Source organism: Miniopterus natalensis, chromosome 3 (assembly GCF_054644295.1).
Source record: "Miniopterus natalensis isolate mMinNat1 chromosome 3, mMinNat1.hap1, whole genome shotgun sequence".
Taxonomy (NCBI): Eukaryota; Metazoa; Chordata; class Mammalia; order Chiroptera; family Miniopteridae; genus Miniopterus; species Miniopterus natalensis.
The window spans coordinates 93,210,142-93,353,387 of record NC_142083.1 but is presented as its reverse complement, the minus strand read 5'-3'; the positions used below and the strand labels follow the sequence as shown (position 1 = coordinate 93,353,387).

Below are 143,246 nucleotides of genomic sequence, written 5' to 3'. Positions count from 1 at the left end.
GCTCCCCGGGATTCTAGGCTGCCTGTCGGTGTACAGACTACTCCAGCCAGCTGAGCCGCACCAGCCAGAGCTGCCTAGGTTTTAATCTGCTGATTCAATTCCAGGCTTTCTGCCAGTGTCTCTGTCTCCTTTGCGGTTACATATGTATTTTTTAATCCTTATCTGAGGGTATTTTTTCCATTGCTTTTCAGAGAGTGGGGAGGGAGAGAGAGAGAGAGAGAAACATCAATGTGAGAGAGACACATTGATCGGTTGCCTCCTGCACGAGCCCCAGCCAGGGCCAGGGATCGAGCCTGCAACCGAGGCATGTGCCCTTGGCCGGAATCGAACCTGGGACCCTTCAATCCGCAGGCAGATGCTCTAGCCACTGGGAAAACCAGCTAGGACTCCTTTTGGGATATTTAGACAGACCAAGGGTTTCATCTGTTTTGTCTTCCTGTGGAAGCCTTTGGGACCTACTGTTCCAGCACTGGCTGCTGGCCTCACTGGGCCGAGCAGTCCTGGGAGTCCTGGAGGGGATCCCCTGGGCTTTTTTTGCTGGATCCTTCTGTCCAGTATCCTGTGTCTTCCTCTTTCCTGGTTTACTCCTTTGTTTGACTTCTGGAGAGAGGGGTCATGAGAGGTAAAGGTTTTGAGATCCCAAAGGTCTGAAAATGTCTTTGTTCTCTGTGTTGATGGTTTGGCTAGGTTGGAATTCTAGTGAGGAGCCATTTTTCTCTAGAATTTTAAAGGATGCGTACTTTGGTTGCAGGCTTGATCCCCAGCCCGGTGTCAGGTGCTTGAGGGAGGCAACCAATTGATGTGTCTCTTTCACATTGGTGTTTCTCTCTCTCTCTCTCTCTCTTTCTCTCTCCCCCTTCCACTTTCTCTGAAAAGCAATGGAAAAAATATCCTTGAGTGAGGATTAAAAATAAACAAAATTAAAAAAGAATCAACCAATGAATGCATAAATAAGTGGAACAGCAAATGGATGTTTCTCCCTTCCTCCCCTTCTCTCTCTCTAAAAATCAATCATTAAAAATTAAAAAATAAGTAAAGTGAGAGGCAAATACGGATTTATTTGAGATCAAAGAGTAGCTACTTGGGAAGCACTGATTCAGGCAGCAGTCTAAATAATGTCCTGATTTGGAGACAAGGGCAATGGGTATTTATGAGAAGGGGAAGGGTAATAATTACATCAATAGAAGGAAGGCATTTTTATTGGTGTAGATAATATAACTGATGTAAATTTTCTTTTTGTTACCAATTATTTTTTTTTTTAGAGAGAGAGGATGAGAGAGAGAGAAACATCAATCAGTTGCCTCCTGCATGCACCCTGACCAGGGATTGAACCTGCAGCCTGGGAATGTGCCCTGATCAGGAATTGAACCCGCCACTTTTTGGTTTATAGGATGACACTCCAACCAGTTGAGCCACACGGGCCAGGGCAAAAGTGATAATTCTAAATAATGTTTTTAATCTTCAGTCCAGTAGTCATAACAACTGCTTTCTTGTTATCTTTGCAATCAGTTTTTTGGGAGACAGTGTTGCTTAAGCCCAGTCCAAAGGTTACTTTTCCCTGTTTTATTTATTTAATTTTTTAAAAAGTATGTTTTTTTGTTTATTGATTTCAAAGAGAGGAAAGGAGAGGGAGAGAGATAGAAACATCAACGATAAGAGAGTCATTGATCAGCTGCCTCCTGCACGCCCCCTGCTGGGGATCGAGCCCGCAACCCAGGCATGTGCCCTGGTCGGGAATCAAACCTCGATCTCCTGGATCCTAGGTCGATGCTCAACTGCTGAGCCACGCCAGCTGGGCTGTTTTGCCCTGTTTTAACATTTCAGAGATGTGAGGTATAAGATATGCAAGGGAATTCATCGGGCATGGCAGCTCTGACTCCATCTTACAGTGACATTTATTATATTTTTGGCACTTTAATGTGGAAGTGCTTGCTTTCCTCCCAGAATGTTCCTTTTTTCCAACATTCCATTCTTTTTCTTTTTTTAAAAAAAGTTTAATTATTAGCATGAACTTTACCATTTCCTTTATGCTGTGTAATGTCAGTTTTATTTCATTTATTTATTCGTTCATTCATTCATTTTTGTAGGCTGGGAGGTAAATGAATAGAGCAGTGATTTCTATTCAGTCACCTCCCATGGCCTATGTTTCAATGTCCCAAAGTTTAATTAAAAGAACAGGGAAGTTGCCCTGAACTGAACTCAACACTTTGGAACTAACATTCCATTCTTGTTTGTTGTTGTTTTGTTTTTGTGTTTCGTTTTAAAGAATAATTTGATTTTTAGGGAGAGAGGAAGGGAGAAGAGAGAAACATCAATGTGAGAGCTTAACATCGATTGGCTGCCTCCTGTCCGCCCCCCGCTGGGAGTTGAGCCTGCAACCCAGGCATGTGCCCTGCCCAGGAACTGAACCGGTGCCCTCCTGGTGCACTGGATGATGCTCCATCCAACTGAGCCACACCAGCCAGCGCTAACATCCCATTTTTATTTCATGGGTACAAGACTTGTTCTCACAAGTTCTCCTCTCCTTGGGTTTTTGTTCCCTGGCCAGTTGTGTCCTGTCATTTGTTACACTTTCTTTGTGTCCTTTCAGAGGCTTTCCCAAGCTGGTACGCCTTGGTCATCTGCTCTGATTGAGAACATACCAGCCAGCCACCAGGGGCACCCAGCCTGGGGACACTCTTAGGTTGAGATCCCTGAGTTCTTTCTTCTGGGGTGGTCAAATCCCCAGAGAAGAGTCTTGTTCTGTTCAGAGGAAACAGTCCTGACTGGTGACATTAAAAATGTCAGGGAGCCCAGCTGGACGTGGCTCAGCAGTTGAGCATTGACCTAGGATCCAGGAGATCCCAGTTTGATTCCTGGTCAGGGCACATTCCCCAGGTGTGGGCTCGATCCCCAGTCTGGGGTGTGCAGGAGGCAGCCGATCAGTGACTCTCATCGTTGACGTTTCTTTCTCTCTCTCTCCCTATCCCTTGCTCCCTCTGAAATCAATAAAGATATGTTTTTTAAAAAAATGTCAGGGAGCATTAAAAATATATAAACTTCAGGCCCTGTCCGAGTAACTCAGTTGGTTAGAGCATTGTCCTGATATGCCACGGTTACAGGTTCAATCCCTGGTCAGGGCACATACAAGAGTCAACCAATGTGTAAATAAGTGGAGCAACAAATCAATGTTTCTCTCATTCATTCTTTCTTTCTCTGTTCCTCCCTCCCTCCCTTCTTCTCTCTCTAAAATCAACTGAATATATATGTGTGTGTGTGTGTGTGTGTGTGTATATGTATGTGTGTATATATATATATATATATATAAATTTCATATAATTGCCCCATTTTCTGCTTCTACCTACCTGTCTGGTTTACTTTCCAGGCACCTGGCAGGGCACACTCCAGGACCCAGCTGCCCTTTAATGAGGCTCCTGCTGTTGGTCCCTCACTTCTCAAGGTGCCAGGTGTTGCCAGGTCCTGAGCTCATGGAGGCTTTGCGGCCTTGTTTCCTTCCTTTCCCCACTGTGCACAGCTGCCCACATCTGCCCAGCACCTACTTGTCTGTCTCCCAAGTCAGCCTGCCCTTCCCCAGTCCACTCTGTCACACTGGGTTTAAGCCTCTTAAAAATCTCTGTACACCCTGGCTGGTGTGGCTCAGTGGTTAGAGCATTGGCCCGCACACCGGAGCTTTGAGGGTTCAATTCCCGGTTAAGGGCACGTACCTGGGTTGCAAGGTTCAACCCCTGGCCCCTGTTAGGGTGTGTGCGGGAGGCAACCAGTCAGTGTCTCTCTCTCACATCAATGTTTCTCTCTCTCTCCGTCCCTTTCACTCTCTAAAAATAAATGGAAAAAATATCCCCGGGTGAGGATTCCCTACCTTGAAGGAGAGGTGGGCTGGGATGCCTGCCTGCCTCCCCACCTCCAAGATACTACATCGTGTGAGCACCTGTCACACACAAGTGACCTTCCCAACTGTCCCGCTCCAGGCCCAGCATGGCTGAGCTGGCAGTGCCTGTGACCCTGCTTCTGCCCCTTGCTCTGCCTGGACTGCACGTACTCCTGCCTCTTGCCCTCAGGGAGGCAGCCTGGGTCCGAGCCCTTGGGCATGCTGCTGGGCCTTGGGCCATCTTGAGGACCAGGGCAGGTGGAGCTGACCCCTGCCGGGGGAATCTCCTTATCTCTTGGTCCTCACAGGCAGGCAGGCAGGTCTTACATCCAGGGCCTGTCATTTCTTGGTGCTTCTGACCTTGTGTCCTGCTGGTTTTGAGTGCCATGCTTTCCCTGCCCATGGTTGGGAGCCTTCGACCATCTTCTAATACCTGATGGAAGGCCAGTGGGCACTAGACTGGGCCCCGAACTATGACCTTGGCTGGGCTTTAATGTCTGGGTGCTGGGCCATGGGGGTGGCAGGGCTTTAACAGCTGGTTCCCCCCAGGTCCTTCCTCAGATCCCCGTGAAGAGTGGTGGTCCCCATGGGGCAGGGGTCCTCGGTGAGTGGCTGACTCTTCTCCTCGCCCCCACCCTGGGAGGCTCCTTTGGGACCTGTTGGCAGCCCCTACACCTCTGGATACCCAAATGGGGTGGGAGGGTGGGCAGGCAAGAGGGGCCAGGGCAGGGGCTGCAGGGTGGGAGGCCTGCTGGATCCATCCGTTCCCCTCCTACCAGGTGTGCACCTGGAAGGCCCCTTTATCAGCCGTGAGAAGCGGGGTGCACACCCTGAGGCCCACCTGCGCTCTTTTGAGGCCAACGCCTTCCACGATGTTTTGGCTACCTACGGGCCCCTGGACAACGTTCGCATTGTGACGCTGGCTCCTGAGCTGAGCCGTAGCCATGAAGTGATCCGGGCGCTGACGGCTCGTGGCATCTGTGTGTCCCTAGGTGAGGGGGGAGTGTCCCCACCTGAGGGGGCAGGCCCACCGGGGACTCCTGGGCTGGGTGTGGAATCTGAGCCCAGCTCCCTCTGCAGGGCACTCTGTGGCCGACCTGCAGGTGGCCGAGGAAGCCGTGCAGTGTGGAGCGGCCTTCATCACCCACCTCTTCAACGCCATGCTGCCTGTGAGTGCTGCCCCGGCTCCCGGGCGGGGGGCGGGCGGGCTCGGGGGCTCCTGCTGCGGCTCAGCTTTCTCCCTCCTGGCCCTGCCCAGTTCCACCACCGAGACCCAGGCATCGTGGGGCTCCTGACCAGTGACCGGCTGCCCCCAGGCCGCCACATCTACTATGGGATGATTTCCGATGGCATGCACACCAACCCCGCCGCCCTGCGCATTGCCCACCGGGCCCATCCCCAGGGTGAGCGGCTGGGCAAGGTGGGGGCAGGTAGGAGGACCAGGTGGGGCAGGTCCTAAAGCCCCTTCATCCCCAGGGCTGGTGTTGGTCACTGATGCTGTCCCTGCCCTGGGCTTGGGCAATGGCCGTCACACGCTGGGCCAGCAGGAAGTGGAGGTGGATGGGCTGACGGCCTGTGTGGCAGGTGAGTGAACCTTGTCCCCACTAGCTGCCCACATTAGAACCCCTCAGCCCCTCTGGTGGGATGCAAGAACCTAGGTGTCCCCTGCCAACCCACACCCCATCCACTGTGCCTGGTGGCCCCCGCCCTCCACCTCCCCAGAGCCTGCCCTCTCTGCTCTCAAGGCACCAAGACACTGAGCGGCAGCATAGCCCCGATGGACTTCTGCGTTCGGCATTTCCTACAGGCGACAGGTCAGTGAGGCTGGTGTGTGCACATGCAGAGGGTGGAGACTGCGCCTGAGAGAGGCTGGGCATCCCTTGTCTGTCATGTCTAGTGGGGTTCCTCAGAGAAGTGCACTAGTAATGTGGCCAAGGTCCCACCCGTAGGGAGGGGGGCAGAGGTGAGAGAGCAGGCAGATGGCTGGAACCCAGGGTGACAGACACCCAAGCTGTGGCACCCAAGAGAAGAGTCTTTGCCCCACATGAAGGCAGGGCCTTGGCCAGGGGCTGTGGGATCATAGGACTTGGCAGGTACAGAGCCGGGGTGAGATGAAGGCCAGAGTACCAGTCTAGGCTCTGGGGTCAGGCCATGTGCTCCAGGGGAGGTGGGCAGGGTTATCTGGCAGACGCTGTGTTTGGCCAGGCCACATGGGGTTCTTTGCAGCACCCAGGTAGGCTGCTGTGGGCTCTGGGTCACCAGGGTCCAAGGTGCTGTTTAGAGCAGCAAGGAGACAGGCTGGGAGGCAAGAGACAGCTGTGACCTGGTGTAGGGGATGATGCAGGAGATGGAATTGGGTTTGGTTATTTTACTTCTTGATGGGGGGCAGGGGCAGAGCACCAAGTCCCAAGAAGCCTCATGGATGCCCAGGGTACTGCTTTCTTGTGGGGTACTCTTCCTGGGACCCAGGAGGAGGAGGGTCCCTGCAGGGCAGGGCCGGGATGGGTGAGTGGCTGGGAAGGATGGGATTGAGGACCTTGTCAGCCTGCTGCAGAGTCCTGGGATGTATCCTGCCCCTGCTCCCCGCCCCATCCCTAGGACTTGCAGCTCCAGGGCCGGTGGGGGGGGGGGGAAGGATGGTCACCCAGCTGTGTCTCCTGAGCAGGCTGCAGTGTGGAGTCTGCCCTGGAGGCTGCGTCATTGCACCCTGCCCAGCTGCTGGGACTGGAGAAGCGAAAAGGAACCCTGGACTTTGGGGCTGATGCAGGTCAGGGTCCAATGTGGGGTGGCCCAGGCAGCCTGAAGATTCAGGAGTTCTTGGGAGGCCTGGGACAGGGACAGGGCGGGCAAAAGTGTGGAATCTTCCCTCGGTCCAGGCAGCCTTACCCAGTCACCAGCCTTGGTCTGGCCCCCATATCCCATCAGGCCAAGCTTTCTGGCATCTGAGACAAGGTCAGGCAAGGGGCTCGCTGGGACCTTTATCCCTTGTCTCCCTACTGCCGGGAGTCTTGGTTCCAGAGCCTCAGTCAGTCTATGCTGGGTCGGGGCATCCTACACAAGTTGTGTCCCAGGCCTTGGTTTCCCCACCAGCCTTGGACTGGGGGTAGGAGGGCAGCCCCACCCCTGCCTCCTTCTCACAGTCCACCTTTGACCCAGACTTCGTGATGCTCGACGACTCCCTCCATGTTCAGGCCACCTACATCTCAGGCGAGTTGGTGTGGCAGGCGGAGGAGGCCAGGCAGTGACCTAGGACCACAACTGGAAAGAACACCCAGTCTCAGCTGGACACTGTCAGTACTGGGCTATCGAGGAGCTGGTCTCCGGGGAGTGAGTGGGAGCCCTGCCCCAGGTGAATGGCCTTGGCCCTGGAGGCAGCTGGCTTGGATAAACTCTGTACCCCACAGGGACTTGCCTGGTCTCTGAGTTTTGCTTCAAAGTGGGCTTCTTGCTGTTTCCCCTGTCACCCTAATATCCCTCCAGGGGGTGGAGTGGTGGGGTTGTGGCTTAGGTTTGGGAGTGACTGGACTCTAGCTCAGCCCAGCCTTGAGAGGAGGCTTCGTGGGGTCCAGTGGAGGTGACAAAAGGACGCTTTTCTGTTAGAAGGATGTGTTTGAGGCCTGCAGGCCTGCAGGAGTTTGCCTGTTGTGGGAGTTGAGGGAAAGGGTACATCTTGGAATTCTGAACAGGAGGGCATTGATCTTAGAGACAAATTAAGAAATGGGTCTCAGGTGGGCACTGTAGAGGTTTGGGAGGCCAGGTGTACGTGTGCATCCTGTGTCTCTCTCTGCATCCGAGCTGTACAGGGCCTGGGCACATTACCCAGCACTTCTCTCTGACCTTCAGAGGAGTCACACTGGCCTCAGGACCCCAGGTTTCCTGGCTCTGATTGCAGGAGGCAGTGGTTGAAGGGACCCCTCAGCTGACCGTGGCCACCGCTCCCTGGCCTGCCTGACCGGACCAGCCCTCATCCCACCATCATTAGCCCTCAGGATCATCCAGGCTCTGATTCTTTTGGTATCTTTTCTGAACAACCCCATCTCCTGACCCAACTCCCAGGAGGGCGTGGTGAGCCATCCTGTATTTTGGTGTTTGCACAGCTATGGGTAACCCCCTGTCTGGTGGTGGTGGGCAGTTTGTGGTTATCAGTGTCCTGTGCCCTGTAACTGGACCCCACCTTCCAAGTCTCCTCAGCCCTGGCCAAGTTTCCTGGGAGAGGGCACATGAGTTCAGCTAATAGGTTAGAAGCTGAGCAGCAGTTGTCAGTGCTCTCCTGGTACTGGGCCTCCTCCTGGTGATCTGTGGGTGTTCACTTGCTCCGTTTGCCTGACAAAAATCCAAAGGGGTGTCCTGTTTCTCATCTAGGGCACTGGGTCCCAGAGCTGGTGCGTATCAGGGCCAGCTTTTGGCCTGGCCAACCCTGAGAGCCTTCCTTAGACCTGTCACCAAGGCCTCTCTGGGTGGAGACTCGTGGAGGGACTGGTTGAGATGGTGGCCAGCTAGGTGACACCAGAGATGACAGGAGCCAGCATTGGCTGGGAAGAAAGAGCACTTCAGGCAAAGGGAACTACCCTACAAAGGCCAGAGACACACAGTCTTAGTGTGTTGGAAGAATGGAACCAATGGCCGTTGGGGCTGGGGAGTGGCCAAGGGATGGGGGCCCAGAGCTGGGCCCTGCAGCTGCAGCAGTTCTGATTTTATTTGAAGGGTGGGGGCAGTGGCTGGAGCATTTTTTTTATTGTGGTTAAAATACATGTAACAATCACATTTAAGGGTACAGGCTGTTGGCATTAAGCATACTCACGTTGTGCAATTGCCGCCACCACCTCCGGAACACTTTCATTACCCCAGAGGGAAATTGCGCGCATTAAACTAACCCGATCCCCGCCCCCAGCCTGGCGCCCACCTGTCCACTCTGTTTCTGAGTCTGAGACTGCCACTTTAAGCGCACCTTTGAGTAGCTGTGGGGGTGGCAAGGAGACCCTCAGGGGCGGGCTGGCTGTCAGGTGGCAGTGGGGCCAGAAACAAGTGAAATGGGGGACAGGCTTGCCCTAGTTCGGGTGTGGACTGGGGCACAGGGGAGGTGATGCTAAGTGTGCGCCTGACTCACTGGTGAGTGGGGGTGACTCACTGAGATGGAGAGGCTGAGGTGGGAACCCTGGGGAGGTGACCCAGCTTCTTCTCGGCATCTCCCTGGCTTGTTTAATGTGAATGTATGTATGTCGAGGGCGCAGTGTTGATCAGAGCCTGGCGCAGGCTGCCCCCACATCTCCATACGCCCAGTTGGGAGGGAGGGCCACCTGACTGCCAGGTCTGGGAGCCCAGAAGCTTCCACTTGGCGCACATAGACTGGGCCAATCGCTCATGGGCCTCAGCGTTGGCGGGGTTCCTTCTGAAGCCCTGGGCTCTACATGAGGATGACAGGGACACTGGGAGAAGATGCACTCAGGGCAGGACGCTCATTGGCTGAGAGGCTGTGAGTGGTCCAGGCCAGAGAAGGCAGTTTGAGAGTGGGGCATCGACGGTATCAACCACTGGGAGAGTTTGACAGTGGCCGCTCCCCGGAATGGGCCAGGCCTGAGCAGCAGGGCTTTCACAGCGAATCTGGAGGTGGCTGTTAGGCATGAGCAGAGCAGGAAGGTAGCCAGAGCAGAGGGTCACCAGGGCAGAGAGCACCAGGTGCCTAGCAGTGGGCAAAACTATAAGGCCTTGCATGCCAGTCTCTTAAGCATTAAACCCCTATAGATGACATCTGAGGCCTCAGTTGGGTTTCAGTTCCAGCCCCAAAGAAGCAGCAAGGCCAGGCGGGGTAAGGCCATGGCTGACAACAGAACCAGCTGCGATGACTAGTTACCCTCTGCCCTGGCGCTGATCAATCAGTGGAGATCTCAACCTTGAGGAGACACATTTGGAAAACTGATGACTATTCTATTGAGATCCTTCCCTGAGACCTCCAGATAGAAGCCCCCAGGACTGAGGACCCAGTGCAGTTCTCTGCAGCATGCCCGAGCCTTTCCTCACCCCTTTCCCCAGGGGTGTTATCCTGGCCTCCCTCTTTCTCCTAAGCTCTGAGGGCCCTTCTTTTGCCTCTGTAACTTGTTTCCTGAGCCCATTTCTTCTAATGGCTCACTTCTACCTCTGAGACTTTCTAAATAAACTATCTTATAGTTTGCATCTTGACTGAATTCTTTCTTAGCCAAAACTCAAGGTTGCTGAATCCATGTCCAATCTGATTTGCCTGGTCTAACACCTGGTACCATTTTGCCACCAAAAATTCCAGTCCAGCCTGTTCCACTGTGCCCTGGGCTGGGAGCCCCTGGTGGAGCACCTGCTCTACAGGGACCCAAAGGTCCAAGATGGGATGCAACCTGCCCATACTCACCCTAGAAGGGGCTCCTTCTTGAGGGGCGGGCTCTGCAGAGCCAACCGGGATCCCCAAAGGGAGGCATGCACGTGGCAAAGCAGTAGGGGTGAGGTAATCCTCTGAACTAGCAAAAGGGTGGACCTGAAGCCAGGTGCCCAACAGGACCGAGTAAGGAGTGCTGTGGAGACCGAAGCCCAACACCCCGCGCAGCACCCTGTGGACCAGGCTTTACCCAAACCTGCCAGGCTCTGCCTCTGTGCACCTTCCTGCCCCACAACGCCCCCCACCCCCTATCGCCCCTGTGGACCTTCTTGTTTCCCTCCCCATCCCACCGCATCTCTGCAGACCCCCATTGTGCCCCTAAGAACTCCTGAGACCCCAAGCCACCTCCCCACTTCCTTGCCTGCCTCCCCTCCCATGAACAGTTGGGTGCTGTTCCATCCAATGAGATCCTGTAATTTTTCCCACATTTGTGTCTGGGTTTGTTTTATAAACTGACTTTTTTTTTTTTTTTTTTTTTTTTAAGTACATCTTTATTGATTTCAGAGAGAGGAAGGGAGGGGAAAAGAAAGAAACATCAATGATGAGAGGGTCATTGATCATCTGCCTCCTGCACACCCCTGACTGGGGATCAAGCCCGCAACCTGGGCGTGTGCCATGACTGGGAATCGAGCCTCGATCTCCCGGATCCTAGGTCGATGCTCAACCGCTGAGCCACGCTGGCCGGGCACTGACATTGCATTTTTGATAGAGCTCTGCCATTCACTATTTTTTCAGTTGAATGTGAAGTGAAGGGCTTCCCTGTTGGGGACACAGGAATCTGTCTTGCTATTTTAACAAGGTGCCCAGTGTTCCCTAAGATGGTTGTCCCCAAACTTAATAACCATCTCCTGCTATGGACAATTCCACTCCTCTCACCCCCACCTCAGCTGCTCTGGATTCCTGCCCCTCAGGAACCAAGAAATAATGTTTGTTGTTTTATGCCTGTACGTTTTGGGGTAACTCCATTACACAGTGCTAGATAACTAATACACTAGCTGTGTGAAGTCAGGCAAGTTCCGTTGCCACTGAGCCTCGTTTCCTCCCTTGTGTGGTGAGGTTATAGGAATGAGTGAGAAACATGTGAACTAGCACAGGCCAGGTGCGAGCACAGAGCCTGGTTGAGTACTCCACACACATGGGCCGTGGACATAAGGCAGCCTTTCAGCCCCCTCCCTGGGTGACCTCACAATGTCAGGCCAAGTCATTGCACTCTTGGCCCAAGGTCACCCTTGTGCCAGGCACAGAGGCTCTGGGCACAGAAGGGACAGAGAAAACTGGGGGCTGACCCTTCCATTCCTCCAGCCAGGGTGCCAGTGAACACCGCTGGGCCAGGTGAGCCCATATCCCTTCCTGTCCACTGTCCTGGGAAGGGCATCCAGAGCCACCGCACGGAGGGGGTACCGTGCCTCTCGCCAGGTCTGAGGAGCGGCCTGGCCTGGGCTTTGCACACTGGCCGCTATTGAGGGCCCATGAGAACTAAGAACTGTCCTACGTTCCTCTTTCGGCTGCCACGCCCTGCCCGCTCCTGCTACCTGCTCAGCTGCCCGCTTCAGGGCCACCACTTCCCCGTCCCTCCCCCTTTCCCTGAGGCTGGCTGAACCGAGGTTGGCTCCCCCTGCTGCTTCCCTGGGCTCTAGTGCTCAGCCTGGTCACTCTCCCCTCTCTGTACTCTGAGTTACTCAAGAACTACATGGCCGTGTTTTGGTGTAATAGGCTCTAATTTTTTTAAAAAAATTAAAGCCCTGGCGGGTTTGGCTCAGTGGTTAGAACATCGGCCTGCAGACTGAAGGGTCCCGGGTTCAAATCCAGCCAAGGGCATGTACCTCGGTTGCAGCCTCGATCCCCGGCCCAGTCAGGATGCATGTGGGAGGCAACCAATCGATGTGTCTCTCTCACATCGGTTTCTCTCTCTCACTCACTCTCTCTATCTCACTCTCTCACTTCCTCTCTCTGTGAAAAACAGTTGAAAAAATATCCTCGAGTGAGGATTTAAAAAAAAAGTTAAAGGAAAAACAAGATGGCGGCGTAGGTCACAGCTGCACCCGCCGCCTCCCGCAACCATATCAAAATTACAACTAAAATACAGAACCACCATCACTCAGAGCCTCCTGAGATCCGGCTGCACAGAAGCCCCACAACCAGGGAGCTGAAGAAGCATCGAGACCGGGAGGAGGGGCGGAGACGCGTCGGATCGGGGCTGAATCTCAGAGAAGCGGCTGCCGGCCCACACCCGGTGCCTGGTTGAAACCCGGGAGGGAATCTCGGTGGCGGAGTTTTCCCAGAGGAGGGAGGGGTCCCAGCCCCACCTCAAGCCCCCAGCTCAGGGCTTCAGGCCAGGAAGAGATGTCCCCACAAATCCAGGCTGTGAAACCAGCGGGGACTGTCCCTGAGGGTCGCGGAGGCTGCGGGAGCCCCAGCAGCTCCTCTAAAGGGCCCGGCACGGACTCACTCGGACGCTCCCTCGGAGCCCAGCGCCGGGCAGCAGCCTGAAAGGACCCGGGACACTCGGGGAGGAACTAACCTGCCTGGTTCCGGGCGAGAGGCGGAGGGGCAGCTTCCTCCCAGGCAGAGGCCATGGCTCCTTTCACGAGTCCTCCCCGCACAGAGCCCGCAGGCAGGCACCATATTTGAATCGCCAGCACCTGACTCACACCTTTGGCCCCGCCCCGTGATTCCCGGAGGCCCCGCCCCTCCCCACCTGCAGCTCATCCAGGCCATTTCCAGGGGCTTTTCTGTGCAAGTGGCCTCTCTAGCCTCATGCTTAGGACTTTCCTAAAATCTCTCAAACAAGCAGCAGCTGCCCCATACAGCTTGATAAGTGCCCCAGGCCTGGCACTAGCGGCAGCTGCATTGGCTCATAGCTGGGCCTCTCCTGGACACCTCTAAGCCCAGCACAAGTAGCAGCCAACTACGGTTTGCTGTGTAGCTCATGCTGGGTGGCCCTGGGCAAGGCACTGGCACAGGCTGACTTTGCACCTCCCAGGAGGCCCCAGAGACAGTGCACCTGGGGGTCAGACTCTACCACGCTGGATTATGACCCTACCACATCCACGAGTGACACACCCAAGGGGCACACTTGGTGAACCAAAGCTCCACTGAAGTAAATCCTGCTCCATAGGGGTGTCTCCAGCACAGCAGCTCTCTGGCTGTAGTTGCAGCTGGTCCTCACAGCTGATTGGTCTGGGGGTCAATTCCTCCCAGTGACGCCAACAGCAACCAAAGCTCAACTACAACAGGACAGTGCACACAGCCCACACAGGGGAGCACCTAGAAGGCCCAGCTCAGGGGACTGGGGAGGCTGAGCCACTGGACCCTACAGGACACCTACTACACAAAGCCACTCTACCAGTTCCAGGAGACATAGCAGCTCTACCTACTACATAGAAACAAACACCAGACAAAATGCGGAGGCAAAGAAAGATGTCACAAAGGAACAGAAAAAATCTCTAGAAGAGGAACTAAATGAAAAAGACCCAAGCAAGCTAACAGAGAGTTCAGAATTTTGGTTATAAGGATGTTTAAGCATATTATTAGGGAAATAACTGAGAAATTTGATAACATAATAAAGTCCCAATTTGAAATGAAGGCTACAGGAATTGAAATGAATAATAATTTACGGGGAATCAACAGCAGAGTAGAGGACGCTGAGAATCAAATCAGCAATTTGGAACATGAGGAAACAAAAAACACCCAACCAGAAGAGCAAAAAGAAAAAAGAATCCAGAAATATGAAAATAGTATAAGGAGCCTCTGGGACAACTTCAAGAGGCCCACCATTTGTATTATTGGGGTGCCAGAAGGGGAAAAAAGAGAACAAGGAATTGAAAACCTATTTGAAAAAATAATTACAGAAAACTTCCCCTACCTGGGGAAAGAAATTGACTTACAAGTCCAGGAAGCACAGAGGGTCCCAAACAAGAGGAACCCAAAGAGGCCCACAGCAAGACACATCATAATTAAAATGCCAAAGGTGAAAGACAAAGAGAGAATCTTAAAAGCAGCAAGAGAAAAGCAGTTAGTTACCTACAAGGAAGCACCCATACGACTGACTGTCAGCTGATTTCTCAACAGAAACTTTGCAGGCCAGAAGGGAGTGGCAAGAAATATTCAAAGTGATGAAAAGCAAGAACCTACCACCAAGATGACTCTACCCAGCAAAGCTATCATTTAGAATTGAAGATCAGATAAAGAGCTTCTCAGACAAGGAAAAGCTAATGGAGTTCATCACCACCAGACTAGCACTACAGGAGATGTTGAAGGGTCTTCTTTAAGAAGAAGCTAATGAACAGAAGAATCTGACGAACTAAATAGATCCAGAGACATTGACACATGCAACAGACGATCATATGTCAGAGGAAAGAGGGAAGGGGGTGGAGGGTAGGAAGAGATTAAACCAAAGAAGTTATATGTATAACCCATGGACACAGTTAACAGGGTGTAGGCCTGGGAAGGGGGTGGGAGGGAAGTGGAGGGAATCAGTTGGGGGAGGAAATGGTATACCTGTAATACTCTCAACAATAACTTTAAAAAGTAAAAAAAATAAAAAATAAAAAAAATAAAAATAAAGTTAAAGACCCCAGTTTATATTCTGCAACTTGCTGCTCTGCCTTCACTCTCCTTCTCTGCAGAGCTTTGACCTTTCTAGTAGAATTCTTTCTGCATAGAATTCTCTAGTGCGAATGTGCGATAATTTACCATTCTCTTCTTGATAAATATTTCGGTTGGGTTTTTTTTTTTTTTGTATTACATTAGCAGGGGCGGCCACTGGTCAGCAAGTCTATTCCAGATCCTGGAGGTGTCAGGGCTGTTTGTGCAGCTTAATTACCTCTCAAGATGTTTTTAAAAATTAACCCTTTAGAATAACATCTACAGTACAAATAAACGTTTGGAATTTTCACACTGCAAGAAGGCTGTGTTGTTTTGCTTTTCATTTCACAACTGATGCTTAAAAAGTGCTTTACAAGGTAATATTTTAACCACCATTTTTGTTAACTGCAGAAGTAAAATTATTTATTTCGGAGAGAGGAAGGGAGAGGGAGGGAAAGAGATAGAAGCATCAATGATGAGAGAGTCATTGCTCAGCTACCTCAGCTGGGGATCAAGCCCGAAACCTGGGCATGTGCCCTGACAGGGAATCAAACCTTGATCTCCTGGATCATAGGTCGATGCTCAACAGCTGAGCCATGCCATCTGAGTGTAAAATTATTTATTAAACATACCCATGCCAGTGAGTTATGCTCGTGGGAACAGAAAGCACGAGCACCGAGTCGACCCTGTAAACATCTCCACCTGAGTGAGGTCCACAAAAGGCTGCTGTGTTTTGAATCTGAAACATAGGGGAAAGTGAAACTTTAAAATGCGTGATGCACAATTCACTTTTACTACATTTCGCTTTCTGTACTTTGGCATCTCCCTCCCGGCCACTGCAGCACCATGTAAGCTTCCATTACCCTCCCCTGAACAGTACTGCAGCCCTGCAGCCACCCCCTCCAAGCCCCTCACCAACCCACACTGTGGCCCACAGCAGCCAGGGGTCTGCCCTGTACCCCCAGCACTGGACCAGCTCTACCATGGCCACCCTCACAGCGTTAACCAGCTGGTTTTGTAAGTGGTGTCAGGCTCGTCACCCTATTGAGATGTAGCTTCCTAGGGACAGTGACCATGTTTGCCTTAAGGTGATGTCCCCGGACCCTGGCTGGCTCAGTGGCCATGTTTGTTGAGTAGTTGGGTTAATAGTGTAATTGATTCAGCTCCTTTAAGGAACTCTGATGAATAAAATGAGTGCATATATTTTTAGGAAATGACAGGAAAACCGTGGCTTTGGAGAGTCAAGTGTACTTAAATTAAGAAGTCACTCCACGGCCTGAGTTGCCTGCGCTGGGCGAGTTAAAGGTCTCCGTGCTCCCTTGACCCTCCCAGGACTGAGGATACAGAGTTGTGGGACATGTAAGGTGCTGTGCCAGCGTCCTGTTTGACTCTTCTCACCCGCGGGCCACCTCATCACCCTCCTGCATCTCTGCACACACCCTGTTCTCTCCTCGGACTGTGGTCCCCCCAACCAAAGCATGCATGACTCCACTCAGGCACCAGAGCATTCTCCTCCCACGAAGCATGCTGATGGTGTCAGCCAGCTGCTGACAACACACAACAAAGTGAAGTGACTGACTGGTTTGTGTTAACTTATAATAAGGTGGCATGTGTCCCTTCAAGGAGAGGCTTATTAACACCTTTGAAGCTCACTGGAATTGTGCTTTGGGCTGAGTGAACTTGCCAGGTATCTTGTTAAGGTAAAAGTTAGTAGCATCAGGTGCAGTGATGTTTACAGGTGGGAAGAACCTTGGCTCAAACCTTTATCTTGTGACAGACACTGTCAAGTATGCAGAACACACAAGATCTCAATCCTAGACCACCCACAGGGTACAATGCTAAGAATATAGACGTGGGATTAAGTCTTAATACCTTTTACCTGCTGTGGTGGGGTGGGGGCTGCTTCCGAGAGAGGTGATTCCCCACGGGAGCGGCTGTTCCAGGACAGGCTGTGTGCTCAGACGCTTCTCACATCCAGTTTCCTGGCTGGACGTGTTCTCGTTCTCAATAAAGCAGTGGCTTGCTTTATTGTGGAATAATCAGGGTGTTCTTCATGGCAAACACAGGGGCTCCTAGCTGTGCTTTTGAGATCCCCGCTCTGTGTTGAGAGCTTGCTTCATTAGTTTAAGTAAACACAACACTTATATCAGAAATTACTGGATATAATCTTATTGCAAGTGAAATGTCAAAGAGTGGCATTTGGAAACAGCTGTATCAAGCCGAGTTCCAGCCCAGACTCGCGTGTTTTGAGCCGGGAGTCCAGGGGAAACTGAAACAGAAAGCAAGGACTTGCGCCTGGCAGTGTGTCCTTGGGCTTTGGCTCCATGGCTGCTGGAGTGGCGGGACTGCTTTCCCTGGAGCAGGGGTTTGTGCTGAGACTTTTGGATGAGTGCATCTTTGTCAGGCTGGTGTTTTACCCCCTTGGGAGTTGAATGTGGACGTGGCCACTGAGGGAGTTGGGTGTCACCTCACCCTGGTGAGAGCTGTGCCCATTCCCTCCTCAGCCTTCTCCAGTTCTCTTGGCCACTTGCTCCCCCTTCCCTCAGCTTCCTGGATGCCCATTTGGCTCTGGAGGGCCATGAGTGCTTTGTTCTGCTCAGTCTGGTATTTCTCAGTGTAAAGGCACAGCCCTGGTTGGCAGTCCGGCTACTGTGAAGCCTCATTAATACTGCCATTTTATACTGTTTAGGTCACGGATGAAAGTTTCTTGTTTCCCAGGCAGCCTCAGGTCACACTCAGCCCCGAGCTCCTCTGCCTTTCTCTCCCGTAGGCCTGGCTCTCGGGCCAGTCTCCTGCCACCACCTGCCCCCTTCTTCCCTCACAGGGGACTTCCTGACCCCAGGGCAGTGTCCAACTGCACACACTTGCCAGATTCTGCCTTGGGTCTCACCCTCCATCTAAGAAAGCACTGGTAACACTGTCCCACAGGCCCCTTCCTTCCAGCCCTCTGGACCCCCACTGTTCTTAGTCAAGGCCAAAGGACCCCACAGGACAGCATCTGGAAGATCGTTCCCTTAGCAGCCTCCCTACTGGTGGAAATGACCACCATTTCCTACAAAGGGGCTGAGGTCTGGAGCAAGGGATGGAGCTACTGTGACATGGAATCAAGAGGCTTTGCCTCCTACCTCCTAGACCCAGTGTCTGAAAAGAGCAGAACCACGACATGTGCACATCACCAAGCTCAGGAATTATTCATCAACTCACTGCTAGCTCACAGACAGCTCGCAGTAGGTCAAATAGGAAAGATCAAACAGGACAGGGCACATCTCCACCTTCAGAACATCCCAGGGTGCCTCACCTTGTCACAAGGGGCTGAGGCCTCAGGGCCAACCTCAGTCAGGTAGGCCCTGGGCTCAAGGCCCTGGCACCGGTGAGCTGGGTATCACGCTTGGCACCGGGAACCAACGAGGAGGGAAAGGACATTTATTGAATGCCAGCAATATGCTGAGCAGCACAAGATACACAAAGGTAACCATGGCCTAAAGAGCTTGGAGGGACACTGGATGGGGCAGAGGGAAAGGCAGGTGACCCAGGTGGAACTGCAGTGCTCAGGTGCAGAGGGGCACTGATGGGGAGCTGCCTTGTGCCAAGGATGGTCCAGAGAAAGGCAAGGATGGGGAGGCCCTCAGACGACACCACCCAAATGTCCCTTTCTGAGGCGCAGCAGCTCGGAATCAGTTAAAGCAGAGCCCTGCACGGCTTACCTTAAAGACCCATATGAGTTTTATACTTGAATCCTTGTTCTATTTTTGTTGTTGTTAACCCTCCCCCAAGGATATTTTTTCCAATGATTTTTAGAGTGGAAGGGAGGGAGAGGGGGAGGGGGAGGGAGAGAAAGTGAAAGAAACATCGATGTGAGAGAGACACATTGATTGGTGGCTTCCCACACGTCCTGATCGGGGCGGGATCAAACCTGCAACCCAGGTATGTGCCCTTGACCAGGAATCAAATCCCCAAACCTCAGGTGTGCGGGCCACCCTGACACACTTGATAAAACACAACGATTTAGAGAGCTCGGCTGAGTACACTGTAGAGAAAGAGGTACCAGAGGCCAGGCATTCAGATGCACTACAGAACCCTGCCTGACCAGAGCTGGGCACACTTCCATGCTCCCTGAACACACGCCAGCTCTCTGGGGCATCCAGAATCTGCCAGTCACTCCAGATACACCTGCTGCTGGGCTGACCTCCACAAGGACACCTACACCCAGAGTGGCCTTTAGAAGGGGCCCTCATCATACCATTTCTCCCACGTGGCACGACTCTCTGAGCTCCTGGTCTGCCCAGGCATCACCAGGCTCTGAGAGCAGGATGCTCAGCCCAGCGGCTCCTTCACACTGGTCCTAGTATTGGGGACCCAAGACTCAGAGCCCACGTGCCAAACCTGCACTGAGGCCCACCCACCTGGGCCCGGCCCTGGGAGTTCACCAGGGGAACCCCGAGATGTTGAAGAGCAAGTGGCCTTCAGTGACAGGCAACACCATCCTCCACCAGTGACAAGCCAGCCTGTCTCCCTGGAGTCGTGTCAGGCCTTAATTTCTTCTTGTGGACTCCTTTCGATTGGACTAGCTTCATTAAGAAACAGGCCCAAGCCCTGCCCGGTGTGGCTCCAAGATTCCGGCCAAGGACACGTACCTCGGTTGCAGGCTCGATCCCCAGTCCCAGTCAGATGTGTGCGGGAGGCAACCAATCTATGTCTCGCTCTCTTTCTCCCCTTCCACTCTCTCTGAAAAGCAATGGAGAAAAATATCCTTGGATGTGGGGAAAAAATAAGAAACAGGGCCAAGATGGCAGGGTTAGGACAGGGCAGGCACAGGCATATGAGAGCTATGGTCTCAGCACTGGGCTCCCCAGAAGGGAGATTTCAAACTCTACAAGAAGTGCCAGGGCCCTTGTACCAAAACCCCGAAATTCCACGGGGCCTAACCTCCAGCTGCAGCCCAGATGACGACAGACTTGACTCTCACTTAGAAGCCCATGAGCAGGATTCTGTAAAAGCCATGTCTCCAAGCACCTGGGCATGAGCAGCTCCAGAGGCGAGGAGCACTGGCAGATGTGGGCCATGGACAGGCACCCTCGGACATCACTGCTGGGCAAGCCGACCAGACCACGACTGACACGTGCCAGGCCTCAGCCCCTCGGCACCTCATGCACTTATGCTGCTGCTGTGGAAATAAAGAAAATTACAGAACACAGAAATACAAAATATCCCAAATTCAGAAGTCTTAGGCTCACGTTTGCACAAGCACAGACAGGACCACCTGAGTGATATCTACACTAGCAAGTGGAGCATGACTGAGGCACAGCTATCAGCACGCTGCATTACGTCACTTCACTCCCCAAGTCTGCACCAGCCCGGGAAGGAGACCCTGGTCATGGAAACTTGGAGTGGTCACACTTACACAGCAAGGAACTGGACCCACACTAGTAAGACTCCCGGATCTCTCCTCTTCCTCCCTCTTTCTGTCCTTCCCTCAATTTACATAAGGAACAGGCGCTCCATTTAGGGAGTGGCCAGCTGGGTTTCCTTTTTCTGTAGAAGAGCCAGAATCAACACTGTATTCTCTTTAAATCATTTCCCTCTACTGACCTTCCCAACTTCTCACTGGGTTAGCATCTGACCTACTTGTGAAGTGCTGGCCTTAAAACATACATCTACTCTAAAGGCATAAAAAACAGAAATGCTGGACTTGACTCTTGAATGTTTTTTGTTTTAAATATATCTTTATTGATTTCAGAGAGAGGAAAGGAGAGGGAGAGAGAGAGACAGAAACATCAATGATGAGAGAGTCATTGATTGGCTACAGCCTGCAACCCGGGCATGTGCCCTGACCGGGAATCGAACCCTGATCGCGTGGATCCCAGGTCGATGCTTAACTGCTGAGCCACACCTGGCCAGGTGACTCTTGAATGTTTAATGGGAGCCAGCATACCCCCTCCTCCAGGCCACACACTGCGGAGTGGGGGGTGGTTCCACTGATGCTAGGTTGGCTGAATCCCTGAATCCCACTCCCAGGGGGCCCAGGAGGCTGTTGATGGCAAATGTTTGTACACAGAAAATCCTATGCTTTTGCATTTAGATTTCAATGGGAGAAATTTGACAGAGAGACTACATCCTGCATTTAGCTCAGGACACCGAGTGCTCTCAAACAGCCCCCCCACCTAGGTTCTCCCTGCCCATGCTGCGGGCCCAGCAGTAAGACCCAGCCCTTAAAGGCAGAATTGAATACACTGCCCAGCCAAGCATCGTGGATAAACTGGAAGCTACTTTCCCCTAAGGGCTGCCACTCCATGACAAAACCACTTGGTCTTGAAAGTGGCGAGGAACAAGGGTCGAGAATGTCAGGCTCTTGTGCAAGATTCTAAACAGAAAATAATTCTGATGACATGTCACACTCCAGCTCTGTGAGTTTCCTTTATAGAGCGTTTGCACTTGGCTCCTTTCAATCACTTCCAGATTTCCACAAACACACTAGGAAATGGGCACGACCACTACTTTGTTACAACAGAAAAGGAATGGCCATTGGAGACCTGAAAATAAGAGGGCTGGGTGTCCCGAGTTAAACGCAAGATATATTCTCTGTCAGATTTCTCCCATTGAAATCCAAAGGCAAAAGCATAGGATTTTCTGTGCATGAACATTTGCAATCAACCTAATTAGAAACACTTAGTGTGTTTCCCTGAAATTATCTATTTCAAATCTGCACATAAAACCTTCACCTATGCCTTGTCTTCTGCTTTGTTTTCTACAGTTTCTCAAATCCTTAACCAGGAAGAGGCGGCAGACATACCAATTACAAATGAGGAAACAGACCAGAGGCCTAGCCTAGGCATCAGATGCACAGAGCAGGGCTGGGCCCTCACACAGCAAACATGCTGCACATGTGCAGGAGGGTCAGCTGGTTCTGACTAGGGAGACCCCACAATGCCCTGTGTGCACCCAGAGATCTGAAACCCTCCAGCACACTTGGGGAATAAAGGAAAATCAGGGTTCTGGGCAGAGACAAGGGTGCAAATGTCAGGGCTCCCAGTCATTCTGACCCTCAGCACTGCCCCTGGGCACCCCACGGAGAAACAAAACCCCTCAGACATAGGGGCCCTGACCCCAGGTTGCCTCCCCAGATGCACACACACACTGTTCAATGTAGCTTAGAAATAGAGTATCGGGTGCCACCCATGACTCAAATGAAGCTTACCAGAAGCAAAAGCCCCCACCCGTGAGGCTCCTGAGGAGTCTCCTGGAACAAATGGGCCTCACATTCAACTGAGGGGGTGCCACCGAGCTCCAGGAATAGTGGAGACGGTTTACAGGGCCCCATTCAATCCGGCAGGACCAGACCTGCTTAAAGAAGGTCACCTGAGGGGGGACGGACAGCAGTGAGCAGAATGCGGTGGTGGACCTGCCAGCTCCAGTGCCACCTGCCCAGGTCACAGCTGCTAAAGCAAGGGGACTTCCATCTGCCTGGTTTTCTCAGGTACTTCCCTCCCGAGAGACATCTCAGGTACAGAACACCTGCACGTAAATCCCCCGCAGATGTCATGTTACTTATCTCTGTGGTGTGAGTGTGGGTGTTTACCATAAAACTGCTGGCATGAGAAAATCAACTAGAGATGCAAACAGGTGAGAACACAGGGTTCCTGGCTGCAAACACTCTGTGGTGGGTCTGCCAGCCTGCGAGTGAGGACTCCTCAGGGCCAGAGTCTCAGTCCCCCTGGGTACCAGCCGCTCAGAGCTGGAAGGCAGGACACTGCAGATAGGACATCGGCAGGGGTCACACCTGGCCCACTGCTCTCTCGAGGCACCTGAGCCCTCACCACCAGCTGTCTCCACAGCCACCGCCCTGCTGGCTCCCAGGTGACCTCTGCTCTCTTCCTGCACTTGGCTCTGCTGGTGGATCCAGTGCAGAGTCCACCCCTCCTCGCTCTGGGGCTGAAGGGCAGGCCTGGGGCTCCTCTGCTCCCTAACCCCCGCCTAACCTTTTGTATAGAAAACTGCCTATAAAAATTGTGTTTTTAATTCTTATGCTTTTTGTCTTGTAAATGGATTCTGGTACTTCTCACACAAAAATATTTGAAGATATGAAAAAATGTTTTGAAGATATTTTAAACAAATAACAAGGACTGCCTTGCACTTGGCGCTCCTACATCTCTCTTTTGAAAAACCTACCTCAGCCTATCTATCGGCAATGAGTGGCCGGCCCAGCTCATCCTTCCAGAACCATCCCCACACACCTAAGCTGACTTGCAAAAGCAGGCCAAGATCCTGGAGGCCCAATGCTGAGGAAACCAGAGCCCACCAGAACACAGCTGCAGGAGAGACAGTGGACAGAGCCCACCAGAACACAGCTGCAGGAGAGACAGTGGACAGAGCCCACCAGAACCCAGCTGCAGGAGAGACAGTGGGGGCACTCCCCTCTTAGATGCCTCCCTCACGCCTCAAGCCCATCCCAACACACACGCGATGGCATGTGACCTCTGGAGCAGTGTGTTCATCTCTTGCAAGAAGCCTCAGTGGCTGCCCAGGAAGCTGGGCAACTTCCCAGGGCTTAGGCTCCAGGGCCCGCAGCAGAAACGGCCCCTCCAGGGCCTGTCCTACGACCAGCCACAGGCTCTGAGTGGAGCATGATGAGGCAGCCAGGAAGCAAGGGGGGGCAGGCACCCTGAGGTTTAGGTGAGCCAGTGAGGATGTGTAAGAGACAAACAATAATAAAAACACATCATGATGGGGGTGGGAGGGTGGGGTGGGGAACATTCTGGGTGCTTTCTAAAAGTACACAAGAAAAATGGAGACTAAGAGCAGACTATTGACTGCAGTAACCCAGCCCCAAGCACCAGGTGAGGCAGGCGTTCCATTCCTCCCCCTCCCCAAGGCTCACTACGCCCCATGACTAGAGAGGCACATTAACTCACCCCAATCAACACAGCCAGTTAAGTTGTGGGCAGTCAAAGTCAGGCCCAGAGTACCAAAGGGAAAATGCTCCATCCCACCCAATACCCACACCCCACCAATTCCCTTTGAAATATCATTCTATGGACAGCACCTTAAGATTGCTGAATGGGGTGCGATGTGGCTGAAAACGATGGAGCAGCAATTCTCTAAATGCAAGTCACTGGGAAGAGGAAGGCCACATGTCAACTCTCCTGTGTCAACACTGTCAAACGTCTGGAACGCCAGGGTTCTCTGATTCCAAACCCAGTAAGTGCACTAGACAGAGAAGAGAAGGTGTTGACACATCAGGGGCAAAAGAATCTAGGGAGGAAAAGAAAGTAGATCCATTGCCAAGTCCGGGATGTGGGAAACCTCCTTCACCAAAGAGCAGTGAGGGCTAGAGACACAGGGTGGAGTGGCAGAGATCCTCAAGTAGTAGGAGCTAGGGCGCCTTCCTCTCTTCCTGGCCCTGGGCAGGGAGTTTCGGGCTCGGGTTGAGCTGGTGACAAGGGGAGTGTGGCCCTCCTTACCTTGTCAGAGTCCCGGTTGAACCTGGCCTGGCACAAATGGTACAGGAAGATTTCAGATCCCGGGAACGCATATGCCAGGTGCTGAAGTAGTAGATGCTGACCACACTGAGCTAGGCCACACTGGGCTGGGTGCCCCGGGATGCAGCGCGCGGAGCGGCTCGCAGATTCTGTACCATGATTCCAGCAAGCTCTGTTCCCTTGCACCAGAAGCGCTGGCTTTCACTAAGGTCCTCTGAGCTGTCCAGCACACATTAAGTGCCAGTCCCAGCCTCAGTCGGAGGTGGAAGCTTGGAAAAGTGGTAGGTTGTGCCTCTCCCCACGCCCACACTCCCCACTATGTGCAGTGTGATCCCTTGGCTTTGGGATCCCTCAGTCCAGCTGTGCAGTGCACTGACACCTGCTCCGGCCCAAATCCAGGTCACACACACTCCAGGTCCCCAGCCAAAGGAAGAGCTATGCCAGCGAGCATCTACACTCTACATGCTTTTTTATTACAACACTACCTCGCATATGTGTAAAATTCATCATCCAGCAACTACATCTAAATCACAAATATTTGAAAAAAAGAGAAACAGATTCATTAAATTATGATATGATTAAATCATTGACCAAATAGAAAATTTATATAATAAAGCCAGAGAAAAAGTTGTAAAATATAGTTTACAATAATTATTCACATTCAAGGCTGTACATCAATACATATAACAACCTGGCCCCGAACATGAATTCAATCCAAATAATTCATATATTAGATTTTAAATAACACAGACTGAATTAGAGGCCAACAATAGCCAGCAAATAACCTTATATAAGAATAAAAATACAAAAGTGTATATCCTAATATCATTGCATTATTTGTTTTCATAAGTTTTTTTAAAATTTTGCTTTGCCTGTACATCACAGTTACAGCTACAGACCAGGTAGAGAATATTACACATGTTCTAACTGACTGCCACCAACCCGAAAGACAGCTAACAGACTACTGACTCGTCCGGTTTTGTGTTAAGGAACAGGTACAGCAGCTCTAAATACTGCGAAATTTAATTTTGCCAATGTTCGAACTCATGACGGTGATAGAGGCTTTTCACCCACAAAATGACCCCTATTCATAGTCATTCAGCCAGATGGGTTAAACTAGGGTGAATCTCGCAGCTAAAAAAGGTTTGCCTTTTGTAAAAAGGTCTCTGTACATAAAGTTTGGTGTTTCCTCACATTGAAGAAATTAGTTACGGGAAAATTCAGGTATACTCGTAAGCTTGTTCAGTGGCACGCCGCAGCTGTCTGAGCCAGAGAGAAAACTGCTCTCTGCTGGAACAGCTTCCTCCCCAGACCAGTTCCCCTCAGGCAGCCCGATTTACAGCCCCGCCAGCAGCCTGTGCCCCTCTCAGAGGCTCTGGGGGTGACTCTGCCCTGATTTAAAGCACTCGACAGGTAGCTGCTCAAGAGGCCAGGGCCACACCCACTTGAGTCACCATCAGTTCAGGTTAGGTTTGGATATGAAAAGAAAGAATATGGAAAAACGTGTATGGCAACATGTCCAAGAACAATACCGGCACCAAACTCTCCCAGCACCTGCAGCCTCTGCAGTCTGGGCAGTGAGCACGCTCAGCCTATGGACTGGCCGAGGGAGGGGCTCTGGGTATCAGAAGAGGGCAGGAGACCTAATTCTGTACAATTCAGCCATAATCTGTGGCAGTCATGTGGCACTGAGCATGGTACCTAGAAAAACCTCTCATGCATGTTTCCGTTCAGAATTAACGGCCCCCAAACTAAAGTGGAGAAATTAAGAATGAAACGAAATTTGGGTGGTATGGACTTGAAGACACCTAGATAACTTGCAAGACTGTGGGTAAAGTGAGGGGAGAAGTCCTTAAATCCTTATTAGCTAGGACAATCACGTCTACCATGAAAAAGCCTGACCACGTGCTGTACAGAACCAAGATGACCCTCTGACAAAGTCCCAGGATTTGAAGAACTCAGGGGGCACACACACTTCTGTAACCAACTGTCTCTGTGGCTTCTTTTCCAAGTAGAGCTTTTGCTCTTTAACTGACTCCAAATGGCCTGGCATACTTTGAGTCTATAAACTTAAATTACACATCATCCTTAATCATGTGGCAAGATCAGTTCAACATTTTCTATCTGCTGACTGTGCAGATGCAAATTCAGTACCATTGTGGACACAAAGTACAAGATGCTGAAAATATCACCAAGCACTTGAAAGCCATAGCAGCAGGGATGGGAAAGTAACATGCAAGCACACCAGATTCTTTCAATGAAAAGGAAATTGACTTTTGGAAAAATCTGCCACAAAAATACTGCAGTAATGACATTTTTAGCATAAAAAAGAAAAGAAAAAAAAGAGCAGTCTTATTCAAGCATTGTTTGAATTTGAATAAGAGTTTGAACAGAGTTTACCAGGAATTCATTTCTTCAGAAACTGAAGGAAACTAAGGAGGTCTTGTTCTAGAACTCTGAGCATCTAAGCATCAGATCAAGATAGAGAAACAGATTAATACCACCTTTTAAATGAACAAACTTTTACTCAAAAATACCACTTGTGGGAATGGGGGAGTGGGAGAATTCGAGTAAAAAAATCAAAGATTTAGAAAGATATTCATCACAGCAGTATTTAAATAGTGAAAACCCAGAAACCATCTAAATGTTTTGTGACAGGGAAATAGATAAATTATGTTAAAACTTATAATCACTAAAGTCTACAATCATTAAAAACATTTCTGAATCATTGTTCATGACATGGGGAAATGCTTGAGATAAAAATATCAAGTGAAAAAAACAGGATGCAAAACAGTATATATTGGCCCTGGCCAATGTGGCTCAGTTGGATGGAGTGTTGTCCTGTGAACCAGAGTGTCTTAGGTTCAATTCCTTTTCAGGGCACCTACCCAGGTCCAGGTTCCATCTCTGTTTTGAGGTGTACAGAAGGCAACCCATTGATGTTTCTCTCCCCCTCCATTCCTCTCCAAAAATCAATAATAGTTAAAGAAAGAGCATATGTTGTATTCTCCCAGTTTAGATTAGAAAAGCAAATAAATTGGGAGCAGGGGGACAGGCTGGCTATACAACAAAATGTTCACAGTGGTCTTTTCTGGGTGGTAAGCTCAGGGTTGATTTTTTTCAGAAAACAAATGTTTTAAGAAAGTACTGAGTCACCCTGAGCCCCTATGCTAGCACACTGCCTGGGGTTGAGGGGTGGTGTGTGGTATGTGTGTCTGTGCCACAGGGCCATCTCCTGCAATTCTTTCAGGCCTGGTTCACAAATACCACAGTGTGTTCCGAGGGGGCTGGAGTAGGTGCAGTTCTCGCCAGCTTTGGTATGACCATGAGCCATTTTTCCCAAAGTAAGCCTGTCACAAGCTGTTAAGAGTCAGGTTCAGAATAGCAGGCAGTCAGCAGTGCCATTCATTGGTGGGGCTTCGTACTCCACAGGGGGCTGCCCACTGCCTATAGCCCTGGTCAGGTCCACAGAGAGAGGGAAGGAAACCATCCTAAGCAAACCCAGTTTCCTTGAGTTCCCAGAGACAGGCAAGGCACAGTGGAGACCACAGAACCTTCTGGCTGTCCTCCCTCCCCTCTGTGCAGAGAGAGGCCACATGGTGTGGGGCTGTCTCCAGTTGGCAGGTGCTTGGTTTGACTTGTTCTTGTCTTTTCTCATTAAGAAACATGGCTCCTGGATCTATTAAACAGGGCATTTTCTTTCCCATTCTGAATAAATTCACATTTCTATTTCCAGGCATGTCTGTGTATGTACATAGACTGACACCTCATCCACATCTCAGAATGTAAGGCACCTGCATGCCAGGATGATGGTTATAAGGAAAGTTGGATAAAACTAAAGTTGGCAGAAGTACAGGGTAAGAAAAGAATACATACGGGCCTTAAATAAAAGAGGACTCTGAGCAGAGAAAGTTGACTTACAGAGAAGGGCTCAGCTGTCACTGGCTCAGGCGAGGGCAGTCACTTCAGCTCTGTCAGCTTCAAGCTCAACCCTGAACCCATTTTCTGATTTTGGAGGTTAAGATGGAGCTTGTTGGTTAAGCCCAGGAGGTAGTGGCGCTATCCAGAGGGCAGAATGCAAGGGAGGACTTGTCTCCGGAGCAGCCCAGATGAGTGCTCTTGGTAAACACAAACACCAGCTATGCTCGCTTCCCTGTAACCAGACACCTGGGAGAGACTACGCAGGAGCAGGCTCCTAACGCTTCTAACTGCACAGGTGGGTATTTTGAGAAGAGTAAAATGTAAATGTGGGAGTAAGCCTGAAGTAAAATTCTTGAGAGGGGCAATTCAGACTCACTTTCTGAAAAGCAGGTAAACACAGGCAAGCCTTTCCAAATCGAGGAGGCGGCGCAGCAGAGGGAGCTCGATCCAAGGGCACCCCACCCCCACACAGGTGTGAGCTGTCTCTCACATCTCACAGAGCAGAGGACAGGCCCGAGTAGAAACCACCAGCAAACCTGGCTCCCACCTCTGCTCCCACCTCAAGCCCTCTCCCTGCCCAGCACAGTGAATCCCCCACATCCATCCTTTTCTCCCGTTTTAGAACAGCCACTCTTATCGCTCAAACAGTGTGAGAAAGGCATCTTCTCTTTCCATTTGGACCACTGGCCACACAGGGTGACACATGGTGGTTTGAGATAGCAGGTGGGCAAGGAAGTGGTGAGGGGGTCCTTCCTGTGTGAGCCTTTTACTGGTGCCTGGTGAGAGTCTAAAGGCAAAGGAAAGGTGTTCCCCCCACCTGGGGACAGAAATGGGTCTGGGAGCAGCGCCTGCTTCTTTCCCACCTGGAACAGAGAACTGCCCTCCAGGGACACCTGGGTAGGGAGAGGAATGGCCAAGACCCACTGTCTAGGGAGCAGCAGCAAAGAAAATCAAAGGACTAGTAGGACCTGGGCCATGTGTAGGTTACAGTAGGGTGGGTGCCACCTCTAAGGAGCGAAAGGAGAGAATCTGAAATGGAAAGAGAGCAAGCTGGGCGCTTGGGTTCAAGTGTGGTGTTCCTGCCCCTCGTGCAAGGCAAGCAACACTTTTTTTCCAGGCAAAGTCCACTCCATGGAGACCAGATGACCTGGCACCAAGAGAAGGCATTAGATTCTCACTGTTGGGATGTAAAAATGTTAGGCTGTGAGAATATAAAATCATAACACGAAGAGTGCATGTGCTGACCCAGAGCCTGTACTCCTCCCACCGCCCAAATGTGATTGAGTACCATCCAATCTGTGAGAGCAGAAGTCTCTTGGCTCCTATTTAACTGGTCTGGGGGAGGCCTACACACTTTAACTTTTAGACAAACTCTCAGGAGAGGCTAATCAGGTCTCACTCCTCCATGTAGAGGCCACCAGGTCCAGTGTGCCCTGCTGCCCTGGCCTTACACAGGGCCTGCAGAGCTGTCTCCTGGTGCAAGTGGGGCTAACCAGGCCCACTCCCGACAGTGCTCCCTGCAGGCATGTGCTTGGTTTCCAGCCCCAGAGGGCAACACCGCTCAGAAGGATGATGGATCGGAACCTTGCTGGCAGTGGCTGGTATTTCACCTGGTAGCCTGTTCCACTTCTCACCACTGGGATCCTGCCTGGCATTCACAACATGTGGAGCACTCGCAGACAGCAAAACCCCAGAAATCCTGCAGCCAGAGCTACTCCAGGAGGAAAGCAAGGGGCCTGCAGCACAGGGGATGGGCCATGAACTAGGACGTAAGGAAAAGAGCACACGGACAAAAGCCAAGCACCCTCCCACCCCATGGACGTCAGAGGCTACCCCCAAGAGACCACAACTCCCCGGTGAAGAGTTCCATGGTAATCTAGGGGCCAAAAGAACCCAGAGACACACCCTGCCCCCTAGGCCACATCACGACCGGCAGGTGACCAGGATGCATGGTGGAGAGTTGGTGACACTGGTCCACTGGTCCAGGTGGGAATCAGGTAGACGTGCACAGCACTGGGTCCTGGCGACAAGGACAGCTCGGGGCAGCCTCCATACAGCACAGAGAGCAAGCAAAGCGACCCTGAATTCCTGTTCATTATTGGTTTTGTTCTTTGTGTGGTTGGGTATTTTTTTCTTCTTTTCTTTTAAATAAAAAAGCTGCAAGGTTCCACTGTCTGCATTCCCCTTGCGATGGCTGGCAGGTGGTCTGGAAGCGTCCCGGATGGCGGTGAGCTGCGCTGGGGCGCATGTCCTGGCAGCGAGGGCAGGGCTGTGGGCTGTCACTGCACGGCGGCATCTGGGTGGCTCTGGTATCTGTGCCTCCACACCTCCTGAATCTTTTTGCACCATTTGTGAGCATTCCCACTCGGGTCCATCAGGTAATATGTCCTGTTTGGCTGCAGAGAAAGAAACCGTTTAATGTTCTCAAGGGATTGAGTCTCCCTAAGACCAGCACCTCACCCTATTGGGGAGAAATTATAGAAAGAAACTGCCATCCTACTGCAGCCACTGAAGATGCCTCTGGAAGCACATGAACATGTGGATTTCTTCCTTTCATATATGTGCAGATATTAAATATGCAGGTGATGACCGACAGATACCTCAGGTCACCCTCCAAGTGAAAAACAAGCACAGGTGTCTCCCAACCCAACTCAGACCTGAGCCATGAATGTGGGGCCCCTGGGACATGGGAAAAGGGGAGACAACCGCCTTGATCCAGTGTTTGGATGCTTCAAACAGAAGTACAAAGGCCTCCAACTGTCCTTCAAAGAACACATAGGGACAAACTTACTGTGTGGACAAAGAAGGTTTTAAAATTCTTGGCCTCTGGTCGGAGTTCTTGTGACCATGGAATTTCACCTTTCAGGACTTTGTTGACAGGATCCACATAATATAGGTGTGGCCCTTCTGTGAGTAGTAATTGTCGTCGTCGTGCAAATAAACCCTGACAAAAAAAAAAAAAAAAAGGCCCAGCTTGTCAAGACTCAGAAGCGGGTGACAGTGCTGACTGTTGCCTCAGAGGCTGGACTGTCAGAGTAGCTCAGGGCAAAGGGACCACTGCCAGACATCTATCCACTCACCTGGGACAAAGGGAGTGTGCACACCTCAATCCCCATGTGGACCTGGCCTTGGACCAGAGACTGGAAGATTTACTGCTTGTTTTTGGTGATCTGGATCCCATTACCCCCATTTTGGGTGTCCCTATTTTGGTTGTCATGTGGGGGCGAGGCAGCACAGGCCAGCCCATCAGCATAGGTCCCTGTGGCTAAGCAAACTCTGATGGGCCCACCATCAATGGTCAGCCCCCACCACTTTTTGTGCCTTCTGCTCCACACTGAGGCACAGAGCTCTGCCTGCTGGTTGCTCACACCTCACCCACCTTCATGGAGGTTCTCATCTGCTGAGAATGCCCCAGGGTGGGCCAGAAATGGATGCCAGGGGCCTGAGCTTAGAAGAGCCTGTGTCAGCAGATGCAGAACATTTATGGAATCTAATATGCTTTGATAAAATTAATCCATTTTATTAATCCATAAGACATAATAAACAACAATCTTCAAAAACAATTCTAATGAAGTGATAGGTGACTTGCAGGGATGTCAAGCATAATCTCCTCAACAGGACAGAAACTCTGACATCAGTGAACCCAGCCTCATGGAGGCACCAGAACCCTGGCTCCCGAGAAAAAATGAGAGGCTCAATTTCTGTTTTGCTACAGCTGAAAAGCCAAAATCTCCCTTAGCTATCAAATCTAGAGAGGATCTCTAAAATTGCAGCAGGAACCCAAGAGGAAGGCACGATCCTGAGTAAGAACCAAGAGGGAAGCCCTGGCCAGTACGGCTCAGTGGTTAGAGTGTCGGCCCGTGCACCGAAGGGTCACGGGTTCGATTCCCGGTCATGGGTTGCAGGTTTGTTCCCTGGCCCGGGTCAGGGTGCATGGAGGAAGAAGCCAGTCGATGTGTCTTTCTCACATCAGTGTTTCTCTGCCCCCCGCCCCCACTCCTTCCCTTCTATCCTAAAAATCAATGGAAAAAATATCCTTGGGTGAGGATTAATAACAGAAGAACCAGGAGAGAGAGACAGACAGATGCACAGGAAGGAACAGTGGGAGTCTAACTTACCTTTCGCTTATCTACTGGACCCATTTTTAGTATTAAATTATTTTCTACAAACTGGTGCCTACAAAAGAAGAAAACAAGAATGAGACACTCACATGAATAAGAGACAGAAACTCTCCAACTCCTCCCTTCAGAACAAACTTCCCAGTGGCATCTGTGAACTGTGCTTTAAGCTTCTCCCTTTACAGATCCAAATTCACTTCAGTAACATGAGAAAATTCCAAATGTAACTGAGCACACGCGCACTGCTGCTTTATAGAACTTGCAATCTGTATTTGGACAGGGTACCAGATATATCACCTGCTTCCCCCCCTCACTTGGCAGCCTTCACACAACCAAGGAAAGGTAGAGGGAGACAGGGCTGCAGAGCTGAGCCCATCATGCAAGTCCTCGTTACTTTAAACAAACCACTGCTGAGACACGTAACCCCTCCAAAAGGGCAGAGCCTGCTGGGAGTCAACCTGAGGATGAAGCCTGTTGTTCATACATTACTTCCACAAGCTGGGACCCCAAGTCAGTGTTCAGAACCCACTGAGCTGCTTAGAGTCATAAATCCCCAAAAGACTCAAATTGGACTTGGTTTAAGAACATCTCATCTGGCCCTGGCCTGGTAGCTCAGTTAGTTAGAGCATTGTCCCAATACCCAAGGTTGCAGGTTCAATCCCTGGTCAGGGCACATACAAGAATCAACCAATGGATGCATAAATAAATGGAACAACGAATTGATGTTTCTCTCTAAAAACAATAAATTTAAAAAAATAAAAGAACATCTCATCTGATGTTTTTACCATAGTAATAAAGCACTTTTATTCAAACACAGCAGGAATTTGGAAGAAAAGCTTCAAATACAGGTTTTGATTTAATACACATAATGAGCAAAATATAGGTCACTTTAATTCCTAGGAGTTTAAAAGAGGTTGTTTTAATGCCTGCAGGCTATCTCCTCTGGTTAAAGTTAATAGTTACTGGTTTATGTTCTGATTTTATTAAAATTCCTGATCCAGGGTTCTACTGTAGAAACACAAAATATTTTATATTTGAAAACACGTAAGACAACTGTCATCTCAAACAGTGACAATTTTACCATCTAAGTATCTGAGTGCACCCACATGCTTCTCTGGCTCATTTCAGGACCTAGTGCATATTCAAGCAGACTGGCTGAGCTGCTGGAACCACATTCTCCCACCAAGCGTGCCTGGCCCAGCCTGACCCAACCAGACCAATGCCCACACCACAGAGCCCACTGGACTTGCCTGTTGAGACCCCATCACCAAGGAATGAGCCCCAAGGAAACTGACACAGCATCATATGGATTTTGAAAACAACTAAGAATATTAACAACAAAACAGGGCTGTGATCTATACAAGAAAAAAAGTATAGTACTTCACGCTCAGGGTTACTCAAGAGATAAGCAGCCCTGGCTGGTGTGTTCAATGGTCAGAGCATCAGCCTGCACACTGGAGGGTCTCTGGTTGGATTCCTGGTTAAGGGTACATACCTGAGTTGCAGGTTCAAAACCTGCCCCCAGTTAGGGTCTGTGCAGGTGGCAACTGGTCAATGTATCTCTCTCACATCGATGTTTCTCTCTCCCCCCCCTTCCACTCCCTCTGAAAATCAATGGAAAAAATATCCTCAGGTGAGGATTAAAAAAATAACCAAAATTATCAAGAAAACACACTGGAGAAGATTTTTAGCAAATACAACCAACATCTGTACTTTACAGAGCATCTACAAACTGACTGACATGAAAGGTTAAAATCTCAATAGCTAAGGATACAAACTGGAAATTCCCAAAGAGGAATTAAGTGACCCGAAAAATTCTCAATAAAGAAATGAGACTGAGCCCCACTCTCACATGTTCTATCGAGATGCACTGGTGTGCAGACAAGTGCTGTATGGATACTGTGGAAGTGGTGGTCTCATTCAGTACTGGCACCGATAGGCCTGAAATTAGGAGGACCTGCTGAAAAAGCAATTTGGAAATAATGTACTGAGAAGTAGTCCCACTCCCAAAAATCTATCCTAAGGAACAAAAGACAAGCAAAGACCAGGAGCACTCATATTCACAGCTGTTATTCACAATGTGAATCTGAAGCCATGAGATGGTTCAGCAATAGAACATTCTGGCACCACATGGAAACATGAGAGCCCGGTTCCTTGTCCCTACAGAGTGAGGACCCCAACTGACAAGCACCAGCTCCTCCAAGGCACATGGATGTGCATTCTCTCTCCTCACATATGCCTGCCAGCACACAGCCACCTCTCCCAACTTCTCTGATGACAGGACACAGGAAAGACACTAGTGTCCCAGATAGTGAAAAGCTGATGGGATCCGGTGACCAGCACCCCAAGGAGGCAGGACTGGAGGGGGTGGACAGAGATGGTCAGAGCTCCATTAGCATAAATACCACAGTCTATTCATTCAGTTAATTAACCAATTAGCTTAAACAGTCTACTAGTTATTTATCTACTTTGGAAGGTGTAAGTACTTAAATCAATCCTTTTGATTTTTTTACTTCAAAGGGTCAATTCCTACTCTCCCAAAGAAAACACCCCTTCCCCTGCACTAGGCACCTTTTTCTCTCTGGCAGGTGGCAAGTGCAGTCTGCAGATTCAGAGCTGAAAACAGACCTAAGTCAGAGACATACCTAACTCTTGGCATGTAGTTAGCATGTATAAGAGGCTTTACCACAGCCCCCGAGATCACACACAGCCTTCTGCTCCCTTAAGTCCCTGGCAACAGGCCACATTTATCACCTCATTACAGATGTTGACGCAGGAGCTGAGGCTCTCCTATTTGCCCACGGTCATTTCACAGGGGGTGAGTGTAAAACCCCCCTATTTTCCCACAGTCATTTCACAAGGGGTGACAGTATTTCCTGATTCCAAAGCCAGAGTCTTCTCCTCTCATCATCACTCTATTCCACCCCACCCAGACTCCAAGATGACCAGTTTCAAGGATGCAAACCTGAAGCCACCAGCAAGCTAGGGCCATTTCAGGACACAGACACCCTCAGGAGAGCCCAGTGAGGCTGTCAGAGGCCCAATGTGACCACCTCAGGAGGGTGCTCCATACTTGGCTTCTACGCAAGTGAGGGAGGAACAAGTGGCCAGTTTGCTCTAAAACACCAGCTCTCAAACCTTCAGGTCTCAGAATCCCTTTATACTCTTAAACCTTACGGAAGCCCTGGCTGGTGTTGCTCAGTGGTTAGAGTGTCAGACCATGCACCAGAAGGTCACACGTTTGATTCTGGATCAAGGGAAGAAGGTTCAATCCCTGGCCCTTGTTGGGGCATATGTGGGAAGCAACCAATCGATGTGTCTCCCACATTGATGTTTCTCTTTCTTTCTTCCCCCCTCCCTTTCACTCTCTCTAAAAATCAATGGAAAAAATATCCTCAGGTAAGGATTAAATAAATAAATAAACAAACCTTATAGAAGACCCCAAAGAGCTTTCCTTAATTTGGGTTATATCCATTGATATTTACTATGAGAAATTAAAATAGGCATTTTTCAAGTATTTAATTCATTAAAAAACTAAACCCAATAAATTTAATACAAAATAAATAAACATGCCCTAGCCAGTCTGGCTCAGTCGTTAGAGCATTGGCCCACAGACTGAAAGGTCCTGGGTTCAATATTGGCCAAGGGCAAGCACCTTGGTTGCAGGCTCCATCCCCGGCCCCAGTCGGGACACATGCGGGAGGTAACCAATTCATGTCTCTCTCTCACATCGATGTTTCTGTCTGTCTGTCTGTCTGTCTCTCTCTCTTCCCCCCTCTTCCACTTTCTCTGAAAAGCAATGGAAGATATCCTCGGGTGAGGATTAAAAAAAAATTAACAAAAATCATAGACCCATTACATGTGAATAACATTTTCATTTGAAAAATGACTTTTCTCCAAAACAAAGATAATGAGAAGTATGGCTGCTGTACATCTGCAAAACTGTTAAACATCTGGCTTCAGGGAAGAGAGCTAGACTCTATTTGTCTCTGCCTTTACTCTACTTTGACATATGGTCCAGGATGAAGGATATGAAGAAATCAGCCTTACTCAGGTAAGTCACTGGAAAAGGGAGGAGTATTTTAACAGCCCTTCCAGATATTTGTGGGCATACTTCTTTGATACAGCACTCAAATTAGATAAGTGTCGTTTCCTAAAGGTTAGCTGCCGTGTGAAATCTAAATCTCCAACAATGAACTTTTCATATTCTGTGACATTAGAATGGATTGACCTTGCACTTTGAATAAATCTTCCACCCATATGACTTTACAGCGCCATACATCGGTCATCTGGAAAATAGCGGTTCACTGAGTTACAGAGATCTTCCAAATGTTGACAAATTCCATTCTACCATATCAACAAATCCATCAATATCACTAAAAAAAGTCTTTAAGTATCAAGGTCACAGTGACAGCATGGAAAAAGATGGAAACACTGCTCTCCCTGGACACTTCAGAGTCATGGCGGGGGAAACGAGCCACCTGGAGAAAAGGGTCACAGCAGCAACCTTGGGGACAGGCCCCAACCTCAACTAGTTCTTTCACTGCTGGGGAAAGGGGGGCTACATCTTATTTGAAGGTAAGTTGGGATTGATAAAAGGCAAATACAAGCAAAGCAGTGAGTCTAGTCCCGTCTGTAAATTCATACACTCTTGAGGTAAAAGTACAACTCAGAGATAGAGATACCAACTCACTCTTCCTGTCTGCAGCTGCATCTTTATATATATATACGTGTGTGTGTATATACATATATACACACATATATATGTACATATAAATATTTTTAATATATACATATATTTTAATCCTCACCAAGGATATTTTTTCCATTGCTTTTTAGAGAGAGTGGAGGGGTGGAACGGGGAGAGAGAAACATTGATGTGTGAGAGACACATTGATTGGTTGCCTCCCGCACCCACTGGGGCTGAGGACTGAGCCTGCAACTGGGGTACATGCCTTTAGCCAGAATCAAACCTGGAACCCTTTAGTCTGTGAGCTGATGCTCTAACCACTGAACCAAACTGGCTAGGGCTGCTAGCCGCATCTTTAATCCAGTGAGTTTCTGTATTGAGGACAGTGGCAGTGCCAGGATTTCTCTCACCAACTTCTATCCAGCAGGCACACAGCAATGTTGATGGCCCAAAGCCTTTTAGTCTCCCAGCTATTGTGTGCATTTCTCCAACCTCAACAACATAACTTCTCTAAGATGCTCAGTGACATTACTGTTTGGCTTTGAAAGAGCTCACGATGTGTACAGTTAAAATATTCAGTTCCTTTATCTTTGAAATTCTAAATGATTGTTCTCAAAATGCTGCAACTTACCTGTCATCATAATAGTATGCAAAAATGTTTGGTTCACAGATACAAAACGGCAAGGTGTTAACACCTATAAAGGCCAAGGGAAAAATACCTTTTGTCCTATTTTTGTTTCATATTTACACTTTTGCCCAGTTTCTCTGGAGTAGAGTCCTCCCTTCCATGAGTCAGTGAGAACTCTGATATGTAAGTGTCTTCTTTTTAGCATCTTTAGACTTAGGTGGTGCTGCTATGGGTTGAAAAAACAAGTCTTCTCCCTTTTTAAGTCAATGATTCTACTTACGTATGAAAAATGTATTATAAATGTTCTTTTATTTTAAAATAACTCATTAAAATCGAAAGTAACAGTTGCAGATACAACTTACAAAAGTGTTTGGGAAATTTTCAATATTATTGTAAAACAGCCCTGGCCCATGTGGCACAACGGTTAGACCATAAAGCTGCACACCAAAGGGTTACAGGTCCCATCCCCCCTGGAGGCGTACAGGAGGCAACCAATAGATGTGTCTCTCTCACATAGATGTTTCTCTCTCTCTCTCCCCCCTCCCTAAAAATCAATGGAAAAAACACTTAGGTAAGGATTAAAAAAAAATAATAATAAAATATATATATATATATATATATATATATACACACACACACACATGTAGTAAAACAAGTCAACAAAGTGTACTTCTTGTTGTATTTCCATGTTAGGCACAAGGAAAACTTCAGGATTTCAAAGAAATAATTTACTGAATGATATAAAGTTACAGTAATTATAGCAGATATAACTGAGCTACTAAGAGCTCAGAAGCAATACCAAGAACTTAACACTTTCTAAAAATGCAGTCAAAAAATAAAAATAAAAAAAATGCACTGTCAAAATTTATGACAGATTTAAGCAAGGAGGAATCTGGAGTGCCTGGGGGAGGAGCTCTCTCACACCCTTTGTTGATTGTGAAATCCCTATAGGAAGAAATCTAGGGTGATAGCTGAGCTCTAGGGTTAGAACAGTTCCTCCCCTTACCTTCCATTTCCCCTCCGTAAAGAACTTCCTGATCTTGAAGGAGGCTCCAGGTCTGCATCTATCAGATTACAATCCTTCTTCCCCACCCCCATCTCATGAATTCTTTGTGTAGACGGGATATCTAGTTAACTTTCTGTTTAGGGCGAACAGCACATTATTTATACCGTAAACCTACTTTACAAGACTCAAAAAAGACAAGAAAACACATTCTATTAGCCATCAACGCAATGTCATTCCTACAGTGTGTAGCCTCTGAAAAACTACTGTACATTCATAGAGAATAAAAGTGAAAAAAGCGAATATCGTTTTAGTAGTATTACAGAATTATTATTATGGTCTGTGGGCCAAACACTGAGAACCACTAATCTAAAGAACAAAAAGTGCCTGATGGATCTCCCACTGCCAAATAAGTGATGCCTAAAGCTCTTTGCAGTCACCAGCCTCCAAATAGGCCTGAACAAAAAGGAAAGGCAGAGAATCTGGAACAAAAAGAAGGAGGCAAGAGGCTGAACACTGTGACTTGTCATCAGATGCTCCATCCTGCCCAGAACTGAGGCTGAAGGGCCTGTGCCACCAGGGGCTTCTTAAAAATGCCTGGGCAAAGGCAAGTGGTCCCTCTGGGAAGTCCCTCACAGGTGAGCAACGCCACTCCTCTAGTGCTCTTCTCCTGGCCACGCCCTTGGGGAGGACTCAGCAGGTGTCCCAAGAAGCTCCTGCACAACCCAGGCACAGACCTGCCTGGAGTGTATGTATAGTCCACCAGTGCTCAAACTGTTTTGATCAAAGCCCCTTCCCTCCTTCTCAGTACATATTAGTATCACCACTTTAGGAAATATAGATTCCTGAGAAGTGTAGAGTATTTCAGCTGCCACCATCTATACTCACTTTTTCTAGACACAGTAATTTCTAATGCACAAACCCTAGTTTTGCCCTTGTGCTGCTTTTCTCCTTTTTGTTTTCCTCCTCCACAAGACTGCTCCTAAGTCACATGCATCCTCTCTCATGTACAGTCCATCCCTCAAATCCTGTCCAGCTTCTCTTTCCATCTCCACACAGTCTCTTACCCCTCAACATGACTTGTTGAAAGACACCGTCCACCATGATCCCTGGCCTTGGGCTCCTCTCTGCCCTTGGGGAAGGTGAAATCACAAAAATTTGTGAGGAAAATGTCGGTGGAGAAGCTCTTTTCAACATTACCAAGATGGAAAACAAAACATGAACAGGTTTGATTTTGTAAGAATTTTCAACTTTCATACAAAAACATACAAACAGACCAAAGAGATAAACTGAAGAAAAATGTTTGCAGAATGGACAATAGAGAAATATTATTCATGTCTATGGGTTTTAAGTCATTTTAGCCCTGGCTGGTGTTGCTCAGTGGTTACAGAGCATCAGCCTGCACACTGAAGGGTCTTGGGTTTGATTCCCAATCAAGGGCATGTACCTGGTTTTGTAGGATCAAACCCTGGCCCAGGTCAGGAGGCAACTGATCAATGTGTATCTCTCACATCGATGTTTCTCTCTCCCCCACACTCCTTCCACTCTCTCTAAAATCAATGGAAGAAATATCTTTGGGTGAGGATTAACAAAAAAATAAAAAGTCAATTTTTAAAAAATGCAAAACATGCCCTAGCAGTTTTTGCTCAGTGGTTAGAGTATCAGCCTGAGGACCAAAGGGTCCCAGGTTTGATTCCAGCCAAGGGCACATACCTCAGTTACAGGCTCAGTCCCAGGCCCTGGTTGGGGAGTGTGAGGGAGGCAACCAGTTGACGTGTCTCTCTCACATCCATGTGTCTCTCTCTCTACTCCCTCATGCTTCTACTCTGCCTAAAAAGCAATGGGAAGAATATCCTTGGGTGAGGATTGAAAAAAAGCAAAACACGTAAGAAGAAAGTCAAAGGACACAAAGTACCTTGAAAAATAAACACAAATGGCCAATGAATCTAGGAGATGTTTGCCTTGGTAAGAATACAAATGCAAAATCACACGAGCCCATTTTTAGAGCATCAAAATGCTCAAGGGCAGGCAAGACCATTGGGGAAGTGGAGGTTCTCAGGCACTGCAGATACAAAGCACCGCCTTCTTAAATGCACACCTTCACTACACCCGCCACCCCAAGACTCCGCCTTAAAGTAATATTCAGACAAGTGGGAAAAACCATGTGCAAAGGATGACTTACAAGAGCAAAAACTCTGGAACACCCCAAATGTCTCCCCATGGAGCAGTGGTTATTTAAATCATGGTGAATCAGGTCCAAACACAGAGGCCAGCATGCCTGGCCTGCTGAGTCCCAAGAGCTAGAGCCTGGAGAGTCCCAGTCGCACTCACTCCAAGCCCAACACTTCTGAATACCCACTTCCAGTTGGACCCTTTGAAGAGCCTCACTGCAAAGTGTTAATGGCAGTTTTGGGAGGTGTGAAGTGGTGCGGAGCCTCACAGGCTGTGGTGATGAAGTCTAGGACAGGATGCCTGCTCTCTGTTTACCACTTCTCGAGTTCCCATATTCCGCTCTGCATTTTTAAAGGGAGTACTGCTTATGCCTATAAGTTCTTACCAAGGGTTTCCACTGGCCTGCTTCTCCAATAATAACCTCTTCTCATCTTCAGAAAACTGTAAGTCCAGTTCAAAAGAATTAGTGTCCAGGTCATGGATATACTGCTCGATGTTGCTGCCTGCCCTCTGCGGCAGACCCGTGTCTGAGGCAGACAGGGAGTGGGAAGATGATGACGATGACACCTGCATGCAGCCAAACTGGCTCAGGAGATTGTCGTACTGCACAGAGAAGAGGGAAAAGTGAGAACAGCATCTTCATTTCCCTAGGGTCCAAAGATGCAGACAACTCTGACTTCCCCTATACCACAAGGCTCACAGCCTGATGGCCCCAGAGCCCAGCTCTACTTATGGTAAGTGTGGGCAACTCTAATTTCTCCACTGGATGGCTGGCCACTAAACCAAGGCAGGGCTGGATCCTGCCTGGTCTGGGTACCCTTTCTGAGGAAAACATGAGAAGATGTTTGCCCCAGAGAGCAGCTAACCTTCAGCCTTCATCTCCAGGAAGGGAAGACTTCTGCAAGCCCCTCTGCTGCCCAGACTTAAGGGGGTTATGATGCCTTCTGGGAAGAGGAGGGATGGGCACCTATGGCCCTGGAGAATCCACCCTCCTGGGTGCAGAGGCTCAGTGGCAGGACCCTGTGAGCTCAGAGCCCTCCTCCTTTGACCCTGTGGTCCTATGTGTCTGAGTTTGTGGCTGTCACTACATATTCCAATTTGACTGTGTTTAATTAAAAAACAACAACTCCTTTCTAATGTCAGCAAAGATTAATTAAGCTTGATATAGACAGTTGCCTGCTATTCTGGAGAAAGATACAAACCACTGGTGAGAGAGAAAATAGAATGACTCATAAATGTACCAAATAGGCAGGGGCTGTGCACTCGCACTCTCCTGGGTTGCTAAACGGGCCAGAGAGCCCCAGCAAAGACCTGGGAAGAAGAGGGCACCCGGGACAGCCGGCCCCACCATAGCTAACAAAGAGAAAAAGGAAAGATGCACCAGAAACAGGCAAGATGAGAGTGCAGGGCATCCTTCCAAGTCCCTGGTGCCTGCAGAGGTATGACTCCCTCCTGCAGACCCAGCGCGAACCCTCATGTGTTGCCCCAAGCAGCCTTCTCTCACGAGCTCACACAGCTCCAACAGCAGTCTCAGCCCTGCATCATTGGATCCCAGGTTGGAGTGACCCTAGGATACTTCTGTGGCCCCTCCATCTAAGGCCCTGTGCATTCTCCACTTCCTCTCTGAAAACTGCTCCCAAGGCCACTTCTGGGCAGTGTCTCACAGTTTACAGAGGTTTTCACAAACCTCCCTGGGTGTCTCAATGAGCTTGCGAAGCCAGTGAGATGACTGTTACCATCATCCCCATTTCTGAAACAGGGAAATGAGGCTCAGAACTGGCCCAACGTACCAACCCAATGGCCAATGCAGAATTCAGAACTAGTTCCTTGCGTCTTTCTAACGCAGTGACTGCGTTGCTCCCATGGTGGAACTGCTGGCTAACTGCTGGGTAAGTCCTATCTTGGGGCCTCCATTGTACTGTTCCCAGGGAAAGCTCTGGATGCTCTATCTCTACACTCTACTCTTCTCCCCTCAGCAGCATTTAGTACAGACCAGCAGCATAAAACCCCAAACCTAGAAAGGACATGTGACAAGGGATGACACTGGGCTAGAGTAGAGGTGCTCACCAACGCACAGTGAGAAAACACCAGACTGTGCTGAACACTGAACTTTTCTCCAATGTCACTCCAAGTCTATACACAAGCATCACCGTCAGCCACCAGCACAGTTAGGAATACAGATGAGAACAGGGTGCCTGCTCTCTTCATTCCCTGAATTAAGACAGTTTCTGCTTCTCGCATTCAGAGGTAAGTTCCCTTCCTGCTGAAAAGGACACTAGATTATCTTGGAGCCTAGTGCAACTGTACCCTCCATGACACAATGTCAACCTCCGCAGGAAGGGAGTGTATCCTTGAGCAGGATTCCTCTGTATTTGATACCTTTCCAGCTGAAAGTCTTTTTCAAGGCTTACGAAACTGTCCAAATGTGAAGTGTGGTATAGGGAGCTCAGACCAAATACTTTCCAAGGCTTTCAAACCACATAGCCTTCAAAGCTGAGGGTGAGCCATCTGACAAAAAGTAAGCTGCTAACATGTGGAGCCGGTTTGAGATGGCAACACTTGAGTAATGAGAAGCCAGAGCTCTCAACATGGCAAAGGTAATGAAACAGCAGAAAAAGGGCCTGAAAAAGACATTCAAGTGGGTGTACATGCATACACACAAACACGTACATGTACATACTCGCACACAGATGCTACATGAAGCTGAGATCCCTAGGGACTGAGATTCGAGACAACTGGGGCTTAGTTAGCTCCATCAGAGCTTAGCCAGCGGAATATGTTGCTTCCTTGGGACACCCCTACCAAAGGCACTGGAGACACTAACATGCTTCTGCTGGCTGTGACTTAGGAACAACAACTGGGCCAGGGGAGGAAGACTTGGGGTTGAGCCCTCTACATACACGGAGGCCACGGCCACTGCAACACAGAAGCAGGGCAGGCTCCCTTCAAGTCTGACCACAAAGGACATTTCAGGACGAGCAGAGAGGGATGTGTTCTTACAACAGTAGGTAGGAGACATAAGGAGCTCTTGATCTCTGAGAGGTGATACCAGTAATAATTTTAATTTGGCTCTGGATGACTCTTAGATAAAGTACAGAAATCCTATATCAACTAAAGCAGAACTCTATATGTAATTGGTTAGAATAAGCCACAATAACAGAACTCAAGCCAGAAAAATAGACTATCAATGATAATAAAAAGACTTGAAGGTGGGTGATGGTGTACTGCAGCTCATTGTACTTCTCCGTCCAATTCCATACACTTCCACAAGAAAAATTTAAAGAACAAAGTGTATTTACACCTATGTCTCAGTTCAAGCTGTTGACTACAGCTTCCCACACATGCCCAGGTGCTGCACCCCTTGGGCTTGTACCATGGTCCCAGCTTCTACCAGGAACTAAAAGCTGACACTGACCAGTGTCCATCCTCAATGCCATATCCCCAAAAAGTTCAAAGCAGTAGCACCCTTTGGAAAGATCAGAAGCATTCCAGAATGTCTTTAGACATACAATTATAAAGGCACCAGCCAAAGGCATAAGACAGATGCCCACCAGGAGACTTGGCACCCAGGAGCCCAAGGGGGAAAAGTGGAGGGTGTTGCTCCCACTAGCTCGACTCCCTCACCCAACATCTGGCTCTAGTTCGATCCCTATGGGTAAAAATTAACCAGAAGAAATGAGAAAAAGGGACTCGACCATCCCAGGGCCGGTGAACTGCATTCAGGACAGATGTGCAGACAAAAGCCACTTTGGGCCTAGTCTCAGTGAGAGACTCAGACTCGGGCTGCAAAGTGTTCCACCACCACTGAATCTATGCCGGCTTCTCCTTGGGCTATTCAACCCATGAACTGGAGTCCCATGGCCCAAGGGTACAAACTTCCTAAGCACTGAGGAAGCATTTTCACGAAGCATGACAAGCAGAAGCCATTTCTGCCTCGGCTATTCCTGACACACATGAGCAGCTTACGTTTCCATAGCAGTCTTCATCATCTTCCGACATGGCTGGTAAGTAAGCTGTGAGTTTCGGAGGTGTCTGATGATGCAGATTCTCCCACGTGATGGACTCAAAGAATGAATGGGCTTTCAGAGGGCCGTACCCCTCCATTTCTTCACAGCCTAATCGCTTTGTGGCATCTAAAACCTTAAACAAACATTGAGACATGTTAGTGTCAGGGTTAAAAAGTAATTCTAACAAAAGTTCTTTTTGAGTAGTTCCTTTAGCCCTGGTGTCATCCAGATACACCATGGTTGTGGGTTGGATCCCCGGTCAGGGCACAAACAAAAAGCAACCAATAAATGCATAAATAAGTGGAATAACAAATTGTTGTGTTCTCTCTCCCCCCTCTCTAAAAAAAAAATCAATCAATCAATAAAAAGAGTGTTAAAAAAACCACCCACAACTTAAAAAAAAAAAATTCTCGCCCAGCTGGGCGTGGCTCAGTGGTTGAGTGTCGACCTAGCATCCAGGTAATCAGGGTTCGATTCCTGGTCAGGGCACATGCCCAGGTTGCGGGCTCGATCAATGACTCTCTCATCATTGATGTTTCTATCTCTCTCTCTCCCTCTCCTTTCCTCTCTCTGAAATCAATAAAGATATATTTAAAAAATAATAATAAAATTCTCATTATCTTCTAGAAATAGAAAGGGCCTGTGGACAGAATGAGTCAACCTCTGTGGTTCCTTTCACTTCTCTCAAGTTTCTGTTCCTTCCCCTCTCACAGGTGAAAAGGAATCACAACCTCAAAATTTAATGAATAGCAGCAAGTATTATTTTAAAATATATAGTCGAAAATCCTAAAATGAAAGAAAAGTGAACTTACTGGCTTTAAAAACAAAGAGGACAAAGAATCTGTCTGGATGGTAATCTATCAGATGGGGAACAAAGAGCCCATGTCTCCCACTAGCGCTTGATTTCACAGGACCCCACTGCTGTCTCCTTCAGGATTTAGCTGCGCTCTTCCACCCCCACACCAATAGAGGATCAAACACACCCTCCTTAAGAGGGGACAGACACAGGAGGGACAGGGGAGAACAGGCAAACCTCTCAAACCAATGAGATGGGACTGAACCTGCTTCCCCAAGATCAAGTTAAGGGACTGTCTAGAGCCAAAGTACCCCAGAGGCAGAGACAGTGCAATTTCTAGAACCTAGATTCCAAGATGGCTGCAGAGTAGGTGGAAGCTACACTAACCTGTTCCCAGCCCCAAACTGGATCTACAGCTATGTTATATAGCAATCAACCTGGATAACCAACCGAAAGCTAGCTGAACTGACATTATAACCAAGGACTTACAGAAGAAGCCACACAGAGACTGGTAAGGGCAGAGACATGGAAAGGGCTGGCCCCTCAACCCAGGTTCGCTGGCAGCTGAGAAGCTAGAGGGACACTGCGGTGGCAAAACTCCCTCCTCGCAGTAGCGTGGGGTCTCAACCCCACACAGGGATTCCCAACCTAGAGCAAGGGAGATGGGAACATAGTATCTGGTGGTGAAAATCAGTAGGGATTCAGTCTGCCTGCAGGACCCAGGTGCCAACCTCCCAGGAACAAGCACTCCTATTGTTACAGCACCAGCCTGGGAGTGCACTGCCTGGTCTCCAACTGCTGATGAGGCCACTCTGCTGTACTCCGGTCCTGTGGAGGGGTCTGCTGGTTGCATCCATCAGTGACATTTGGGGCCCTCTTTTTCTGGGGAGGCTTTTGGTGGATACTCAGACAGTGACTAAACTGTGTGGCTTTGGAAAGAGGGTGGGTCTTTCTCACCAACAGCCCGCAGCCAGTGCTCCTCCCCCTACCTGTTGGCTCACTTGGCAGGCCTTGTCCTGCTGAATTCAGACTTTTGGACCGTGTCTCCCAAGGAAGCTTTTGTCTGGGCAGGTACTGGGGTGTGTGGCTACATCAAAGGGGAGGGGCACTTCTTTCTCCCCAGAGAGCTCAGACCTCACTACCCCAGGAAGAAGAAGTACCCACATACAAGAATCTCCAACTAGAGTTGGAGGCTTTGGCAGAGACTGAGTGATCTGGCTCTGAAGTAGGGGCCACTTTCCCCTCAGTGCATGCCTGACTTTGTGATCCCCAAGTAGCCGACCCACTAGCCCTGTATTCCCAACACTGGTTGCCCCACCCTACTGAGCTCACAACCTGTGGAAGAGGTTGTGGTTCACGGTCAGCCTGGGCTCACTAAAGTCTTTTTTTGGAAGGCTCTGGAGGAAGACCAGGCAACCTCGGGGGAGGCAAAGTAGCAGACAAGTGGAGGCCAGCCTCAGGGAGCCCGATCCTTTTGCAGATCTGCCCCCAGCACTAAGCTGGAGGAAGCAGACCCATATACACAGATTGGCCACTCCCATGCACACCCAGGTCCAACAGATGCAGCCACAAACAGTGAACAGAGTGGTAGCTCCGAACAGGCAGTGCAAGGCCAGTTACAGAGAATGTCTGACATTGACCTGCACCTGAACCCTGCCCAAGTAGACCCAGAACCAATACAACCAGCGGTGGACTTGAGACAACATCCAAGCTCGACCCACCTAGCCACACAGTGGCACACCCAAAAAGGGATTCCGGCAGGCACCAAACCCTGCTGGGAACAACTCCGCCCTTGTAGAGCATCTCATACATGGTGATAGAGGTTTATCTTTATAGTCAGCCAGACTGAAGTGTTAATTCCATCCATAAAAGGGCCAACAGCATTTAAGACTTAACTACAACAGGAGGGCGCACATTATGCATAAGAAACATTTCTGGAGCACGAGCTCAGGTGATCTGGAAGATCATGCCACTGAAACCAACAAGACATCTTCATCATAAGGCCATTACAGTAAGTTTGGGAGTCATCTACCTAATACACACAGAGAAAATGGGGAAACAAAGAAAAATGCACCAAACAAAAGGACAAGAGAAACCCCCCCAGAAAAGAATTAAATGAAACAGAAGCAACCAAAATACCAGATTCAGAGTTTAAAACAATGGTTAGAAGGATGCTCAAGAACCTTAGGGGAAGAATGGTTCAATGTCATGCGTAACCACATCCACATCATATGGTAACAGAAAGAGAAGAAAGTGAGAAAGGGACAGAAAACCTGTTTGAAGAAAAAATAGCTGAAAACTTCCCTAACTTGGTGAAGGAAAACGTCACACAAGTTCAGGAAGCACAGAGAGTCCCAATCAAGAAGAACCCAAGAGACCCATACCAAGACACACCACAATTAAAATGACAAAGGTTAAAGACAAATAATGCAGCAAGAGAGAGACAGTTACCTACAAGGGAGTTCCCATAAAGCTGTCAGGTGATTTCTCAACAGACACACTTCAAGTCAGAAGGGATTAGCATGAAATATTCAAAGTGATAGAAAAGCAAGGGCCTGAATCTAAGACTACTCTACTCAGCAAGGTGAACATTTAAAATTGAAGGTGAAATAAAGAGCTTCCCATACAGCCTGGCCAGGCTGGGTCAGTGGCTGAACATCAACACATGAACCAGGAAATTGTGGTTCAATTCCTAGTCAGGGCACATGCCCAGTTTCAGGCTAAATCCCCAGTAGGGGGGCATGCAGGAAGCAGTCTATCAATGGTTCTCATCATTGATGTTTCTCTCTCTCTCTCCCTTCCTTCTCTCTGAAATCAATAAAACATATATATATTTTAAAAGAGCTTCCCATACAAAAAAAGCTAAAGGAGTTCATTACCAACAAACCAGTATTTCAAGAAATGTTAAAGGGCCTACTTTAAGAAGAAGAAAGAGAAAAAAGAGAGGAACAGGTATGAAGAATAAAATAGCAATAAGTAAGTACCTATCAATAATAACCTTGAATGTAAACTAATTAAAGGCTCCAATTAAAAGACACAGGATAGCTGAATGGATAAGAAAACATAACCTATATATATGCTGTCTACAAGAGACCCACCTCAGGACAAAAGATACACACAGAATGAAAGTGAAGGGATGGAAAGAAATACTCCATGCAAATAAAAATGGGAAAAAAGCTGGGGTAGCAACACTTATATCTGACAAAAAAGACTTCAAAACAAAGGCCATAAGAAGAGACAAAGAAGGTCACTACATAAAACTAAAGGGATCGATCCAACAAGAATATGTAACCCTTTTAAACATATATGCACACAACAGAGGAGTACCTAAATCTTGGTGGACATTAAGGTAGAGATCGACAGTGGTACGGTCATAGTAGGAGATTTCAACACCCTACTGTCATCAATGGGTATATCTTACAGACAAAAAATCAACAAGGCAACAGCGACCTTCAACGACACATTGAATTGGATAGATTTCATATTTATAGAACATTTCATCCCAAAGCAGCAAAATATACATTCCTTTCAAGTGCACATGGAACACTCTCAAAGACAGATCATGTTAGAATGCAAATAAGTCTTAACAAATTCAAGAAGACTGAAATCATATCAAGCATCTTCTCTGACCAAAATATGAAACTAGAAATCAACTACAATAAAAAAACTGAAAAAACATTCAAACACATGGAGGTCAAACAGCGTGTTATTAAACAATAAATGGGTCAACAATGAGATAAAAAAAAACCTACACTGGAGCCCTGGCCAGTGTAGCTCAGTGGTTATAGAGCACTGGCCCATGCACCAAAGGATTGCGGGTTCGATACCCAGTCAAGGGCATGTACCTGGGTTGTAGGTTCAATCCCCAGTCCTGGTCAAGGTGTGCACGGGTGGCAACCAATTGATGTGTCTCTCTCCCCTCCCCACCCCCTCTCGTGTCCCTTCCACTCTCTTAAAAAAAAAAAAAAAAAAAATTAAAAAAAGAAAGAAATATATATATCTCCTCAGTGAAGATTAACAACAACAAAAAAATTTACCTGGAAACAAATGAAAATGAGCACACAACCACCCAAAATCTATGGGACAAGCGAAAGCAGTTCTAAGGGAAGTTCACAGCATTATAGGCCTACCTCAAGAAGGAAGAAAAATCTCTAATAAACAATCTAACTCTTTGCCTAAAAGAACTAGAAAAAGAACAACAAAGCCCAGAGTAAGTAGAAGGAAGGAAATAATAAAGATCAGAGAAATAAATGACATAGAAACTAAAAAACAACAACACACAATACAAAAGATCAATGAAACCAAGAGCTGGTTGCTTGTAAAGATAAACAAGACTGATAGACCTTTAACCAGACTAATCAAGATAAAAAGAAAGAGGACCCAAATAAATAAAATCAGAAATTTAAAGAGGCAAAGTAATAACTGACATCACAGAGATACAAAGGATTATAGGAAAATACTATGAAGAACTATATGCCAACAAACTGGACAAATGGATAAATACCTAAGAAAGACACAATCTTCCAAAACTGATTCAGGAAGAATCAGAAAACCTCAACTGACCAATTACGACTAATGAAATTGAAGCAGTAATAAAAAAACTCCTAGCAAACAAAGTTCTGGACCAGATGGCTTCACAGGCGAATTTTTAGCAAACATTCAAAGAAAACTAACACCTATCCATCTGAAACTATTCCAAAAAATTCAAGAGGAGGGAAGAGTTCCAAGCTCTTTTTATGAGGCCAGCATTATCCTAATTCCAAAACCAGATAAAGACACTACACAAAGAAAGAAAATTATAGGCCAATATTCCTGATGAAATAGATGCTAAAATCCTCAATAGAATATTAGCAAACCAATCCAGCAATACATTAAAAAGATCATACACGGCCCTAGCCAGTTTGGCTCAGTGGTTAGAGCGTCAGCTCTTGGACTGAAGGGTCTCGGGTTTGATTCTGGCCAAGAGCACCTGCCTTGGTACCAGGCTCAATTCCCGGCCCTGGTCAGGGCACATATGGGAGGCAACCAACTGATGTGTCTCTCTTACATCTATGTCTCTATGTTTCTCCCCCTGCCACCTCTTCCACTCTCTCTGAAAAGCAATAGAAAAAAAATATCCTTGGATTAGAGGGGGGGAAAAAAAGGATCATACACTATGACCAAGTGAGATTATTCCAGGGATACAAGGTTTGTACAATATTTGAAAATCAATGAATGTGCTACAACTCTGGCAAATGTTGCTCAATGGTTAGTGCTGGCCTGTGCACCAAAGGGTCACGGGTTTGCTCCCCACCCCCAGTCAGAGCACATGAGGGAGGCAATCAATGTCTCTCTCTCTCTCTCTCTCTCTCCCTTCTGAAAAGCAATGGGAAAAATATCCTCAGATGAGGATAAAAAAACAAAAAATACAGCCACAAAACAAAATGAAGGGTAAAAATATCACATGATCGTATCACGGGAACTTGGAACTTTTTTTGCATTTTAATAGATGCTTTAGCATTTGATAAAATCCAGCATCCATTTATGATAAAAACTCTTAGTAAAGCAGGAATAGAGGGATCGTACCTCAACATAAAAAAGGTGATATATAACAAACCTACAGCCAAAATCATACTCAATGGGCAAAAACTAAAAACATTTCCTTTAAGATCAGGAACAAGACATGGATGCCTGCTTTTACCACTCTTATTCAACACAGTACTGGAAGTTATAGCCACAGCAATTAGAGAAAAGGAAAAAATAAAAGGCATCCAAATTGGAAAGGAGGAAGTAAAACTGTCATTATCTTCAGAGGACATGATATTGTACATAAAAAACCCTAAAGACTACACCAAAAACTACTAGATCTAATAAATGAATTTGGTAAAGTAGCAGAATACAAATTAATATTCAGAAATCGGTGGCATTTTTATACACCAATAATGGACTATCAGAAAGGAAATTAAGAAAATAATTCCATTTACCATTGCAACAAAAAATAAGGTATCTAGAAATAAATTTAACCAAGGAGGTAAAAAACCTGTACTCAGAAAATTATAGGACATCGAAGAAATAAAGTGAGGAACATAGTAAGTGGAAGCACATACCATGTTTCATGGATTGGAAAAATTAACATCATTACAATGTTCATACTATCAAAAGCAATCTATAGATTCAATGCAATTCCTATTAAAACACCAGTGGCATAGCCCTGGCCAGTGTTGCTGAGTGGTTAATGTTGGCCTGTGCACCAAAGGGTCTTGGGTTTGATTCCCGATCAAGGGCATGTACCTGGGTTGCAGGTGCAATCTCCGACCCTGTTCAAGGTGCCTACAGGAGGCAACCAATCAATGTGTCTCTCTCACATTGATGTTTCTCTTTTTCTCTCTCTCACACACACTCTCTCTCTAAAAAAAAAAAAAAAAAAAAGGAAAAAAAAAAATCAATGGGAAAAATATCCTCAGGATTGACAACAAAAAATACCAACAACATATTTTACAGATCTAGAACAAATATTCCAAAAATGTATATGGAACCAAAAAAGACCCTGAACAGCCTCAGCAAAACTGAGAAAGAAGAAAGTTGGAGGTATCACAATACCTGATATCAAACTATACTTACAAGGCCACTGTAATCAAAACAACCTGGTACTAGCATAAAAACAGGCAGGCATATTAGATCAACGGATCAGAACAAAGAGCCCAGAAATAAAGCCATGCCTTCATGATCAATTAATATTTGACAAAGGAGGCAAGAGCATACAATGGAGTAAAGACAGTTTCTTCAATAAATGGTGCTGGGAAAATTGGACAGGTACATGCAAAAAAATGAAACTAGACCATCAACTACACCATACACAAGAACAAATTCAAAATGGATAAAAAATCTAAGTCGCAAAACCATAAAAATCCTAGAAGAACACATAGGCAGTAAAATCTCAGACATCTCTTATAGCAGTATTTTTCCTGATAAATCTCCCCGGATAAGAGAAACAAAGGAAAAATAAACAAATGGGACTACATCAAACTAAAAAGCTTTTGCACAGCAAAATAAACCATCAACAAAATGAAAAGGAAACCCATTATATGGGAGAACATATTTGCCAATAATACATCTGATAAGGGGATTATTTCCAAAATATATAAAGAACAAATACAATTCAACCCCAGGAAGACAAAAAATCCAATTTAAAAATGGGCAAAGGACCTGAATAGACACTTCTCCAAAGAGAGATACAGATGGCCAAGAGACATGAAAAAATGCTCAATGTCACTGATCATCAGAGAAATGCAAATTGAAACCACAACGATATATCACCTCATTCCTGCCAGAATGGCTACCATTAATAAATCAACAGACAATAAGTGCTGGTGAGGATGTGGAGAAAGGGGAACCCTTGTGCACTGTTGGAGGGAATGCAGACTGGTGCAGCCACTGTGGAAAACAGTATGGAGTTTAATTAAAAAATTAAAAATAAAGCTGCCTTTTGACCCAGTAATCCCACTTCTGGAAATATATCCTAAGGATTCCCAAACACTAATTTGAAAGAATATATGTGCCCCAATGTTCAATGCAGTGTTATTAACAATAGCCAAGATGTGGAAACAGCCCAAGTGCCCATCAGTAGGTGAGTAAATAAAAAACCTGTGGGATATTTACATAATAGAATACTACTTGGCTGTAAAAAAGACGGAAATCTTACCTTTTGAAACAGCATGGATGGACCTGGAGATTATTATGCTAAGTGAAATAAGCCAGTCAGAGAAAGACAAAAACCATATGATCTCACTTATATGTGGAATCTAATGAACAAAATAAACTCATAAACAAAATAGAAACAGAGGCATGGATATATGGAACAGAGTGACAGCTGTCGGAAGGGGGGGGGAGGACTGGAAAAAAGAAGGTAAAGGGATTAGCCAAAAAACACATATACATAACACACAGACACAGACAACAGTGTGGTGATAGCCAGAGGGAAGGGGGGCGGGTAGGTGGAAGTGGGCAAAGGGAGGTGGAATGGGGATAAAAAGAGACTTTCCTTGGGGTGATGGGTACATGATGCAGTGTGCAGATGATGTTTTATTGAGTTGTACACTTGAAACCTGTATGCTTTTGCAAACCAATGTCACCTCAATAAAATCAATTGAAAAAAATATTTCTAGAACCTAAAAAGACATACCTTTTCTGGGTAAATTTGTTTATCTTTGCAATATTATTTGGGTTGATCTTGCAAACCTCATGTAGCTGATTCTAGAGTTGATATCTATAGATGTCACTACGTAGGATTTACAACCATCTGCCATTGTAATACATCACTTGCTCCAGAATCAAGTAACTTAAAATGCTATATATGCTGATGGGAAAATGCTAAGTGATATAGTAATTTCCTGTCTGATTAAGGTCAAGAATTAGGTATTTGGAAATCGGAAAGTGCTTATGATGAGATGAGATAGGAGATACAAATCTATCTACAATCACTAACAAACCTAAAACAGCTTTTTATTAAACAAAGGTGCCTCCAGGAAAGTCCATCTGACCACAGGTTCAGAGGGACTCAGGATATGGCTATCAGATCATCTTACAAGAAGAAAATTCAAAATATTTACCAAAAGTTTTTCCACAAGGTCTCTTGCCTTAGGAAAGAATTTTTCAGGAAAGTCATACTCCAACTTAATGATCTTCTGAAATATAAGATATTCGTTTCTGTAAAATAAGAGAAACCATCATTCCGGGTAGGGTCACACAAATCTCCCAGAACAGAGCTATACCTTTCCTGGGACAGTGTCACCTTCTCTCCCCACAGAGCCACTTATTCACTAAAGAATCATTGTAAAAGTCTTCCCACCTTGGCTCAGGCCCCTCCCACTTCTCTGGCTGCTTCAATGGGCAGGTGTATGAGGGTGGGTGGTGGGTGGGTAGAAGGTGGAGGGTAGGAGGTTGGGGTGTCTCTTACCCTGCTCGGAATGGTGGGAGTCCTGCCACAAGTTGGTATATTATACATCCAAGAGCCCAAAGGTCTGAACTTTAAGGGAGGGGAAAAACAAAGAATGACATTTGTAAAATTTCCATTTCCTCTGCTCATATCACCCCACTTCAGCCTCCTATCTACTGCTCTTCTTTAAAACCAGGTCAGTGTGAGGGTGGGAACCTGGGCCCAGAGGATCATCCAGTGCCAGGGTTTAGTGGGGTGCTGCTGAGAGATTCTCTCATTAACTCACTCGGTGTTTACCCACAGGACACAGGTGCAAGCTCATATATACCACGGAACCAAATTAGACAATCTATAGGATTCTTTCCCTTCTTAGACTCCCAGTGCAAAACCCTGCCCGCCCCTCCTTTATAAACGTTTTAATTATATGTTTCAAAAGAAACACATTGCAGTTCTAAATTGCCCTAAGTCATTTCCAGAACCAGCTGGCAGGGACTCAGGAGGAGGGGCGGGCGGGCAGCACTGCTCTCCTCGCCCAGGATGCCACCCCCTTTCCCACCTGCTCTTGTCCATTCTCTGTCCCCTCAGTACCATGTCAGAGCTCACAGCTGACATCTACTTTGCATATTTGATTTCCTCTGTAGGTGTTGCATTCTATTCCCAGCTCAGCCCTACAAAATTAGCAAGATGCTTCTCACCCTGCACTGCCAGCTGCCTCTCCCTAACCCCAGGCCTAAATGTACATAGGACTCGGGGGTGACTGGATATGGTCAGTTTCTGGAAGCGGCCACAGCCCGGTATCTGGAAAATGAACTCAAAGGGCATGGGCGGGGGGACAACAGGCCAACTGCAGTGCCAGGGCCTTGGATGAGGGCTCTGTATCACCAGCATCACAGGCCCAGGGCAGATGAGGCTCTTGATGTGGGTTAGAAATGCAACAGGTAAGAAATCTGAGTCACAACATACAGATGGGAGTGAAGGACACTTAAAAAATGAATCTACATTCTACTCAGTTAACTAGTTTTCACACTTGATTTTCTCTACTGTTTAGTTAAAATAGGAAGCTACACAAGAAAAACACCTATAGCCAAGCCAGTGTGACTCAGTGGTTGAGCATCAACCCATGAACCAGGAGGTCACGGTTTGATTCCTGGTCAGGGTACATGCCCAGGTTTCATGCCCGGTGGGGGGCGTGCAGGAGCCAATCAATGATTCTCTCTCATCACTGATGTTTCTCTCTCTCTCTCCTCCTTTCCTCTCTCTGAAATCAATAAAAACATAAATTTTTTTTTTTTAAAAGAAAAACACCTACAGCAAAACATGACCTTTATGTGTGGATGCAGCCAGAGAAGATGGGCAGAGTTGTGGGTGGGGCTGCCTCTGCCTCACAGGGTCATCCAGGGAGAAGTGACAGCAAAACCTGCTTTGGGGTAACTTTTTACCTCATGAATTATTTGAATGTTTTACCATCAGGGGTAGCTTATCATTTTTATTAATTTTTTTTAATTTTCGAGAGAGAGAGAGAACATCCACTTGTTGCTCTACTTTTTCACGCATTCATTGGTTGATTCTTGTATGTTCCCTGACTGGGAATCAAAGCTGGAACCTTGGCATATCAGGATGATGCTCTAACCAACTGAGCTACCTGGTCAGGGCTCTAAAATGTTTTTTAATATAATAAAAACTAAAGGGGGAGTCAGTATAACATTTCTGGAAACCAGTATGTACCACAGACTGATTTATTTATTTCCATTGACTTCTAGAAAGATTGGGAGGGAGGAGGTTTGGGAGAGAGAGAAACATCGATGTGAAAGAGACACACTGATTGGCTGCCTCCCGCATGCCTCCCACCAGGGACCGGGAATTGAACCTGCAACCCTTCTGTCCTTGGGCCGACACTCTAACCCCTGAGCTGAACTGGCCAGGGCTGTACCAAAGATTTTAAAAATGTTCAGGTAGGCCCAAGTTGTTCTACTTCTTGAAATTCAACACAGGAACTTAGGGAAGCCTTGGGGCAGCCCTCACACCGCCTGGCAGATACCTCATCTCTCTCACTGGACAAGCAGGAGTGCGCCTCTGCTCCACACACAGATTATGCAGCACACAGTAGGCACGCCAGATTGTGCAGAACAAACAACCACGTCAAAGTCCAATGATAAAGGGAGAGCCTGACGAACAGCAGTAAATTGTATGCTAGAAAATCACACAGCTGTTAAAGATGACTGCAAATAATTTTAGTGACATGGGGAAATGTTCATTATAAAATTGTAACAATTATATAATGAACCATTATATATTTAATAATTAGATAATAACCATTATATATTTAACGGTTATTTAATAATGTCAAAACTGGTGTTCAGTATGACTCTAAGTTGTATGAAAGTTACATGAACATTACCTGAGACTGTAAGTGGGCTGGAGACTGACTGTTTTTATTCTCCATATTTTCTAAGAATTCTTTCAAATAAATATGTGTCACTTTTAAAATCATTTAAAAAATCTGAACTATTTTTGAATACCAAGTTAAAAAATTTTAAAGCATAAAAAGATATATGTTGTAATACTTTCAGCAATAAAGATTAAAAAAAAAAGATACGCATTGATGTCTCCCTCATAGCCCTGTTCCCTCACATGATAGACAACCAGTGCTGCTATCCAGACTTGCATATCCTTCTAGAGTCGCAAATGCATGAACAGATCTGGGTAGACGTTCTCCTTCCCTTTTTCACACAGAGGGTGGTCATGCTGTGTCTTCCTTATCGCATTTAGTAGAGTTTGGAGACCTTTCCCCATCAATGCTAATAAGCTGCCTCATCCTACAAGGAAACCCAAAATTGAGGAAAAGCTAGTTTTTAGGCAGCAGTGACATACACTTCAAGAATGTGGCCAATAGCACCCACCACCCAGAGGAGGGTGTCTCAGCCTTGGCACTGTTTACACTGGGGGCCAATCATTCTTGCTGCGGGTACATCTCTGCACCACAGGATGCTGAGCAGCAGCCATGGCCTCCGTCCACTGGATGCCAAAAGCACTCTCCCCAACCCTCACCAAGTTGTGACAACAAAACTGTGTCTGCACACAGTCAAAAGTCCCCTGGGAAGAACTGCCCCACCTAGGAAGCCCTGACCTACAATAGCATCTGGCTTTTGGTAAGAGCTCAAAAGTAAAGAGCCTGGAGACCCGTATCTTTCAGAGCATCTTTCTATCCTTCATCATGTTTCTGCCCCGTGGCTCTACTCCTTACAGAGTTTTTTAAAAGCTGTCATGCTCACAAACACAGAGCTGCTGTCCTCAGAACCACTCACCCCTCTGCAGGCTCTGGCACTGTCACTCTCATTCTAGGAAGGCAGCCCCTTATAGCCTGCCAACCCAAGTCACTGACCCTCTGTCAACTCAAGGGAGGGTGCCAGCAGACCATGTGTCTGGCTGGCCCTGGGCAGGAAGAATCCAAGGAAAAACTTTAACCACAGGATCTGTCACCACCTGGAACCACTCCCCAAACTCTGAAACCCCAGATTCTACTGTCACCTCTCAGTCTTCCACCTGCCTTATGCCTACCTGACAGCTCCCACGACTTCTACCCACTCCTGGCCATCAACGCTCCCACCTTCTCCTCCACTGCCTGGCTGCTTGCTGACCCTTCTCCACTCTTCAGACTTCTGCTCTTGTGAGGAGAATCCCCAGCTCCAGTGTCCTCTACACCCCAATTTGCTCTGTACCCACCAAGGCCCTCAAGCCTGCAGCCACTGCCAGGCCTGTCCCAAGTCTGAGCACTGAACAGGGTTGGCTTGTGCTGGCTGGGCCCCCATCAGGAGACTGGCTCTGTCCCCTCCCACACACGCTGCCATCTGGGCCTCTTCTCACAGTCTGCAGAGTCCATAACACCAAACAGCTGACCAGCAGCTGCCAGCAATGCCAGTCTGCCAGAGTCAGAGGCAGCACCAAGGATCTCTGGGTTTTGAAACAAGCAAGACCTCATTAAATAATACAGACTTGTCTGCCACACTTCTCCCCACTGAATAGTTGTTCTAAGGAAACAAGATCCAATCTCAAAGTATAAAGCAACAACTGCTCCAGGAAGTATAAAGTGTAACAATAAAGTAGCACACTGGTTATTAAAGGAAAGGTACTAGTTAAAAGGCAAAATGCTAACTTCTTCTAAAGTAGGTTTAGCTATATAAAGGCCATAAAAGGCACTCTCTTAACTATTAATTTCACATGAAAAACTTTTAGCCACTTTAGAGAAAAGAGAATTATGAATCAGGAAAAAATAGATTAAAAAAACAACAAATCAATCAGGTTACCTTTTACAGGCCGATTTCTCTGTGAGCAGCTCTGGAGAAACATACTGGGCTGTGCCTACAAACGAGTTGGCCCTGGCTGATGAGAAGAGGAAAATGGTCATGGTGAGACACAAAGCACTTAAAATCGTGGATGTTAATCTATAAGGATGTCATGGTTAACATGAGCATAAACTGGAGCTCTTTGCCAGCACAGCACTGGTCACTTGGAATCGAACTGTACAATCCCAAGAGCCTTACTTGTCCACAGCCCACCCCCCACACCCCTTCTGAGACCCTCTCCTCCCAGGGCTGGCTCAAAGGTCACCTGATCAGTGACATTTGCCCTGACCAACAGGGCAGCTCGTCCTGAGCCCCTGCCTGCCTCATGTTCTCCTGGTGCCTCTCACCAACACCAGAGCAGCACTCACCCAGCATTCTGTCAGCTGGAGTGTCTCGAGGAGCCTGTGATGCCTAAAACAGCCCTGGACATGCAGCAAGCACACAATGAACATGCACAGAACCCAGGAAAGTACTGGATCCCCTGCAGGCTGCATGCAGGGCAGAAATACCTTCTCCTTGTAACAAACTGCTCAGGAAGGTCATGGGCTATAAAGGGAATGAAGTGACTCATGTGTCCTGGCTGGGGACCCTCTACTACATCCCACTGCCTCTAGTAGTGGACTATGTGACTCAAGGTTCACAAAGATCAATTGCAGACCTGGGTTGGGTGGCAAAAGGACCCTCTGGAACTGCCTATCACGAGAGAGAGGAGGCACTGACACCCATATCACCTCAGTGGCCCCTAAGGACCTTGGGGATCTCATCAATGGTCATGCATCCCTGACAGAAAACCATGGGCATGAGCTGCCTGCCCCACCACACTACTCCTGAGGCATCCTTCAAGGGGGGTCCTCTAGCAGTGGAAACCACACAGCTGCTCTCGACCTTTCCTCATGACCCTCAGAGGATGAAGGATCAAGGATTTCAGTGTGAGAGCCACCCCCCATCTGAGAGCAAATCGGTTCCCTAAGGAGACTGGCTGCACATTCCACTCACAGCAACCTGCCTCCCATAACCTTCCAGGCTGGTACTGTGTAACCAGCACAGACATTTGTTGCTTACTTTCATGATTGAAGGAAATGTTTGATTTTACTGAAAGGTTAATGAAAATCAGTAATTTTCTCCTCTCCAGGCTCATGGCTGGCTGGCTTCTACCTGTGACACTAGGGTAAAAGCCCCAGAGAGAGCATTAGAAAACCATAGAGGTAACCTAGTCACCTCCCCCTGGAAGCTCAGAGATAAGCCAAAGGTCAAACTTCTCCAGCTACTGGAAAACCAGGCCCAGAACCCACAGTTGGTAAACAAGGCTTCCTCAATGCCACTGACCCTCTCACCTGCAAGACACGTGGTTAGGGAAAGGAGAAGGGTATAGGCCTGGGTTGTTGTCTCTACCCTCAAAGTGGTTCAAAGAAAGTGATAAGCATCCTGCGCGATGGAATACTCTGGCCACCACAGACCTGTAAGTCAGACTCTGAGGTGCCAGTGGGGAAGGAAGTACCTGAAGTGTTTCTGAGGTCAGGGGACACCCATACTCTCTTCAAGCCAAAAGTGCAGACTGCTAGTGTCATACCCATAAACCCACACATGAAGCACGGCATACATTCACAAAATATAGTCACCTCTTGGACAGAAGACAAGAAAATGGAATATAGTCACCTCTTAGAAGACAAGAAAAAGGAATCTGGCCCTGGCTGGTGTGGCTCAGTTGGCCGAGCGTTGCCCCATGTGCTGAAAGGTTGCCAGTTCGATTCCTGGTCAGGGCACTTGCCCAGGTTTCAGGCTTGATCCCCTAGGGGGATCAATCCCCTAGGGGGCGTGTAAGAAGGAGCTGATCAATGTTTCCCTTTTGCATCGATGTCTCTCCCCCCCCTTACTCTCTCTCTAAAAATCAATTAAATATATATATAAAAGAAGTCTGCAGTGACATTTATCCCAAGAATGCAAGGGTGATTAAACATATAGAAATTAATCAATGTAGTACATTGTATCATTAGAATAAAGGACAAAGCCACATGATCACCTCAATAGATGCAGAAAACGTGTCTAACAAAAATTCAACATCCCTTCATGATAAAAATGCATAAAATAGGAACAGAAGGGAACCTCAACTTGATAAAGGCATCTATGAAAAAGCCAGTACTAACTTGTTACTCATAGTGCAAGATTGAAAGCTTTTCCTTTGCCCAGCTGGTATGGCTCAGTTGGTTGAGCGTTGAACTATACACCAAGAGGTCGCCAGTTCAATTCCTGGTCAAGGCACATGCCTGGGTTTCAGGTTCGATCTCCAGTGGGGACGTGTGCAGGAGGCAGCTGATCAATGTTTCTCTCTCATTGATGTTCCTATCTCTTCCTCTCTATTCCTCTCTCTAAAACCAGTAAAAACATATTTTTTTTAAAAAAAGCAAGCTTTTCCCCTAAGGTCAGGAACAAGACAAGGATGCTGCTCTTGCCATTTCTATTCAACATTGTAGTGCAGGTTCTACCAGGACAATTAGGCAAGAAAATGAAATAAAAGGAATCCAGATTAGAAAGGAAGAAGTAAACTATCTCTAATCACAGATGACATGATCTTGTATACAAACATCAACTGTATTTCTTTATTTTAATCCTCACCCAAGGACATGCTTAGAAAGAGAGAAACGCGGATGTTGAGAAGAGAAACATCGGTTGCCTTTCATATGTGTCCCAACTGGGGACTGAACTTGCAACCCAGTTTGGTGCCCTGACCGGGAATCAAATCCGCAACCTTTCAGTGCACAGGATGTTCAACCAACTGAACCATTCCAGCCAGGCTCAACTGTATTTCTATACACTTGCAATGAACAATCTGAAAATGAAAGTAAAAAACCAATTCCATTTATAATAGCCTCAAAAATAAAATATTTAGGAATAAATTTAACAAAAGTGCAAAGCTTATACACTGAAAACTACACAAGGTTTTTGAAAGAAATTATGAAAGATCTAAGTAAATACAAAAACTTCCCATGTTGAAGGATCAGAAGACCTAATATTATTAAGATGGCAATACAGTCAGCCCCCTGAATTACGATGGTTTGACTTATGATATTTTAACTTCACAATGGCACAAAACCGTATTTTGAATTTTGATATTTTCCCAGACAAGCAATACGTGGGACAACGAGCAGTGAGCCATAGCTCTCAATCAGGCACGCAGTCACAAAGGTAAACAATCGATACTGTACTACAGTGTAGTGTGATGCCAGCATTTTTGGATATTGTGTTCTGAGCACATTTAAAGTTGGCTAGGTTAAGCTATAATGTTTGGTAGGTTAGGTATATTAAATGTATTTTCTACTTCCAATATTTACAACATAAAATGGGTTTACTGCGATATAACCCCATCAAAACTTGAGGGGCACCTGCACTCCCCAAACTGATCTATACATTCAACACAATCACAACCTAAATCCCAGCTGGCTTTCACCAAGCACAGTGTTTTCAACGTCATCCAGATTGTAGCATGTATCAGAACTTCATTCCTTTTCACTGCTGAATAATATTCCATTTTATCGATAAACTTTATCCATTCATCAGTTGATGGACACTTGAGAGTTGTTTCCACTTTTTGGCTGTAAGGAATAAAGCTGCTATGAACATTTCTATACAGTTTTTTATGTGAACATGTTTTCAGTTCTCTTGGATGCATACCCAGATATAGAACTGCTCAGTTATAAGGTAACTATGTTTAACCTTTGAGCAACTGCCAGACTGTTTTCCAAAGTGATTGCATCATTTGAAAATGCCCACCTGCAGAGTATGAGGGTTTCATTTCTCCACATCCTTCCTAATACTTATCTTTTTTATCATAGCCATACTAGTGGGTATGAAGTGGTACCTCACAGTGGTTTTGATTTGCATTTCTCTAATGACATTGAGCACCTTTTCACGAGTTTATTGGCCATTTGTTTATCTTTTCTGAAGAAATGTCTTGTGTTTTTTACTTAAAGGTATCATGGCACAAAAGTTTTTTAACTTGCCCTGCCAGGCGTGGCTCAGCAGTTGAGCATCGACCTAGGATCCAGGAGATTGTGGTTTGATTCCCAGTCAGGGCACATGCCCAGGTTGTGGGCTCCATCCCCAGTCGGGGGGGGGGGGTGCAGGAGGCAGCCGATCAATGACTCTCTCATCATTGATGTTTCAACTCTCTCTCTCCTTCTCCCTTCCTTTCTCTGAAATCAATATAGATAGATATATATATACACACACACACACACACATATATATATATATACACATATATATATTTTAAAGTTTTTTAACTTGATGTGGTCTAATTTATCTATTTTTTTTCTTCTATTGCTTATACCTTTGGTATTGTATCTAAGAAACCATTTCCTCACCCAAGGTCATGAAGATTTACTCCTATGCTTTCTTCCAAGAGTGTTAATAGTTTAGATTCTAGATTCAGATCTCCGATCTACCCAAGTAAACATCTGAGTTAACTTTTGTGTATAGTATGAGGAAGGGGTAATAATGTTTTTGATAATTTGGTCATCACTGGAGGATGATGATGAACCAATTCATGGTTTTCAAAAGTGGCAAATAAAGGGGAAAAAGCAAGCATTTATCCTGTTTTTCCTCCACAATCAATACTACTAGTTAAGCAAATAATAACTATGGGGAAGTTTCTCTTTAAAGAATTCCATCTCATAAATGAAAGAATTAGACTATAATAATTCTGTATTCTCTACTGAATTAGTGGATCTAAGCCACTATAGCTTTAAAGAGCTGCTGGCATCACAGAGGGAGAGATGAATGGATGTCAAATGCTTCCTAATAAAGAAGGCACCACCACCAGACTTTGGTGTGAGAGGATTGAACCTGAATGATCCAAGTGGCCAGCTCCAACTGCCAATTTAAAGGATATACAGAGAGGAGAGGAGCATGTTACATGACTCCACAGAGATGCAATCAGGGAATTCTATAAGACAAATGACCTGGTTTCAACAGACTGCAAGGGAAAAAAATAAAGATTGGGGGGGGGGGTAGAGACACAGATTAAAAGAAATTAAGAGACAAATTAGCTAAACTCAAATGTGAGACCTTTGACTGTCCACAGACGGGCAGTGCAGAGAAGGTGCAGCTGGACTGAGAGAATGATTTCGGCTCTGAAGCCTTCCCTCTCCATCCGTCCCCCACCCCCCACCGGCAGACCCATCCCTCCAGTTTGGTAAGTGAAGCCTCCACACCTGGCTGTGTACCAGAAAAGCCTACACAGCTCAGGATACAGGTTTCCAGACACAAACCCCAAATCTGAACCTCCGGGGCCCCCAAGCAACTCAAGCCTTTGCAAAGGGGGCAAAGACCAGGGACACAGCCATAGACAAGGGGTTTACTCCACATGATTAAGCTGTCCTCACCCAGATATGTCTGTGAGACCCTTGTGCAAGGTCAGAAGTCACAAGTCCTCTGAGCTGAAAAATGCTCATCTATCCCACATGCCCTCACAATAGCCCCTGTTGTCTCCCACCCCTGCCCATTACAGACATGGAGGCCACTCTGACCCAACAGAGAGCAGTGAGAGAGAGATGCAGGGCTCACCCCCTTCCAGGAGCAACCCACTGAGACAAAGGTCTGTGAAGATAGACAACCTGCCTCTTGCTAGGAGGAAGGAGAACATGCTTATTGAACAGCTGAAGAACTGAGCTCCCACCACTTTCCTTCTGGAAGCTCTAACATGCTTTTGGGAAACACTCTCCGCAAAAAAGTTCTTTTAAAAAGTTAATACAGAAATAAATTCTGAAGTACTTCAAACGGAAAATGAGAGTAATTCACTAAAATGAAACATTCACATAATTAAATATGTTTTTCCCTTTTCCTCTAGGAAGGAAAAAAAAAGTCAACTCATCTATATATACAAGCAATTCTCCCTCGTTTACAACATAAGGACTTTTAGCCTCCTGCTTTCAGAAAGAAAGAAAAAGCAAGTTTATTTCACCAATACATTTAAATTCTTGTATTTTTTCAATGGCTGCAGGGCAAGAAGACTAGCCTATGCCAAATATCAGATTCTGAAGGAAATCTACATGAAGGAATAGAGAACAGAGCAGATCCTGAGGTAGGCAGCTTCCAAGGCTGACTGAGGGGCCCCACGGCAGAAGTCACACATGAGGTGATGAACAGCCTAACAAGAACATTTGGGGACACAGCAATTCCTGTTGGGTTCACCTCTGTCATGAACAATGCTATGGTTATAAGTTATAAAGCATGTCCATAAAAACATGATTACTGGCCAATAAAATGTTACTATGCAACAGGCATAGGCCAAGTAGATCAAGGTTTTGGGGCATCTCCCAAGTGCCTGGCTTTGTGCATCTCCAGGTGGGAGGCCACCCATCCTCTGACAACTCTCTGTGGGAAGGAGGAAAAGGAGCTCCAAAAGCAGGCAAGTGAGGCCAGGACTAAGACTTGTTGAGAAATAAGAACATATTTTATGATTCCAAGTTGTGCTTCAGCCCCAAAAGGGTGGTGCTTTAGGATTCTCAGGTAAGTTCCCAAATCTAAGACACTGTTTTGGTGACTGAGTGTTTGTGCAGAGATTAAAAAGCACTAACTGAATCTTAACTGGAATCTTCACAAGAACCCTCTGTTTGAAAACATGGGGTTAGAAAAACACCCAGAAAGGAAAGATAAGGGACCCTACAGAAGGAAGCCCATGCAGGCCCACCAAGGCTCACCAGGTGCCTCCCAGCAGCACAGGTTTTTGTCTCTGTCCACACTTGGCTGGGATGAGCGGACCCCAGGAGTCAGCCCAGGGGCTGCCCAACATGCTGTTAACCCAGCTGCAATTCAAGCCCAAAACAGAGGTGGCCAGCCCAGCTAAGCTAGAGGGTTTTCTGAAAAGCCAAGTCCTCCCCCACTGCTATGCAGTCCTCATAGTTTTCCTTTTCCACAAGAGCAGCTGTAGCGAAGTGGATGCTTTAGTTGGAATCTTTCCTCTGCCAACAAACCCTGTGCTCAGGCCAGCATATCTGTTAGCCCAAGGGCTTTTCATCAAGGTCCTCCTCTCATGACAGAGATATGTGTACTATATGGAGGTCCCTGAGACAGCTTGTTGGGTCAGGGTGGCTCTGACAGTCCCAACTGTCCCAAGACCTAAAGTTCATTTTCAAGGTCACTTATTAACTTGTACAGCTTCCCCCAAACCTTACCATAAAGGGCTTTATCTTCTCTCTGCACCAACACTTGACAACAATTTTCACAAGTAAAAATGTAATTCTTTACACTTCCAGAGTTTGATTTCCATCCAACAAACACCTGAAGAGCAGTGAGAGCCCCTGCCAAGGTGCCCTCTGGCTAAGACACCCAGAACACTCTTCTGGCCCAAGTTAGCAACTCCTCCTAGGATGACAGAACTGTCACAATATACAATCCAATACTAGGAATCACCCTAGGGGAACAGTGATTAGGATGATTTGCAATAAGAAATATGTACTTGACCAGCAAGCAAAAATCAACCCATTCTGTGATTCTGTAGAACCTCACTATAATGGGTGTGCCTGGGCCACCACTGGCAGCTGCACATAGGAGATGGGGACAAAGACAGAAAGCTGGCGGGCACAGGGATAGAGGGGTAGTGCCCCCCCAACCCCCAGTTACAAACTGCAGTACCAACAGGAAGAGCTGAGAGCTGACCACATTGACCCCACACCCTTGCATGGGAGATCAGGAACAAATGTGGCACCCTAGCACCTTCTAAGACTAGAAAGGGTGAGCCACAGGGCACTCAAGGGTATTCAAACGGACCTGTGACAACAATATGCAGAGAGCACCTGGTGACCCAGCACCCCCACTCAAGGCAGGGCAGACCAACCACAGGCAGCCCAGGAAGCCCCTCCCTCCACCCACTAGACCAGCCACACAGCTTCTCCAGTGAAAACTCAAGCACCTATTTTATAGTAACAAAGATATTACAAACATCTGTCACTACATGAACCCAATGCAACTAACCACATTGCTAAGAGGCTGTTTATGAGCTAAACACTAAGCAGGACCAGCTGGAAATAAAGCACTCACACACCTTGTTTACTCTCTGGGGATAATACTTTTGCTGTTCCAAAATCTGTGATCTGGATGTGCATATCTTCATTTAACAAAATGTTTTCTGGTTTCAGGTCCCTGTGAAAGCATATTTTTTATATTTGACATAAATATTTAAAACAGCAACATTACATATCTAAATTTTGTGGAAAACAAAATGAACTGGTTAATACTTATAATCTTTACAGACTAACAATCAAAAAATGTAAGTCTAAAGTTCACACTAAACAAATATTAATTGCATACAATGAAAACATTCAAATTACATCCTTTCTATTACTTTTAGTAAACTTTTTATTGAAGTATAATCTATCGTTTTTTAACCCATAAAATAGCTTTTAAACCTATTGTTGTAATCATTTCACAATATACGTAAATCAAACCATCATGCTGTACAACTTAATTTATGCAGTGATGTATGTCAATTTTTAAAAATCAGTAAAAAAAGCTCTGACCAGGTAGCTCAGTTGGTTAGAGCTTCGTCCCGATATGCTAAAGGCTGTGGGTGTGATCCCTGGTCAGAGCACATACAAGAAGCAACCAATGAATGCATAAATAAGTGGAACAACAAATTGATGTTTCTCTCTTTCTCCCTTCCTCTCTCTCTAAAATAAAATAAAATAAAATAAATAAATTTTAAAGTCATGGAAAACAAGACCAGAAAAAAGTACACACAAAAGCCACAAGTGACAAAATAAAAGCAGCAGTCAAGATAGGTAAGAAAACTGTTAGCCTGGCAAAAAAAGACATGAATGATTTCACTTTACAGTTGAAGATCTGTGAGGCTCTCAATGTCAGGGTGATGTGAACTCTTCTTAGTTCTCACATGAGGCATCCCACCCTCCATTAAATACCAGAGCTGCCCCTGACCTTGTGAGCAGAGCCCCAATCCTCAGCTTGGTACCTGTGAATGATGCCCCTGCCATGCAAGTACTCTAGAGCAGACACCATCTCAGCTGTGTAAAATCGGGTGCACGTCTCATCGAATGAACCAATTTTGCGAATATATTTAAGTAGTTCTCCATTTTTGGCATAACTAAGGCCAAAATCTAAATATTACATAGTTAAGGAAGAATGCAAAAGTCATTTTTAAAAAACTAACCTTAACAACCCAACAGGAATTCTTTTAAATTAATGAAAACTGAAGGTACCTGTGGCCCAAGACTGCTGCCCCTCTTCGAGTCAGACTCTGTCATGGTCAGGCCCATGGCCGATGGGAATCCCAGACCCCAGCTCCAGAGCGAGGCCCCAGAAGGCACATGTGGCCCCAGTGAAGGGAAGCTGCTAGAGGTGGCAGTCAAATGCCTCTTTGCAGGCTTCAGTCGAGGCGTGTATATGTGGGGGGGGGGTGTCCTTCATCATAATCCAGTTTCCACACCTGCACAACGTGTACACATTTACTGACCACTAGCTATATTCCACATGCTGTGCTGTCAATTCATGTAAAGGTTTCTCAAATGAATGCTCCTTTCCGAGTGTAACGTGACAAGTTTTGTAAGATAAATGATATTTTATTAACTTCTTTGAGTCAATCTATTTATTGGGCACCCACTTGGAAGAGGCTCAAGGAACACAGTCATCTTTCCTTTGGATACCACTACAGTGTGATCTGTTTTACATCTATTCTCCATTTTCCAAAGAGGACTAATGATTGCAAAAGTAAATTGGTCCCATAAAACTGCTTCCTCCTAGAAGCACCAAATATCTGTACCTATTAATGGAAATCTATAGGTACTTCACAGCTCCCTGGCAGCTAGGGTGTTCTGGCTTTCTTCTGTTTGCCAAGGCACTGCCACCTCCCACCAAGGAAGGAGCCTGAAGCTGCAGTACAGCAAGAGGAAGCCCAGGAGGAAGGGACCAGCCACCAAGGCTGCCCAAACCTGCCCTGTATCCAGCCCCACCTGTGGCCATCCAAGCCCTTCCAACTAGGCCATTTAACAGGAACCTGAGGCAAAAAACAAACCTTACTTCTAAGGAATGCAAAAAGTCTCGGCCAGGCCCCCTTCCCTCCTTGTCCTGCTCTGCTCCCTCCACAGGGAAGGCTACAGACTCTTGCCCACCCAGCCCCAAGCAAGACTTCTGAGCTGCCTGGGCAAGTGGCCCCACCTAGACTGGCCAAGGAGCTTCACCAGCTAGAAATGCCGTCTCCTAGGAGCCTACAGCTCACAGAGGCTCGGCCACAGCCACAGGCACAGCACCTCTTCCTGCTTCATGGGTTCTGCTCCTTATCTGACCATTTTCTGAGTTCCTGTTTCCTATGTGAGAGACAATTCTAGGTCTATGCTTGGCTGTAAAGCTAAGGTGATTGACAGGTTTTGAACATGGCATGTTGAGGCCCACAGCTCCAATCCCATATTCCCTCCATACATTTTTCATTCTCCAGAAGCACTTTTTCAGACCTCACTGGTCCATTTTCCATCCTACTTCCCTCGGCAAAGCCAATGCCCCAGGGCACTGAGGAAGAGTCTGTTCAAGTTCATGGAATGGGTACAGGATGAATGGGTGAGCCCAGGCCTGCATTCTGCAGAGGAATCTGGCCTAGAGAGGTTAAGCAACTCAACTAACTCAAGGTCACAAAGCCAAGGAGGGACAAGATTAGAGCCCAGGCTCCTGAGGCCTGGGTGCACTGCTCCTATCCCCAAGCTGCAAGAAGGGACACACAAAGATGAGCAGGTGAGGGGTGGGAGGAGAATACAGGCTAACCAAGTAACAGCCTCTGAAACCCCCCATCATCTCTGTAGGAGGGAAAGGCATCCTTGCTGCCTTCATGGCTCCAGTGCTCAGCCCAACACTGTAGCCTGGGAGGAAAGGTGGACTTGCACTCAACAGTCTTGGAGAGCTCATCTCCCCTCCAGAGCCCTGGTTTCCAGGCTGCCACAGGAGTGTCCTCAGGCTCTGCCTCACCTGTCCTGAGGGGAGTTTGCCTCTGCAGTTGCTCCAATGTCTCCTCAATGTGTAAATTAAAGCTAACGGGAGTGTGGTGTGCATACTGGGCACTGAGTTTCCTTTTCTTTCTCTTAATATAATGTATGCCACTAAGGATTTCAACATGGGGCAGAAGTCCCTGGTTTCACTCCTGTCAGAGATAAAGTGAGCCCTCACAGCCTTCACAGGCACAGGAATCTGCCTTAAAATTGAAGAGCAACATTAACTGCTGGAAAAATACCTAGAGTCCCCTCCACCTGCACTGCTCTGGCCAATCCTATTTGAAATTAGATAGCAATCTCACTCATCTAGACTCTGAGCCACCTGATCCCACCTCACATGACTTTGGGAAAAGATAAAGCCAAGTGTGTGTGATCTGTTGGAGCCCCCAACCAGCAAGACCCACTGTCCCATGGGCCCTACAGAAAGCCCAGGCCCAAGCCTCCAGAAACTCTGGCAGCAGAGATCCCCACAGGCTCCAGGAGAAGCACAGTAACATGGGTCCCAGGAAGCATAAGGAGCGAGGGATCAAGGCGGTCTCAGAGGTGAGAAACAGAACAGATATGAAGACCCTTCAATGTCCTCAGGAGGCCACTAATGGCTGTTGTATGGCATGACAGCAGAGAGGTAGGGACAAAGAGTGATGCTGGAGCCAGGTGAAAAGACAAACATTCTATAACACCTAAAAACACCAACAAGGTACCCCCTACCCACTCCACATACCCCTGGTTACTAGATCACTTTACTGCTCCCCTTTACAGCGAATCCACTAGGAAGAAAGAACCTGCCCTGTGCGTTGTCTGCACTTCCTCAACTCTCTCAAACCCTCTCACTTCCAAATTGCCACTGTCAACAACAACTTGCACAAGGACCAATCCATAGGTCAGGCCCACATCCCACACACTTGACCACTCGGCAGCATCTACCCAGGCTGCAGCACCCTTCTTCAAAAACCATTTGGTCCTGTGGCCCCTGGGTCCCTGTCCTCTCAACTCATGAACAACAACCTATCCTGCCCACCGCCCCCCCCAGTCTTCTAGAAGAGCCTGTTCCAAGTGCCAATCTCTGTGTGTGGAGGTGACTCAGATTCAGGCCTTGGACCTTTTCCCCTTGCTAAGTGCCCTTCAGTGGCTGGCCAGCTTGCTAAGGCAGTCCTGGCCCCTCCCTGAGCTCTGCTGGCAGCCACCCAGCAGCCCACTTGGCCCTCCAGCAGCTACCAACTACATGTCAAATGCCAACTCAACATCCACTTTTGGCCTGGCCTCTCTCCAGTCTCTTCCGGCTCAATTACAGCATCATTGCGCACCCAGATTCTGAGGTCTACCCCTTAGAGCCACCTTGACTCCATTCTCCCTCACCCGTTCACTTATAGGAACCTTCACTGAGCCCAGCCAGTGTTGCTCAGTGGTTGAACATCACCCCCATGAACCAGGCGGTCACGGTTCGATTGCTGGTCAGGGCACATGCCCAGGTTGTGGGCTCAATTCCCAGTAGGGAGCGTGCAGGAGGCAGCTGATCAATGATTTCCTCTCATCATTGATGTTTCTATCCCTCTTTCCCTCTCCCTTCTTCTCTCTGAAATCAACAAAAATATGTATTTTAAAAAAAGGAACCTTCCCTAAAGCAGCAGCCAGAGTGAACGGTTGCCTTGCTGGAGACCTTTCTGGGCTCCCTGACAGACTTAGAAGAAAATCCAAAATTCTCACCAGGTCTCTGAAGCTCGAAGAGCTGACCCTCGCCCAGCCTTTCACTCCACCCACATATACGTGCTCCTATCCTCGCTCTGTCCAGGTCTCCACCTGACACTGTCAACTCAGACCACCGAGCTAAAATTACCTGGCTTTACGACTCTTGGTCTTTCAGGTACTGATCACCTGTGTTACTTAACTCCTGAATGGAAACTTAAGACAGTGCCCTCATCTTATTTACCAGCACATTCCCATCACCCAGCATTCACCAAAGACTTCTCAATAAACAGAACATATTCAACTGACAGCTGATGAAGCCAGAAAATAGTGTTAAGGGGGGAATAGGACTGAACAAAGTTTTAACCCAGAAGAATTTGTGTATAGAGAGGAGGACAGGGAAAGGGAGTCTGAACTGGTGGGCATGGAAGGTGGGGGAGGCAAACTCTCAGACACTGGACCAACTCTCCAACTGCTGTGGTGAGGGGAAGGGGCTCTGGAGACCTTGAAGACAGGAGGAAAAGAACAGATGCAAAAACTGAGGTTTAAACCTGAACAAACTCTGAACCAACTCCATTTGACAGTCCAACCTCTCTCAGCTGAGTAGAAACCAAGAGCATCTGCTGGGATTGAGAAGAGAGTCACTGGGCAAACAGGCTCAGGGAATTCTTGGTTTGGAAGAACAACTGCAGTAAAGGAACTGAGGAGTGAGGAGAAACTGGCCAGTCTGGCTGCATGATGGGAAGATCCAGAGATAAGCTGCATGACACAAGATGTGTGGCCCACCCTGATTGCCATGGTGCCTTGCCTTCCTGATCCCTAAGTAAAGGTCAAAGAGTTAAGAGGAGAAGTCAGGGAACGTAAGATGCCCTCAAATAAAGCAAAAAATCAACAGTATGACGTCTCTGATGGAGCTGCAGCCGCACATCCGTGGAGAGCCAGAGGCACTGGGATATCAGAGATAAAAACAGGCACTGAGAGCAAGTTCCATAGAGAACAGGAGGAAGGAGGCTGGAGACCCCAGGGAAGGGACAGCATCTATGTATAGGGAGATTGGGCTCTTATGGGTCACTCCCTGGACTTCTCACCTGGGGGCTGAGACTGGTAAAAATGTCCCTTCCAACCAAACCCTGAACACCTGAGCCAAAGAGGTCAGATAGGTGCCCACCTTCTAGGAGCCCCAGGTGCCCAAGACCATTTTTCCTCTCTCACTTCCCTGCTTTGATAGATAGATATTCCAAGAACATTGGTTAGAGGAATGAGGGAAGCCTCTGAATAAGTGTACAGCAACCACGGGTTTAAATAATAACAATCCTATAGATATAATGCTTATTAATAAAAAACCTAAAAACTGTTTGTGATGATCTCCCTTGAAGTAATCCCAGTGGGCCACAGCCATGCTGTGAATTCCTTTGTATTCAGAATACACAGCCCTTTTCCTTTCCGGGAGAAGGGGCCACTAGCAAAAACAACAAAGGTGTCATGATGCCAAAATAATAAGGGGTCACTGTGGGATTTTAGAACGCTTTGACTGTTCAAAGGATACACAGCTTTTCATCATCCTGAAACGTGAAGTAAAGTTTAACAAAGAAGGGGTGATCCAGGCGCGACATCACGTCTCTCTCTCTGGTTACATACGGGACCTTGTTCTCTTTGATAATGTGACGTTTCTCTAGAATTTTAACTTAAGGTAAGAGAAAAGCGAGTTACCACAATTTGAAACAGTAAGAAAACACTAAAGACACAACTCATAAAGTTCAAAATTTTGGTACAAATGCAGCTACCAGCTTCATGGTCTGTAAGACAGAACAACAACAGTGTCCTATCCCCTAAAATCAGCACAGAAATCCCCAAGTGCTGGGCAGTGCCAGGTGGCCGTGTGCCCAAAGGTGTGCTGTCCCTGCATCCCAGACAAAGCTTGCTGGAGTTAGTACTTACTAGCATATTCTCTTGAGGTTGCCAGTTCTCGGGCCAGGACAACCTGGTTTGGGAAGAAATGGGGGAAGAGAAGAGAAAATACACTAAATGTAACCAGGGCACTGAGTCTCACAAGTAACCCCGAAACCAATCATGCAGGCTACCCCACACCCACTGTAAAATTACATTTAAATATTTGAAATTACATTTAAATATTTTTGGTCCTGTGCTATCAAATATAGATGAATGTCAATGACCAAGTTAATGCATTCCAAGAGTTAACAGCAAACACATATATCTCTCCACTATTTCCAGGAGGTTTTTCATCAGCTGCCAATAGTCCCCACTGTGTAGTCAAGTATACGGGTAGGAACATCTAGACCAGCATCACACTCCCAAAAATCAGGAAGCAGCAGCAATTGAAACCTCCACAAGTGGGTACTGGGAATGTCTTCAAAAAATAACTTTAAGAATATGTCCTCAGTATATGTTCACTGTAAAAGCCACACCATGTTTGGGCTTTTTCAAATAATTGTTACCAAACATCTCATTTCATGCTGCTCTCAGATACCATAAATACCATTCCTGTAATCAAGGGCACAGGAGATGAAATCACAAGTAGCCTGCGGATAGCACCTCCTGGGAGTCCTGCTCCCTCATCAAAGACCACAGTCACACTCCTGGCTGTGTCCTCTCTGTGGTACACCCGAGTCTGGTGCTCAAACTCTATTTGGGGAACAGAGCGCCAATGGCGCATCACACAATATGGGAAAGGCCTTTCTACACAAGGAAACCCTGGGCACAACCTAAGCACCAACTTCCAAATGCCTGATGAGCCCAGTGTGTGACAACGTGCTGGGTGGCCCCGACCACTGCCAGCTGGTACAAATGTCTCTCCTAAGACACCTGCAGGGGGAAGATGAGAGTAGGACCAGAGAATAGATGAAAACCTGCCCAACTCCTGGGATATCCCTAGGCAGTCTGAGAAGACCGCAGGAGGCCACAACCAGGTTCATCCAGCCCCTGAATGTGAGTTATATGCCGGTACAGAATTCTTTACCAGGCTTATTAGAAGCAATCCTGGAAAAGTACTGTGTGAAATGTCCTACAGTCATTAAGGATGAGGTTGGATTGTACATACTCAAGTGGAAAGATCTCAAAGATCTTTACAGAGGAATGTACCTGTGTGAACTGTTCTCAGGTACTGGGGAGAGATGGGGCAGTGAGCTGATTATGCATTTATGCAATATTAAATTTCATAGGAGCACGTACTAGCTATGTAAGTAAAAAGAACTGTTAAAGAGTACTAATATTTAATGAAAATCTTTCTGAAGGAGATAGTTATGTCACCTTTCTGTTGTGTGAATTCAGCATTTCACATACAGGTTTCCCTATGGGCAGAGGGCAGGGAGTAACCCTCTTCCACAGAACACAAGATAGACACATCCCTCTGCACCACTCAGGCTGATGACAGAACTAATCTGAACACCATGATTAGCCACTGGAAGGAAGCCAGAGATGGAGGAATTTCACAAATAAGTCCTCCTTTTTCAGTCAGAATAAATGCTCAATGAAGTAAAGTTGAGAAAGGAGAGAACTCTTCTTTTTAATGGGCAATTGTAAGAACAAAGGTTGTCTTCAAAATAGTTCCTTCCTCCTGAAAGGATCTGTAAGTACCAAAAGGAGCAGGGACTATCCTCACAGTTGAAGGTTTTTATTCTAAGGACACAATTCTTTCATAATTTAAACAAAAATTGCCAATTAAAAAATCTAAATTAAAAATGTAAGGGTAGTAAAAATTAACATTAATTAAAACACTGAATACGTGAGTGAGCTATAATATTTCACGTTCTTTATATTTTGAAATATTTTATAAATAAAAAAAGAGAAAAGGAAAACAAATTTCACATAAGGTTTCTTCACAAAGGCCAGGCAAGGAAAATTCATTGTTCAGAAACCCTGCAGCATTAGGGGCCTCCAGTGCCACCCTGCTATGTCCACAATGCACGCAGGGCCCAGCTTGGAGACCATGGTGGCAGGGAGCTGTCTTTTTATGAAGGCACAGATTCATGCTGTGCACCCCAGCTGGGGAGCAGGTACTCAGGCCTCCACCAAGCCCGCAGCAAGCCCCCAGCACCTCCATAGCCAAATGGGACTGCCACCTCAACAAAGGGGCTGGTTTGAACCTTCATTTCTTTGCTGTAAAAGGAAAAATGCCACAGGACAGACAATTTACTCCAGGAGCAAAGAGTTGCCCTGAGTGTGATCTAACAGTGTCATATAATATCTGTTTATAAAACTGAGGACACATAATCTAGAGGCCAGCAGGTCTTGGGCTGTAACTCTAGCAAGTGTCAAGAATGTAATGTTTTATGTATTTTTAAAAATATAACAACAAAAAAAGGTTTTTAAATGTTTTCCCTAAAACTCTGAGGAGATACTAATACCAATACTTACTTTTAATCTAAGGAACAGAAAAGCTTCCTAGAGCCTTGCCAACGTGACACAAAAACACGAAATGTTAGCAACCTGCTGATGTCTGGTTAGAATAAAATGAACTGCCATTTTAAAAAAAAATAAAAAATAAGATCAAGTGATGCCTTTTAAAGCTTTCATCTACATAATCATGACTTAGATATTTAGCCATGTGATCTACTCGGTGGCCCCAAGTCACCTTGAGAACAGGAGAGGAACCCCCAGGGGCCTGAGACCCTCCTCCAGGGAAGACTACCACCCCAGTATCTGAGCCTCCCAGTTCTGAGCCTGGAAGGTCTATCCAAGGAAAACACACTCATAAGAGCAGCATGTACTTACTGTTGAAAAAGAGCCTTCACCAAGTATTTTCCCAAATTTGAAGTCTTCAGGTCGTTTTTTCCGAGGCTGTGGTGGTGGCTGTACAGCATGTTGCAGAGAGTTGGCACTTGGTCTGGACTCGGCCGCAGTGCTGTCCATGGTGGGGCCCTGCCTGCTACCACCGCTAGGAACAACAGGGGCCGTTCCGGACTCAGTCTGGGTCCTCACCATTGATGGGGATGGGCAGGAACATAACACCACACTGGACTGAATAGGAACGGTGTCATACTGGTGGACACAGGAAAAAGAGGTAAGACTCAAAGCAGTTTACTTTTCCTAAATGCACGAACTAAAGTGTTGACATTGTTGAAACACAAATGCCAAGCACAGACAGGCCATCTGACATTCTGCTGCATGGCTCAGGCTGCTGCCCTCCTCTCCCAAGTCCCTTCCCTGCTCAAATCCCAGCCCTCCCTGTCCTGCTTTCCCACAAACCCCAGTACCCACTATCTGCCCTCCTCCTCCCTTAGCACTGCCTGAGTCTCCAACACCAGCCCCACCCAATCCAATGACAGTTAGCCTGCTCAACACTGCCCAGCTTAAATGACATCTGCAGCCAACCTTTGTTCACAAAGGAAGTCAGTTCAAACCCTGTGACCACAGTGTCTACCGTTTCAGAACCCTTTGCCCTGCTCACCCACCCATAGCTGATACAAAGACTGGACACACTGGAATGCACTCAATTAGGGCTTGAACAGACTGGCTTGAGACTGCATCCCACAGCCAAACAGAATTTTAACCTCACAGTCCTGGAACACAGAAGTATAAATTAATGGAAAGAATAGTCCAAGAACAGCCAACTTCACATTATAAAGTTATAGTTGACAAAAATATAAGCTTCTCCAAAAAAACCATTGTAGTGAAGTAATTGGTTAACAATTTGGAAAATAACTGAGTTAAAGTCTAACTGCTCCCTACACACCAAACAAATTTAAAAACTTAATTTTAAAAATTATTCTGCCCAGCTGGGCACGGCTCAGTGGTTGAGCATCGACCTAGGATCCAGGAGATCGCAGTTCGATTCTCAGTCAGGGTACATGCCCAAGTTTGGGGCTCCATCCCCAGTCGGAGGCAGCTGATCAATGACTCTCTCATCATTGATGTTTCTATCTCTCTCTCTCCCTCTCGCTTCCTCTCTCTGAAATCAATAAAGATATATATATATTTTTTTAAGTTATTCAATGTTATCCCTATCAAAATCCCAACTGGCATCTTTGCAGAAACTGACAAGCTGATCCTAAAATTCATATGGAAATCCAAGGAAGCCAGAATAGCCAAAACAATCTCCAAAAAAGAACGAAGTTGGAGGACTCACATGTCTAGATTTCAAACTTACAAAAATCTATAGTAATCAAGACAGGATGGTACTGGCATAAGTAGAGGCATATATATGAATAGAACAGCCTAGAAATAAACCCATTCATCTACTACGGCCACTGATTTTTTGTTTTTGTTATTGTTGTTTTAATCCTCATCTGAGGATATTTTTTCTATTGCTTTTCAGAGAGAGTGGAAGAAAGGGAGGAAAGAGGAGTGAGGGAGAGGGAGGGGGAAGGAGGGGGAAAGGGAAAGAGAGAGAGGGGGAAAGAGAGAGAGGGAGGGGGGAGGGAAGGAGAGAGAGAGAGAGAGAGAAACATCGATGTGAGAGAGACACAATGACTGGTTGCCTCCCTCATGTGCCCCAACTGGGGCTGGGGATTGAACCACAACCCAGGTACATGCCCTTGACCAGGAATCAGAATCTGTGACCCTTCAGTGCACAGGCCAATGCTCTAACCACTTAGCCACATCAGCCAGGGCAGGCCAACAGATTTCTGACAAGGATGCCAAGACCCTTTAATGGGGAAAAATCATCCTTTCAATAAATGGTGCTGGGACAACTATATATCCACATGCAAAAGAATGAAGTTGGATGCCTTTCCCACATCATATACCAAATTTAACTCGAATCAAAGATCTACATGTAAGAACTAAACTATAAAACTCTTACAGAAAAATATAGTAGTAAATTTTCATAACCTTGGCAATGGTTTCTAAGATATGAAACCAAAAGCATAAGCAATGAAAGAAAAAAACAGGTCAAAAGGACTTCATCAAAATTAAAAACTACTGTGTTTCAAAGGTACCATCAAGAAAGTGAAAAGACAACCCATAGAATGGGAGAAAATATTTGCAAGTTATGTATCTGATAAAGGTCTTGTAGCCAGACTATATAAGGAACTCTTAAAACTCAATTAAAAAACACACAAACACACAGTTTAAAAACAGGCAATGGATCTGAATAAACATTTCTCCAAAAAAGAAATACAAATGTCCAATAAGCACATGAAAAGATGCTCAACATCATCAGCCATTATGGAAATGCAAATCAAAGCCACAATGAGATTTCACTTGAACCCACTAGGATGGCTAAAATTAAAAAGACAAATAATAAGTGTTAATGGGAATATAGAGAAATTGGATTGCTCATACATTGCAGCTGGGAATATAAAATGATGCAGGCACTTTGGCAAATAGTCTGACAGTTTCTCAAAAAAAAAAAAGAGCTACCATATAACCCACAACCCAGCAATTGCACTCCTTGGTATATACCCAAGAGAAATGAAAATGCATTTGTACAAGAATGTTCATAGTGGCATTACTGATAGCAGCACCAAAAGGTGGACACAACCCAAATGTCCATCAACACATAAGTGGATAAACAAAACACAATACAGCCATAGAATCAAATATTATGCAGCCATTAAAAGAAAGTATGGATATTTGCTATGACATAGTTGAACATGGAAAACATGATGGTAAGTGAAAGAAGCCAGATACAAAAAGACACATTGTATGATTCAGTTGACATGAAATGTCCAGGGCAGGCAAATCTATAGAGACAGAAAGTAGGTTAGTAGTTGTCAGGGCTGGGGGGGAGGAGAAAATGGGGAGTGGCTACTAATAGGTCTGGGGTTTCCTTTTGGAATGATGATGTTCTGGAATTAGATGGTGGTGATGTTCTCTGTGAATATACTAAAAACCATTAAATTATACCCTTTAAATGACTGAACTGTATCGTATATGAATTATATCTCAATGAGCTGTTATAAAAAATAGCTGTTTCACATATGACTGCATTAACTTATTATAAGAACTCATTCAAATCTATAAATCATCAAGACTTTTAAAGAAGAAATGGGCATCCTAGCTGGTCTGGCTCAGTGGTTAGAGCATTGGCCCTCGGACTGAAGGTTCAATTCCAGCCAAGGACACGACACGTACCTCAGATGCAGGCTCAGCCCCCAGTAAGGGCGTGTGCGGAAGGCAACCAATCCATGCGCCTCTCTCACATCGATGTTTTGCTCTTTCTCTCCCTTCCACTCTCTCTGAAAAGCAATGGAAAAAATATCCTTGGTTGAGGATTTAAAAAAAGAAGGAAGAAGAAAAAAGAAGGAGGAGAAGAAGAAGAAATGGGCAAGGAACAGGCACCAAATACCTCAAGTAAACGAGAGATGAAAACACATAATATTCAAAGACGATTTAAAGCAACCAGAGCCCCGGCCAGGTAGCTCAGTTGGCTAAAGCGTTATTCCGATATACCAAGGTTGAGAGTTCAATCTCCAGTTAGGGCATCTATAAGCAGCAACCAATGAATGTATAAATAAGTGGAACAACAAATAAATGTTTTTCTCTCCCTCCCCCCGCCTCTAAAAATCAATAAATATAAATTACAAATGAACAAACAAACAAAAAAATGCATTAAAGCAACCAGAGACAGCATGCTACATTTTCAATTAGGGGGGATGAATTAATAGATAAGAATGCTTAAATATGTTTTCAATACACACAGATACCCAATGCTGGCAAGACTAGGATAAAGCAAGTATAGTCCTACACATGCAGCTGGGACCATAAACCTGTGTTGCTGTTAAAATGTTTCTGGAAAGCAATTTGATAATTTGTCAACAAAGCAATAACAGAACAATTGTCACAGAAATACTGAACAGAAGTGGGTATAAATACAGTTAAAAATTTAGGTGGGCATTAAGAAAGGATTAGTGTCAAATCAGAAGTACATAAAAGTTATACCCACGACCATAAAAAAATATTTTCTAGCTCTGACCCTCAAGTATTTTAGCAGTAACATCATTATCTTACTCACCACCAGATTATTGTAGAACAACATGAAATGAACTCAGGGCACTCAGATCTATTTCTAATAGTACTCCCCACTAAAATAACCCAGAAAAGCACTTGACTCCATGTCTTTGAAAAGAAGAAAGACGATCAACATGATCCAAGAATCCCTTTCTGGGGCTGAAAAGGACGTGCCTTCACAAATTGTGGAACCAGGAAAGGGCAGGGAAGCTGGCCTATAGGGGTTGCTACTGGCCACGTTGTGTGTAAACACTAAAAACAGATCAGTAAGCACAGCTAATCAGAATAAGCTGAAACCAGGAAAAATCATAAGTCTATAACAATACATACGGATGATAAAAAGTATATCAATATTATAACAACAACTGAATACTTACTTTTATAAATTTGAATAGCTAAGGGAGTACAGCCAAACAAAACTGTTTCTTGTATTATGCATATATTTGTTCATAAAGGATAGACAAAAATGTCCTCTCTCCATTTAAATAGGGAAAGGAGACACAGAAAACTATGAAGAAGCCAAAGTCCTACAGAAACTGCACCAAGAACAAGAAAGACAGGTGGGCACAGAGTAATCAACAGTGTGCAGCAGGTGACAGCTCAGCCACCACAAGAGATGTTCATCTTGAGATGGGCAAAACACATAACAAAGTAAAAAACAAATCTAGAGAGAACATCCTGTAACCCAAAGATAATGAGCATGGAGGTGGAGAAGGGAGGCAGCAGATGGTAAGAACAGGCAGGAGCCTGGGCAGTCCCCTCAGTGCCATATAAACCTCAGATCCACAAGGCAGGCAGCCTCAGGCAGGGTCACCCCGGAATACACACCATGTCCCTGCTCCCAACCAAGGAGCCATCATCAAGAACTTTGGAGCTGTACCACAGGCAAGAGGAGGAAGGCTTCTTTTACTTAAAGGTCTGCTAAGATCATTATAATTCTAGGCAAAGTATGAAAATATGAAGGAATTAACCAAACACACAGTATCAATGAAATATTAGGAGAATATGACTAATTGACTTTGTAAAAAAATATCTAAGAGAATCTGGCAACCAGAGGTACAGGTCCTCTAGCTGGAATGGGAGCCCAAAGTGCAACATTTAGTTAAGAATAACTGAGTCAAGTGTGCCTTACACAATTCATAAATACTCCATCTCACAAGATGGACCATACTCTGGGGTTCGGTCAGTACTTTAATAATTTGTCCCTATAAGCAAAGTATACAATCGTAACAGAAGTACATCAAATTCAATTACTTCCCCGGAGGTTTGCAGGAACTTTTTGTTCTCAGGGGCAGTGGTAAATGGGCAAGAGGTCACAGTCACAGTCACCAGGCTGAGGCCCATCAAGAACCATGATAAGCCCAGCTGGCGTGGACATATGATCAAGGAGGTCTCGATTCAATTCCCTGTCAGGGCCCACGCCTGGGTTTTGGGCTCGATTCCCAGTAGGGGGCATGCAGGAGGCAGCCAATCAATGACTCTCATCATTGATGTTTCTATCTCCCTCTCTTTTCTTCTCTCTGAAATCAATAAAAAGATATATTTTTAACAAAAGAACCATGATAGACCTGGTCTGTTCTCACCAGCCAGGCCAGCTATACTATGAGTGAGGGCTGTGCACACAGAGCATTGAGCACCTCACAGGGTTCCCATTATACAAAGGGGAAATGCTTCCTGGGCTTCCAGGCACATCCTAGGTGCAGACCCTCAGGCCCGGACTGCAGAGTAGCAGGACTGTGTGACCCTCAGGAACACATGTGAGGAAGGGAAAGCAAAAGCAGTCAGCACTTCACACAGCACAGTCCTGGGCACTACAGCACTGCTGCAATCTACCTGGCCACATGCCTGCTGGGTGGCCATCATTGCCCCATAGGAAGGAGGGAGAGCACCACATGTCTGTTATGCCCCATCCCACCACACCTGTCCCACCAAGTGTGTAAATCAGATTAACACGGGCCTGTTTACAGGCCTCAGTTAAGTTTACCTGTGTGCCCAGCCATCTGCCAAGCAAGGCTCAAGGAGACAACAAAAGAGGCACACAGGACAGTGACAAATGTTCTTTTAATTCAAAATTAACATGTGAATTACTGAATAAAATGTCAAACATGAAGTTTTAAAATAACAAAATGTGATGGGCTGATTCATGGACCTGGAAAAATGTTATTGTACATCACATGCTTCTGGACCAAAGACAATCCAGCAAAGGCACCAACATAAAGGTTTTTTAAACAGGCAGGGGACAGCCAGCCCATTGCTTCTTCTCATAGGCAGAACCTTAACTATGGGAGGTGCCATAAGTAACATCCAAGAGCAGTAAGAAGTTTCCCAAAGAGTCAGCTGCAATGGCTGAGACAGAGTACAGCAGGCAGGTGACTGGGAGTTCACAGGAAGCAAGGAGGCACTAAAGACCTGGGCGTGACCACATCAAACAGACAACCCTGATCTCAAACACTCTTGGAGGATCTTAACACAGTGAAGATGGCTTCAGGAGCACTTACCAAAATAAGCTGTCTTCAGCTCAAGCTTCCTGATTGATAACTGAACAAGTAAGTGCCCAACCCATGAGCAGTCCCCCAAAGACAATGAGAAGGTTAAGTCTAATGAGACTCTGGTTTATAAACATGTGTTTCTGAGAGCTTTCTTTTCTTTTTATCAAAGTGGTATCTTTGGTTATAAAAAAGGTCTCCAGAAAAGATCTTCAAAGGAAAGCACTGCCCCTTAGAAAATGCAGGTTTGCATCCAATCTGGGCTAGGCCAACTCTGAGTGCAGGTGCCAACCAGATGGGCAGCCCTCAGCACTTACCTCTTCCCATTTCCACTCCATGGTTGGACCTGACCCAAAAGACCCAGTGACATGGAGCAGTACCTGGCCACCCACTAACGAAGGAAGAAGTAGAACACTGCTGGCTAAAACCTGCTCACTTCCTGTCTGACACCGGTCTACATGTGAGGATGGTTAGCCTCACAGAAAATGCCGAGGATACCTGAGCAGTTGAGAGAGGAGCCAGGAGGCGAGACAAACACTGAGATTTGAAAAAGTGAGTGTTTTGTTGTTACTGGTGGTGCCTGTTGAGGTGGCAGACAGCGAGACGTGATTTAGGCAGAAAGAGCAAAAGAGATGGCATTGCAGAGCTGCCCTTCTCTCTGCAGAATTTATTTACTTTTTAAAATATCTTTTTACTGATTTTAGAGAGAGGAAGGGAGAGGGAGAGATAGAAACATCAATGATGAGACAGAATCATCCATCGGCTGCTTCCTGCATGCCCCCTACTGGGGATCGAGCCCACAACCTGAAACCAGGGCATGTGCCCCAACCAGGAATCAAACCATGACCTCCTGGTTCATGGGTGGACTCAACTACTGAGCAATACCAGCCAGGCTCTCTGCAGAATTTAAGTGTCAGATGTGCTGCTTCATGTCCATACATGTGGATGTAGAGGACTTCGAGTTTGCCGCTGCAGCAGCCCAGCTCCCAAAACTAACGGTCAGACGAAATGTGCTACCAAAAATCCTTGTCTAGGTGACCCAGCATACCCAGTACTTGAGAGAGAGCCTTAGAACAGGCAATAGGCTCAGTCCTGTGGCAGCCACCAATGTGGGGTTCATCCTGGGAGCTGCCGAGGCTATACCTAAGTACAGTCCACTAGGAGGGAGCTCTGAGCCTCAGGAAGTATGGGGCCCCTGATGCATATTTTATCCCAGTGGTTCTCACCTGGGGCAATTCTGCTTCCCTGTTCCCCACCCAACCTTAGCAATGTCTGGAGGCAGTTTGGGTTGCCATAACCAGAGAAGTGAGAAAGTGTTACTGGCATCTAGTGCATAGGGGAAAGGATATTGTAATACCCTACAATAAACAGGAGAGTTCCCATTTGAGTGGTCCTGAACTATCCTGTAGACTCTACACTCCCTCCCACAGGAAGAACTCCACCAAGTGTTTGGTGACAGCCTTCAAAGCACTCAATAGCAGGGAAGGCCCTGTGTGCAGAAAGACCCTGAATCACCTCTCAGAGTAGTAGAGAGAGCCCAAGCACAGGAAGCTGAGATTCACAGAGCTAGCTATGGCAGGTTGAAAAAGGCATGTTAAAAAATCCTAAGGCTGTATCTGGGAAACAATAAGAAACTTTCATCCATGACCTAAACAGTATAAAATGGCAGTATTAATGAGGCTTCACAGTAGCCAGACTGCCAACCAGGGCTGTGCCTTTACACTGAGAAATACCAGACTGAGCAGAACAAAGCACTCATGGCCCTCCAGAGCCAAATGGGCATCCAGGAAGCTGAGGGAAGGGGGAGCAAGTGGCCAAGAGAACTGGAGAAGGCTGAGGAGGGAATGGGCACAGCTCTCACCAGGGTGAGGTGACACCCAACTCCCTCAGTGGCCATGTCCACATTCAACTCCCAAGGGGGTAAAACACCAGCCTGACAAAGATGCACTCATCCAAAAGTCTCAGCACAAACCCCTGCTCCAGGGAAAGCAGTCCCGCCACTCCAGCAGCCATGGAGCCAAAGCCCAAGGACACACTGCCAGGCGCAAGTCCTTGCTTTCTGTTTCAGTTTCCCCTGGACTCCCGGCTCAAAACACGCGAGTCTGGGCTGGAACTCGGCTTGATACAGCTGTTTCCAAATGCCACTCTTTGACATTTCACTTGCAATAAGATTATACCCAGTAATTTCTGATATAAGTGTTGTGTTTACTTAAACTAATGAAGCAAGCTCTCAACACAGAGCGGGGATCTCAAAAGCACAGCTAGGAGCCCCTGTGTTTGCCATGAAGAACACCCTGATTATTCCACAATAAAGCAAGCCACTGCTTTATTGAGAACGAGAACACGTCCAGCCAGGAAACTGGATGTGAGAAGCGTCTGAGCACACAGCCTGTCCTGGAACAGCCGCTCCCGTGGGGAATCACCTCTCTCGGAAGCAGCCCCCACCCCACCACAGCAGGTAAAAGGTATTAAGACTTAATCCCACGTCTATATTCTTAGCATTGTACCCTGTGGGTGGTCTAGGATTGAGATCTTGTGTGTTCTGCATACTTGACAGTGTCTGTCACAAGATAAAGGTTTGAGCCAAGGTTCTTCCCACCTGTAAACATCACTGCACCTGATGCTACTAACTTTTACCTTAACAAGATACCTGGCAAGTTCACTCAGCCCAAAGCACAATTCCAGTGAGCTTCAAAGGTGTTAATAAGCCTCTCCTTGAAGGGACACATGCCACCTTATTATAAGTTAACACAAACCAGTCAGTCACTTCACTTTGTTGTGTGTTGTCAGCAGCTGGCTGACACCATCAGCATGCTTCGTGGGAGGAGAATGCTCTGGTGCCTGAGTGGAGTCATGCATGCTTTGGTTGGGGGGACCACAGTCCGAGGAGAGAACAGGGTGTGTGCAGAGATGCAGGAGGGTGATGAGGTGGCCCGCGGGTGAGAAGAGTCAAACAGGACGCTGGCACAGCACCTTACATGTCCCACAACTCTGTATCCTCAGTCCTGGGAGGGTCAAGGGAGCACGGAGACCTTTAACTCGCCCAGCGCAGGCAACTCAGGCCGTGGAGTGACTTCTTAATTTAAGTACACTTGACTCTCCAAAGCCACGGTTTTCCTGTCATTTCCTAAAAATATATGCACTCATTTTATTCATCAGAGTTCCTTAAAGGAGCTGAATCAATTACACTATTAACCCAACTACTCAACAAACATGGCCACTGAGCCAGCCAGGGTCCGGGGACATCACCTTAAGGCAAACATGGTCACTGTCCCTAGGAAGCTACATCTCAATAGGGTGACGAGCCTGACACCACTTACAAAACCAGCTGGTTAACGCTGTGAGGGTGGCCATGGTAGAGCTGGTCCAGTGCTGGGGGTACAGGGCAGACCCCTGGCTGCTGTGGGCCACAGTGTGGGTTGGTGAGGGGCTTGGAGGGGGTGGCTGCAGGGCTGCAGTACTGTTCAGGGGAGGGTAATGGAAGCTTACATGGTGCTGCAGTGGCCGGGAGGGAGATGCCAAAGTACAGAAAGTGAAATGTAGTAAAAGTGAATTGTGCATCACGCATTTTAAAGTTTCACTTTCCTCTATGTTTCAGATTCAAAACACAGTACCCTTCATGAGTCAGAAAGAAAAACCTGTCATTTTGAAATCAACATCCAAGTGAAGGACAGAAAGAACTCTGGTGTTTGGAAATGGCAACAATAGGTGATGTAATACAGAGGACAGACACACACCTGCTTTTCCGCCACATGCTTCATGTGAAATGGCAGGGCCTCCGCCAGCACCTCACAGCAGCATCAATGATTTAAGGAAAATGTAGTGCTCTTATCCATTTCATCAACAAAGGTTCACTGAGCATCTACTGTGTGCCACACACTCTCCTGGGCACTGGAGAGACAACAAAGAACAAGACCGAGCCCATGCGCTCAAGAAGCCCCCATTCTAGTGGGGCAGAAAGAGCCCCCCCAAAACAAAAACTGGGTAAAAGTTACAGTGTGCCATGTGGTGATAATTACTGTGAGAAAAATACAGCAGAGAAGGGAGATAGGGAATATTTGGATGGGGGTGGTATAAATTTAATCAATCAGAGAAGCCCTTATTGAAAAAGTGACATCTGAGCAAAGACCCGAGGAGGTGGGGAAAGCCCTAAAGACACCTGGGGAGAACCTTCCCCACAGAGGACTAGCCAGTGCAAAGGTCCCAAGGCAGGAGTAGCTCTAGACTCACAGCAGTCCAGACTAGCTCCAGACAAACTCCTGGGTGCCAGGCAGGGACCTCAGAACCCCTGAAACACCCTTCTGGGTACCTCAGGGGTGGAAGCCTGAGAAATGGGGCTGCCCATGAGGACCCAGGCACCTTTGAACAAGAGTCTGATGATAGCCCAACCAAGGCTGTACTGTCCAGCATCAGCCCAAGGCTCTGAGATGCTGGTCACTAGACCAATGCCCACTCCAAAACCACCCCAGCAGCATCCCCTCTACTCCACACTATGGGCATGATGACACAGGAACTCACCATGAACAGCCTTCCTCCTTCATGAAATTCAGTGATTTCCTTCCTGCCTCTGCCACATGTGCCAGCTAAGCACCTCACCTCAAGACCAGTCTCAGGGCCTCTCTCAGATGGAGATGTTTACAGGGTCGACTTGGTGCTTGTGCTTTCTGTTCCCACGAGCATAACTCACTGGCATGGGTATGTTTAATAAATAATTTTACGCCCAGATGGCGTGGCTCAGTTATTGAGCATTGACCTATGATCCAGGAGATCAAGGTTTGATTCCCAGTCAGGGAACATGAAGAGTTTGTGGGCTTGATCCCCAGCAGGGGGCGTGCAGGAGGCAGCCGATCAATGACTCTCTCATCATTGATGTTTCTATCTCTCTCTCCCTCTCCTTTCCTCTCTCTGAAATCAATAAAAACATATTTAATAAATAAATAATTTTACTTCTGCAGCTAAAGAAAATGGTGGTTGCAATATCACCTTGTAAAGCACTTTTTAAGCATCAATTGTGAAATGGAAAGCAAAAGAACAAAGCCCTCGTGCAGTGTGAAAATTCCAAATGTTTATTTGTACTATAGATGTTATTCTAAAGGGCTAATTTTAAAAAACATCTTGAGGAGTAATTAAGCTGCACAAACAGCACTCTGACACCTCATCTGGAGTAGACTTGCTGACTAGCAGCTTACGTGCTGGGGTGAGTGGGGTCTGGTCAGGCTCCTGAGGCGCCAACATCCAGCCTGCCAGCTCTGTCCTGTGGAGGCAGCACAGACTGGGGACTCAAGGCGACACAGGGCCAGTGAGTGAGTCATTCCCTCCCAGCACAGCCCTACTGGTTAGCAACCCATTTGGTAACCCAAAATTATGGTAAGTAAATACTTTTAGTTACTCAATAGCTTCTGAAATTTCACTCTCTGGAGAAAAAAAATTTTTAAACCCTAACCCAAGGATATGTTGATTTGAGAGAGAGAGAGAGAGAGAGAGAGAGAGAGAGAGAGAGAGAAAGAAACATCGATGTGAAAACACTGATCAGTTGCCTCCCGTACGCATCTTGACCAGGGATCGAACCTGCAACTTTTAGGTGTACAAAACGATGATCCAACCGAGTCACCCGGCCAAGGCTCTCTGGAAAAACCTAAAGCAACAAAATGCTAGGTGTGCCTATCCTTCATCCCTGTCTTCCCTAATAAAATGGAGCTGGTCACAGAGACGTTCTCAACATAGCCCTCTGCCGCCCAGTTGTGAAGGCATCCAGTTACCATGAGAGTTATGATAGTTGGCCTTTTTTACACATAGACGTGCATGCCAAATCCATGCCCCTCACTTCCAAGCCCCTACATCAGTGCCACTCCTTTCCCGCCAGGAGTCTCCCACAAGCAGTGACCCAGCCTCCAATCTTCCTTCTCTACTTCCCACTAATAGCACCCCATCCATCTCCCCACTTCCCCTTCTGTGCTTCTCTCTCTTACTTCCTATGTGCTGTCAGGATGGGACAAGCTTTCTTAACTTCACTGCCACTGAGAATTGGGGAAGGTGTGCCAATGGCACAGCTCTATCAAGAACAAGGAAGGACACCTGTTCTCAATAAACTTGGTTAGCCATCGACACTGGCGCCTTTGGAATCTCTGACAAAGTGGCTCTCACCATGTCCCCACAACTCCACGCAAGGTAAACCTCCTTCTATACCTGTCAGCGTGGCATGGTGAATTGGTAAGTAGCGCTGCCACCGCTATGCTTGTTCCACCTTTTCAGAGCAGGCACAGGGGTGTGTGGAGAGAACTACAACCACCTCTTCCCAAGAGCATCTCTGACAGGAAGACAAGTTTTAAACCACTGACTTCCAAATGAACTTGAAAAATATAGTCCATATATAAACTGGGCATTTTCTGTGGACTTCAATTTGTTTCACACAATTAGTATATAAGAATTTAAGAGTTTCAACTTCTTTGACTTTTTGAGTACTGGATTCAGCAGTCTCCTCTTAGAAGTAGAAGCTCTCAAGGGAAAATTACTTTGAGATCAAATTACATTTTCATAGCCACCAAAAACATATCAAGGCTCAATTTAACTATGTAGTACCTTGCTTAGCCGCTAAGAGAGTTTAGGAAAATATCAGCATAAAAATATCCAGTATCCAATATTCAAACCTGCTAAATGTAGCAAACATTTGATTGACAAATAGACTGAAATGCAAATGAATTGGGGGCAAGGAAAACAAATGACCAAGGGTTTTTTTGGATTTCTTTTCACTGTTCCACAAAGTCTCACAGCAGACACCTCTCCTCCTCCAAAGCTGCAGACAACAGCTTCCTTCACCCTTAGAAGACTAACTGCCAGGTAGATGGAAGCTGCTTTTTACAATACAGAACCATGTTTTTAAAGCATACCTCACAGTCCTTAATTACCTGGCGGCAGGACAGTGTTGCACTGGGCAGATGAGGAAGTGAACTAGAAGAGCCCTGAGTCAGTGCCAGGAGGCCAAGGAATTTAATTTGGGAGTAGAAGGTTGACTAATGTTCCTCAAATCCCTCTGGATCCTTATGTCTCTCTCCTTCTCTCTTTAGGAAGGATAAAAGGCAAATTAAGAAAGGATTTCATATGAAGACTGAGCTTGGGGAGGTTGAAGCCAGACTCGGGGTCAGTGCAATGAGAAACAGTCTTTCATTCTGAGAGGGAGCCTTTAGATCTGCACAGGGACCAAGGATTCAGCAACTACAACTGGATTCTTTAAATGTGTCTCGGCCCTTAAGGGTTTTTTTTAAAGTTTCTACAAACCTGCTAAGGAAGAATCTAATTGCAGGATATCACAAGAATATAGAGATGCAAAAGCTTAACCATTAGTTACTAAACTGCGTATGAACTAGTCATGCACCTCAGACAGACAATTACTGTTACAGGTACAAGCAGAGAAGGGTTATAGCAGAACTGTTAGAACACGCACTCTGCTGGGTTGAGCAATACTCACTAGCTGTCTCACCTTGAACACATTATGTGACCTCTCTGTGGCTCAGACCCTTTACCTCATAGTCAGGGATAAGGAGAACGGGAACTCCCAGGCTTACTGTAAGGATTTAATGAGTAAATGTATGAAAAATACTCAACCTGACTGGCAGGGAGTGTGCTAGGCGCACTTTTACAATTAAATAACACAGAATATACAGACACAAATTTTCTCCAACCAGGGGCCATCAAATAATAAGCCCCTCAAGCCCTTTCCAAGTATTGTTTATTCATCTGTAACTAAAACTGAATTAAATAAATACTGTATCACTAGACCCAATTCTGTGAGTCAGGCAAAACAATAAAGGCTGACCTCCCCTAACATACCAGCAGAGGAATCAAGATCAAAATCAGGGCCTTGTATGGTCAAGATGTTGTCACAAAGCTTAAGGCTCTAGCAGCAAGAGAAATGATCCCAAACTCAAAAAGTTAAGCTGTCTTTAAGTGCCTCCTGGGTGGAGTATGCTCTGGAGCTCTGAACGCACCAGGATAGGTACTGCCAACAAACCACACAGAGGGAACACCTCCCTCTGGGACTCTGTGTAAAAGGGGTGGGAGGCTGCCATCAAATCCAACCAGTTCATCCCTAAAGGGACTCTGCTCTCAGGTTAGCTGTGCTCACTGACAAAGAACATTCTGCTAAGAACCTCCTCTCGCCCCAAGAAATTTCACAAAGCTAGGCCCAGCAGAGAAAACCAGTTTAAGGCAGGGACAGTAACCACGGCTGCGATTCCCATACCCAGCTTCCACTATGAAGAACTACAGAGAAGCCCTGGCTGGTGTGGCTCAATTGGTTGAGTGAGCATCAACCCGTGAACCGATTCCCGGTCCGAGCACATGCCCAGGTTTGGGCTCGATCCCCAGTCAGGATGCTTGCAGATGGCAGCTGATGGCTGTTTCTCTCTCTCATCGTTGTTTCTCCCTCTCCCTCTTCCTTCCTCTCTCTCTAAAAAGCAATAAAAACATACTTTAAAAAAAGAACTATGGCGGAGCAGCAAAACTGAGGACCTGAGTTCTAGGTCTGTGACTTATCTGAAACCAGGGGTGGTAACCATGGGTAAACCACACTCTCTCTCAGCCATAATTTACTCTTCTATTAAATGAGGTTGATAACATCGACCCACCCCTTGAGGGCTGCTGGGCACCCCGCCAGCAACAGACATATGAAGGTGCTTTGTGAATGAAGTATGCCATGAGCTCATGGGTAAGACAGGCCCTGGCGTACTGGCTAAGGTGGCAGCAGGGGCTTCTTGGGCCCGGGATCCTGCCTGCATGTGCCCCTAACGCAGACCATACCACATGCTCTGCCCACCTTGGCCTTTGACGGAGGGCAGATGGGGAGCTGGAACACATGAGACAAGTGGTCCCCAATGCTCTTGTGCAGTACAACACATAGCAAAATGCTGCTTGTCCTAACCAATGGGGAACCAACTTAGGAGCTGAAGCTCCAGGTGGTGGCTGTCTGGATTTAAATGAAGACCAGCCCAGCTGGTGTGCTCAGTGGTTGAGAGTAAATCCAGGAACCAAGAGGTCATGGTTTGATTCCTGGTCAGGGCACATGCCCGGGCTGAGGGCTCGATTCCCAGTAGGGGGCGTGCAGGAGGCAGCCAATCAATGACCCTCTCTCATCACTAATGTTTCTATCTCTCTCCCTCTCCCTTTCTCTCTCTCTCAAAATCAATAAAAACATTTTTTTAAAAATAATAAAATAAATGAAGGCCAGACTAAGACTTTTTATTGTTCTACAGAGCAAGGTGGGGAAAGGACAAGAAGGGAGGAAGAAGCATTCAGTGGGTCCCTTCCCCTGGGGTGGTCACTGAATCTGTCCTCCCACTCTTTCCTCCAGCCCCTTCTTGGAGCCTTTCGCCCAGCAAGAGATAGGTGAGGTGGGTGGAGTACACAAGGCTGGGTTGTGAGCAGCCTGAAGTCTAGTCCTCATATTTAACCAGTCTCAGGGCTCAGTAAACACCGTGTCTGCGCACTTCACTAACCTGCACCATCAACATTGACTTTGCACATGTATCACCAAACATACTATACAAAATGCTGAAATACAAGATTTCATTGCATGGACACCAAAGCTCTGCGGACTTCACTGCCTACCGGTATACTTTACACACCATGAACTTGATTAATATGAACATCAAGATGCAGGTTACCTCTGAACCAGAGGAGAAAAGATTACAATCAGAAGGGCCTCTCAGGGCTTCTAAGAACCTAGCAAAACCCTATGTTTAAAACAGGATGGTGGGCACAAGAGAATCTGTCCTATGTTCAGCCTTTAGATTTTCCATAGAATTATATACACCCCTTACAGATACACCTTTAAATACCATTGTTCAAAATAAAATTAATGAAATGCTATTTTTCTTAATTTCTAAAAATCATAACTACCATTTAAGTGGTTACTGTCTGCCACAAACTTTTTAAAATATTTTACATATGTTATCACCGTTACTCCTCAAAACAACTCTTGGTGTGAAAACCACTGGCATTCTTTTCACAGATGGGGACACTGAGGCACTGAACAGGTCCTTGTCAATAGTCACAAGTTCAGCAGTGAAGCCATATTCAAACTCCTTCCTCTCAACCCCTTCCAGTTAGTACCAGTTAGCAGAGGGTATGCATGATGCTCATACTCCGTGTCAGCCAGGGACCAAGGAAAGGGGCCCTAAACTGGCAGGGCCATCCTGGGAAGCATTTAGGAATCCCCACCATAACATACCTTAGGCTCTTGCTCTTCTGACCTGGCACATTTCTCTACACAGAACCTAGCTGAAACAGTCAGAAATTTAGACTAAGGCATATTAAGAAAACATTTGTTAAGGAATGACTCCTAACAACTGGAAATGGCATACGTAAATGTCCACCAGTAGAACAATGGCAACTCTGGTTCACCCAGAGAGAGGCGTACCAGGCAGTGTGCAAAAATGTGAAGTGAAGCCTGGCCAGGAATGGCTCAGCCGTTGAGCATAGACCTAGAATCCATGAGATCGAGGTTCGATTCCTGGTCAGGGCACATGCCTGAGTTGCAGGCTCAATCCCCAGTAGGGGGCGTGCAGGAAGCAGCCGACCAATGACTCCTCTCTCATCACTGATGTTTCTCTCTCTCCTTCTCCCTTCCTCTCTCTGAAATCAATAAAGATATATATATATATATATATATATATATATATATATATATATATATAAAAAAGTGACGTGAAAACAGGAGACAAAACTGTGAGGTATCGAATAGAAGTCCCAATTTGGTTAAAAGACAGAAAGGAAATGATAACCTCTGGGTAAAGGAGAGACAGACCATCCAGTTAGTTCCCTGTAACTATTAACCTTGATAGCTGCAAAGGACAAAGTGCAACATGGGCAGGGTCAGCAGAAACAGCTGCAGAGCTCCTTGTGGTGGGCACCTCTGAGGTACCATATCATCACCCACCAGTCCACCCACCAGGGGCAACTGGTGATACAACATGGGGCCCACAAACCTTTTTAACTCCCAGGTTCATCAGTTCCTACATTCAGGAAGGACTCAGATGTATAAGGAGCATTTGCTAATGAGCAGATGAATAAACCACCATTTTTAGACACAGATCCTATGTGAGGCACAGAAATCATTAACTACCAGTCAGGGCCTGGCATGAAAATCCTACTTCTGCTTTCCAAGCCTGTTATCCTGGAGCTGCATCAGAAAAAACAGCAGTACTTCAAAGATAATTCAACCCATAATATGTGTTAAAAGCTTTACTCAGTAAAATCTACTTATTGGTCAGAAAACAATTTTGACAGCCACTTGCCACCTTTTTCTTTAATCCACACCCAAGGATATGTTTTTATTGAGTATTAGAGAGAGAGAGGCAGGGGAAGAAAGAGAGAGAGAGAAACATAGGTGTGAAAGAGAAACATCGACCAGTTGCCTCCCGCATGGGCCCCGACTGGGAATGGAACTCACAACCTAAGTATGTGCCCTGACCAGGAATAGAACCTGCAACCTTTTGGTGTATGGGATGATGCTCCAACCAACTGAACCACCCAGTCACTTGCCTTCTGTTTTGCTAAAATTAATAATTTAACATTAAAAAGTTGACTACTGAAAGAAAACTTAATTTCTAATCTAAAGTCATGTTCATTAATATACCATTTAAATACGAACCTTTCCTTGGGAATTGCGTGCAGCAAACGTTTTCCCCCATGATCTAGTTTGGGAATCTGAGGGACACCTAACTTGACCAAAAATAGGTTATCTGGTAAGTAAAGTGAAGTGGTGAGGCCAGCAGGTATTGAGCTGTTTCCCTCTTTCCCACTCTTCAGCTTCCAACCCCAGCACGTGGCAGGAAAACCTCCTTTGGCCTCCAAGACTACAAGGTCAAAAGCTAAAATAAAACCCAGAGCACGTGGGCACTTCCAGTGAAATGAGAGCCTTTTTCTGGGGTTCTAGCCCTTCTAAGCCCTCCTGTCTAGCACCCCCTTCCTTCCCCTCTCTGGTCCCCTCTGCTAGGCTGGAGACCCTCAGGGCTTCCCACCCCTCTGATTGCTGCAGCTAACCCTACCCTTCCCCTTGCTGATGCTGACACACTAGCTCTGCACTTGTCCTCCTGTGTCCTTCAATCTCAGTGTAGACTGAGCCACACTCTGTCCTTCCCAGCCCATGGCTTGTGTACCCTGGAGGAAACAGCATCTCCTCATGCAAGGTGCAAGATCCTTGAGAGCAGCACAGGGACCTGAGGGAACTTCCTTCTCACAGTCCTTAAAACACCCTGGACTTCGTTTACCCTCCATCAGTGTTCCCCACACATAAACCTATACCCACAGTGATATGGATAAGTATCCTAATAACCCTAACAGGCTATCCTGTAAGGAAAATGCCACACTTTTGTTTTATAAAAATCAGAAGCTTCTCTCTCCTTGAAATGGGGGGGGGGGGGGGGGGGGCGCGACACTGGATGGGACGGGACACAAAAACCAGCCCCACAGAAGGCCATAATAAATAAATAAATGTCATCTGGCAGGAACACCACTCCAGCAGTGTAAACGTCTGCAAAAGAGAGCCTAGCTTACTTCTACCTGAGAATGCCTATCCTGACACCTGAAAAGGCACTATAAACAGATTGTCTCCCTTCCTGGGCTCCTTATCTGCAAATTTTGAATAAAGAGTTTCTTACTGGGAACCATAATGGACAAGGAGACACAGAGAGACTTTGTTGTAACAGCCAACCCCCACAAATAAAACTTCCCAACATCAGCATGCAGAGAAAGATCTATTGTGCCTAGCATGACATTCAGCCATACCTTCACCACTCACCAATTTCAAGTTCACTTACCATAAACAAGGAAAGGAGGAGGAAGAAAGGAAGGGCAGGCAGGCAAGTCAGTCTATATTTTACGTTGTCTCAGCCAACTCCAAGCACCTAACACATGCTTGCAGGCTGGCCAGAGTCCTGGGGCAAGCCCTCAACACCCTGAGGCCTATCTGCCTGCTGCCAGGAGCCATCACCATCATGTTCTTCAAAGTGCTTTCCCTTGTTTCAGTGCCCTTTCTTCCTACCTTCATAACTGTCTTGCTTTTGCTGTGGTTGTGCAGAAAGGAGATTGGAGGGGCAAATCTGCAGATGGGTGGGAAAACAAACCAAACTCATGACTTTCCTGAACTGCTCATCTTCTGAATCCTAGCTAGAACAAACTCCATACTCTGCTCTTGGTTCAATCTAAAAACCTCAAAGTAACAGCCCATAGCTTAGTCTGTGACTCGAGGCAAAGGTCCTTAAACAATAAACACTACAGCTTCACCTGAGAGAAGAGAGCCAGAGGAGAATGTATCAGAGCCAACCACCTACTTTCACAAAGACCTGTGACATAAACCCAGCCTCCATCCTGCAGAAAAGGCACCAAGAAACCCAGTACTAGGACCTGAGCTGCAGGCTGCACTAATGCGGATGACATCACAAGCAGCAGCCTCCAAGTGTTCTGGAGAGATGCAATCCGCCCACCTAGAAACCAGTTCTATCAGTGAGTTCAGGCCCACTCTGCACTTGGGGACATCTCTGTCCCTGCAGAATGTCCCAGGAGTGTCCACGTCTGCAGAAAGTGGCCAGAGCAGGCAGGCGCCTGGACTCCCATGTCAGCTCTGACCTGGTACATGTAAGTCTGAAGCCCTCCAGGTCCCAAGTGTCCTCATTTGGAAACTCGAATAATACAACAGGGTAATAAGCATGAAGGTCCTTCCAAAATAAAAATACTGTGGTAATGCTATGACCACAAACAGCACATATCAGAGAGCAGGGTCTAATCCCAGTCAGTCAGCATTAATCTTGTTTCACCTCAACAGTGATAGTCAGTGGGCGTCAAGCACTCCTGACAGGATTCTCTAGAGGAACCCACTTACGTGGGGCTCTTCCTGAGCCCATACCACAGCCTTGTCACCAAAACACATCAGACAAACCCAAACTGAGACACAGGACACGAAATACCTGACCATTACTCTTCCGAAGCATCATCTTCATGAAAAACAAGGAAGGCCTGAAATTGTTTTAGATCAGAGGAGACCAAGGGGCATGAGGACTAAATGCAATGTGGTCCCTGGATGGGATCCTGGAACAGAAAGAGGACATGGTGGGGAAACTGATGCAATCCCAACCACTCTGCAGTTTAGTTAACAGTGGTGCCCATGTCAATTTCTTTTTTTTTTCTTCATCCTCACTCAAGGATCTTTTTTCTATTGATTTTTAGAGAGAGTGGAGGGGGAGAGAGAGAATGAGCGACAGAGGGGAGAGAGAGAGAGAAAAAAAGAGAGATCGATGTGAGACACATTGATTGGTTGCCTCCCGCAGTGCCTGACCACGGCAGGGAATGAACCTGCAACCCAGGTACGTGTCCTTGACCAGTGATCGAACTTGTGACCCTTCGGTGCACAGGCTGACGCTGTACCACTGAGCCACACGAGCCAGGGCCAATTTCTTGGTTTGACAGATGTGGAGTGCTTGTGTAGATTTAACATGAGGGAAAGTGAGGTGATGGGTATTATGGGAACTCTGTGCTGTCTTTACAACTTTCCTATATATGTAAAATTATTCCAAAATCAAGTTTATTGTAAAAGTAAGTTAGTTTGGAGGCTATTTTGAGAGCTTCAAGCAAATTTAAAGGATCTGAAAACATCCTGTGTCATTAAAACCTGACTCAGAGTCACTGCTCAACACTAATTTGAAAAACGTAGGGCCACTGAAGGAAAGTAGAACATTTGAAAAGAAGGAAAGAGCTTGGCCAGTGGGAAGAGCTTAGCAGTTGAGCATCGACCGATGATCTAGGAGATCTCAGTTTGATTCCCAGTCAGGGCACATGCCCAGGTTGTGGGCTCAATCCCCAGTAGAGGGCGTGCAGGAGGAAGCCAATCAATGACTCATCATTGATGTTTCTCTCTCTCTCCCTCTCCCTTCCTCTGTCTGAAATCAGTAAAGACATTTAAAAAAAGGGGGTGGGGAGAAAACTGAATACAGAAAAAATTTAGTATAAATTTCCCAATCCCACCAACTCCTTCAGCTCGCATTCTCCAAAAGGCCTCCGTGTTTGAAGCACAGCAGGTCTCCCTGTGCGAGCAGTAGCCAAGCACAGCCTGCCTCATCGTCCCAGCTCGCCGAACTGCCTCCCTCCCTCTTGCACTTCTGCTACACTTGGCCACTTGCTTGCTTCCTTACCCTCTGGGTGCCCCAGCCTTCTGGGCCCCTGTGACAGGTGCACTCTGGGTCTAGATTCTTCTGGCTCCATTCGAGAGCAGCCCCACAAAGGCTGGCCAACCCTCCTTCCACCACTTGTAATGGCCATGCTGTTGACTGCTTCCCTTCAGCCCCTGGAGCAGGGGAGTGGTTGGTGGGACTCAGAGAGGAGTGGGAGCACATGCAAGCTGTCCCCCACCCTCTAAGCTACAGATTCAGTCCTTTTCACCCAAGGATTCCTCAGGCTAGGAACATGGAGCTCTGTTCTGTTGATGCCTCTTCCCTAACCCACCACCAGCCCATCCTCACCCCCTTCCACCCCATGGACACAAAGCTCAGTGACAACAGCTTCAGGAATAGAAAGTTATCTAAAATTTAAAAAGAAAAAACAAAACAAAAGGAAAGAGAGGGCATTTAGTTTTTTTTTTTTAAAGGAAGGAATGAGAATAAAATGCATTCACATATAAATTCTGTATTTAGATCCACATTTTTAATTTTAAAACTGGATATATGAAAAGAACCAACTATGTACTTACAATCAATAGAAGGCTATAATTTTGACCAGTGAAAAAAACCCATGAAAGAAAATGCCAAATTGCAGGAAGGAAAAATGAGTTAACAATAGAAAAAAGAGTAGTAAATGCTAAGCTTTTGAGATTGTGCGCTGACAGTTTATTCTCTCAGCCTCCTGTCCAGTCTGTCACAGGCCACTGGGAAAGAAAAATGCAGAATGGCTAAGTGCTCAATCTCAAGGAAGAAGGAAGCTATTTAATAATGACAATACCTCAGAAATGAGCAGTTATCAAGCTTCTTAACTTCCTAAAGACATTAGCTTGCTAACTTACCTGCTTCCCCAGGGTCTGGCTGCTGTGGCTTTCCAGAGCCTAAGAACATGACTGAGCAGAGCCAATATTTGGGCAGTTTTGCCAAAAACTGGTCTGTTTCCATCGTTTCCCAAAGGAGAAGTCCATGCAGCATTGTTTGACAGCCAGTGCGGGCACACACTGGGTCTAACATTCCCATTCTACTCCTGCTCTCCTCCTAGGCTGGTGGTGCCCTGGCTCACCATGCTCACTCACTCACTGTGTATCCGTCCACAGGTGCATGGTGGGAAACCAGGAGAAAAGTTGGCTATCCAGAGAAAGAGTCCTGAGGATCCCCAGGACCACCAGTTGCACAACCATTTCAGCAGAGTGGAGCTTCTGGCACTTGGGGGTTTTGACACCTGGGGGCATAGCCAAGGTGCTGTATGTGACTGCACCCACCCATGGAGCACATGCCCCTCTTGGGACAGGACACTTAGAAATTAAAGCAAAGTTGAGGCCTGGGAAAAGCCCTCTCTGACTCTGCCCAAAGTGGCAAAGAGAGGTGTGTTGAAGGGACCCAACATCAGGGGGCATTTCCCCCAACGTCCCTCTGTCACAAGGGAAAAGCAGCTTGGCTTCTAGTCACAGGGACTGCTAGGGTCATACTGATCCTCAGAGATCTTTAAGAAATAGTCCTTCCAATGGGAAAACAATTGCCTCCTATGCAGGGTCCCCATCACCAACACCGGCTCCTCTACAGGTTAGGTACTCAGGGCCCAGCTATGTGAGGACAGTGGTCGAAGGCAGGCCTCACCGACCATGGCAGCAGTGCCCAGAATACTGTATGCTTGACACTAACAATTGGCAAAACCAGATTTAACTCAACATTTGATTGCCAAGACTTCACAGGAAGGGCTGCAGTATAAAAAGGAACCAATGGCATTGAAATATAAGCTTTCAAGGGTCAGATAACGCACATACAGAAAAAAGACCTATCCCCCTTTAAGTTATATTCCCTTAGGCAATGAAAATGTTGAAAAGGGGTCCATGTTTTTAACCCTCTGATTTCTTCCTACATTGGAATGCTTTCATACTGGGCATTAAACTGGCAACAAACAGTTTAAGATGAGACCCTGTACTCCTCAAACATATACAGCTCTGAAAGCAGGGGAGTCAGAATGTACATGCACGATACAGACAGGGTTTTGTTAATAAACAGCAAAAATGGTAAGGTAGGCAGGCATGTGACAAATACACCACAGGAAGCCCAGGTATGAGAATCAAGAGGAGAAAGCATGAAAAAGAATAACAGAAGCCATCTAGAGACTCAAAGTTTAGAAACATAAGAACCCAACAAGGTACAGAACCTGTTTTAAAGAAACAGAACACAATATATAATAAAACCTGGTGCAGACAAGGGGGTAGGGGTCATGACAAAGCTGACTGGTCCAAAAAGGTTTCACAGCCATCTTGGCGGTGGGGGAGTTCCCACTAATGGGAATTTCTTCAGGCAGAGAGGAAGGGCCTGAAGAGAACCTGGCAGCCCAGAACATCCTGGACACTGTCTTGAGCTGTGCAGGCTAGGAACAGAGGCCACATGGCAGGGGTGTCTGAGAAGGGACCCTCACCAAGGAGAAGCAAAGTGACAAGCCAGGAGAGGTAGGGGGAAGTCACAGGAGCACTGGAACCTGGGGACCCGCCAGCAAGTCCCAAACCTAACCCTACTTCCTCCCTCACCAGGAAAGGGGGAACTAGGAAGAGCATGTGTCAATGTTTTCAGCCCCACCAGGCCAGAGTGTGTGATGCCCATGCAGTGTGGCGAACCCCCTCCAGATATAACTAGTTCCTTACTGCAGGAGAGTACCCACAGCCATTCTACAACCCAGCACACACAGCACTTCAGATGGGATTGAAGAACAAGGTCTGCAAGATACAACCTTCTGCTAAGTGGGGCAGAGTTCCCAGGTCCACTGCAGGCACTGTCCTCCCAATCTACCAGAAACAGGGAGGGAGAACAAAAATGTTAACTCAGAGCCCCTTTTCCTACAGGTTTTCATTGCAGGTCAAAGCACTTCATGAAATTTCAGTGAGGCTTCGAGCTTCCCTGCAAATCTTATCAGTCTTCCCTAACAGCATCCAATACATGGCTTCACTTTGAAACACAACTCCTGCTGCAGTAAAATTAATTCCAAAAGAGAAAAACAGGTTGAAGAATGAGATTAACAATGAAATGCATTGTAAAAGCTAAGCTTTTAGGCTGGATGAATTCTGACTGTAATATTACAGACACACACACGCAGCCTCCTGCATGCAGCTTCTCATCAGCCCTCTCCAACGTGGGCAGGCCTGCCACCAGCTCCACAAACACACAGAGGACAGGGACCTCCAGAAAGAACTTATTGGCATCCAGACGTTCCTTCAAACGATGCCTATAAATGTTTCGATTCCCTGTAGGCTGCAAGCTGATTTAAAGCTCAGTGGCTGGTACAGACGGCCTGCAATCTTGTCTGTGGATAAAGGAGGTCACTAGGCCATCAGGAACTACGTGCCCACCTTCATCAGGTCCGTTGGAAACACTCCAGATGGAAAGCACACTTGTTTGTCCTGTGGGCCATGCGCCCAGTCACGGGCTGCTAATGTCAGACCTGGCCATATTTTTCACACACAGTTTACAGTGCTGTCACTTCCTGCTTCTGTGGGGCTGTGTGTAATCCAACTATTTAAACAGAAACCTGACTCGGTTGCTCTAATAAGGGATTTGGAGCCCTCAAACCTAAATCCTTTGGAATGAACTATCTCCCTAACGCAGTCAAAACAACCTGAAATTTCTTGGAGTAAAAATTTCTATTTAAATCTGGAATTTCCCCTACACTAAGAGGATGGAAACAGACTTTGTGCAACTATATAAATGCAACCAGCATCAAGCACTGAACACAGACTCCAAGAACCATCATGAACCCAACAGGCCTTTCTTCTCTAAGACACTAGCATCAAACACATTCCCCACTACTCTTGAAAAAAAACACTCTGTCTGTTGTGTTGACTCAGCTAGCGACGATACACAACCAGTTCTTGATATTCAAAAAAAATTTTTTGAGGGTCCGGTGTCACACTGAACAAGTAAAGAATGCTATATGGTTATAGAAGAATGCACTACTGAAAATCCTAAATGATACTTGTCCAAAACTTAGTTTCCACACCAGCACTTCCTCCCCGGTGATCTGCCCTTTGAACCTGCCTTCAAAACAACTGTGCTCCACACCCCTATGGCCAGCTGTCATCACAAGGACAGGCACACAGAACTAGCACATTTGAGTCCTAGCCCTTGCACCTGCTGAGGAAGTCATTTCTGCATCAAGTGTCCTCAGCGTCGGCACCTTACTCTGGTCAGTCCATTTCCACAGAAGGCACCCCTTAGTATGGGGCATAGTAAAGTGCCAGTGAAGGCTCTCCACGCACCATCTCAGAAGGAACGTACCTTCCTGCGCCGCACCCCCATTTTTGCAGTGCTTCCCAGGTCATCAGGCACTCGCCCTACACGCACCCAAACCTCCCATCAGGTGTCTCAGGAGATGAGGGCACAAATTCAAGGGGGACACACCCAGGAGATGCCTTTTCCTCCTCCCCAAACTGCACTAAATGCAGCCTAGAGACCCAAACCTGCTTTAACTAATTGCCCCCAAGCCTCTTTTCAGGTCCCACATCTCTACAGGCTGGTGCTGTGACTCCTCTTACGAAATGCATGTCCAAAGAGTAGAACAAACCTACACTTCTACCTCTTACTAGCATGGGGACCTCACCTCGCCAGCTCTGGACTCAGCTCAGTAACTGCTGTAGGGGCATCATGGGGACAGAAATACATCACACTACAAGAGGCCACATGAGGAGGAGCTATCCAAAAGGGAGAGTGAAAGTCAGAACCCAGTTCTTTCCATGTTTTCTGCTTTCCCCACCACCTGCCCCTACAGATATAGTCACCTTTGCAAACACACAGCCACCACAGAGTTGCAGGGAGTGACTCTGCCTAATCACCAATTTTACACTTAACAAAGTCGTTGCACAGTCCTTTTTTCCAAAGGGAGGATTCCAAGCCTCACCCATTCAGAATATCAGCCCTCAAATTAGGATGAACCAGAATCTCTTTCCAAACAGCTGCTTTCTGACAACGTGAGGCTGCAACAGGCGCGGGGGGGGGGGGTCCACAGAGTTCAGCTATCTGCCCAAAGAAATAAGTGTGCTGTCCTTCCATGTGACAATGTCCCTCCAGCCTCCAGCATAGTCAGGACATTCAGGCCCAACCCCCTGGGGAAGACCTCCTAGGCAGTGGCTGCACTGAGCTGCCTAGCAGACCTTCCTTTAGGGCACTCCTCATGTGAGGGCAGGGTGGCACCCAGGCCTCTGCCATCACTCAGATACACTCTATTTACCAAACAGTTACTTAACATTTTCTGCACCTGTTTCCACACCTATAAAATGGAAACAACACCTACCTTGAAACACTGTTCACAGAAGCCAAACAACACGTGTGAGCTATCTACCCAAGTGCCTTCCTTAAAGGACATGCTCAATCAGTGGTATTACAGCATAGGGCCTACCTTACATCAAGCTGAGCTACTCCATTTTCAGACTTCACAACTCCTACTGCTCCCCTGTTGGCTGTACAGGCTTCAAGAAATGGGAAAATTAATCATCGGGACAAGGGATTCTCATACAATGCCACCTTAAAAGACTAGACATGAACAGCAAACTCATTTGAACCATGCAGATCTATCTCTTCTCATGTAAAAAATATCCAATATTGGGGGCATCTCTGCCATTTACTGATGGGAAATGTGGCATATTCTCACATACATTTGTACATGTTAAGGAACATAGCTCCAGACACAAAAACCTCGTTCCTCTCACCTCCTAACAGGAGGTCTAGCCTCTTTTCTGTAATTCATTTCTTCTCTCCTTGGATTCCAGCGTTTTTCCATGAAAAAGCTGCCTCATGCAAAAGATGCCAGATGTCAAATGTCCATCACGTGGAACTACAGAGACTATGAGAAAAAGTGCTTTTTTCCTCCTCCAATGGAGACCATCACAGTACACACCTTGCACTGCAACAGCATCACTGTGTGAAAGTTCATTTTACAAACATCCAGGGTTATTGTCAACCCCAGCCTCCACTGAGCTTCCCCCAAACCTCCTAAATCATGTTTTTTCCGTGTTTTCCCATGCACTGTATGTCACCGTAATCAAAGACATCCCTTTAGCCTTTCACCATTTTCCTCAACAGAACAGGTCCTCCTGCTCTTAGACTTTGGGTTATCACCCATCTCTATAAGCTGACTGTTCTTAACATGAAGTCCACCGGTGAGCTGCAGGAGGTTAAAGAGCTTCCTGAAGTAATTACAAAATTCGGTGTAGCTGTGCGTTTTTCTCAGGAGAGGACGCATACCTTTCATTAGATTCTCTAAGGGACTCGTGACCCCCCAAAAAGATAAGGGGCCAAGTACATTTCATGGATCTTCCTTCATTTAAGGGATTTGCCTTTTCAACCAAACTTCACAAGCTATCTAGACATTCTTCCATTACCTACTTCACATTCCCACACAGGGTATAAAACCTTAAACCGTCTTCCCAAGAGTCCAGAACTTAGCAGGGGAAAAAACAAAAACACTAGAGATACTTTTAGCAACAGAAAGAAAACATAGGAACACTAGAGATACTTTTAGCAAAACATTTAACCCAACAAATGCTTTTTCTTTTTCTTTCCCCCAAAAACCCCTCCTCCCTGTCACGCTCCCGTTCCCCTAGGCGGTAGGGTCAAGCCCAGCCTCCCAGGGGCTTCCCACAACACCGGTGCCAGTGCGGGAGCGCAGATGCACGCAGGAAAATCACCCTCCGGGCCAAAAAGGAGTCTCAGACTCAAAGCTAACCAGGAATTTGGAAGGCCCGGAGCATCAGGTGCTTTGAGCAAGGAGCTCACGCCTCCTGCTTCTCTACGGGCAGAAGCACCAGGACCCCGTTCCAGGTTTGAAGGCCCAGGGCGGCTCCTCCGCAGACAGAACGAAAAGTAACCCCGGAGGCTCGACTCCAGGCCGCGCTGAAAACAAACTTTCCAAACATTTCCACCGCGACGGGCCGCTGACACCTCTCCGGCTTCCCCAGCCCTCCGCGCGCCTGTCAGCATCGGCACCCGCCGCACGACACCGGGCTCCCCTCGGCGGCTGAGCGGCGTCCCCACGGCGCCCACGATCCTACGCCCTGGTGTCCGGCCCCAGGTGAGACGCCGCCCGGCCCTCGGAATCCCGCCGCGCCTCGCCGGGCCCAGGCGGCCGCCGCGCTCGGAACGGTGACAGGCCAGGGCGCCCGGGCTGCCGCGAGCGCACTCACCAGTTGGCTGGTGGTCCTGGCCATGGACCCCGCGTCCTCCGCAGCACTGCGCGACTCTGTGCCTCCTCAGCGTCCTCCTCCCCGCGGCGGAGCTCCAGCAATGGCCGCCCTCATCCTGCGCCCGCCCCGCAGCTCGCCGCCCCCGGCACCGCCCCGCCCCCGCGCCACGCTGGGCGGGACTTCCGCCGAACCGCCGCCGCCGCCTGCACCCATTGGCCCTGCTCGCCGTCATACGGCGGCGGTGCTGGTCAGCCTAAAAGGCGCCCCAGAGCCGCATTTCCGGGTCGGGGCCCTGCGGGCTGGAGCCTGCGAACCCCGCCTCGGGGGGTGGGGGCGCGACCCAGTGGGAGCCAATCCCAGGACCGCCGGGCGGTGCCGGGAGGTGGAGGGGGCGAACTGTCATCCCAGGCTCCCAGACCGGGAAAATGAGGCTCGCAGGGTCCTGGGCCCGCCAAGGTCACACACCAGGATAAGAGGCGAGGCTGGGCTCCAACCCGCCGCTCGAACTCAGAAGTCGGGCTCTGCGTAAGCTCCGAGAGGAAACTTCACTAGTTTAAAACTAAGGAATTGTTCACGGTAGGAAATTTAGTCTGGCAAGTCATATTTATACAGCAGAAAACAATCCGATCTCCTCTCCGCTTATAGTCTCGGGAACGCTTTCAGAACTTCTTTGCTTATAATTTTTTTTGTAGTTGACGATGTTGTATTTTTTGGAAGTTATTGTTGATAATGACGATATTCTTGTTGGTTAATTGTGGTAAAATACACATAAAATTTACCACATTAACCATTTTAGGGTACACTTCAGTGGCATTAATTATATTCACATTGTGTGATGATGTTTTATTTCTTTATTTTTTTGAATCCTAACCTGAGGATATGCTTTTTTATTGAATTTGTAGAGAGAGGGGAAGGGAGAGGAAGAGGGAGAGAGAATCATCTATTGGTTACCCACTATGCACCACAATTGGACCACAACCTGGGTATATGCCCTGACCAGGAATCCCACCCACGACCTTTCAGTGTACCTGAGGACGCAGCAACCAACCAGCCAACCAACGAAGCCACAGCGGCCAGGGCAGGAGATGATGTTTTTAAACAAACCTAGAATCACCTTTGTTACCTGAAGGTTTGCATATTTTAAAATAACCTTTTTTTTTAATTTCCAAAAGACGTTTTGATTTTTTAAAATAACACTTTAGACAATACGGAAGTCATAATAAAAATCACTGAATCCTTAATTCACATGGGCCAGACTTAATTGTCAGAGAGCAATAATAGCCCCACTAACATTTACTCAGCACTTATTCTTAGTAAGGAATTTCCATGTCTAATCTCATTTACTCTAAACAAACATCCAGCTCTTGTTGCCCAACTTTTCAGATGAGGGGCTAAGGCATAACAGAGTTCGGTAACTTGCCCTAGGTCTGTTAGTGCCCAAACCAGGATCTTGATACCCACATGCCAGAGGCTGTCCTTGGACCATTAGGCTACAGAGCCTGTGTTTGTCCAGACTTCCAATCCTCAGCACATTTACTGATCTTTAAAAACAATAAATCCCTGCCAGGTGTGGCTCAGCAGTTGAGTGTCAACCTAGGATCCAGGGGTTTGATTCCTGGTCTGGGCACAAGCCCGGGTTGTGGGCTTGATCCCCACCCAGTTGGGGGCGTGCAGGAGGCAGCCCATCAATGACTCATCATTGATGTTTCTATCTCTCTCTCTCCCTCTCCTTTCCTCTCTCTGAAATCAATAAAGATATATTTTAAAAAATAAAATAAAAAAAAATAAAAACAATAAAAAGACAAATGTAACCTCTGTCCTTAGAAGGGCTCCTGCTGCTTTGATACCTTTTTCACTTAACAGTTCGTTGTCCAGGAGGACTCTACTGGAAGAAGGTATAGCTTATAGATCGATGTATTGATAAAGCTCCCTCCTAACTTACACTGAAGTGGTTCCCAGCCTTTTCTCCCATGAACAAGGCCCTGCACTTAAATCCATGCACACCCTTACTTATTTCCTTAGCATAAATTCTTAGCAGATAGAACTGCTGAGTCAAGTTGCAGGTATTCCCTTCAGGACTTTTGATACATGCTGCCAACTGCCCATTGCCGACCGACCCCCCTCCAGACACTCTCACCCTCAGTGGACACAAAGACAAGCTCAAGGTAGATGCCAGCTCTTGCCACCATACCAGGCCACACCCCAACATTTGGGAACATTGGGCACATTAACTCAGGTGAATAACCACTACTGTGTATTAAGAGTAGGTACTCTGACCATTTCCATTTTTTATATGAAGAAACTGAGGCTTCAGTGACTTGCCTACTCTCTGTCATAGAGTTACTAGGTCACAGAGCACAAGACTCAAAACCAGCCTTGACCAATCATGACACCCTGCTCGCAGCCACTATACTCAACTGCCTCCCAATAAACCTTATATTTTAGTCTTTATAAAGTAATAATAACTTGTCCTCAGAGAATGTTAACCATTTTATGATTTATCTTAATTCTCATCACAACCTTATGAGATACTCAATATTTATTACCATCTTGCATGTGAAGAAATATGCCAGACCATACACTAAATGTGAGTGTAAATATATACATAGCTATAGATTCTAAAAATATGTATTTCATAAGCACCTTTTCTCAGGAAGTTACTGAGGGATGTACTCCACTAAATGAGCAAGTAAACCAAGAAAAAGGGCATGAGATCCAGGGAGTAGGAAGGAAGAGAACATGCAAGAGGGTAATGAAGGGAAATCCTAGGATTTGTCCTTTCCACAAATACAGGGTGTCCCAAAAAATGTATACACACTTTAACAGCTGATAGCTCAATTTTGAAAATGAAATGTATTTTAACAAACACCACCTTTATAATTATTCAAAGTGTGTGTATACATCTATACATATTGAGCGTTTCCACCATGCCAAGCACTGTGCTAGATATTGGCAATTCATTGGCAAGAAAACACAAAAATCTCTGCCTTCGTGGAACTCTGATACCACTGGCTTGGGGTTGGGATTGTGGGTGGAGACAGCAAGCCTGATAAATAAACACATCTTATGGGATGTTAGAAGGTAATAAGTGCTGCGGGAGAGAAAGAAACTCAGGTAAGGGAAGACTCAGGAGTGCTCAGGGAGGAGGTGCAATTTTAAATGGGTAATGAGGAGAAACCCCAGGATAAGAATGGAGAACACACAGACTCAAAGGCTCCAGAAAAATCCTGAAAATGATAGATTCTCTGCTGGGTTTCACCACATAAAAATTGAATTAAGAAGCTGACAAAGAGATGAGGAAAACTCCAGGAAAACAGCCATACCAGAAAAGAAGGGCAAACAGTTTCCTAGGCATCTCACTCATCTCAGCTGTGCGTGATATTTACAGTCATAATACAGATGCACTGATTCAACCGGTAATTATCATACTCCGCCTGGGAAGGACCTGGCCAAGGAGAAGGTATGAGTGAGCTGGCTCCTCACCCCTTTTAACAAAAAGGCAACAGATAATGACTATAAGTGATGAATGAAGGCAAAGTACAGAGATAGTATTTAGAAAGATGGACATAAATCACAGGAAGAACATTGAAACCAGTAGTAAGTGGAATGAGTAGGGAGACATGAGGCAAGGGCTGCTGTTTCTCATTACAAGCCTTTTTAGAACTATTTGGCCTCTTCAACATTGATGCAAATAAAAATTAATGAAATGGGTATATATTCTTTGTGGAAGTTCTAAGAAGCTCTCACTTGTGAATGAAAAGCTGTGCAAGGATCTTCGTGACAGCATGGCTTTAATGTGGTGCAAAAAAAACACCCAAAAACAACCAACCAAAATATTTATCAAGAAGAGAATGGTAAATTATTGCACATCAGTGCTGGAGAATATTACACAGCTACTAGAAAGAACAGGTCAAAGCTCTGCAGAGAAGGAGAGTGAAGGCAGAGCAGCAAGTTGCAGAATATAAACTGGGGTCTTTAACTTTTTTTTTAAATCCTCACTTGAGGATATTTTTTCCACTGCTTTTCACAGAGAGAGGGAGAGAGAGAGAGAGAGAGAGAGAGAGAAACCGATGTGAGAGAGACACATCGATTGGTTGCCTCCCACATGCATCCTGACTGGGCCGGGGATCAAGCCTGCAACCGAGGTACATGCCCTTGGCTGGATTTGAACCCGGGACCCTTCAGTCTGCAGGCCGATGTTCTACCCACTGAGCCAAACCCGCCAGGGCTTTAATTTTTTTAAAAAAATTAGAGCCTATTACACCAAAACACGGCCATGTAGTTCTTGAGTAACTCAGAGTACAGAGAGGGGAGAGTGACCAGGTTGAGCACTAGAGCCCAGGGAAGCAGCAGGGGGAGCCAACCTCGGTTCAGCCAGCCTCAGGGAAAGGGGGAGGGACGGGGAAGTGGTGGCCCTGAAGCGGGCAGCTGAGCAGGTAGCAGGAGCGGGCAGGGCGTGGCAGCCGAAAGAGGAACGTAGGACAGTTCTTAGTTCTCATGGGCCCTCAATAGCGGCCAGTGTGCAAAGCCCAGGCCAGGCCGCTCCTCAGACCTGGCGAGAGGCACGGTACCCCCTCCGTGCGGTGGCTCTGGATGCCCTTCCCAGGGCAGTGGACAGGAAGGGATATGGGCTCACCTGGCCCAGCGGTGTTCACTGGCACCCTGGCTGGAGGAATGGAAGGGTCAGCCCCCAGTTTTCTCTGTCCCTTCTGTGCCCAGAGCCTCTGTGCCTGGCACAAGGGTGACCTTGGGCCAAGAGTGCAATGCCTTGGCCTGACATTGTGAGGTCACCCAGGGAGGGGCCTGAAAGGCTGCCTTATGTCCACGGCCCATGTGTGTGGAGTACTCAACCAGGCTCTGTGCTTGCACCTGGCCTGTGCTAGTTCACATGTTTCTCACTCATTCCTATAATCTCACCACACAAGGGAGGAAACGAGGCTCAGTGGCAACGGAACTTGCCTGACTTCACACAGCTAGTGTATTAGTTATCTAGCACTGTGTAATGGAGTTACCCCAAAACGTACAGGCATAAAACAACAAACATTATTTCTTGGTTTCTGAAATCCAAGAACACCTTGGGTGATCCTGGCTCAGAGTCTCTCATGAGGCTGCAGTTGAGATGTTGGCTGGTACTGAGTCATCTAAAAGCTTGACTGGAGCTGGAGGATCCACTTCTAAGACTGGCCATTCACCCAGCTGTTAGTAGATGCCTCAGTTCCTCACCAGGGTGGGGCAGGCACACCACCGGGCTGTCTGGTTGTCTTCATATCATTGCAGCTGGCTTTCCCCAGAGTAAATAAGAGAGAAAGAGCACACACAAGATGGAAGCCACAGTGACATTTATCACCTAACCTCAGAAGTTATACAGCATTACTTCTGCCATATTCTATGTGTCACCCAGAACAGCGTTAACATTTTTTAACATTCCCTTTTCAACCTGGGTACAACTATCTCTGCAGATCCCAGCTTCCTCCGCTTGGTTTTCTTTCTCTCTCCTGTTCTAAGGGGTGGTGCAGTGCAGGGTTTAACACAGGGCCTGACCTACTGCTGAGTGGTTTGAGGGTGGTCACCGTACACTTGGTGGGGTTCTTCCTGGGGGAGGGAGGGTAGAATCTACAGGATAGATCAGGGTCTCTCAAACTGTCATTGTAGGGTATTATAGCATTCCTACCCCTATACACTAGATGCCAGTTACACTTTCTCCTTTTCCTGGCTATGGCAATTCAAAAATTTTCCAGACATTGCCAACGGTCCAGGGGGTTAGGGGGAGGCAGAATTGCCCCAGATGAAAACCACTGGGTCATAATATGCATCAGAAGCCCCAAACTTCCTAAGACTGGGAGCTCAGGGTGGTGATTTCCCTCCTAGCAGACTGTATTTTAGTGTCGCCCTGGCAGCTCCCCAGGACAAACTCCACACTGGGGCAGACACAGGACTGAGCCCGTTGCCTGTTCTTAGCCACACTGCTCATGGATTGGACTTGAGCTTTGGTAGCACATCTGGTCTGACCAGGTGTTTTCAGGACGGGGATGCCACAGTGTCAAGCTTAGGATCCTCTACATCCAAACATGTGGACACAAAGCCACACATCTGACATTTAAATTCTGCAGAGAGAAGGGCAGCTCTGCAGAGCCACCTCTGTGGTAGTTGTCTTCAAGTCCAGACTACCTAAATTTGTTTTTTTACTTAATTTCTCCACTTTAGTTTTGGGGGCCATTAATTCTGAAGGGAAACATGCATGAGAGATTTTTCTAGGTACCATGCTCAGTGCCACAAGACTCTGCCACAGATTATGGCTGAATTGTACAGAATTAGGTCTCCTGCCCTCTTCTGATACCCAGAGCCCCTCCCTCGGCCAGTCCATAGGCTGAGCGTGCTCACTGCCCAGACTGCAGAGGCTGCAGGTGCTGGGAGAGTTTGGTGCCGGTATTGTTCTTGGACATGTTGCCATACACGTTTTTCCATATTCTTTCTTTTCATATCCAAACCTAACCTGAACTGATGGTGACTCAAGTGGGTGTGGCCCTGGCCTCTTGAGCAGCTACCTGTCGAGTGCTTTAAATCAGGGCAGAGTCACCCCCAGAGCCTCTGAGAGGGGCACAGGCTGCTGGCGGGGCTGTAAATCGGGCTGCCTGAGGGGAACTGGTCTGGGGAGGAAGCTGTTCCAGCAGAGAGCAGTTTTCTCTCTGGCTCAGACAGCTGCGGCGTGCCACTGAACAAGCTTACGAGTATACCTGAATTTTCCCGTAACTAATTTCTTCAATGTGAGGAAACACCAAACTTTATGTACAGAGACCTTTTTACAAAAGGCAAACCTTTTTTAGCTGCGAGATTCACCCTAGTTTAACCCATCTGGCTGAATGACTATGAATAGGGGTCATTTTGTGGGTGAAAAGCCTCTATCACCGTCATGAGTTCGAACATTGGCAAAATTAAATTTCGCAGTATTTAGAGCTGCTGTACCTGTTCCTTAACACAAAACCGGACGAGTCAGTAGTCTGTTAGCTGTCTTTCGGGTTGGTGGCAGTCAGTTAGAACATGTGTAATATTCTCTACCTGGTCTGTAGCTGTAACTGTGATGTACAGGCAAAGCAAAATTTTAAAAAAACTTATGAAAACAAATAATGCAATGATATTAGGATATACACTTTTGTATTTTTATTCTTATATAAGGTTATTTGCTGGCTATTGTTGGCCTCTAATTCAGTCTGTGTTGTTTAAAATCAAATACATAGCCTGGGCCGTGGTGCGCAGTGGTTGAGCTTTGCCTCAGAGACCAAGAGGTCACCGGTTCCATCCCCGGTCAGGGTACATGGCCGGGCCTGCGCGCAGGCGACGTGCAGGAGGCAGCCCATCAATGCTGTTTCTCTCTCATAGATGTTTCTATCTCTCTATCCCTCTCCCTGCCTCTCTAAAAATCAATAAAAACATATTTAAAAATATAAAATAAAGTAGAATACGTATACAAATTATTTGGGTTGAATTGTATTGATGTACAGCCTTGAATGTATATAATTATTGTAAACTATACTTTACAACTTTTTTCTGGCTTTATTATATAAATTTTCTATTGGGCCAAGGATTTAATCATTACGGTGGGTCTTCGTCGCGACCTGGATTCAAGCCGGAGTCCGGGGACCGTCCAGCAAGACGACCCCCATCCCAGCGACGGTCTCGGCCGCCGCACTTCCGCTTGTGCATCTAGGACCACGCGGCAACTAACTCCGGCCAGAAGGGGGCACGATCGTCGGCTTATTCCGGACCGGAATTTTCTCGTGCCTCGTGACTCCCCGACGGGCGCTTTACCAGGGAGGACCCGTGGGCGGGTCAGAGTTCGGAGGACGGTATTAAAGAACGCACACTTCCGGTGGAGGGGAACTGTGGCTGGGCTTGCTGGGATCATGGCGGAGAATCACTGCGAGCTTCTACAGCCGGCCCCAGGCGGTTTCGGGGCGGGGTTGGGGGGCGGCCTGTGTCGCCGTTGCAGCGTGGGGCTCGGTGCCCTGGCCCAGCGCCCCGGCAGCGTGTCCAAGTGGGTCCGGCTCAACGTCGGCGGCACGTACTTTCTCACCACCCGGCAGACGCTGTGCCGGGATCCGAAATCTTTCCTGTACCGTTTGTGCCAGGCTGACCCCGACCTGGACTCGGACAAGGTGAGGGCCGCGCAGGCCGGCCAGGAGGGGCCGGGTCGCCCTGGCCTGCGGCCCGCCCTGGCCTGCGGTCCGCCGAACACCCCCTGCCCCAGGCTAAGGAGACCCGTTCCGGGCTCCAAGCCCCGCAATCCCTTTTCACTATCTCGACCCGAGCGCCCAAACTCCCTGCCCGGGGCCGGGAGAAGAAAGGAAGGCGCCCTAGCTCCTACTACTCTTGAGGATCTCCGCCACTCCACCCTGCATCTCTCTTTCTAGCCCTCACTGCTCTTTGGTGAAGGTGTCCCACATCCCGGACTTTACAATGGATCTACTTTCTTTTCCTCCCTAGATTCTTTTGCCTCTGATGTGTCAACACCTCTTCTCCATCCAGTGTACTTACTGGGTTTGGAATCAGAGAACCCTGGCGTTCTTCGCTTTTCACATTCCAGACGTTTGACTTAATGTTGGCACGGGGGAGTTGACACGGTGGCTTTCCTTTCCCAGTGGCTTGAATTTAGAGAATTGGTGCTCCATCGTTTTCAGCTACAATGCGCACCCCGTTCAGCACTCTTAAGGTGCTGTCCATAGAATGATATTTCAAAGGGAATGTTCGTATTAAGGGGTGGATTAGGGATGTCATGGAAGGACCAGGTAGGAAATCTTTTTCACTCTGCTTTATAATTATCCTAGTTTTCCCACTGCCCTCGCAAAAGGATAGGAATTTCTAGGTTGGTTTGCAGCTTGTCTTTTGTATAATAGAATGCTCACACTGCTGTTCCAGATAGTAATAGAAACTAAATTATTTTGTTAATTACCTTTATAAGATTGTGTGGCTGAGGAAGAATATCTCAAGCTGTACAAACTATACAGGATAGAAATTCAGAAAAGGCGCTGTTGGAAAACTAGTTATTACCTATATTTATTCTAGGAGATTCACAAGCCTTCCTGTTACTTTCCTGGGTCTTTCAGTTGGGCCTACATAATAGTACTTCGCTTTGTTCCTTGCCAGCCCAGTATTTGCCAGGCATAAGGCTTCCCAGAAAAATTCACATCCTTCAAGTTTGAGAAGCATGCCAGAGACCATTCTCAGGGTGGCATGACCTATGATCAGGAAATGAGAACTCTTCAGTTACTGCAAAACCACTGCTAGTGGATAGAAATCAGAGATTGAGATGCCAGCCCTCTGGCCCTCTCCTCCACCCCCAAACTCCCACTCCTCAGCTATTTCCATTGCTCATTTGAGCAAGCTCTCTAAGAGAATTGACCTCCCAGAAAATGACAGTCATCTCAAGGATAGAAATAGGCTTTGTGAGCTATGATTTTCCTTTTATAGCTTGGGTGTATGTTTTACTGTTTTGTTTTTCTTTTTAAACGGTGGGTCTTAGTGGTCATTCACTAGTATTTCTACTCCAGCATTCCTGTGTAGTATATTGAGTCAGATTTTAAATTGCTCTTGTCCATTGGGTTATTTTGAGGCAGTGGCTGGTATTCAACACTGAAACAATTGATTCAGAGTTAGTTAACTCTAGCTTGCACAGTTAAGTCCATTCATCCCTTTATTTTACTGTTTCAAGCCTACTTAAAAAAATTATGCTTTACTGTAATAGGAGTTCTCTGGGGGAGGGTAATTAATTTATCAGACTATTGTTGTTGCTTTTCCAATTATCCACTTAACCATATTTGTTTTTTTCTAAAATGTAAAACAGGTTTAGAACATGAAGGTATTGTAGTAGTTACAGTTTCTGTCTCATAAAATAGTTGATCGTAAATAAGGGTTGGTTTTAGTCACCGATAATGTGAATTTGCCAGAAAGTAATGCTAATTCACATTAGTCATAGTAGGGTTTTTTACTTCAAATAAGGAAATGTATAAGATACTCAGTCTCTTCAGTTTTTTTCTCCTTGGTTCTAATGAAAGAATGTCCCAGAGCACTGGCCCATTGTGGATCAGTTGGTTGGAGTCTCGACTTGTACACTGAAAGGTCACCTGTTGGATTCCTGGTCAGGGCACATAACCAGGTTGCAGGTTCGGTCCCCAGCCAGGGTTTGTATGGGAGGCAACTGATGGATGTTTCTCTCTCTCCCTCTCTCCCTCTCTCCCTCTCTCCCTCTCTCCCTCTCTCCCTCTCTCCTTCTCTCCCTCTCTCCCTCTCTCCCCTCCCTTCCCCTCTCTCTGAAATCAATAAAACATATCTTCAGGTGAGGATTTAAAAAAAAAAAAAGATTGTCCCAGAGATTCACTCTTAGAAAATTAAACACTGAATGAGGAATCTGAGGATTAGGGAGGAGTGGAAGGGATGTTTGCAGGAGTGGGACGCTAGTAATTACAAAATGGAAGAGAAACAGGATGTTGATTCACAGGTGAAAATCTCAAGCCCTGACCTCCTAGTTAAGATTAATGAAAACATACCTGGCAGATAATCCTAGGACTGAAGCTAAGTGTGGGCCTGGTGGAATATTTCCTGCTGGGCATTTGAGTAGTGTTTATTGAGCACCTGGGCTTACGGGAGGTGGTGCTTGGATAGGGGTTGGGTGGGGAGATTTAAGGGGGAGGAGTTCCAAGAAATGGAAGACCTGGGACCTTTCAGGAACCTAATGGGTTTGGAGTTCACTGAGAGAATGCTTCTGGCCTGCTGTTAAAGAACTGTGTCTGGTGGGGAGCTCAGTTGGTGAAGTCATGTGGGAGAGTTGGAGTTACAGGACATTTTCTGGAGGAATGCTTTTTAAGAAGTGGACAGACAGGTTGTTAGGGAGGGTGGGGAGCTAGGCTATGACTGGTCCCCCTCCTCCTAAGTCTTCACATTCTCTGTCTCAGGACTGAGCCTGGGACCCACTGTCCACCATCCCACAAGCCCGCAAATCCTTACCCTCTTGTCTCAAGTTCTGACTCTGGGCTCATTGCCACCATGAAGTTCTCTTTATGGACAGTGTATGTGTGAATTCTCTTTTACTCCTGGGGCTTCCTTGTTGGGGCTGAGTCTGCCTTATTCATTTCTGCTGTTCTGGGTCATTTTTCTCTCCCACAGTCCCTTAGGTGCACACCAAGCATAGCACTCCTTCCCGGAAGTGCTTCGTAAATACTTGATGTGTGATTCATTCTGGTTATGTCTCATATTCCACTGTACCTGGCTCATAGGTATTGTTGAGCAGGTTAGACCTTGTTTAGAGCTGAATCAGCCCCTGTCTCAGTGTGGAGATGCTTTAGGAGTTTAAGGGCAACAGGAAATACGACTACTTGATGGGTAGCCACTCAGATGAAGTAAGATTTTGGGGGGGGGTTGGTCTCTGCAGCTGAGCCAGTCCTAGAGAAAACTGTGGGTTGCCCATTTGCTTTTGTCTTTTGACAGGGCCATTGTCCTGGTTTGGGGTTGGAGATTCTGTGGCGTCAGATGGGTCTTTGAGGGGTGGGGCCATCATGGTGCTTCTGATGACTTGCCCTTTGCAAGTTCTTTGCTTGTACTCACTCCAGGTGAGTACTTGGTGTTGGCAAGAAATCTCAGGATTGGAAAGATGGTGAAAGGAATTTTATAGACAGGGCTAAGTGATGGGGGTGCGGGTGGAAGTATGAACTTTTAAGCCACTTGCCAAGAGAAGTGGGGATTATTTTGAGTGGAAATGGCAGATTATTTTCATTATAACTAAATGAGAGGTAAAGGGCTAACTCGCCGAATTCTACCCGTGCCTTGTGTACTGATGAGAGCTGCACGCCAGCCAGTCTGAGACCATGAGTGGGTATCGGGTGTCCTGAGATATGAGTGCATGTCAGTTCACACTTTGCTTGAGGATGTGGCTCTGAGAATGTTCTTAGCCCTGACCACACATCCTGGTTTGTTCAGGACCTGAGGGAATGGTCCCCTTGCTTTCTGGGAGCAGTTCCTCTCCTCCCCCTAGTACAGCAGGTACTTGCCCTCAGGGAATGCTATGGTCACCTCTTCACAAAGTGCCCTGCTTGAAGGCTCCTCTGACCTGAGCCAGCCCTGGAGTCAATGCTAGATAGTCTAAAAAAAGAGTGAGAAGAGCTTGCTTCAGGGCATCAGCCCCCAGGCCATCAGCTGGCCCACCCTCAGTGATCTGAGGGTGGCCTGGGAGGAAGTGGTATCAGCTGCACAGCAGTTCCTCTTTCTGCCCAATGCACATGCATCCTTCAGTTGCTCTCCTCCAGCAGCGGAGTTACTGGTCTTGGCTTAGAGCAGCGGTTCAAATACTGTGGTCCAGCTCATTTTGCAAATAGAGCTGTAGGGGAACACAGATGCCTGCCTGTGGCCAGGTTGTCAGTGGCTGCTTTGACAAGTGGGTCCTCCAGGGACTCTCCAGGTCAGCAGTCACTGGGCAAGCAGTCTTTCAAGTCCTCTAAAGGAGTTGACTGCTTGATACCAAGGGAGAGTTCTGTGTGGCCAGGGTTCCTGCAGGCCACCTTCAGGACCAGTGCTCTCACCAGGCTGTAATAGGGCAGCTCTCCCCACACTACACAGCACCCAGAACGATTCAGTCTGGAATTGGTGGGATGTGCATATTGGGTGGGATGGAGCATTTTCCCTTTGGTACTCTGGGCCTGACTTTGACTGCCCACAACTTAACTGGCTGTGTTGATTGGGGTGAGTTAATGTGCCTCTCTAGTCATGGGGCGTAGTGAGCCTTGGGGAGGGGGAGGAATGGAACGCCTGCCTCACCTGGTGCTTGGGGCTGGGTTACTGCAGTCAATAGTCTGCTCTTAGTCTCCATTTTTCTTGTGTACTTTTAGAAAGCACCCAGAATGTTCCCCACCCCACCCTCCCACCCCCATCATGATGTGTTTTTATTATTGTTTGTCTCTTACACATCCTCACTGGCTCACCTAAACCTCAGGGTGCCTGCCCCCCCCTTGCTTCCTGGCTGCCTCATCATGCTCCACTCAGAGCCTGTGGCTGGTCGTAGGACAGGCCCTGGAGGGGCCGTTTCTGCTGCGGGCCCTGGAGCCTAAGCCCTGGGAAAGTTGCCCAGCTTCCTGGGCAGCCACTGAGGCTTCTTGCAAGAGATGAACACACTGCTCCAGAGGTCACATGCCATCGCGTGTGTGTTGGGATGGGCTTGAGGCATGTGGGAGGCATCTAAGAGGGGAGTGCCCCCACTGTCTCTCCTGCAGCTGTGTTCTGGTGGGCTCTGTCCACTGTCTCTCCTGCAGCTGTGTTCTGGTGGGCTCTGTCCACTGTCTCTCCTGCAGCTGTGTTCTGGTGGGCTCTGGTTTCCTCAGCATTGGGCCTCCAGGATCTTGGCCTGCTTTTGCAAGTCAGCTTAGGTGTGTGGGGATGGTTCTGGAAGGATGAGCTGGGCCAGCCACTCATTGCCGATAGATAGGCTGAGGTAGGTTTTTCAAAGGAGAGATGTAGGAGCGCCGAGTGCAAGGCAGTCCTTGTTATTTGTTTAAAATATCTTCAAAACATTTTTTCATATCTTCAAATATTTTTGTGTGAGAAGTACCAGAACCCATTTACAAGACAAAAAGCATAAGAATTAAAAACACAATTTTTATAGGCAGTTTTCTATACAAAAGGTTAGGCGGGGGTTAGGGAGCAGAGGAGCCCCAGGCCTGCCCTTCAGCCCCAGAGCGAGGAGGAGTGGACTCTGCACTGGATCCACCAGCAGAGCCAAGTGCAGGAAGAGAGCAGAGGTCACCTGGGAGCCAGCAGGGCGGTGGCTGTGGAGACAGCTGGTGGTGAGGGCTCAGGTGCCTCGAGAGAGCAGTGGGCCAGGTGTGACCCCTGCCGATGTCCTATCTGCAGTGTCCTGCCTTCCAGCTCTGAGCGGCTGGTACCCAGGGGGACTGAGACTCTGGCCCTGAGGAGTCCTCACTCGCAGGCTGGCAGACCCACCACAGAGTGTTTGCAGCCAGGAACCCTGTGTTCTCACCTGTTTGCATCTCTAGTTGATTTTCTCATGCCAGCAGTTTTATGGTAAACACCCACACTCACACCACGGAGATAAGTAACATGACATCTGCGGGGGATTTACGTGCAGGTGTTCTGTACCTGAGATGTCTCTCGGGAGGGAAGTACCTGAGAAAACCAGGCAGATGGAAGTCCCCTTGCTTTAGCAGCTGTGACCTGGGCAGGTGGCACTGGAGCTGGCAGGTCCACCACCGCATTCTGCTCACTGCTGTCCGTCCCCCCTCAGGTGACCTTCTTTAAGCAGGTCTGGTCCTGCCGGATTGAATGGGGCCCTGTAAACCGTCTCCACTATTCCTGGAGCTCGGTGGCACCCCCTCAGTTGAATGTGAGGCCCATTTGTTCCAGGAGACTCCTCAGGAGCCTCACGGGTGGGGGCTTTTGCTTCTGGTAAGCTTCATTTGAGTCGTGGGTGGCACCCGATATTCTATTTCTAAGCTACATTGAACAGTGTGTGTGTGCATCTGGGGAGGCAACCTGGGGTCAGGGCCCCTATGTCTGAGGGGTTTTGTTTCTCCGTGGGGTGCCCAGGGGCAGTGCTGAGGGTCAGAATGACTGGGAGCCCTGACATTTGCACCCTTGTCTCTGCCCAGAACCCTGATTTTCCTTTATTCCCCAAGTGTGCTGGAGGGTTTCAGATCTCTGGGTGCACACAGGGCATTGTGGGGTCTCCCTAGTCAGAACCAGCTGACCCTCCTGCACATGTGCAGCATGTTTGCTGTGTGAGGGCCCAGCCCTGCTCTGTGCATCTGATGCCTAGGCTAGGCCTCTGGTCTGTTTCCTCATTTGTAATTGGTATGTCTGCCGCCTCTTCCTGGTTAAGGATTTGAGAAACTGTAGAAAACAAAGCAGAAGACAAGGCATAGGTGAAGGTTTTATGTGCAGATTTGAAATAGATAATTTCAGGGAAACACACTAAGTGTTTCTAATTAGGTTGATTGCAAATGTTCATGCACAGAAAATCCTATGCTTTTGCCTTTGGATTTCAATGGGAGAAATCTGACAGAGAATATATCTTGCGTTTAACTCGGGACACCCAGCCCTCTTATTTTCAGGTCTCCAATGGCCATTCCTTTTCTGTTGTAACAAAGTAGTGGTCGTGCCCATTTCCTAGTGTGTTTGTGGAAATCTGGAAGTGATTGAAAGGAGCCAAGTGCAAACGCTCTATAAAGGAAACTCACAGAGCTGGAGTGTGACATGTCATCAGAATTATTTTCTGTTTAGAATCTTGCACAAGAGCCTGACATTCTCGACCCTTGTTCCTCGCCACTTTCAAGACCAAGTGGTTTTGTCATGGAGTGGCAGCCCTTAGGGGAAAGTAGCTTCCAGTTTATCCACGATGCTTGGCTGGGCAGTGTATTCAATTCTGCCTTTAAGGGCTGGGTCTTACTGCTGGGCCCGCAGCATGGGCAGGGAGAACCTAGGTGGGGGGGCTGTTTGAGAGCGCTCGGTGTCCTGAGCTAAATGCAGGATGTAGTCTCTCTGTCAAATTTCTCCCATTGAAATCTAAATGCAAAAGCATAGGATTTTCTGTGTACAAACATTTGCCATCAACAGCCTCTTGGGCCCCCTGGGAGTGGGATTCAGGGATTCAGCCAACCTGGCATCAATGGAACCACCCCCCACTCCTCACTGTGTGGCCTGGAGGAGGGGGTATGCTGGCTCCCAATAAACATTCAAGAGTCAAGTCCAGCATTTCTCTTTTTTATGCCTTTAGAGTAGATGTATGTTTTAAGGCCAGCACTTCACAAGTAGGTCAGATGCTAACCCAGTGAGAAGTTAGGAAGGTCAGTAGAGGGAAATGATTTAAAGAGAATGCAGTGTTAATTCTGGCTCTTCTACAGAAAAAGGAAACCCAGCTGGCCACTCCCTAAATGGAGCGCCTGTTCCTTATGTAAATTGAGGGAAGGACAGAAAGAGGGAGGAAGAGGAGAGATCCGGGAGTCTTACTAGTGTGGGTCCAGTTCCTTGCTGTGTAAGTGTGACCACTCCAAGTTTCCATGACCAGGGTCTCCTTCCCGGGCTGGTGCAGACTTGGGGAGTGAAGTGACGTAATGCAGCGTGCTGATAGCTGTGCCTCAGTCATGCTCCACTTGCTAGTGTAGATATCACTCAGGTGGTCCTGTCTGTGCTTGTGCAAACGTGAGCCTAAGACTTCTGAATTTGGGATATTTTGTATTTCTGTGTTCTGTAATTTTCTTTATTTCCACAGCAGCAGCATAAGTGCATGAGGTGCCGAGGGGCTGAGGCCTGGCACGTGTCAGTCGTGGTCTGGTCGGCTTGCCCAGCAGTGATGTCCCAGGGTGCCTGTCCATGGCCCACATCTGCCAGTGCTCCTCGCCTCTGGAGCTGCTCATGCCCAGGTGCTTGGAGACATGGCTTTTACAGAGTCCTGCTCATGGGCTTCTAAGTGAGAGTCAAGTCTGTCGTCATCTGGGCTGCAGCTGGAGGTTAGGCCCTGTGGAATTTCGGGGTTTTGGTACAAGGGCCCTGGCACTTCTTGTAGAGTTTGAAATCTCCCTTCTGGGGAGCCCAGTGCTGAGACCATAGCTCTCATATGCCTGTGCCTGCCCTGTCCTAACCCTGCCATCTTGGCCCTGTTTCTTATTTTTTCCCCACATCCAAGGATATTTTTCTCCATTGCTTTTCAGAGAGAGTGGAAGGGGAGAAAGAGAGCGAGACATAGATTGGTTGCCTCCCGCACACATCTGACTGGGACTGGGGATCGAGCCTGCAACCGAGGTACGTGTCCTTGGCCGGAATCTTGGAGCCACACCGGGCAGGGCTTGGGCCTGTTTCTTAATGAAGCTAGTCCAATCGAAAGGAGTCCACAAGAAGAAATTAAGGCCTGACACGACTCCAGGGAGACAGGCTGGCTTGTCACTGGTGGAGGATGGTGTTGCCTGTCACTGAAGGCCACTTGCTCTTCAACATCTCGGGGTTCCCCTGGTGAACTCCCAGGGCTGGGCCCAGGTGGGTGGGCCTCAGTGCAGGTTTGGCACGTGGGCTCTGAGTCTTGGGTCCCCAATACTAGGACCAGTGTGAAGGAGCCGCTGGGCTGAGCATCCTGCTCTCAGAGCCTGGTGATGCCTGGGCAGACCAGGAGCTCAGAGAGTCGTGCCACGTGGGAGAAATGGTATGATGAGGGCCCCTTCTAAAGGCCACTCTGGGTGTAGGTGTCCTTGTGGAGGTCAGCCCAGCAGCAGGTGTATCTGGAGTGACTGGCAGATTCTGGATGCCCCAGAGAGCTGGCGTGTGTTTAGGGAGCATGGAAGTGTGCCCAGCTCTGGTCAGGCAGGGTTCTGTAGTGCATCTGAATGCCTGGCCTCTGGTACCTCTTTCTCTACAGTGTACTCAGCCGAGCTCTCTAAATCGTTGTGTTTTATCAAGTGTGTCAGGGTGGCCCGCACACCTGAGGTTTGGGGATTTGATTCCTGGTCAAGGGCACATACCTGGGTTGCAGGTTTGATCCTCACCCTGATCAGGGAGAGTGTGGGAAGCCACCAATCAATGTGTCTCTCTCACATCGATGTTTCTTTCGCTCTTTTTCTCCCTCCCCCTCCATCTCTTCTTCCCTTCCACTCTCTAAAAATCATTGGAAAAAATATCCTTGGGGGAGGGTTAACAACAACAAAAATAGAACAAGAATTCAAGTATAAAACTCATATGGATTTTTTTTTTAATCCTCACCTGAGGATCTGTTTTTTTAAATTGATTTTTTAGGGGGGGGGGAGAAACATGAATGTGAGAGAGATACATCTATCAGTTGTCTCCCCTATGCACTCTGACCAGGGATCGAACCCTAAACCTGGGTATATGCCCTGATTGGAAATCAACCCAGCTCCCTTCGATGCACAGGTTGATGCCCCACCTAACCAAGCCACATTGGCCAAGGCCACTTGGATTTTTAAAGTAGGTCACACAAAGCACTTGTTTAACTGACACAGAGCTGTTGAGCCTCAGAAAGGGACATGTATTGTGTCCCTTGAGGCCCATTTTCTGGATAAGCCTCACATTTCGAGGCCCAGCCCCAGGGCCAGCTCGCCCAGTCCAGGCTCCTTGTCCAGGTTCTGTCTGTGCCTGGACTGCTGCCCTTTTCCCTGAATCCCAGTCTGCTGTGTGCTGCAGTTCTTCTGGCTCTCCTGCCCTTCCCTTCTTTTCTGTCCCACCAAGTTTTTTAAGCCTGGGTCACCTTTGTGTATTTCATGCTGCTCAGCATACTGTTGGCATGCAATAAACGTCCTTTTCGCCCTGGTTAGTGTGGCTCGGTTGGAGCATCACCCCTGCACCAAAAGGTGGTGGGTTCGATTCTCTGTCAGGGAACATACCCAGGTTTCAGGTTTGATCTCCGGTTGAGGTGTGTACAGAAAGCAACTGATTGATATTTCTCTTTCTCCCCCTCTCTAAAATAAATTATTAAAAAAACCCACACCAAAAAAAAGTCCTTTTCTTCTGCCATGTTCCAGCTCCAATTGCATTGCCTAGGTTGTGGTTTGTGTTCTTGAGTCCAGGGTATGAAAATGACCACACTGAGGCTGGCCCTGAGTCTAGGCACCTTGTGACAAGGGAGGCTCCCATCCTTGCCTGAGGATGAAGATGAGCCTCGTCTCCTGTGATCTTTCCTGCGTAACCTTCTGCCAGCTGCCTGTGAGCTAGCAGTGAGCTAATGAATAATTACTGAGATTGGTGATGTGCAAATGTCATGGTTCTGCTCTTTTCAAACATGGGGGGGAGAGGGAAGTGCCCCTCGATTCCGTGTTCTCGCAGCTCTGTCCCTTTCCAGACCTTGGCTCCTTTGTAGGAAGTGATGGTCATTTTCACCTGTCTGGAGGCTGCTGAAGTGACATTCTTCCAGAAGTTGGTCTGTGGGGCCCTTTGCTTGGAGAACAGTAGAGATCCAGAGGCTGGGAGGCAGGGGCCAGTGGGACATTGTGTGACCAGTGCTTTCTTAGATGGGGGATCGGGCCAGAGTATGAATTTGGGAAGTCTGTGTGGTTGGGGCACTGTCCTGGGGGACAGGTAGCCCATGAAGGGAGAGGGGGAACAGGTAGTAGCTGGAAACTGGTTTGAGTGCCAGGTTTACAGGAGAGAAGGCATAGAGATGCTCTGGGCTGAGTGGGGACTGCATACAGTTTAGCTTGGCTCCATGTCCAAGTTCCTGCATGTGTGGAACCTAATTGATCTGATTTAAGAACAGCAACTTTGTGAAGGTGGACTTAAGAAACTCTGGAAACTATGAAGTTTTACTACACAAATTCCAGAATTTAATGTTCATGTATGAAAAATAGGGTCCTACCATGGTGTATTGCTTTGTGGTCAAGACACTGCCTGCCTCCTTTTGTCTCTGGGCTCTAGGGCCTGTGGGCATGTCACATCTGAGAGGTTTAGGAGTTTCCACTCGCCACCTCCCCTGTAGAGATTCCTGATGCTGTCCTGGGCCTGCCACCAGGCAGCTGCTCTTGAGGTCCTTAGTCTTCGCCTGCTAAGAACCTCTTGTGAGCCCTGAGAGCCACTTTCTGGACAGGGAGGCCACATTGACTCAGACTGATTTACTGAGTCAGCCTGAGGGTGGAGATCTTGGCACCCTCTGCCCTCCTTGGGGCTGCTGGTACAGGTACCGGGCTCTGCCTGGAGAGGGCAGGCTGGCTTGCAGGGTTCTTGACAGGCTGAATGCACTGGTGTGGAAGGAGAAGCTGTTTGGTCCCTCATACATCCAGTAGCCCCATTGGAAGGCTGCCTGGGTAGGGTCATACTCATCAACCAAAATCAGATAAGCAGCCAACATGTCTTCAGTGTCCTGGTGTCATTGGATCCATTGCCTTGGTGGATCCCAGTCCCTGTCACACACCCCTATACCAATGTGGCTTGTTTGCCATAGACTCCCACATGCCTGTTACTCTGCAGAGCCTCTGCAGGGTCCACTCTGGTGGTACCATTGGGTTGGGATTGCCTCTACCTAGTGTCTACGTCCTCTAGGCACTGCTGTAACAGCCAGACAGGCTGTGGTTTTAACTGACCCTGAAGACTCTCCAGTGGGTGGCAAGGAGTCCCTGACTCTCAGAAAGGCTCCCAGTCCTGGGGGCGGAACCAGGGCTAACCCAGGTGGAGGAGGAACACTGCTCACCTGTTTTGTGGACAGCTTGGATTCGGGGACCAATGGGTGAGGCTCCCTTGGTGGTCAGCAGTCACTGTGTGAAGCTCTGGGGAAAACGAGGTTCTGTTCCATGTGCCTCTCACCCGGGCCGTCGCCCCTCACCCCCAGTCCTGCACGCTTGCCCATGGAGGAACCCTAAAATGAAAAGGGCAAGCCGTTGCCACAGAGGCCCATGTCTCGGTGTCCTTCAGAAGGGGACCTGTCAGTGTCAGCCCTTCCTTTAAGAGCTTTCCACGAAGGAGAGTCTGTGAGTTCCCCTTGTGCGATAGTTTCTAAAGTGAAAAAGGATCGACTCTTCTTGAGAAATCTTTGGGGCTGTGAGGGAAGAGGCCCCATTCACAATCACCGGGCCTCGCAGGGGATGAAGGAAGGTACCTAGTTACAAAACAGAACTTAAACGTGGCTTAGACCTGAGATGGCGACAGATCAGGGTTGGATGCTGCAGACGGCAGGAAGCATACAATACTACTTAGGGGTTCACTAAAGTACCATGAACGTTGATCTGGTTTTGCGTTAGCTGTGGGACCACTGCTTTCTTGTCTAGGATTCATGTTGGTGCTTTGTTCTTTATAGGATGAAACAGGTGCCTATTTAATCGACAGAGACCCCACCTATTTTGGGCCCGTGCTGAATTACCTGAGACATGGAAAGCTGGTCATTAATAAAGACCTTGCAGAGGAAGGTGAGTTGAGGGTGGGATCTGGTGAAGGTGCCAGCTGGATCTCTCTGAGCCTGAGCAGGCCCTGTGCACTAGGGGCCAGGCTGGCATCTGAGTGCCCATGCCCCCCGCAGAAGCCTAGTTACCCAAGTCCCCTCACTTGCCGCTCTGCTTTCTCACAAATGTGTCCCATGAGGCAGCAGATAGTGGTCTCAGAGAGGCGGAGGGCTGCATGGCATGGCCTCTTCCCCTTCTCTCCTCCAAGAAGCGAAGGCTCATTAGAGCCACGCTGGCCTGTTAGGACCATTGTAGCAGAAGGGCCTGGGGACTTCAGTCCAGGCTCCTGCAACCCCACTCCCTGTCTGCAGGGTCCCCCTGGCTGTTGGCAGATCCATGGGCTCTCTCCTTCAAGTGTCCTTGGGAGACTGACTACCCATTCTTACAAGCGCTTTGGCTAAAACAACATTGAAGGCCATGTGTTAGGAATGTGCCCACCATGTGAGCCTCCCAGGTATCCCTCAGAGTCTGTCACCCTGGGCCTGCTCTCTTTCCAGGGCACCACTGTGCCATCACCTCTGAGTTCTGTCTGCATTCCTAAATGCTGTACTACGTTCTGACTCTGGTCACAAGGAGCAGGGATGCCAGGCACAGCCCTGTGAGCACCAGGTCTGAGGCTGGTGTCTGCATGCTCTGGTGTGGGTGTGGCTCCAAGCACCAGGGTGGTTCAGGACACTATGACTCAGAGTGGGCTCTGGCTTCTTTGTTCTTGGGTCCTGGATTGACTGCGAGTACTAAACTGTATCCTCCCTCAGCTCTCATCACATCTTACTCCATGCCTTTTCTGGGCCTCTGAACCCCTTTTTTCTTGCTCACACACTTGTATGGTTTGGATACCCTTCCTTTGTGTTGTGTGTGGGAAGCTGTACAATTTGAGGGTAAACTTCACAGCTTCTTCCCAATACGATTTGCTTAGAAAGGGGTACTTTCTGTGAGCAAGCCCTGCCACTTGGCCTCACTCATTTGCGTTCCTGCTGGACTCAGACACTGTTTTCAGGAGAAATGCCCATTTGAGCACCATTTCCTCGTTCTGCCCTTTCGAGTATAACGCGGAGTGTCCAGGTGGAGGAAGAAGGATGTCCTAAAGCTTTGGTGCTCATTTGCAATTCCCTTCAGTCCCCACCCATGGGTCTGAAGGGAGGGGTTGATAGTTACCTCAAGTCATCCTGAGAAGTGACAATTTGGCCTCTCTTTGGGTCGCCCTAAAGAAAGACATCCTGCCATAGCCAGTTTGGCTCAGTGGCTAGAGCATCAGCCTGCGGGCTGAAGGATCCGGGTTTGAATCCAGCCAAGGGTTGCAGGCTCGATCTCCAGCCCTGACTGGGGTGTGTTCGGGAGGCAACCAATCGATGTGTCTCTCTCACATCGATGTTTCTCTCCTCTCTCCCTCCCTCCCACTCTCTCTGAAAAGCAATGGAAAAAATATCCTCAGGTGAGGATTAAAAAAAAAAGACACCCTCTGTCATCTTACCTGGTGACTTTATTAGGAGGCAGCCTGAGTGGGTCCAGCAGCTGGGTGGTCTACTCTGAGCTCCTGATGCTGCTAGTGGAGGAATCGTACTGTGCAGTGAGGTCAAGCCAGGATAACCAGGCATGGCAGCAGAAGGCAGACTCTGAACCTTCTGGAATACCAGAGCCCTTCCAATTTGTTCTTTAGAATTCTTAGAGATTTCGAGTCCCTAAATAAGGTGCCTTACAAATGGCCTTCTTTGGGAAGAAAGTTCCTAAATTGGCAAAGAGTCCTGGAGTGAGGAGCCACCTCCTCAACCAGCCACAGTTTGATACTTGAATAGGGAAACAGAGATGCTGAGTGACTCAGACACCTGCACAAGGTCTGGCCAGGCCTGAGCCTCTTGTGGAAGGGAGGGAAGAGTTGGCCATCCCAGAGCAGACATCTGCAAGCTGTGGAGGGAAAATGCCTGTGTTCTGTCCCATGTGCCCAGCGTGGAGCTCGCAGTCCATGCTGGTGGACCTGTGTGTGAACCTGCTGTTCTGTTGTGAGATCTGCACCCAGCAGGTCACTTGGAGGGATTCATGCCAGAGTGTGTTCAGCCAACACATCATTCTCCACCTGAGCCCTCTGTCCCTAGTCCTGGGGAGCCTCACCGAGAGCCAGCAGTGTCTGCATAGAGACTGGTGGGATGTTAGGATGGGGCCTTAGGAGCCTTTAGTGGGCCAGGCACAGGCCATAGGTCCACAGCAGGGCTTAAATAAAAGGCTTCTCCTTTGATTTGGTGAAAATTATAGTTATTTTTCTCTATTCCAGGAGTTTTGGAGGAAGCGGAATTTTACAATATCACCTCACTAATAAAACTTGTAAAGGACAAAATTAGAGAACGAGACAGCAAAACATCACAGGTGAGACCAGTGACGAATGTGCTGGAAGCTTATGAGGCCTGGTGCATATGAGCTGTAGAAAACTGGGCTTAGGAAACAAGTTACAGAGGCAAAAGAAGGGCCCTTGGAGCTTAGGAGAAAGAGAGAAGCAAGGAAAACACACCTGGGGGAGGGGAGTGGGGAAAGGCAGGACCTGCTCCATAGGGGGAGCTGGCCAGAGCTGCTGTTATTATCTGGAGAGTCTTTGCCTGCATAAAACCCTTTCCACACCCCTCCCTTCCCCACTTGGACACCAGCAGGCCCTAAGCCAGAGCTTTTGGCCTGTGTGACGAGGCTCGCTGACAGCCTGGCCACTCAGAGTGGCTGGTCAAGGGGCCTGGCCTGGGGCGAGGCCTACCACAGTGAGAGCCTAGGAGACTGGGACCACTACCTGCACCGCCCCCAGCCCTCCTGTGGGAGCCAGTTGGGTGCCAGGACAGTTGGGAGCAGACACGTCCATGAACTCCCTGGTCATCTCCAGGTACTTGGCTTCCCCTATCCAGCAATCCCACTTAACACCTTACTGACCTGCTATTTCGAGCCAGAACTCACCTGTGGGGCCGTCGTGACTAGTCAGCGAGGTGTTTAAAATTACTTAATATTAAGTGCAAACGTGAGTTATCTCGTGACCAGTCAGCAATATTTAGACATGGAACGTGTATACTTGTGACCTGTCAGCAAGGTGATTTTTTTTATATATATATCTTTATTGATTTCAGAGAGAGGAAGGGAGAGGTAGAGAGAGATAGAAACATCAATGATGAGTCAGTCATTGATCGACTGCCTCCTGCACGCCCCCAACTGGGGGGATTGAGCCCACAACCTGGGCATGTGCCCTGACCGGGAATTGAACCATGATCTCCTGGATCCTAGGTCGATGCTCAACCGCTGAGCCACGCCTGACCGGGCTCAGCAAGGCGATTTAATGAGCCTTGTGACCTGGGCTGGCATAGCCTGTGTGCCTCAGTCTTCCCTCACATAGTGGCATAGTGGAGGTAGAGGAGCCCCTTGTCACAGGGCCAATGTGAGGATTAGAGGGCTCAGGCCAGGTAGTACTCCAGTGTCACTTACTGTCTCACAAGGGAAAGCAGTGTACTTAACGCTGTGACCCTGTCACTTGAGTGTCACCTGTGTGAGTCACTGCCTTAACGTCAGAGAACTGACTGGCGCTCCTGCAGCCCCTTGGTTACACATGTGTCGTGTGTGGTGGCCTCCTCCTCCTGCTGGAGTAGCAGCTCTATGAAAGCACACCCCCTCAAGGGTTCCCAGCACCAGACATGCCTGGAACAGAGCTCAGGGAAAGTCAGATGGTGGCTGGCTCAAAAGATACGTCAATTTTTTGGAAACCAGTTCAGTCCAAGGGAGGGCTCATGTCTGAGCTGCTGTGCGTGTCTGAAAGCTTTGCTAAGAGCAGGGGCCTGGTTGGTCCTGCATTGCTTTCAGGCTTCCCTGTCAATCCCTCCCCAGTTGGTGGATTCAGGGACTTTGCATGGTTCCCCCTTAGAACAAAGATGAACGTCCTTGTGCATTCACGCCTAGACACAGGTGCTCTTGGCATTTTAGGAATGTGACTTGTTTTATTTTAAAATGTAGAAATAGAAATATATTGGGAGGCAGACAAGGAAGCAGGAAACAGCAGCTGTTCCAGCCTGTTTTTGTTTTGTTTTGGTGTATGTGTTTAGAGCTGCTTTAGGCATCATGACCTGAGCCTGAGAGGTGGAAAGAAACATCAGTCTCACTGGGTCTCCTGTTGGGCTGTCTCCAGGATCGGCAGCCTCGGCAAGGTTACTGGACTGGGGCAGGAACAGCAGGGTATGTGGGGCCTATCTTACCTGTGGCCCTCATTCTTGCAGGTGCCAGTGAAGCATGTTTACCGTGTGCTTCAGTGTCAGGAGGAGGAACTCACGCAGATGGTGTCCACCATGTCCGATGGTTGGAAGTTTGAGCAGGTGAAGTCTCCAACCCCCTCCTGAGCCTGTTAATTACAATGGCCCCATCTGCGTCCTCAGGGTTGTTCACCCCAGGGACCAGTAAGTAATGAGGCATTGGGCGCCTGTGGTTCCTGCAAATGTGGTTTAACTGGCACCTCTTGAAAACAGCAGTCTGTGCCTCGGAGTTTTGGTAGAGAGGGCGGAGTTGTTTTTAGAGCACTTCTGCCCTGCACCGCCCCCCGCCATTCATTTTGCAGTTATTCTTGCTCTAGCTCATTCTTTTAGGGGGACTCTTCTCTGAGCTTCTGTCTTGTCTAGTGTGTGTGTGGTTGACATTATGACCATTCTGGCCTGGCCCCACCTCCCTGTCCTACCTCATGTCTGACCAGCTCCTCCTGTGCTGGCTGAGCAGATGGTGCCTCGGACTCTTTTGTGCTGGAGGTGGCACAGGTGGCCTTCCCAGTGGGATGGCTCTTCAGCCCTCCAGCCCCTTTCCTGCCCTTGATTGGAAAGATGCTGCTGATGCTGGCCTGGCTGTGCCCCTCCACTTTCCTCAGCTCTGCTCTTGCCACAGGCTGAGACTGATTTGACAGTGTGTGAGCGCTGGGTCCTTTTCCCTGCTCTCTGTTCCTCCCTGCACCTCTGCACGCTGCTCTCGTCCCCTGCACCTCGTGCAGCTGCATTCAGTACCTGTGGCCTCCTAACACATCAAGGGTGTTCTCTGAGTGGCCAGCACCTTTCCTATCAGCTCGCCATTGCTATTCCATTTTTTTTTTCTTTTGAAGTATGTTTTTATTGATTTTAGAGAGAGACGGGAGAGGGATAGAGAGATTTTAGAAACATCTATGAGAGAGAGACCTCGATTGGCTGCCTCCTGCATGTCCCCTACAGAGGATCAAGCCTGCAACCTGGGCATGTGCCCTGACCAGGAATTGAACCAAGGACTTCTTGGTTCATGGGTCGACATTCAACCACTGAGCCATGCTGGCTGGGCACTAGTCTACTTTTTTAGGCAAGACTCTGAGGTTTGTGCTTGTGACCCTGTTGGCCCTCAGCCCAGAGTACTGGTTGTGACCCTGTGACCCCAGCTCGTAGTAACTGCCTTGATCTCTGGGCCCCCTCTGTTGTTAGCTGCCGTCTGGGGCAGGTGCTCTCCAGAGAGAGTATGGGAAATTACATGGTTACCCCAGCAACCCTCCTAATTCAGTCTACCCCTATTCTTTGGGTCTTTTGAAATAATGGATTGCATTGTAGAGCACTTGGAGTCCCCTTAAACCATCACGAGAGACAAGTGCAGTCAGCTTTTGTGTCCCTCCCTCCACCCTTAGACCAGCCACCAGGCCTGTGTCCCTGCTCTGATGGTATTGCAGCTTGTCCTGCCCTGCCCTGCCCTTGCACTGGGGAATCCATGCACGGTCCTGTGGTCTACATGTGTGTTTCTTGTGCTCTGACTTTATCAAAATCCCACCAGAAACTCAGGAACAGCAGTTTCCTGCTGCCCCCCCTGTTGCCCCTTGGTGTGCTGCCTGGACAAGGGCTGGGGAAATGGGAGCTGCAATCACCAGTTCAGGATCTGTGAACTGGGTCACCCTCAGGTAGAGCTAAGCACCTATGTGGCTCCTGCTGGGAGGGAGAGAGCACCTTCTGCCTCTTGCATGGGCGTCTTCCTCCCCATGACCAGCTTAGGGACTTTGTCCTGAGCTCCTCTGAGTGGATCCTAAGTCCATTGAAAAGAGCAGAGTCCTCTCTTCTCCTCAAGTCTTATTCCCTTTACCTGGTTTGTCCCTTGAGGATGCCAGCAAAAGCCCAGAACCAGAGTCATGTTTATTTAATGAGAAACACTCTGCTCTCAGAAGCAAGAGCTGGACCTGCTGCAGGGGACGTGGGGTGGAAGCCTGGGCCCAGTGAGGTGGCAGAACTGAACCCAGGATCACCCAGTGGTCAGTGACGAGGCTGAAACAAGGTTCTGAGCGAGGTTTGGAAGAGGCTTGCATGCGTCTTAAGAACATGGCTTCCAAACAGACCCAGTTATAAGTGACTGCACACCCACTGCCCGTTCTGCATCCAGGGCCAGGCACCACTGTGGTCTACAGGTGGCAGGCCCATCTCCTGAGGGGTGATTGTGAACCTACATAGACTTCTAGAGACACAGGGAGAGCATGTTCACCCCTTTTCCGTAGACCCACTGTGCTTTCCGCTCCTTTGATCACACTAGCCTCACCACTCCGAATGGCCCTCACTTGGCTGCACACCCCCTCCCTTCTCATCCTTTCTACTCCTTGCACTCCGAGCTCCCTCACACCTCTGACCTCTCCTATGAGTACAGATTCATATGTAGGGAGGCCAGAGATTGAGGGGCCTTCCAGGTGTTTGTTGGCTTATAATAATGCCACTGATGGTCTTACTACAATTTTAGTGGTTTTCTTTTGATTAACTTTACATTTAAAAGCACAAAAGCCCTTGGTGGTCCTGGGGTAGGCTGGAGCAGGCACGTTGGTCCTTGGCCTCTGCTTGGCTGTGGTAGTGACTTGGAAGCCCATGGAGATGTGGACTCACAGACTGAGACTGAGACATGCAGAACCCACAGCTTCCTAGCATCATCTTTGAGATTCAGGCAGCTCTACCCTCTGCAGCCCTCCTCTGTCAGCCTTCCCTCCTGCCACCAGAGTGTAGGCCTTTTCGGTTAATAGCCCCTGGGGGAGGAAGGGTCCATCCTGGCTTCTCCTGGGAAGGCCTGATGGCCGCAAGAGAACAAGCAGAATGAGAGCTTGTCCTCATGTGTGCATGTGTGTGTGCTCACACGTGTGTGTGCTCTGGGCCTGTGTGAAGAGGGCAGCTGGTGTGCTACATGACTCTATTCTGCTGCCTGCCTCAATTCTGCTGCCTGCTCCGAGAGGATCAGCTCTGAGCATGACCCCCCCACCCTGCCATCCTTTGTACCCTGCTTAGCATTGTGCTCCCCTTTCCCTGTGGTCAGGCAGCATCTCCAGTGGGCCCAGAAACCCTGGAATTGCTGACCGTCCTGCAGAGAAGGCCTGTCCTGCATGAGGTGTACTCGTGTGGTGGTGTGCAGGTATGGGTGTGACAGTGCCCGAGTATGGATGTGTCAGGACTTTATTTTTTATAAGTTCATTAAAAATCTGTTGGCTGAAATGTGGTCCTTAATCTCCCAGAGTGTTGGCTGTCTTTGCCATGGTTTTCACAGGTTGGTGCTTTCTTCCTGGTGGGTGGGCTAGTCCTGAGCCTGGTGCGTGTGTGGCTCTGCCCACATCACACCTGCCTTCTCTCCTCCCAGCTGGTCAGCATTGGCTCTTCCTACAACTATGGGAGTGAAGACCAGGCCGAGTTCCTCTGTGTGGTCTCCAAGGAGCTGCACAACTCCCCGTACGGCACTACCAGCGAGCCCAGCGAGAAAGCCAAGGTGAGTGACTGTGGGCCGGCAGGCAGGCAGCAGCCATGGGTACTCTGGCCGCCTGCCAGTGGAGGGGCTTGTGGGGCAGGAGACACCCTTTCTAGGTGTGGGTTTCCCTCAGAGCTTTCTCGTTTCCTGCTGTTCTCTTTGCACTCTGGCTACGCAGGCTTCCTGGCGCCTGCTCACCTGTAATTCTTTTTCACCACCCTCTGATTCTCTCGTGAGTGTCCTGAGCAGAGTCCTGTAGCAAAGGACATGTACATCCTGCAGGATGTGGTGGGTCAAGTGGTCTTTGGACACAGGCTCCCCCACAGGGTGAGTCCCTGTGGCTTCTGCAATCCATACACTCTGCCAGTTCCCTCTTCTAACGGGCAGAGTTGCTCCTGGGGTGTTGTGGCTGTGTGTTTTTTTTTTAAAACATATCTTTATTGATTTCAGAGAGACGAAGGGAGAGGGAGAGAGAGAGAGAGAACATCAGTGAAGAGAGTATCATTGATTGGCTGCCTCCTGCACCCCCCCCACTGGGGATCAAGCCCACAACCTGGGCATGTGCCCTGACGAGGAATCGAACCTTGATCTCCTGGATCCTAGGTTGATGCTCAACCACTGAGCCATGCCTGGCCGGGCTGTGGCTGTGTTTTTAAATGATGCCACCACTGTAGGGTGTTTTTCTGGGGATTTGGGACCAGGAGGCTGCCAGGTGGGACCCCTGAGTGGCAGCTACCGTGACCACACCCATCCCGAATTAGGAGTTGAGTTTGGTTTGTAAAAGGACTGGATCCTGCAGGTTCTATTATTTTAGAGTCCATAGAGTGTTGCCTCAGTCTGGCACTGGCCAGTCCCTATGTAAACTGGCACCACTCCCTGCTGGGTGCTGGCTCTTCTGTCTCATGGGGAGAGCAGTGCAGCCAGGGCAAAAGTGGCACTGGCATGTCATTTGTTTTCAGATTAGCCTTGTGGCAGGGAGCAGTGGCTGGCCTTGCCCAGAGGTTGAAGAGACTAGTGGCACCTCCTCTGGGTTTGTTTCTGAGGTCAGGGATTCCAAGACAGACAGAACCCAGCATTGGTCTGGGCTGGCTCTACGTGGCAGGACTTTCAGACTTTTGAACTAGATGGTAGCCAGACAGCCTGGCAGCCAACTCTGAAGGGGACTCAGGAGGTCTGAGAAGCCTTAACAGAGCCCAGGAGGTGGGGGTGGGCTCTGTAGCAGCCCTGGTGAAGGCTCAGGGTGTTGTCCGCCAGAGGGCATTTTGAATGAGTTCTAAGTCCAGAGCCAGAAGGATTTTAACTAATGACATTAACCTGGGGCTCCCAGGGTTTTTTCAGACTCACTACCTTCTCAGAACCACTCCTGTGAACTTTTTAGGTCTTTCTTGGAGGTGTGAGCTTCAGGACTAACAGCAGAGTCACTGTGCCTGCTGGCCCTCCACCTGCTGCAGGCAGCTTTCTTACCATAGTAAGAAGTCTTCTGTCTTTTTTTTATTTTTTATTTTTATTGATTTCAGAGAAAGGAAGGGAGAGAGAGAGAGAAACATCAGTGATGAGAGAGAGTCAGTGATTGGCTGCCTCCTGCACGCCACCCCCGGGATGAGCCCGCAACCTGGGCATGTGCCCTGACCAGGAATCAAACCGCAGTCTCCTGGATCATAGGTCGATGCTCAACTGCTGAGCCATGCCGGCCAGGCAAAGTCTTGTGTCTTTATGCCTGGGTGATTATCCATCCCTAAGATCCTCCAGAGTCCTCAAGTTCCTGCCCTGTTCTTCTGCAGTGCTTGCAGCTAAATGTTCAGATCTGGGCTGTCCTGCCACTGCTCAGGACAGGACAGTGTGGGGGTTGGTGCAGGTCCTATGGTGCTGGGCAGCAGGCAGGTACGCCGGGGATGGAGTCCTGGTGCTGGCCCTTGGGACATGCTTCCCGCAGAATCGGGTAGAAAGTGACCCCACTTTCCTTGAGATCCCCCAGCCTCATGTGGAGGCACATCTCTCTCTGAGCAATTCCAGGACTCTTTTGTAAGCTGTTTATTTTTAGAAGCTTTTATTTCTGAACTTGAAAAGTTTTCATATCTGAGCTCAGCAGGGCAGCCACCCAAGCTCATTTCCCTCAGGTGGCTTTTCAGCTGCAGAAAGGATGTGTCTGTGCTCTAAGGGAGCACCTGGGGTGGTCCCAAATTCCTTTGCCATTGAAAACACGGCCCTATTTCGCTCTAAAGTGTGGCTCTGAAGTGTGGTGGCCACAGTGACTTCTAAATGGGGGCAGTGGCAGGTGCTCCCCAGGATGTGGAGCACGGTTGGGTCCTCTGGAAAGCCATGGAAAACCATTGAGACTGGATTGGGGACACCTACGTGCAGCCTGGTTGTAGCAATTCTGAGGGTATTGGGTGTCACTACTGTTGACCTACCTGCTCACCAAATGATAGCCTGCAGCACATGATAGCCTCCCCTCTCAAGGTGGCAGTGGCTGGAGAGAGCAGATGGGGGTGGGGCAACTCACCGAGGGGAACGGTCCACACAAAAGCTGCCAAGTCCACCACCAGCTGCAAGTTCAGGGGATTCCCAGACCATTTTTTGATTCCATGGTTTGCCAGAAGTATTCACAGAACTCACCACTGTTGTGCTCACAGTTACAGTTTATTACAGGAAGTATAGAGGGAGGATTCAGATGCACCAAGGGAGAGCGCATGGGGTGGAGGCGAGGGAACCAGCCAGACACAGCCTTCTTTGTTTGTGCTCCTCATGGAGTCAGGATGGGTGGCAACATGAAAGGAGCATTGCCCACCAGGATGCTCCCTTAGCCTCTGAGTCCAGAGATTTTTCTGGGCTCGGTCACATAGACATGATTGATTGAAGATTATATCATCCACATACCTGATTGTAGTCTCCTGGCCAATTGATCCTGCTCCCCATCACATTGTTAGACTGTCCAGTGTGGCAGGAACTGAGGGCAAAGGCCAGACCTAGGTTTGGGCAAGGTTCAGTTCTTCACTACAAAGGGAGAAGGAAAGCTCTGGCACTTTGGGAGTGCCAGGGGCCAGGGATGGTGGGGCAAGGGAGACGCTTGAGCCCTGTGTTCCTCCATGGTGTGATCTGGGCATGTGCATTTGGGACCCAGGCCCCCAAAATGAGGCTGGTCTATGCTTTGCTGCACAGTACAGTGGGAGTTCCTGGTCTCCTGAACACCCATGGTCCCTGAGGACCCTCTGGGCCAGCTTCCCTCACTGCCCCACTGCCTTGCCCTGCACTGATGGTATCCTCTCTTCTCCTTTGCCACGTGCTATGTGCCGAGCCAGAGTGATGACAAGATTGGTCACGATGGGAATGACTCAGATTAAGTGTAAATGTCCTGGTGAGCTCTGCTGCCCTTGCAATGAACCCCATACCTTAGTTTCCTTGACCTAGCCCCTCCTCTACTGTATCTGTCCCATGCCTGTAGTTGACAGAGAACTTTCCACGCTAGATGCCAGCTATGAAGGCAGTAGAGCCAGCCTATCTAGGAGTGGGGCTCTCTGTCCCCTGCAGGACCCCTGTCTGGGTGAGATTGGGACCTTGGCTGAGGCGCCTGAGAACCCTGTGTGTCAGGAGTCCTCACCATGGGTTTCAGTGGGCAAGGACGTGGTCCTATACTTCCTGGGTGCAAGGACGTGGTCCTATACTTCCTGGGGGCTGGGCCACCCCAGCCTGCCAGCCTTTCCATCCTGTTGCTGGGCCACAGGGTCAGGGGCTGAGGAGTTGGGCTGTGCTGCAGAGGGTAGACTTTGATCCTGAAGCCAAAGCCTGAAGTGCCCCTCCTCTCCAGTGCCTTGGGCAAAGGATGCTGATGGAGAATACGTACGGATCCTCCTTCTGTTTGCCTCCTTAGCCCCCAGCTGCTCCTTACTTCCTTGCCACCTCCCACCCTCTTCTCATTTGTAGTCCCAGCTGGTTCCAGAGCCCAACTTCATTCTCTGTTAGCAGGAACCACCTGGCCTACTCCCTTGTCTTGCACACAGGAAGTCGAGGCCCAGACAGGGCAGGTTTCAGGTGGGTGAGGCAGGTATCATTCTGGGCTCCCCTACTCCCACCAGGGCCCCCCTTGTGGCTAAGCCCTGCAGGTTGGGACCCTCAGCCTCTGTTCTGGGAGGAGCTCAGAAAGGCACAAGGCACTGAAAGGTATAGATTGGGGGCTTTTTTTACACTTTCAGTGCTGGTTTTTTTCCGGGGTGGTGGTGGTGATTATATAAGTATATAACATCCTCATTTTTGCCCTTTGACCCCAAATCCTAAAATATTTACTATCTGACCCTTTAAGAAAATGTTTGCTGAGCATGGCTCTAGACCAGCTGTCAGAGCCCAGGGACATGCAGCACAAGCTCCATCTCTCCTCTTAAACTTTCTAGTAGCCACGTTAAGTAAGAAGAAATGTGAAATTTATGCTAATACTCTTAATCCTAGTACATGCAAAAAATATTGTTAGTTTAACCTAAAAAATCAGGTACTTTACGCTTTTCACTTCAGAGTCTCTGAACTCAGGCATGTAGTTTGCATTTGGAGCCCTTCTTAGTTTGGGGCTGCATCTTAGTTGGCTCAGCAGCATATGGGCAGCAGGCCCTTGACTTTGACCTGCCCTGATGGTGACCAGTGATAGGAACTATGATAGGAACCCAGCTAGGCATTAGTGGAACCTACGTGAGCTTGGAGGAGCCGTGCCTACTGGTTGGCTGCCAGGTGTTGGCACTGGGCCAACATCGGGGTGGGATGGGAAGACTTCTTTCAGCCTCCCTTCTCAGTTACTGATTTTGCATCTGCTGGCTGGAGCTGCTGTGGCGGCCGTCACTCAGGTCTGGGCTCTGAGAGGGGCATGTGTGGGCTGATCACAGAGCAGCACTGGAGCTGCCCTGGCCTCTGGAGCTGCCCTGGCCTCTGGAGCTGCCTAGGCCTGCCTGTGGGGGTGCTGCTCATGGTGCATGGCCTGTCCTGGTCCCTGAGGGTGGTGGCCCAGGCGAGAGCTCTGTCCAGGGCAGATGGGTCCTGGAAGGGATTTTCTGTTCTCGTTAGGAGATAGTCGTTGGGGCTTCTGCTTTGGCAAGGCAGCCCTTTCCTGTGTTGTCATCTTGCTCCCAAGCCACGTTCCAGTTGTGTGGGCCTTATCGTGTGTGTGGGCCTCATTGTTTTCACCACTTAGTCCTGCAAACTCAGGCACTCCCTCTACTCTGCTGGGCTCCCACAAAGTGAGGGCAGCTCTGTGCTTCATGGTTCCCTGCCAGCCCTAGCTTTTCCTGCAAACAGCAAAGATAAAGAGCCAGCAGACTCTTCTGGGGCTGGGACTAGTGCCTTGGGGGCAGGAGGGACTTGCAGGGCTGATCTGGGCCTCTGCTCCCCCAGCACAGCAGAAGGTATGCCTTGCAAGGACTGCAGCATGGGCTGTCTGAGCAGCCCCAAAGCTCTCAGAGACTCAGGGGGCCCAGGCCTGTGGACCAGCAGGGGTATAGGGGTACCAGGGGACAGCTGGAGCAACTCCCAAGAACTTGCGCCTTCTCTTGAGTCATTTGGATGAGCCCTAGGTGACTATGAGGGACTGGCCACCTTGCTGTAGGCAGCACCTTGGCTGGTGAGTCAGGGGCCAGCAGGACACTCAGTGTGAGCCTGAGAACTTTACCTGCTTCCTGCAGGGCCTTGCTGGGAGGCAGTGAACCTCACCCTGGCCAGACAATCCATGTGGGTCTGGGCCTGGCACAAGCAGGGCTGGCTCCCTTCTAGGGCATAGCCCCATGGCTAGCCCCAGGGCTCAGAAGCACACATTGTCCTTGAAGCCAAATATCTCAGCTTTGAAATTCAAGTGTGGAATGCCCCTGGGTGGCTCGCTCTTACACTGCTAATGGAATCCTAGGGAGGGTCATTTTATAGCATTGGCCATGGCTAGGATGGGCCAGGTTGGGACTTGTGGCCTTTCTGTCCTGGTTACCGGGTGCTTAGCAGCCATACTTGATATACCAAAACAGCAATATTTGCCAGCCCTGAAGCCCCCACCTAGGGACACAGGGTGGTCCCACCCCCTCTACATGGCCTGTGTGGGGTTCAACTCCGTAGGCATTTGCCAGTGCACAGGCCTGTCTCCAGGTGGCTCTGGGCCTTGAGGAACTCCTCAGTCCAATTTGGAAGTGGATGGGATGCACACATGATTCCAGTGGTGAGAGGGCTGGGTGGGGTGGAAGGCTGCTCTGGCCCTGAGATGCCAAGGAAGAGTAGGAGGGAGAGAGGCAGCTGTTGGCAGGCAGTTCATGGGGCCTGATAAGGACCTCTCCCCACTCCAGCCATGCCTTTGTGTCTCAGACCTGGAGGAAGCCCAGGGAGGCACCTGGTAGGGGTGGGGGCATGCCTTTTTGATATCAGGTTGGGATGAAGGGTCGGGAGATTTGGACGGGCCAGCCCCTTGTGTAGGCCAGGAGGTACATGAGACACCCCCTTACATCAAGGGTCAGCTGGGCTGGGCCCCAGCCTGTTCTCAGATCCTGGCTGTGGTGCTGGCTTCCTCAGGCATCTGAGCCAAGGCATCTGTAGGCTGACTGGGGTCTGTGGGCTCCACTCCTTGAAGCAGGGCACTTGGTTGCAGGGCTGCATAGTTCCCGCCTCCCTGTGCAAGACCCAAGTCCTCATTTTCTGTATTTGGCATTTTCAGATTTTGCAAGAACGGGGTTCAAGGATGTGAGGAGCAGTGTTGACAGCTGAAGAAACATTTTACTTTTCCCAAGATGAAACGAACCGCCATGTCGAGGAAGCTTGGCAGTGAAAAGAAGCCTGCTTTTGACAATTTTCTATAGAGATCTGGGTGTGAATCCTTTTTTGCCTCTGAGGTGGGTGGTGAGAGACGCGACCAGCTGTCTAAGGCTGGGCATCTCCCAGTAGGAGGAGGTGTGCTGGCCAGGCGGGCCTTCCTATGGGAGCCTTCGCTCGGTTTTTCTAAGTGCCACACAGGCCTGAGGCAGGATGCTCCTGACCAACCCCTCTAATCACCGAAGATCATTTAAAGGACAGCGTTCTTGGTGCTACATAAACAGTCTGTAAAGGAGCCTGGGCCTCGCTGGCAGGAAGTGGCTGCAGTGCTGTGGCCGGGGCTCTGGGTGTCTGCTGGTCACCCACACCACACCACGCCCTGATTCTCGGGACAGAAAGCCATGCCCAGGTGATTGGTTGGTGGTTCCTAACAGCCTTGGGCAGCTTTTGACAGAGGTGGCCTCCGTGTGTTCACTACTTCCCAGACTCCCACCCCAAGGCTGGGCCTTTTTCAGAGCCGTGCTCCCCTGGCCTGACCTGGCCTGGAACAGTCAAGGCTTCTCCATTTGTATTTTCCAGGAGAGAGACCTTTGCATCTCTTATTTCCCAGTGTGGATAGACTTCCCGATGTTTTTACTTTTTAGAAATGCCTAAAAGTGTTGCTGCATTTTGGATTAATCTGTTAAGTCATTTAAAGGGAGGTAGAAATTTTGTCTTGTTCATCCCACCCATGGGCTCTTGGGGGAGCTGGCGCTCGTCAGTGCCTTTGTCTCGCCTGGGATGGAGGTCAGGCGGGAGGCCTGTCCACCTGGCTTCTGGAGCTGAAATTCCGGGTCACATTGAAAATTGGATGTTTACAGCGCATCACAAATATTTCTCTCTCTTGCCAGCTCTTTCATTTTCTTTGTATAACTATGCAGTTCTCTCTGATATTTCTGGGGTGTTTGAGACTCCACACATGGGCTCTGCCCACCTGACATGATGTTGGAGCTACTAGGATTCCTTTAAAACCTGCTGTCCACATGCTTTGAGAACAGACCTTTCTGAGCTGGTCGTGGGGACTGTTAGAGTCTGGGAGACCTGGCTCAGACAAGCAGCTCTCTGCTTCCTGACCTCGGGCTTCCCAGGGGAGCTGTGCACACTGACACAGGGGCTGCTGATGTGTCGGGCAGAGGCTCTGACACGTCTAGTTTCAAATGCTTCCGGAGGCATCTCACCTGTGCCCTCTTCTCCTTTGCCAATAAATAACCTGATTAACCAAGTTCTCCAGCACCTGGGACTTACCTACTCCTTTTTGTAAGGTCTGTTGTATGTTAAATGTTTGGCTTCAACCATTTATAGCAACCTTTCTATAGGGCATATTTAGCCCCTGGTGACCCATTCTCCTCATGGAGCCTTGGGAGGAAGGCGGCCTTTGCTGGCCTCAGGGTGTACCTGTGGGGCGCTGCTGGCCGCTTATTGTTTAACTTGTGACCTTGACATTATAGATAGGCTTTTTTCCTTTCTTTTTTTAATTTAAAGATATTAAGACTTAATTCACTAAAATTTATTCTAAGGGGATATTTATACTTTTATACTTTTTTAGGTATCTGTATTTTATCAGCTTACAGTTTAATGCCTAAGTTTCCCCTGAAAATAGCAAATAAAATTGTGTATTTATGAATGAGCAGAGCAACTGTTAGTTTCTTAAAATGCATGGAAAAGCTCTTGGTGACACTGGGCACACTTAGTGGCAAGGGTGGCGCTGGGCTGTCTGCCTATTACTGTCCAGCCTGGAGACTGACTAGGGGATTAGTGCAGCACATGCCTGGGGACAAGATAATCTTTGAGTGACTTATTTTTAAGTATTGATGCCTCATCAAATTAAGTGTGTCCACCTGTCTTGTCTCTTACTCTGACCAGAAGCACCAGCTTCAAATTCCTTCATGTCCTTCTGAGGCGCTCCCACGCCGCCCCCCCCCCCCCAACCCCCAGTCACTCTGGCTCCAACTGGTGGCTGCACCTCTCCGGATGCTCTCTACCTTTTAGTGAAATTCCTGTTCCTGTGTCCGCTGGAGAGCTCTGGCTCCCTGAAGCTGGCTAAAGTGTCCTTGATCCCAAGATGCTGGAGTCTCTGGTGTTCCAAACTTCCAGCCTCTTGGAGTGTCTGTCCTGTTTCCAGGTGTGGGGCCAGCCTGGCCAGGGGCCCCAGGGGCCTGGGTGGGGACCTGTTCTGCCTGTCCAGGCTGGGGGTAGGAACTGCCTGTCTGGGGGCTGGGCTCTCCTGTGCTCTGTGTACAGCCTGGGGCACATGGGAAGGACTCCAAGTTCTGCTCTGAGGAGTTTGCTTTCTGAACAGACTAAACTTGGCATTATCCAGCCCCCTGATGCCAACAGCAAACCAGGTGGGTACTTGGGAGGGTTCCAGAGTATCTTGGGTATCCTCATCAAAGTCCTAAGCTTGTCTTCTGTTTGAGCAAAGGACTGGAAAGGAAACAGCCAA

The 143,246-nt window shown here is 47.9% G+C and overlaps 3 protein-coding genes and 1 non-coding gene across 6 annotated transcripts in view; 2 read left to right on the top strand and 2 right to left on the bottom strand.

The window, feature by feature from the left end:
* AMDHD2 (amidohydrolase domain containing 2) overlaps positions 1 to 10,037 on the top strand; it is a 13,500-nt gene extending 3,463 nt beyond the window's left edge. The window contains exons 4-11 of one of the 3 annotated variants that reach the window (XM_016208017.2): positions 4,418 to 4,472; positions 4,648 to 4,860; positions 4,949 to 5,037; positions 5,127 to 5,271; positions 5,345 to 5,452; positions 5,614 to 5,682; positions 6,534 to 6,635; positions 7,025 to 10,037. In XM_016208017.2, coding sequence (XP_016063503.2) covers positions 4,418 to 4,472; positions 4,648 to 4,860; positions 4,949 to 5,037; positions 5,127 to 5,271; positions 5,345 to 5,452; positions 5,614 to 5,682; positions 6,534 to 6,635; positions 7,025 to 7,113 — 870 coding nt within the window. In that variant the 3' untranslated portion in view covers positions 7,114 to 10,037. Of the gene's footprint in view, positions 1 to 4,417; positions 4,473 to 4,647; positions 4,861 to 4,948; positions 5,038 to 5,126; positions 5,272 to 5,344; positions 5,453 to 5,526; positions 5,683 to 6,533; positions 6,636 to 7,024 lie in introns of those variants that run through there. The other 2 variants (XM_016208018.2, XR_015714276.1) reach the window with 2 other exon arrangements.
* LOC148093564 (small nucleolar RNA SNORA36 family) lies at positions 2,080 to 2,213 on the bottom strand. The gene has a single exon (XR_015714303.1). It is a non-coding gene; the product is annotated as a small nucleolar RNA SNORA36 family (small nucleolar RNA).
* A 14,749-nt stretch (positions 10,038 to 24,786) lies between the features above and the next one.
* On the bottom strand, positions 24,787 to 105,475 carry PDPK1 (3-phosphoinositide dependent protein kinase 1). The gene is made up of 14 exons (XM_087815702.1): positions 105,378 to 105,475; positions 76,329 to 76,595; positions 73,536 to 73,578; positions 73,144 to 73,281; positions 67,892 to 68,036; positions 66,968 to 67,065; positions 58,888 to 58,963; positions 54,605 to 54,673; positions 54,258 to 54,354; positions 44,833 to 45,006; positions 41,252 to 41,469; positions 32,374 to 32,431; positions 31,047 to 31,199; positions 24,787 to 30,651 (listed from the first exon to the last, which is right to left on the bottom strand). Exons 1-14 carry the CDS (start codon positions 105,399 to 105,401, stop codon positions 30,535 to 30,537), a joined length of 1,677 nt encoding a protein of 558 aa, XP_087671828.1. The 5' UTR covers positions 105,402 to 105,475; the 3' UTR covers positions 24,787 to 30,534.
* A 7,798-nt stretch (positions 105,476 to 113,273) lies between these two features.
* KCTD5 (potassium channel tetramerization domain containing 5) lies at positions 113,274 to 142,430 on the top strand. The gene is made up of 6 exons (XM_087815701.1): positions 113,274 to 113,530; positions 126,157 to 126,265; positions 128,565 to 128,656; positions 130,528 to 130,623; positions 133,901 to 134,026; positions 140,670 to 142,430. The coding sequence occupies exons 1-6, from the start codon at positions 113,279 to 113,281 to the stop codon at positions 140,697 to 140,699; spliced, it is 705 nt and encodes a 234-aa protein (XP_087671827.1). The 5' UTR covers positions 113,274 to 113,278; the 3' UTR covers positions 140,700 to 142,430.
* Positions 142,431 to 143,246: the final 816 nt, after the last annotated feature.

Coding starts and splice junctions, on each gene's coding strand:
- PDPK1 (XM_087815702.1), bottom strand. CDS start 105,401: ATGGCCAGGACCACCAGCCAACTG. Junction 73,282..73,535: donor AACCTCAAGAGAATATGCTA/GTAAGTACTAAC, acceptor TCTTACCTTAAG/TTAAAATTCTAGAGAAACGT. Junction 54,674..58,887: donor GAGAAATCGGCCTGTAAAAG/GTAACCTGATTG, acceptor CCTCCCTTAAAG/TTCAGACCTTTGGGCTCTTG.
- KCTD5 (XM_087815701.1), top strand. CDS start 113,279: ATGGCGGAGAATCACTGCGAGCTTCTACAGCCGGCCCCAGGCGGTTTC. Junction 130,624..133,900: donor ATGGTTGGAAGTTTGAGCAG/GTGAAGTCTCCA, acceptor CTCTCCTCCCAG/CTGGTCAGCATTGGCTCTTC. Junction 134,027..140,669: donor AGCCCAGCGAGAAAGCCAAG/GTGAGTGACTGT, acceptor TGGCATTTTCAG/ATTTTGCAAGAACGGGGTTC.